Source organism: Ranitomeya variabilis, chromosome 4 (assembly GCF_051348905.1).
Source record: "Ranitomeya variabilis isolate aRanVar5 chromosome 4, aRanVar5.hap1, whole genome shotgun sequence".
Taxonomy (NCBI): domain Eukaryota; kingdom Metazoa; phylum Chordata; class Amphibia; order Anura; family Dendrobatidae; genus Ranitomeya; species Ranitomeya variabilis.
Genome location: NC_135235.1, coordinates 213448471 through 213574854, shown reverse-complemented (window position 1 = coordinate 213574854; position 126384 = coordinate 213448471). Strand labels below are relative to the sequence as shown.

The window sequence follows — 126384 nt, the reverse complement described above, 5'->3', positions numbered from 1 at the left end:
TCATGCAGATAAAGGCATAATGAGGAAGGTTTCTGCCAGACAAATTCATTGGATTAAGAGAGCAGCTGCCAAAATACCATTACAAAGCAGCAAACAGTTATTTGAAGCTGCTGGTGCTTCTGGAGTCCCTCAAACCTCAAGGTGTAGGATCCTTCAAAGGCTTGCTGTGGTGCATAAACCTACTATTCGGCCACCTCTAAACAGTGTTCACAAGCAGAAACGGTTGCAGTGGGCCCAGACATACAGTACATGAAGACTAATTTTCAAACAGTCTTGTTTACTGATGAGTGTTGAGCAACCCTGGATGGTCCAGATGGATGGAGTAGTGGATGGTTGGTGGATGGCCACCATGTCCCAACAAGGCTGCGACGTCAGCAAGGAGATGGAGGCAGGGCCGGACTGGCCATCGGGCAGTTCTGGCAAATGCCAGAAGGGCCGGTGCCAGTAGTGGGCTGCTGCACGCTGACTCACCCTTCCCCCCAGCGCCACCGCTGCTGCATTCAAATATACTGGCATCTATGACACCGGTTCAGTTGAATGCAATGATGGAGGAGAGAGCGTCACCTGACGCTCCCTCTCCCATCATTCCCCGCTCTGCCTCTGACACTGCAGGTGTGCACGCACTCGCTGTGTCCCACGCAGTGCAGCAGCAGCCGCCGAGACAGGAGCAGGGAGCACCGCAGGCAATAGGGGAGGTGAGGAGTGGTTTTTTTTTTACTGGACTGTGGGGCCATTCTAGGGGGGAGGAGAGATGTGGGCTCTGCTGTATGCTACTATGTGGGCAGTGCTGTATACTACTGTGTGGGCAGTGCTGTATACTACTATGTGGGCAGTGCTGTATACTACTGTGTGGGCTCTGCTGTATACTACTGTGTGGGCTGTGCTGTATACTGCTATGTGGGCTGTGCTATACACTACTATGTGGGCTCTGCTGTATACTACTATGTGGGCTGTGCTATACACTACTATGTGGGCTCTGCTGTATACTACAATGTGGGCTGTGCTATACACTACTATGTGGGCTCTGCTGTATACTACTATCTGGGCAGTGCTGTATACTACTGTGTGGGCAGTGCTGTATACTACTGTGTGGGCTGTGCTGTATACTACTATGTGGGCAGTGCTGTATACTACTGTGTGGGCTGTGCTGTATACTACTGTGTGGGCTCTGCTATATACTACTGTGTGGGCTGTGCTGTATACTGCTATGTGGGCTGTGCTATACACTACTATGTGGGCTCTGCTGTATACTACTATGTGGGCTGTGCTATACACTACTATGTGGGCTCTGCTGTATACTACAATGTGGGCTGTGCTATACACTACTATGTGGGCTCTGCTGTATACTACTATCTGGGCAGTGCTGTATACTACTGTGTGGGCAGTGCTGTATACTACTGTGTGGGCTGTGCTGTATACTACTATGTGGACAGTGCTGTATACTACTGTGTGGGCTGTGCTGTATACTACTGTGTGGGCTCTGCTATATACTACTGTGTGGGCTGTGCTGTATACTACTGTGTGGGCTCTGCTATATACTACTATGTGGGCTGCGCTGTATACTACTATGTGGGCTGTGCTATATACTACTGTGTGGGCTGTGCTGCATACTACTATGTGGGCTGTGCTATACACTACTATTTGGGCTCTGCTGTATACTACTATGTGGGCTGTGCTATACACTACTATGTGGGCTCTGCTGTATACTACTATCTGGGCAGTGCTGTATACTACTATGTGGGCAGTGCTGTATACTACTGTGTGGGCTCTGCTGTATACTACTGTGTGGGCTGTGCTGTATACTACTATGTGGGCTGTGCTATACACTACTATGTGGGCTCTGCTGTATACTACTATGTGGGCTGTGCTATACACTACTATGTGGGCTCTGCTGTATACTACAATGTGGGCTGTGCTATACACTACTATGTGGGCTCTGCTGTATACTACTATCTGGGCAGTGCTGTATACTACTGTGTGGGCAGTGCTGTATACTACTGTGTGGGCTGTGCTGTATACTACTATGTGGGCAGTGCTGTATACTACTGTGTGGGCTGTGCTGTATACTACTGTGTGGGCTCTGCTATATACTACTGTGTGGGCTGTGCTGTATACTGCTATGTGGGCTGTGCTATACACTACTATGTGGGCTCTGCTGTATACTACTATGTGGGCTGTGCTATACACTACTATGTGGGCTCTGCTGTATACTACAATGTGGGCTGTGCTATACACTACTATGTGGGCTCTGCTGTATACTACTATCTGGGCAGTGCTGTATACTACTGTGTGGGCAGTGCTGTATACTACTGTGTGGGCTGTGCTGTATACTACTATGTGGGCAGTGCTGTATACTACTGTGTGGGCTGTGCTGTATACTACTGTGTGGGCTCTGCTATATACTACTGTGTGGGCTGTGCTGTATACTACTGTGTGGGCTCTGCTATATACTACTATGTGGGCTGCGCTGTATACTACTATGTGGGCTGTGCTATATACTACTGTGTGGGCTGTGCTGCATACTACTATGTGGGCTGTGCTATACACTACTATTTGGGCTCTGCTGTATACTACTATGTGGGCTGTGCTATACACTACTATGTGGGCTCTGCTGTATACTACTATCTGGGCAGTGCTGTATACTACTATGTGGGCAGTGCTGTATACTACTGTGTTGGCTGTGCTGTATACTACTACGTAGGCAGTGCTGTATACTACTATGTGGGCTGTGCTATATACTACTATGTGGGCAGTGCTATACACTACTATGTAGGCTGTGCTATACACTACTATGTGGGCTGTGCTATACACTACTATGAGGGCTCTGCTGTATAATACTATGTGGGCTCTGCTGTATACTACTATGTGGGCAGTGCTGTATACTACTATGTGGGCAGTGCTGGGGTGGGGGGCGGGATTATGTGTGGTGATGTGTGGGGGCGGAGCTACTGTGCAGGTTGCGGGATTAGCGAGTAATCACGATGCCTTTTATATATATAGATATATATATATATGTATGTGTGAGTAATGTGTGTGTATATATCTGCTTGTGTGTGTCTGTGTATGTGTGTGTATATATATATATATATATATATATATATATATATACACCATGTTCCAAATTATTATGCAAATGATCTTTTTGTCGGATTTTCCTAAATGGTCGGTGCAAATGACAGTCAGTCTAATAAAAGTCATCACCCGTTAGATTATACATCAAATTTTCTTGACAAAACCTCCCAATGATAACAGTATAATCTCCAAAATGAATAAAACCTCACAATGCACTGTTCCAAATTATTAGGCACAGTAGAGTTTCTAGACATTTGATATGTTTTAAAGAACTGAAAATGCTCACTTGTGGAATTTGCGGCATTAGGAGGTCACATTCACTGAACAAAAAAGCTGTTTAACTCCAAAACCTCCTAACAGACCAAGTTACATGGTAACATAGGAACCCTTCTTTGATATCACCTTCACAATTCTTGCATCCATTGAACTTGTGAGTTTTTGGAGAGTTTCTGCTTGTATTTCTTTGCATGAAGTCAGAATAGCCTCCCAGAGCTGCTGTTTTGATGTGATTGGCCTCCCACCCTCAGAGATCTTTTGCTTGATGACCCTCCAAAGGTTCTCTATAGGGTTGAGGTCAGGGAAAGATGGTGTCCACACCATGAGTTTATCTCCTTTTATGCCCATAGCAGCCAATGACTCAGAGGTATTCTTTGCAGCATGAGATGGTGCATTGTCAGCATGAAGATGATTTTGCTCCTGAAGGCACGTTTCTGCTTTTTAGACCATGGAAGAAAGTTGTCAGTCAGAAACTCTATATACTTTGCAGAGGTCATTTTCACACCTTCGGGAACCTTAAAGGGCCCTACCAGCTGTTTCCCCATGATTCCGGCCCAAAACATGACTCCTCCACCCAGGGCCGGACTGGGACGAAAATTCAGCCCTGGCATTTGAAGTTAGACAGGCCCACTTGTCACATGGTGACAGTATAATATCTTTGTACACTTGTAGGCAGGGCCGGTTTTAGGCAAAGTGGGGCCCTACGCCTAGGCAAAGTTTAAAATGGGGCCCCAAATGCTAACATATTGCACTGCGTGGGCTGTGTTATCTGCTATGCGGGTTGTGCTATATACTATGGGGGGTATATTATGTTCTATGGGGGAGGACGTGTTATATACTATGTGGCTGTTATATACTATTGTGGGGGTATATTATATTCTATGGGGGAGGCTGTGTTATACAATGGGGGGCTGCATTATATTCTATGGGGGCTACATTATATATTATGGGGAGGTGGGCTGTATTCTATGGAGTGGCTGCATTATACTCTGGGGTGGCTGCATTATACTCTGGGGTGGCTGCATTATTTTCTGTGGGGGGGTGGCTGCATTATACTATATGTGGGCTGCATTATACTGTATCGAGGATTATGGGAATACGTTATACTATATGAAGAACTATGGGGTGCATTATACTATGGGAAATGAATTGTACTACATGGATGACTATGGTGGTGCATTATACTATATGGAGCACTATGAGGAGTGTATTATGCTATATGGAGGACTATGAGGAGTGTATTATGCTATATGGAGGACTGAGCAGTGTATTTTAATATATGGAGGACTTTAGGGAGTGTATTATACTATATGGAGGACTGTGGTGCACATTATAATATATAGAGGACTATGGGGAGTATTTTACTAAACAAGTAAAATGCTACATATTCAGATTGTTTTGCTGGAACAAAAATCTTTGTTCTCAGCAGCACATCGCCACTGTAAACTGTATATGTGCTGCTGATAATATGATACTGTATGGTAATCTGTTAGTGATCTATAAGTGATCGTTCTGTCCCATCATTATTCCTCAGCTGGTGGAAAGAGGCTGGGAAACAAGCGTTGAACAACTTCAGTATTGTCGATCAAACTCATTTAGCGGCCTGAACTCAGCGCATGTAAATACAACCGAAATGCTCATGCGTGATGTGCAATATGTTAGCATTTGGGGCCCCATTTTAAACTTTGCCTAGGCGTAGGGCCCCACTTTGCCTAAAACCGGCCCTGCCTACAAGTGTACAAAGATATTATACTGTCACCATGTGACAAGTGGGCCTGTCTAACTTCAAATGCCAGGGCTGAATTTTCGTCCCAGTCCGGCCCTGGGTGGAGGAGTCATGTTTTGGGCCGGAATCATGGGGAAACAGCTGGTAGGGCCCTTTAAGGTTCCTGAAGGTGTGAAAATGACCTCTGCAAAGTATATAGAGTTTCTGACTGACAACTTTCTTCCATGGTCTAAAAAGCAGAAACGTGCCTTCAGGAGCAAAATCATCTTCATGCTGACAATGCACCATCTCATGCTGCAAAGAATACCTCTGAGTCATTGGCTGCTATGGGCATAAAAGGAGATAAACTCATGGTGTGGACACCATCTTTCCCTGACCTCAACCCTATAGAGAACCTTTGGAGGGTCATCAAGCAAAAGATCTCTGAGGGTGGGAGGCCAATCACATCAAAACAGCAGCTCTGGGAGGCTATTCTGACTTCACGCAAAGAAATACAAGCAGAAACTCTCCAAAAACTCACAAGTTCAATGGATGCAAGAATTGTGAAGGTGATATCAAAGAAGGGTTCCTATGTTACCATGTAACTTGGTCTGTTAGGAGGTTTTGGAGTTAAACAGCTTTTTTGTTCAGTGAATGTGACCTCCTAATGCCGCAAATTCCACAAGTGAGCATTTTCAGTTCTTTAAAACATATCAAATGTCTAGAAACTCTACTGTGCCTAATAATTTGGAACAGTGCATTGTGAGGTTTTATTCATTTTGGAGATTATACTGTTATCATTTGGAGGTTTCGTCAATAAAATTTGATGAATAATCTAACGGGTGATGACTTTTATTAGACTGACTGTCATTTGCACTGACCATTTAGGAAAATCCGAGAAAAATATCATTTGCATAATAATTTGGAACATGGTGTATATATATATATACACACACATACACAGACACACACAAGCAGATATATACACACACATTACTCACACATACATATATATATATCTATATATATAAAAGGCATCGTGATTACTCGCTAATCCCGCAACCTGCACAGTAGCTCCGCCCCCACACATCACCACATTAGCACACATAATCCCGCCCCCCACCACATTACCACACATAAAATTCCGCCGCCCCACCACATTACAAAACATAATCCCGCTCCCCCACCACATTACCACACATAATCCTGCCCCCCACCACATTACCACACATAATCCCACCCCCACCACATTACCACACATAATCCCGCCCCCCACCACATTACCACACATAATCCCGCCCCCACCACATTACCACACATAATCCTGCCCCCACCACATTACCACACATAAAATTCCGCCTCCCCACCACATTACCATGCATAATCCCACCCCCACCACATTACCACACATAATCCCGCCCCCCACATTACCACACATAATCCCGACCCCCACATTACCACACATAATCCCGCCCCCCACCACATTACCACACATAATCCCGCCCCCCCACCACATTACCACACATAATCCCGCCCCCCACCACATAACCTCACATAATCCCGCCCCCCCACCATATTACCACACATAATCTCGCCCCCACCACATTACCACACATAATCCTGCCCCCCACCATATTACCACACATAATCCCGCCCCCACATATTACCACACGAGGCTCCGTCCCCACACATTACCACACGAGGCTCCATCCCCCCACATTACCACATGAGGCTCCGTACCCACACATTACCACACAAGGCTCCGTACCCACAGATTACCATACGAGGCTCCATCCTCACACATTACCACACGAGGCCCATCCCCACACATTACCACACGAGGCTCTGTCCCCACACATTACCATACGAGGCTCTGTCCCTCCACATTACCACACGAGGCTCCGTCCCCGCACATTACCATATGAGGCTCCGTTCTCACACATTACCACATGAGGCTGTGTCCCCACACATTACCACACGAGGCTCTGTCCCCACACATTACCACACGAGGTTCCGTCCCTCCACATTACCACATTAATCCAATTTGCTTTTGATTTTACACTGTGAATAAAATGTATTAGTATTATTCTGATTTTTAATTATTATTATTATTGTTATTAACTTCATTTTAAGTTAATTTACCACCTGCGTAAGCGCTATTGAATGTTGTCATTATTTACTTTAGTTTAATAACTAGCAGCGTTAATTAGATAGCAATGAGCATGCCAAGCGTTAGCTAGCTGGAAACAGCTAGTATATATACATAAAGTACTACAGTGCGCTTGTTCCGGGAAAGGTCAAAGAGCCCCGACGCATGCGCACGGCAGTACTTTGCTCTTCCCTCAACAGTACGTACGCCTGGGGAGAAGCGTGATGCGGGGAGCCTGTGTGGATGCATCATCCACACAAAGCAAGCAGGAGGACGGGGATCGTAAGAAGATGGTAGGCGCCAGACCAAGACCAGTGACACCCATCAGACCAGACCGCCCCGTAGGTGAGTATAATAAAACTTATTTTTCTTCTCTTGCAAGTCGGGTTGGGGGCCGATATAGAATGCTGTATATCAGCCCTGAAAGATGGTGGTCGTATCTCATATTGGCCAAACCTGGTGACAGGTTCCCTTTAAAGGACAGGCCTTCCATCTCATATATCCCCTGATGAAGCTTGATGCGAAACCTGGTCCTTTTTTTAGGTTTGTTTTTTCTAATACCACTATATATGCACTTAATTATGTGTGACCCTTTCTATTTTTTACTGTGCTTGCCTCTTTCCATTGATTTTTCTGGGCTCTTTGATTTTTTTTTTAATATTCGTCTCCAATGAATGAATTCTTATTCCCCAATTGTTTTTTTTAATCTAACATTCATTAGGGTGGTCTCATTAGTCGCCTAGTTGTTGCTTTATGTGCCTGGCATTGTATGCCTATTAAATGTTTTTAATCATGTGCTACTGCTAATTAATTATATATGTACTTTTATCTATTTTTTGAACTTTGCACATCTGATTTTTCAGAACATCTTGCTTCCTCGTCAGACTCAGAAATTATTTAATGTCATTAACAAATCCTCTTAGAAGTGATTTCCCTCCCTCCCCTTAATACCATGATGTTATGGACTTCCTGTCAACCCTGCGCCAGATCTGCTCTCGTCCTATCTGCCTTATTTGATTTATTGAACCTGACATTATTTCCCTTTCAGCTACAATTAAGGATTCCATGAGCATTAATGATGAATCAGCCTTATGTACAGTAAAGCTCATCTATAGCTCTCATTCGCCTATATGTAGGCCAGACGCATAGAAAATAGTCCGACCGCTTTCTACTACTGTAATATGCATTTCCCTGTCACACTTTACATGAATGAGTCTGGAGATTTCCCTCTATGAGTTAAAACAAAGAGGAGCTAACAAAAAAAATAAAAAGTTTAAAGGAAACAATAACTAGAGAAGAACATATCGATTCTAAAAAATCAAATTCACTATGAATTTTCCCCAAAATTTTGACAACATTTTTTTTGGATTCATTTTGCGTGACTACAGCAAAATTTCAAACTGTTAGCCACCATTCAAATGATTAAACTGTTAAACTTACATCTCCTCGGCCTTCTACATACTTGTCTCGTCATCACCCTTTGGCTAGGGACACTTTAGGATGATGCTCGCTGTCCCTTTAAGAAAGAGGGAACGCACGTGGGTGCCCTAAGCACAGTACCCGGGGATCTGTCAGCCGTGCGCAGACCCCGGGCAGCAGACAGAGGAGGAAAAAGTGTGTGACGGGGACTGTGGTGGTGAGTGAGTCAGCGCCCCTGCCGGGGGAAGGGAGAAGTGTGCAGGGATGCCGGCGCTACAAGAAAGTTCACACTGTGGCCATTTCACAGACAAAGAAAAAAAAGAAAAAAACAAAATGAGAATACAGTAGACAGTATAGTAAGTGAATAAGTAAATAGTAATATTACATGTGAATAATATAGGGTACTTAGTACAACGATTTTGATCACAAAAAGCATAAAAGCCATTCCACCACAACAAGGTGACCCAATCGGAAAGGTCCTATCCTGTCTCTAGTATTAAACCTTACCTTGTGTCGCTTTCAATGTGAATAAGGGCAGAACAGAACTGGGCCCTGACTGTTCAAACACCTGCCCAATGCCCATGGGATGCTATATGGATACATTTCTAGCTCACAAAGGGGGAGGGGGCAAAGTACAAGAAAATACAGCAAAACCAAAGAAATGTGCCAAAACATAGGTTGGTCTACGTGCAATGTGTAAGAGCACATTCACACAGTGGCCAGTTCACAGACAAAAGAAAAAAAACAAAGTGAGCAAATACCCTGTAGCAAGTGAATAAGTAATAGTGCATGTAAATACCAATTGGTAATTAGTAAACACCATTTTCATTAAAAAAAAAGTGGAAAAGCCATACCACCGCAACAAAGTGACCCAATCGGGACAGTCTTATCCTTTCTCTAGTATTAAAACCTTATCTTGTGTCAGTCAACTTCTATGTGAATAAGGGCAGAGCAGGCCAGAAGCCCCGACTGTTCACACACCTGCCCATGGGAAGCTATATAGATAAATACCTAGCTCAGAAAGGGAGGCCACACCCCTGATTGTACAAAGTACAAGAAACTACAGCAAAACCAAAGAAATGAGCCGGAGCGTAACTTAGTATATGTGCAATGTGTAAGAGCACATTCAGAATGTGGCCATTTTACAGACAAAATTTACTTTTATAGCAGTTCTGGTCCTGCATTGCCGCATCGGTAATTAGCGCTAGTCCACACCCGTATTTGTTAACGTGTCCTGTGTTTCTTTGCACAAAATTAAAAACTGGAAAATATACAGCAAGGGATTTTGTCATTCTGTACATAATCAGGGGGTCTAAGGGGTAACGTTTCTCCTTGTGGAGAGTGACAAGCCAAGCCTGGTATGTCAGAGTGAAGAGAGTTATAGGCCATGAAATGAAATATGCAAATTGTCTTTTCAGAGAGGAAGAGGACAAGAACTTTAGTGCCACCTATTGGAAGTAGCAATTCTAAAAGCCAATATCGACTCTTGAAAGGCTCGTTAAAGGGTCGATATTGACTTTTAGGATCGCTGCTTCCAGTAGGCAGCGTTTGAAGAGACAATTTGCATATGTACATAATCATGACACTTTCAGGCTATAGGATAATAGTTACTAATATGATGGGGTCAAAATCTATTCTACTGTATGAAAAATATATCAGAAGTTCCGACAAACAGTTTATATCTTCTTTCCCCCATTGCTGTATGTCCCAGATGTCTCCTATGTATAAACTGCTTCTTCACATAATACATATTTCATCAAGGCATTCAACCATTCTTCAATTCTTGGGAGGTATTCCCTCTTCCCTTTTCCATTTATGAAGAGTATGTTTTCCAGCAATGTACATGGCCCTCAAAAAAAAATTTTTGTGTTTGTTTCCATTTTCCAAGACCTGTAACATTCTTATTTTTTGGGATATGGGGCTGGGTGAGGGCTTATTTTTTTATGCCCTGAGCTGACGTTTTTACTGATACCATACTGGTGTACATACAATGTTTTAATCTCCTGCTACTGCATTTTATTGCAATGTTGCGGTGACCAAAAACACGTATTTCTGACATTTTAATTTTTTTTCTCATTACGCCATTTACCGCTCGGATTCCTTTATTTTATATTTTGACACATTGGACATTTCTGAATGCAGAAATGCCAAATACATGTATTTTTAAAAAACTCTTCATTGGACCTGAGGGAAGATGGAGTAAACAATATCAGACACTCAAAGCAGAGGCGGAAACTCTTTGTTGGACCTGAGGGAAGGAGGAGTAAACATTATCAGACACTCAAAGCAGCAGCAAAAACTCTTCGTTGAACCTGAGGGAAGGAGGAGTAAACAATATCAGACACTCAAAGCAGCGGCGGAAACTCTTCATTGGACCTGAGAGAAGATGGAGTAAACATTATCAGACACTCAAAGCAGCAGCAAAAACTCTTCGTTGAACCTGAGGGAAGGAGGAGTAAACAATATCAGACACTCAAAGCAGAGGCGGAAACTCTTTGTTGGACCTGAGGGAAGGAGGAGTAAACATTATCAGACACTCAAAGCAGCAGCAAAAACTCTTCGTTGAACCTGAGGGAAGGAGGAGTAAACAATATCAGACACTCAAAGCAGCGGCGGAAACTCTTCATTGGACCTGAGAGAAGATGGAGTAAACAATATCAGACACTCAAAGCAGCAGCGGAAACATTTTGTTGGACCTGAGGGAAGGAGGAGTAAACAATATCAGACACTCAAAGCAGCGCCGGAAACTCTTCGTTAGACCTGAGGGAAGATGGAGTAAACAAAATCAGACACTCAAAGCAGCAGCGGAAACTCTTCATTGGAGCTGAGGGAAGGAGGAGTAAACAATATCAGACACTCAAAGCAGCTGCAAAAAGTCTTCGTTGGACCTGAGGGAAGGAGGAGTAAACAATATCAGACACTCAAAGCAGTGGCAAAAAGTCTTCATTGGACCTGAGGGAAGGAGGAGTAAACAATATCAGACACTCAAAGCAGCGGCGGAAACTCTTCATTGGACCTGAGGGAAGGAGGAGTAAACAATATCAGACACTCAAAGCAGAGGTGGAAACTCTTCTTTGGAGCTAAGGGAAGGAGGAGTAAACAATATCAGACACAAAAAGCAGAGGCAGAAACTCTTCATTGGACCTGAGGGAAGGAGGAATAAACAATATTAGACACTCAAAGCAGTGGCGGAAACTCTTCATTGGACCTGAGGGAAGAAGGAGTAAACAATATCAGACACTCAAAGCAGCAGTGGAAACTCTTTGTTGGACCTGAGGGAAGGAGGAGTAAACAATATCAAACACAAAAGGCAGGGGCGGAAACTCTTTGTTGGACCTGAGGGAAGGAGGAGTAAACAATATCAGACACTCAAAGCAGCGGCTGAAACTCTTCGTTGGACCTGAGTGATGGAGGAGTAAGCAATATCAGACACAAAAAGCAGTGGCAGAAACTCGTCATTGGACCTGAGGTAAGATGAAGTAAACAATATCAGACACTCAAAGCAGCGGTGGAAACTCTTCGTTGGACCTGAGGGAAGGAGGAGTAAACAATATCAGACACTCAAAGCAGAGGCGGAAACTCTTCGTTGGACCTGAGGGAAGGAGAAGTGAAAATACAGTTTTTATTAAACAAACTGTGCCAGGAGAAACCAGAAGACAACCTGAGGACTGCGTACACAGGCTGCGTTTTTTGTTGTTGTGCTGAGATAGTGGTAAATCCATATAGTTTTTGCCAAAAGTTTTGAAAACTGATGCAAAACATTGCAGTGTTGCTGGAAAAATCGCTCTGCGGTTGCAATGTGTGAACTCAGCTTTATGCCGAAGACATTACTAGTATTTTCTAATCCCATGCATTTATGAGCATTGCTGCAATAGAAGTACAACACATGCCGGTTCCTGTTTGTTAGGTAATCCCTGCTTGTGCTGTGGTTGTCGAACAGCCGAGGAAACTGATGTGAAATCCGGACATTTACTTCTTCTTCGAAGGGCAGGAATTTTCATGTCTCAGTATTTACTGCAACCAGTGATTTTATCACGGCGCCACCGTGTGTTCATTAGTAATACAGCACGCTTTTAATACCATCTAGTGTAATTTACTGATACTGTCCATAATTTAAAATATACCAAGATCGATCATAGTTTTTTGGGCCGATTTATTGTTTTTTTAGGGAGTATAAGCAGAAGTACGGCAAGTTTAACACTTGTCAGTTTCACCAAAAAATGGAGCACGCTGGGAGAGGTTTTTTCCTTTAAATGATGGATGACTTAACAGGAAAAAAAAGGTAGTCAATGAGGTGCGATTACCATCATTTTTGTCCATTTTGCTCTTTTTCATTTTTGCTGCTATAAAAGAGAAAAATAAAAAACCTCTGATTGATAGACGGGCTACTGATTTGCAAATTATGAGAAAATAGAAATCAAATTTTCAAAATATCTCTATTTATATAGAGACTATGAGCACCATGTGCAGAAATTTCCGCACTTAGAGGCTCAGCTTCTATCAGAGAGATTATTATTAATGGTCGCCTATGGAAGGCTCTGCTGAATGTTCTCGGGCAAATCATCAAGATCCGCCGCTGGCAGCTCCTCTGTAGTCACCGACCAATGACATCCTAGATGTGGTCGATGGGAAACAAGTCCGGAGGTGCTGCAGCCACGGTAGCATGTTTCAACCATGCTGGCTGCTCACATTAGCACGATCAACACTTGTTGTCAGTTGTCATGTTTATAAACATCTCCTAGGAAACTTTTGTCGTTCCACTGGTTCCGAGATTGATCCATTCTATTCTGCAAGTGAAATTGGATGTCACGTACCAAGCCAAAGGCATCATCAATGTCTACTGAAGTCTACAAACCATCGGAAGGTGATTGCACAACATAGCACTATGAGCCAGATGTCTAGCTACGATGTCCATTGACCTCACGGCATGACTAGTTCCGCATCGCTCAGTTCTTCCCACCACCCCACATATCTTGACAAAGGGTTGATATGGCCGAAACATTGATTTTTTTCTGTTCTGAATGAGACGGATTAGAATAAAATTATACACAAAGATCAATAGAGTAACTACCGGGGGAACAGTGTGTGGTAGACCCTCATCCCATGCTCAGAGGGGCCCACTCAGAGTTATACTACACTTAACTGTATCGGCGTGCACAGCACACCGATACAGTGAAGCTCTGCGGTTGAGCACGGAGAGGCAATCTCCTTGTACTACCACTCTCAGCCACAGCAGAATATTGCAATGACCGAGACACCACCACACAGCCATGAAGGTCGGTGTCTCAGCGCGGTGACGTCATTGTGCTGCATCGGGACTCTGACGTACTGTGAGTGCGCCAACGCCTTGGCCATTGCATCATCCTGCCATGGTTGAGAGTGGCAGTGCAGGGATATCAATGAGTTGGTCTGACAAGTAGACTTCTCATGATCCTGGAAAAGGTGAGTATATGACACTTTTTATTTGAAAACTTTTTGTGTGGCTGTTGGTGAATCATTAATTGAGGGTGACTGGACCCTCATACAGTGGGGATGGGGACTCTTATGCATTTTCAGGGCTACTGTGGGGTCATCAAAGTGTGGGGGCCATTATACTGCATGTGGGGGCCTTTATATAGTGTGAGGACTATGGTGGGGGCTGTCATTAAGTATGAGAGCTAATGTGGTGGCCCTTAAAATAGCGACTAATGTAGGAGTCATCATAAAGTGTGGGGCTACTGTGAGGGCTGTTATAAAGTGTGGGGACTTTTGTGAGAGCCATCATAAGATGTGGAGACTACATAAGCGGCCATCATACAGTGTCAGTGCCATTATACAGTTTGGGGGCCACTTATCTAATACACTTTTAGTATCGGCCCTGCTCCTGTAAGCTCATCTCTCTTTGGGTCATATATTGTTCTGTTTGATTCTGGCTCTGTTACTTCTGATATGGGGACCGTAATCGGACGAACAGAGCAGGGCACGTCACTGGTGGGGTTGGGGCCATGTCTCGGTGAGTGACAGCAGTCTGAACACACATTATTAGATCAGACCTCACTCTCTTCTCTGCCTGGATGATGCTTTGAAGTGACGTACGTTCAGCAGACAAGTCCTGCAATGTGTCGATCATTAGAAAGTATATTACAGGGCTTGTCAGATGAAGGGGCGGCACTTGTGAGCTCGGTCATGTGTGATGCTGACAGAGTCTGCTGATTCTTTGAACTGGCATCTCCAAGCAGAGAGGAGAGTGAAGTCTGATCTGAGCATGCTTGCTCAGACTACTGTCAATCACCGAGACGTAGCCCCGCTCCCACCAGTGACGTGCCCTGCTCTGTTTGTCCTATTCTGGTCTCCATATCAGAAGTAGCAGAGCCAGAATCAAAACAGAAGGATACAGTATATGACCCACAGAGAGATGAGTTTATAGGAGCAGGGCTGGTAATAAAAGTGTATTAGCTAGGAAGAGTTAGGACAAATGAAAGGCGGTTAAATTAGTAGTGGAATACCTCTTTAAATGTTAAGCATTATTGTTATAGGGACACTCAGAGTTTTGTGACTGTCTTTGGTGCACATGGGGCATTATTACATTCTAGGGACAAAATTATTATCATGATTGATTTATATAGCACCATTAATTCCACGGTGCTGTACATGAGAAAGGGGTTACATACAGAATTATGGATATCGTTTAAAAATTTTTTAAAAGACCCCGATGCCTGACGCGTTTCTGGTGTGCACAGACACCCTTACTTGTAGGACATGAGAGGTAGAATGAACAAGGAACAAATAAAGCAAAATAGAAGCAGTTGAAACAATAAACATAATTGAAAAACAGACTGCTGTGAAAAAAGAAAAAAAGGCTAAACTAATCACTACACATGAACATACCATGAAGAAATACAAGTGAGAAGATCATTGGATATTAGATACTGAAGCAAAATAACATAGCAAATAAATAAAAAACAATTAAGTCAATGATGTCAATGGAACAAGATGTGCATGATTATTAATTCTATAATAATTATGATAATTTCAGTTAGCCATTAAAAGGTATCAACCACTGAGGACTCTCAATTCTAAATATTTTTCTATAATAATTATGGTAATCCATTTATTATTTACCCATATTTAACCCCAATGAATGCCATATAATCCCATTCAACCCCTTAAGTACCCAGCAATTTTTCATTTTTGCACTTTCAGTTTTGCCTCCCCTTCTTCCCAGTGTCATAATGTTTTTTTTTTTTTTACTTTTCCATCAAAAAGGAAATGTCGTTTATTTTTTGTCGGACTAATTGTAAATTTGAATGACACCATTCATTTTATAAAATTATTTACTGAAAAATAGGAATAAATTCCAAGTAAGTAGAAACTGCAAAAAGAAAACGCAGCTCCACAATTGTTTTTTTTAATTTTTTTTTATAGCATTCATTCAGCATTAAAAATGGCTTAGAAATATGATAATCTTGATCAGTATAATTACAACTATACTATCTCGCATATTTTCGAAAAAAAAAATATTTTTCTTTTTGCTTAACTTCCATTTTCCAAGATCCTTAATTTTAAATTACAGAGTAATATAATAGACATAAAAATAATAGTAGCTGCAACAAAAATCCCAGGATTATTTTTCAATTAGACCTGATGGCAAAAGTAGCTGATAGGTCATCAGGCAATGTGTTATAATACATCATCATCAGACAGTGAAGTAGGCGATGTAGTTGTTCTGTCCAGATTCAATGAAGACCGTAAACTGCCCTCAAGATAAAAAAAAAGGTGGAAAAACATTGGAGTCAGATTTGCAGTTTGGAGTTTAGCTTAGTCCTGCTTTTACCTCCTACTAATCCTAATTGGCCAAAAAAACCTAGAATTTGATTTTTAGAATATATTATAGTTTCTATTGATTGTCTAATATTACTTTTAAAACACTAGATGGTGCCAAAAACATGCAGTAATACTAATGAACACTAGGTGGGGCTGTGATAAAATTGATGGGGGGGAGTTAGTACTTACATGATAATTCCTGTTATTTTAAGATCATGTCACATAGTCACCAGATTTCGCTTCTGCGTTGACTGCCTCCTCGGTTAGGTGCCATCACTCTGATCCAGACTTGACGTCATTGAGTGTTCTCCTCTTCTGGTGGGTGGCACAGTAAAATCCCCATAAGCTTCTTGCTGCCCAGCTATTTCTATTGTAATATTTGTCTGTAAGGTCTTGCCAACCAGTCAATGGGGGGGACCAGTCAGCAGCCCAAAGGTAGGTGTCGGGATTAGTGTTGAGCGATACCTTCCGATACTTGAAAGTATCGGTATCGGATAGTATCGGCCGATACCCGAAAAATATCGGATATCGCCGATACCGATACCCGATACCAATACAAGTCAATGGGACTCAAGTATCGGAAGGTATCCTGGATGGTTCCCAGGGTCTGAAGGAGAGGAAACTCTCCTTCAGGCCCTGGGATCCATATTCATGTAAAAAATAAAGAATTAAAATAAAAAATATGGATATACTCACCCGTCCGGGGGACCCTGGACCTTACCGATTGTAACCGGCAGCCTCCATTCCTAAGAATGAGCAGTTTAAGACCTTCGATGACGTCGCGGCTTGTGATTGGTCGCGTACCGCTCATGTGACCGCTCACGCGACCAATCACAAGCCGCGACATCATCGCAGGCCCTAAACTCCTCAATGAGGAGTTTAGGACCTGCGATGACGTCGCGGCCTGTGATTGGTCGCGTGAGCGGTCACATGAGCGGCACGCGACCAATCAGAAGCCGCGACGTCATCGAAGGCCCTTCACGCGCTCATTCTTAGGAACGGAGGCTGCCGGTTACAGCGGTAAGGTCCAGGGGCCGCCGAAGAGGTGAGTATATCCATATTTTTTATTTTAATTCTTTATTTTTTACATGAATATGGATCCGATTCCGATTTCCGATATCACAAAAGTATCGGAATTCCGACACTGCAAGTATCGGCCGATACCCGATACTTGCGGTATCGGAATGCTCAACACTAGTCGGGATTCTTCCGCTGTGCAGGATAGACCCCAAGCATTGCCTGGTGCTGTGGTCTCCCATTCTGGCCTGGCCGCTCCGGGTGGTGCTCAGCACAGACGTTGGTCCCAGCGTCTTGCTCAGGCTCATGGTATTCGTTTGGTTACTGCTGGCTCCCCAGCTAAGTCTATGGTAACCAGTATTACACAGGTGCAGCCTGACCCTTGGGAGTCTAAGTCCAGAGATCATCCGACTGAGCATGTCTGTGATGTGGGGTCTGCTCATTGGTACTTGAAAGTTTGCTGCTCTGGCGAGGTCGCAGCTCTGGATTGGCCTGTGGGTGATGCCTCGGTCGACTGGGCGTGAGTGTTTGGGGTGGAGCCTAATGCATAAAAGGCTCTTAGCGGCACACACAGGCATGCTAGTATCACTTACGTGTGGTTTATGCGAGTGGATACTCTACCACTCTGTCTGCACGCTTCAATGTGTTGCTCTAGTCTCTGAGAGTACTTATGTAGGCAGGTAGGGTTAGGTAGGGATATCTTTCCTTGGTTTAGGATCTGTTTCCTTCTTGTGTGCGGTTAGCACAGTTGAGTTACAGAGCAAGTCCAACCCTCAGGCTATGCTTCTCTGGGAAAGCGACAGGATTGTGCACCTAGCGTCCCTTGTGTTCTTTTCCTTGACTCAGCATCTGCTTTTTTACACATGTGCGGATAGCACAATCTTCTTGCAGAGCGAGCTCTACCCACCTGCTAGTTCCCTGTGACGCTTAACACGGTTTAGTACTTTGCTTACTTTTCTCCGTAACACTCTGTGCAGTAACAGAGCTGGGTACGTTGAGTTCTGTTCACACTGTATGGCATTTAACACAGTACGTTTAAGTTAATCACTTGCTGCTTGGTTCTGCCTTTGTTCACTAGCAGCAGTTGTGCATATCTGCACAGAGGAACCCGGGTTGCGATTGCACTTTATTATTTATTTTTATTTAGTGTAATCTGCCAAGGAGGCACATCAAGTAATTTAAGTTCTCCAACAACATCCTTATCCAGTTTTGAAGGTTTTTTTTACTGCACTCGATGCAATGATAGCTGTACCCGACCCGGATCGCTACACTGCTGGTTTTCCCTTAGATTGAGGACCTCACATTACACTTACAACCCTAGCATTGCCTGTTGATTTTCCTATTGGTTCTATCTCTCTGGTCTTGATGTACTTTGTCCACCATTAGCATCACCAAATCTTTCCATGAGGGCAGCAGCTACTCCGTAGTGACAACCCAAGGACCCTTACAGTGAACACTACATCAATAACCAGGACTATAAGGATGAACACCAAAACAAGATCTGCTAAGTAGAGTATATACTGCAAATTGTCAGTAGAAGCTCTGTTGAGTTTCCAGATCCCACGCACAGCACCAAAACAGAATAACTTGGTGCATGTTATGGAATGATGAACTGTTCCATGGGTGGGTAACAAACTTCAAGGCCTGTCACAGTTTGTTTAGGACATTGCAGAATATTTACAACATTAAAAATCCATTCGGGTCCAAGTAGCTGTTGTAGCTCCCCACATTGCTCCAGAATACAGAAATGAGCCTTCCAATGAATGGGAGATGATGTGCAGTGCCTGGGGGCGAAAGAGAAGAACAAAGCAGGGGTGTTCTGCTCCGTACACTCATTACGTCAAGTCGCTGCCAAGGGGGTGCGGGATCTGCTAACTTCACAAATCTTGATTGGTGGTCATCTGTTTGTGTTAAAGGGAACCTGTCACCCCCAAAATCGAAGGTGAGCTGAGCCCACCAGAGTCAGGGGCTTATCTACAGCAATCAGGAATGCTGTAGATATGCCCCCGATGTATCCTGAAAGATAAGAAAAAGAGGTTAGATTATACTCACCCAGGGGCATTCCCGCTGCGGTCCGTACCGATGGGTGTCGCGGTCCGGTCCGGGGTCTCCCATCTTCTTACGATGACGTCCTCTTCTTGTCTTCATGCTGCGGCTCCGGCACAGGCGTACTTTGCCTGCACTGTTGAGGGCAGAGCAAAGTACTGCAGTGCGCAGGCGGCGGGCCTCTCTGACCTTTCCCGGCGCATGCGCACTGCAGTACTTTGCTCTGCCCTCAACAGGGCAGACAAAGTACGCCTGCGCCGCAGCGTGAAGAAGATGGGAGGCCCCGGACCGGACCGCGACACCCATCGGAGAGGACCGCCCGCCCAGGTGAGTATATTCTAACCTCTTTTTCTCATCTTTCAGGATACATCGGGGGCTTATCTACAGAATGCTGTAGATAAGCCCCTGATGCCGGTGGGCTTAGCTCACCTTCGATTTTGGGGGTGACAGGTTCCCTTTTCTAACACTTTTTCTTTTTTTGCCAATTAATTCTTAAAGGGATTGTCCAGAAATTCCTTTTTTTTAATTCTAAGGCTTTGCATATGAGCTCAGAGACCAGTGCCATTTAGGCCGGTTTCACACTTGCGTATGGAGCAGCTGCGGAGGGCTGCGGACTTCCTCCATGAAGCCCCGCCCTCCGCCGCTAGCTCCACCTACTTCTGCATGCGGCCGGCATGCGGCCTGTGTACCTATATTTAACATTAGGTACGCAGGTCGTGCGGCTGTATGTGGAGGCTGCCGCATGCGGCGTTTTGACGCTGCAGCTACCAGCGTAGGATGCAGCCTGTAGCATTTTTTTTATCTGCAGCGTCAAAACGCCGCATGCGGCACCATCCGCATACTGCGGCAGGACCTGCATACCTAATGTTAAATATAGGTACACAGGCCGCATGCAGAAGTAGGCGGAGCTAGCAGCGGAGGTGCGGCGGGGGCGGGGCTTCACGGAGGAAGTCCGCAGCCCGCCGCAGATCAGGTAAACGCTAGTGTGAAACTAGCCTTACACCGGTGGTGATCTAGGTTTTGCAACTCTCAATGAGAACTTTGTTTCTGATCCTCAGAGATAGGGGCTAGTGCTACACTTTCCAGGAAAACTCTTCCCACATCCACCTATGCCCTTATTTTTTTTCACCCACAAATTATACACCAGTAATTCAAGTTTGTTTATGGAAAAATGGGCATCATTTTCGGAAAACTGGGTATGCTGACTGGTTAATAGTTGGGACAGATCACTGGCAGGTGAGTTTGGCAGCCAATGTTGGTGTATGATGCTTTATTAATTGCCCAAGTGACATTCTGACCATACCAATTATTGCATTTTTGTGTATTTAATACTGATGGCTGTTATGATACCCGACTCAGTTCGTTAACAATTACTAAGTTTTGACCCTGGACTGAATAAACCCTCTATTGCCTGCAAATTTTGTCACTGGTTCGATCTCTCTGGTTTCGACCAGGCTTGGAAACCATATCACTGCCAACTAGCTCCACTGGGCAGCAACTATTCCATACATGCAGCACAACAACCTTTGCTGTGAATTCAAAATACAAAATGGCTCCATTAATGCAAATTATTTATGTGTTCAATAGTAGCTAGAACAGTTGTATAGTCAGAATTATCCTGCCAGAATAAAATGCAGTGCCCAGGAAAGACTTCGCAGCTTATATTCTTAAGGTCTCGTTTAGACAGGAGCGATATGCAAACATGGGTTCTTCTTTATGCACCAGGGATTGCACGGAGGAATCACATGAACGTATTATAACCAATATGCCAGTTCACATGGTCAATTTTCCACATGATCCACTGACCTGCGTGTAGAAAAAATTAATCTCAGCATGCATTACTTTGGCCTGATTTACAGACCAGTCTAGTTCATGTAAATGGCAGGCAGCTCCTGCATTTTTTTTGATATGCGCATGAGCACAAGGTGCCAGTCACGACCACAACTTGTGGACATGACATCCCGAGTCTTCGATTGGCCAACTAAACCTGGCCTATGAGTAAGGATTGAGACACCCCATGAATGCTTAAAACTGAATTATTATCCACTTTTATCCAAATGAGATACCTGAAGGCAGACCATGGCTGGAAGTTGTCATCCAACAAAATCAAATAAAGCTACACACTGTAGTCTATTATTGATACCATGATTTCCAAGACATAATCCTAAAGTCCAGTTATAATAATTATAAGCAAGAGAGAAAAAAAATACACACACATATTGTATCCTCTCTTTATCCCCATACTTTAATTCTATATGTTAAAAATGCTACAGTACATCAAACTAACTGCCCCCGTACATATTAGTCTAATATCGATATCGTTGGGTTCAGCCAACATTCTAATGTGCATGAGTGCGCTGGCCAACTGATGGCTGGGAGAGATGTCGATCATGCATGTCCGATTACGAAAAAGCTTTGTTCGACCTGAAATAAGCAGCTGGCCAACATGTTAGTTGGTGGCTTTCTCAAAGAGAATGCAGGAGAGTTCGGCCAAATGAGTGCTCCTTCGTATTGGAGTGTTTGCCAAGATGGCTGATGGCCAAACGATCGGCTGAAGCATCATTCGGCCAACGGCCATATAATGTGTATGGCTGGCTTTGGAGGACCAAGATGACTAGAAGTGATTAAGAAAAATATTTATAAAATTAAGTGGATGGAAATATTCAAGAATCCCATAGATTAAAAGAACTACTTACTAGAGCAACTTTATTATAATAGTAGAGTGGTGGTCATAAAAAATACCAGACGCGCTTCGAGTCTGGCTGATTCTTAATCATAGAACTATATCAACAATTAAGAGTCAGCCAGACTTGAAACGCGTCAGATAATTTTTATGCTCGCACAACTATTTTAATGAAGTCACAATAGAGAATTCTTGCCTCTAATTCTTCTTACAGGATTGAAAAAACATTTTTCAAACAAAGCTATTTGATACCTCACAAGCTTTATCCATGCACAATGAAATGAGTTGCCCCGGAACCATATTGAACAACATACTGTACATATATTTGATAGGCACGCTGCATCCACAAACTTTCTTATTTTAGAGACCTTGAGGAAAAACCTACTTGTATTCAAGCATATTGGCTCCGATTCATCAAGACTGGCGATTTTCTTGTGGTGAAGTCTGACACTCATGAGTCATGAAGAGGTGCACACTTTGACTCTTTTCTTTGGACAATTCACAGCTCGAGTGCCTCTCTTATATGGCTTAGACAAACTAAGAAAACAAATGCGTTTCGGGACAAACTTGGTGATGATTATGAACGTTCCTTTCGTTCTACCTAGCCTTAATTTAGGAACACATCTTTCATTGTTTCATTCTTTTTTATTTTCAAATATATAATTCATTCTTTTTCAGCAGTGTACATTAAGGAACAAATTATTAAATTATGCATAAAACGCAACAACACAAAAAAACAATATGAACGAGGATGGGTGGTTAAGGCGCAAGAATGGAATAAATAAGAACCATTGTCAGTAGATACACCGCACAGTAAAATGATGTTTAGCGAAATTTTTATACAGTACTGATGAGATATGGGGGTCAGTGATAAATCAAACAATACAACTAGATAACAGCAATAGATAAAGCCGGAGGTTCATCATGACCCATGTATTTACAAGTTGTTGTATGGTGTGAAATTCTTCATCTTCGTTTGTGGTTCGACCTCATTATATCACATCGGGGATTAATACGCATCCATGGGGCTCCATAGCAACACTTGGAGTGGGGCTCCAATAGATTACGATCGAGACAATTCAGGAAATGGAAAGTTTGTGAGTACTAAGGTCTTTACTTCTTTTCCTTCATTCTTTATTGGCGGCAGGGAAAATGCTTGAGTAGCCGTGACTTCCCCTGCAAAAATTGGACCTCGAGAGCTTGCTCCAACATGAGACAAAGTAAAGGTTCATTCTGTGCTTTTTTTAATAGTGTAACGTTGCTACTAGAATTAACAAGTTTAGAGCAGACAAGAACTGGTTACAGTTTTACTAAAGGTGCTACGACGGTAGCCTGCGGCGCTTAGGGCATGCTTGAGTTGCAGTATTTGAACAGTTGGACAGCCGCAGGTTCGAAAACATTGTGCTACGATAACATACAGGTTTACGGGTCAATGGAAAAAAAGATTTGTAAAGTACCGAAGGTATATAATCATATTCCTCTGGATGCAATGCATTAATGTTGATCACGTCGTTGCTCATGCAGTACCTTTTAATAGTCAGTATTAAATAAATTAATCTATAAAATGTCAGAGCTGTCGATAAAAGAATAGCAGCCTAAATATGTCAAGTATGAGAAAAAAAAAATTAAAAAACAAAGGCGTATTATGGAAAGATCGCTGTGGTGAGGAAGAGGTTAATGGAATACTTCAGTAAATAATATATCCTTAAGAATCTGGAGATATGTAACCAATTGGAATTTCATCTTTTTTCTTCTTATGCCTCTTCTCTTTCTTTTCCCGCTTGGTAGATTCCAGTGGCGGCTTAATATTGTAAATCACAGGCTATCTCTCCACATCTGTCATTTTGCCTTTTTTTGATCTGTTCATGGGCATATGATCTTGGGAACTTAAGAAGAAAATCTCTTAAACATCTGTTGAAAATAAAAAAAAATAAAAAAACAGTTGTATTACTTCCAATCACACAAAGGCAGTTTTGGCTTTGGAATCATCCGGATGAAAAGTAGAACATTGCAAAATGTTATTAGAATTCCTGTACAGAAATAATTCTGGGAAGTCACTGATTCTATGTTATGAAGTCATTTATGATCTTAACCAAAAAAAATAAGCCCCAGCACATGTTGGTAAAAGGGCAATGCATACAGTAGGTGCACGTTCACATTGTGGTAATTTAACAGACAGATAATAAGAAAAAAAAATTGATAAAAAAAAAAGTATAAAAGCCATCCCACCTCGACAAGGTGACCCAATAGGGACAGTACCTAACTCTTGTAGTTGAACTCACTATGTGTCAGCAGACGACCAAGTAGAAAAGGTCAAAGCAGCGCTGGGTCCCAGCTGTGCAGCCACATGTCCATGGAAAGCTATACTGACGAGCAAAAGGGCAACAATGTTTGGAACTTTTGACATTCGGGCTCCATATCTCACCATCCTCTACTGCTTTGAACGTGAGACCACCATAATTTTACAGATAATCATCTTAGCTATCTTATACATAAATTTGACTTGCAACCATTTAGCATATGATTAATTATGCAGATTCTTGTCATTTCACTGCATTGTTACTGTTTTTCTTCAAAACATCAATATTTTTATTTTTATTATTATGTTAGTATATTGTAAATCCAGCTTTTGGATTTCAACACTGCCTGAATCCTTCTGGGCAGCTCTCAATCAGATTCAACCATGTCTCCACCGAAATGTGATCCCAAGTCTCTTCTACACGTTGTAACGCTCGCGCCCAGACTGGTTGGCACGGGTGTGCGGGGGTGTGGACCCACTGGACCACAGACCAGACTTCCCTGGAAGGGGCGTAACTAAGTAGCTTCCTAGGTTTTCGCTGGAGCCTCTGATGGTGAGGTCAGACTTGTGCGGCAGGTAGCTACCAGGTACCACTCCAGGGTGGAGTCTGACTGAGGATGCTGATCCCACTGGGGAACAGAGCACAGACAGGCAGTCACGGCTGTGACACTGACTGACAGACGGATACGGCAGAGGCCCTGACGGGCGGACTGGCTTGACGGAGACACAGGCAGGCGGGCACGGCAGAGACACGGGCTGAAGGACAGGTATGGCAGAGGCCCTAACGGGTGGACTGGCTTGACGAAGACACAGGCAGGCGGACACTCAGGCAAGACAGGAGGACTGAACTGGAACACTGGCAGGATCGGTATGGACCGGTATACAGGCAGGCACAGCAAGTACTTAGGAACAGGTAGGGACCTGTTCCGACAGGAGGAACGGAGGAAGGGGAAGACCACAAGAGCAGAAGCAAAGCAGGAGCACAGAAGGAGGAGCCAAGGGCAAGAGCCAAGAACGGAAATGCAGGAGGCGGAGCCAAGAGCAGGAGAGGTAGAAACGGAGCAAGGTAGAACCGCAAGGAGCAGAGCCGCAGAGCAAAGTCACAGAGTGCAGAGCTGAGTGTAGAGCAAACCTAGACACAGAGTGCAGAGCCGAGAGCAGGACTCTGAGTGCAGAGCCAAGAGCAGAGCAGGACACAGAGTGCAGAGCCAAGAGCAGAGCAGGACACAGAGGGCAGAGCAAGACATAGAGGGCAGAGCCGAGCACAGAGCAGAGCAAGACACAGAGGGCAGAGCCAAGAGCAGAGCAGAGAGGTGCTGAGCCACTGGTAGTGGCAAACAGAGCAGAGAGATAAAGCAGAGGTACACACAGCAGAGTGGAAATGGTTAACAAGCAAGGAGACAACTGGAACGGACATAGACCAGAGTTCAGACAGGAAAAGATACAGATACTAGAACTGGATATGGATACAGGTCTGCAGATTGCAGGCCTCACAATCAGACACAGAAGTAACGGAACACAGATTCAGACCAGGGAATGATGCCCCACTAGGTGGCGAACACAGACCAGAATACAATGCCCCACTGGATGGCGGACACAGAGAAAGAACCAAAGACCTCAGCAGCCAAGTACTGACTGAGGAAGTAAGTTTGCTCTGGCGTCCTCCAATGGGTGAGGACGCCTTAAGAATCAGAGGCCTCTAGGCTATTGGCCAGGGACACCTTAGGGAGGTGCACACAAATAAGATATGAATGAGAATGAATGAATGAATAAGAAACAGGAGTTACTGGCACCGCCCCCCTATGCACATAGACAGAAAGTGTACACAGAGCAAGAGGCCATGAAGCAAGAGGCCATGAAGCACATGGCAAGGAGCCGGCAGCAGACAGATCTCACAGCATGGTACACGGTGAGTGAATTGATGTATCAAGCAGGTGGGGGATGGAAGGCCATGCAGTGATGCCGGCAGGGTTGTTACACACGTTCCCAAAGTTGGTGCATACTGGTTGACTCACTTGGGTCTGTATACAGCTTTTTCTTCGTCTTTACCCACAACTGTTGGATTGGGTCGAGGTCTGGGGACTGCGGGGGCCAATCCAGCACCTCTACTTCATTGTCATTGAACTATTTCTTCTCCGATCTCATCGTATGCTTCAAGTTGTGGTCCTGCTGAAACACTATGTCGTCTTTTTCATACCCATAGTACTCGAGTGTACAAAGTAATTTGTCTTGTAGGATACTCACATGTAGCTCAGCATTGAGAACACCATCGATCCTGGTCAAGTATCCAACATTTCTGGTTGTGTAACAACCCCATATCATCAGGCTTCCTCCACTGAACTTGACAGTTTCTTCAATATCTCGATCCCTTTTTTCATCCAGACCCATCAGAGCCTAGTTTATTGACTTTCTTCTCATCACTCCAAATCATCCATTTCCTATCTTCTACTGTTCACTTTTCAGACTCTTTTGCAAACTTGAGCCGACGTTTCTTATGATGATATTTGAGTTGAGACTTCTTCACCTTTTTTCGGGCCACCATTCCACACTTGCGTAACATGTGTTGCAAGGTGCTTACATGGACATCTGTGATCTCACTATTATGAAGCATATTAGTCCCATCCACTGTTTGTCGTTCCAGAACTGATGGACCTGATCTGATCTGAACTGATGATGAGCCGACTTGTTGACTTATATTTTGCCTGGACGTTCACCTCTTGGCTTCTGAATGGATGGACGGACTTCATTTTGTATTCTTCCAACTGTCATGGCGCTCACATGATGCAGTTTGGCAATATTCTTGGCCGAGAGATGATTATCGATGAGCTGGATGATGCTGTTTCTCTTTTCTAGTTAAATCTTCTTCATGGCTGCTCCTCGATTCGAACCATTGACCTTTCACTTAGGAATCAACCTAATAACACACTGAGCTATTAGGGAATATGAGAACAGGTTGTAATTTGTTGTATTCAGGAAGAAAAAGATTTATCCACCATCAGGAGCAAAACAGTAACAATGCATTGGCATGACAAGAATCTGCATAACTAATCATATGCTAAATAGTTACAAGTCAGATTTACGTATGAGATAGCCAAGATGATTGTCTATAAAATGATGGCAGTGTCACGATCTAAACAGTAGTGGATGATGAGATATGGAGCCTGAAAGTCACAAGTTCAAAACATTGCCCTTTTGCTGTCAGTGTATATAAACAAATTGGACAGCATGAAAAGGGGCGCCATATCTCTATTTTTCCAGAGTACAAAACAAAACAAATGGGCCAGAGCATATGTTGTTATGATTGCAATACATAAGTGTGCATTCACTGTATGGCCATTTAACAGACAGAACCTAAGATAAAAATAAAATGCGAAAATTCCCTGTAGTAAGTGAAAAGTACAAACAGGGCCGTGGCTCCCCCTTTTTCGGCTGTCCATTTTGTTAATAGAGCTGACAGATAGTGAGGTGAACTACAAGAGTTAGGTACTGTCCCGCCTGGGTACACCTTGTCACGGTGGGGTGGCTTCTACCCTATTTTATTTACATGGACTATGACTATTCACTTATGTATTAACTAGTTGGTGGCCCGATTCTAACGCATCGGGTATTCTAGAATATGCATGTCCACGTAGTATATTGCCCAGCCACGTAGTATATTGCCCAGCCACGTAGTATATTGCCTAGTCACGTAGTATATTGCCCAGTCACGTAGTATATTGCCCAGTCACGTAGTATATTGCCCAGCCACGTAGTATATTGCCCAGCGACGTAGCATATTGCCCAGCCACGTAGTATATTGCCCAGCCACGTAGTATAATGCCGTGACGTAGTATATTGCCCAGCGACGTAGTATATTGCCCAGCGCCGTAGTATATTGCCCAGTTACGTAGTATATTGCCCAGCGACGTAGTATATTGCCCAGTCACGTAGTATATTGCCCAGTGACGTAGTATATTGCCCAGTGACGTAGCATACAGCACAGAGCCACGTAGTATATTGCACAGCGAAGTAGTATACAGCACAGAGCCACGTAGTATATTGGCCAGTCACGTAGTATATTGCCCAGCCACGTTTGTCACAGGTTAAAAAATAAAAAATAAACATATACTCACCTTTCCGAGGGCCCCTTGTAGTCCACGGCAGCTTCCGGTCCCAGGGTTGGTCTGAGCGCAGGACCTGTGATGACGTCGCGGTCACATGACCGTGTAGCGGTCACATGACCATGACGTCACGTCAGGTCCTTTCCGCGCAGGCCTTGTGATGACGTCGCGATCACATGACCGTGACGTCATGGCAGGTCCTTCTGCAATACCATCTTTGCAACCGCAACCTGCAACGGAAGATGGCGGGCGGCGCGAGCGGCTCAGCGGACTACAGAGGGTGAGTATAGCAGGTTTTTTTTTTAATTTATTATTTTTACTATAGGCAGCGCATAGGCAGCGTCAATAGTACAAAGTTGGGGACACACAGGGTTAATAGCGGCGGTAATGGAGTGCGTTACCTGCGGCATAACGCGGTCCGTTACTGCCGGCATTAACCCTGTGTGAGCGGTGAGCAGAGGGGTGTATGCGGGCGCCGGGCAGTGAGTGCAGGGAGTAAGGAGCGGCCATTTTTTTCCGGACTGATTGGTCGCGGCAGCCATGACAGGCAGCTGGCGAGACCAATCAGCGAACGAATAACCGTGACAGACAGACAGACAGAAGGACAGACAGAAAGACGGAAGTACCCTTAGACAATTATATAGTAGAAGGGTATTTGCTCATTTAATTTTTATCTTGGGTTCTGTCAGTTAAATGGCCACAGTGTGAATGCATGTCTATCCACTGCACTTATATCAACATATGCTCCAGCTAATTTTATAATAGTTTTTTGTACTTTGCACAAACAGCGGCATGGCTCGCCCTTTTTGGGTCTTGTGTTTTGTTTATATAGCTTTCCACACATGGGTCGCTGCACGGTCGGGATCCGGGTCCTGCTCTGCCCTTATCTATTTCAACATCTGCTCACATATAATGAGGTGAACTACAAGAGTTAGGCACTGTCCCGATTGGGTACACCTTGTCGTGGTAGGATGGCTACTACACTTTTTTGATCAAAATATTGCTAACTACGTACCCTATTTTATTGAAATTCACTATTCACTTACTTATTTGCTCATTTTGTTTTTATCTACGATCTTAGCGGCATTGCTTCTGAAAAGGTAGACAAAAATAATGTTATGGAGACCTTACAGTTCTTAAAGGGAACCTCAAATTAGATTTGTGCTGTCCAAAATATCGGCGCCATAAATTAGAGCTTGGCTGCACGAACGCAGCTAGGCATGTTTCACTTTGAAACGCCATTATGATTCAGAGAAAATATAGTTTGAAAAGTCAGCAGGAACATAACCCTACTAGTATACTAGTATAACCCTACTAGTCTGGTGATGCCCCTGACCGGCCTCTCCCCAGCCAGGGAGAAACCTGTCAGCCAACTGGAGCAGTGCGGGGAGAAGCCAGCTGGAAGCCACACTAGACTAGTTGTGTCTCTCCATACCTGGCTACAATCGCGAAGCCATGCGCTGATTCATGCTGCTCATAGTAAGAACCTAGTTGTAGATTCCTTTTTCATCAGAACAGTCACCAGATTTCGTAATACAGACTGCATACATTAACAAATAGATATATTAGACCTGATGATGCATATGTGCTTACTTTGAGACTCCATGTCAGAATGACTATGAAAACCTAAAATTAAAAATAAACATTTTATGAGTCCAGGACTCATAAAATATTAGACATTATTGTACAGCTATACTTACCGTCATTTTGAAAGTAACTACACAAACTCCATCAGGTCTTAAAGATCTATTTAATAATGTATACAGCTTGTATTGTGATATGTGGTCACAGGGATACTTTGAAGAGTTCAGTTGTGACTGTATAAGGACTGCTATATATGTGTGTCCCCTTATATTACAGCTTACAAGTAGAGATGAGCGGTGTTCGAGTCGAACTGTTCGCCAATTTTAAATTCGAGCTGTTTTTGGCGGTGTTCGAGTCGTTCGACGAACCCGAACAATTTGCTTAAAATTCGTCTGTTCGAGTTTCTGTTCGATAACTGTTCGTTCACCAAAAGCCTAGCTTGATTTGCACATTAAAACTGTTTATCATTGTTAATGGACTGTTTCAGTGTATAGTGGGCGGGGGGGGGGGGAGGATAGATCTGTGCTGAAATAACGCCGATATCCATTTTTTTTTCTTTCCGCATTTACAGAGGGGCGGTGCAGTCTCTTAGCCTATCAGCAGTGCACACACACACAGCAATGTGCATGTGATGCACACAAGCAAGGGCATATGTCATTGGCTGTGTATGTCACATGTCCTTGCCCTATAAGAACCAGCCATTTGCCCCGTCGCCACCATTTCCTCACTGCTGCAGCTTAGTGTTAGACGGCAATGCTGCTGCTGCTGTGGGCGCTATACAGACTAAGAGTGTTTTTTTGGAGCGAATAGTCAGAGAGATCGGTTTAGGGAGTCGGGAGGAGTCAGGACTAGTTGTGATATCAGCCCTTTTCAGGGTAGGTTACAGCAGTTCATAGCACTGTTTACCAGGCAGGTCTGAGCCAGCACTGTGCAAGTGTTAAGGTACCTTCACACGAAGCGACGCTGCAGCGATAGCGACAACGATGCCGATCGCTGCAGCGTCGCTGTTTGATCGCTGGGGAGCTGTCACACAGACCGCTCTCCAGCGACCAACGATGCCGAGGTCCCCGGGTAACCAGGGTAAACATCGGGTTGCTAAGCGCAAGGCCGCGCTTAGTAACCCGATGTTTACCCTGGTTACCAGCGTAAAAGTAAAAAAAACAAACAGTACATACTCACCTGCGCGTCCCCCAGCGTCTGCTTCCTGACACTGACTGAGCTCCGGCCCTAACAGCACAGCAGTGACGTCACCGCTGGGCTTTCACTTTCACTTTAGGGCCGGCGCTCAGTAAGTGTCAGGAAGCAGACGCTGGGGGACGCGCAGGTGAGTATGTACTGTTTGTTTTTTTTACTTTTACGCTGGTAACCAAGGTAAACATCGGGTTACTAAGCGTGGCCCTGCGCTTGGTAACCCGATGTTTACCCTGGTTACCAGTGTAAAACATCGCTGGTATCGTTGATTTTGCTTTCAAACACAACGATACACGGCGATCGGACGACCAAATAAAGTTCTGGACTTTATTCAGCGACCAGCGACATCACAGCAGGATCCTGATCGCTGCTGCGTGTCAAACTAAACGATATCGCTAGCGAGGACGCTGCAACGTCACGGATCGCTAGCGATATCGTTACAAAGTCGTTTCGTGTGAAGGTACCTTTAGTCACAGCATTTGGTGTAATCTAGCTCAGCCAATCCTTTTGGGCTAGTAGCATTGTCTGATAGTCATCTGAGTAGCCCACCTGTGAAGCTAGCTACACCGCCTGTGTATGTCAATTTTTACTGCATCTAACCCAGTAAATCGTTTTGGGGTTTTGGGCTTAGTAGCAGTGTCTGCACATCAGCAGAGTAGCCCGCCTGTGAAACGAACTATACCGCCTGTGTATCTCTATTTTCACTGCATCTAATCCAGTTAATAGTTTAGGGCCTAGGAGCAGTGTCTGCACGTCAGCAGAGTAGCCAGCCTGTGAAACAAACTATACCGGCTGTGTATCTCAATTTTTACTGCATCTAATCCAGTTAATAGTTTTGGGCCTAGGAGCAGTGTCTGCACGTCAGCAGAGTAGCCCGCCTGTGAAACAAACTATACCGCCTGTGTATCTCAATTTTTACTGCATCTAATCCAGTTGATAGTTTTGGGCCTAGTAGCATTGTCTGCACGTCAGCAGAGTAGCCCGCCTGTGAAACAAACTATACCGCCTGTGTATCTCAATTTTTACTGCATCTAATCCAGTTAATAGTTTTGGCCTAGGAGCAGTGTCTGCACTGTCCGACGAGCCCTGGTGCAATACGTTATATTGTATAGCCTGGGCCAACGAGCTCAAGAGGTGGGGCAAATCACACTGCAGGAGTGGTCTCAGATCAGGGACCTATGCACCCTTCTGCACAGTTTTGAAATAGCAACGAAGATGTTTAGAGCTGACGATGCCATTATCAGCATGACCATCCCGGTGATCTACATGCTGGAGCACACCTTACACAGTGTTCGGAGTCAGGTGGTGGAACAAGAGGAGGAGGAGGAACAGGAGGAGTCGTATGCAGAAGGGATCATATCTCCAAGGTCAAGAAGGTTGGCAGCACCAAGGCGGCTGGCATTGGAGGCTGGGGGAGAGGGATTACCAAGGGCGCATTGTAGCAGCCAAACTGTTGAGGAAGGTGCAGGAGGCGAGGAAGAAGTCGAGGACGAACTGGCGCTGGGCATGGAAGACTCATCAGATGAGGGAGACCTTGATCAAATTTCTGTTGTGCGAGGTTGGGGGGAGAGGGCAGACGAAGGAAGCATGATTCTCACCTCGCCACCACCAAGACAACAAGTACTTGGTCCTCCTGGATGCGCAAGACACATGAGTGCCTTCTTGCTGCACTACCTGCAACATGACCCTCGGATTGTCAGAATCCGAAGTAATGCCGACTACTGGGTTGCCACACTCTTAGATCCCCGGTACAAAAGCAAATTTGGCTAAATAATTCCTGCCATAGAAAGGGATTCACGCATGCAGGACTATCAGCAGAGACTGGTACACAATCTAACTTCTGCTTTTCCACAAAACATCAGTGGTGCACGTAGTCATTTTCTGAGTTCTAACTTGCCAACCGTGGGACTATCGAGTCATCACTCTAACCATAACAGTAACATTGTATCTGGTGGTAACAGCAATTTTTTCCAATCGTTTCAAGATTTTTTTTAGACCATCCTTTGCACGGCCACAGGAGACAAGAAGTCTGACGCATAGCCATTGCCTAGAGAGGATGGTACAAGAGTATCTCCAAGTTAACATCAATGCCATGACTATGGAACTGGACCCTTGCTCATTTTGGGCTTCCAATCTTGAAAAATGGCCTGAGCTCGCCACTCATGCCTTGGAGATCTTGCCCCGCAGCCAGCATTCTCTCTGAACGTGTGTTCAGCGCTGCTGGTGGTGAGCTGATAGATAAGCGCACGGGCTGTCCAGTGACAATGTAGACAGACTAACGTTCATCAAGATGAACAAATCCTGGATCCGCAAGGACTTTTTTACCCCTGTGTCATCTTGGGGAGACTAAAAGCTTGATAATTTTTGAAAATCCCCTCACCAACCATTTTAAAAAACTCTGGCGAAATTGATGCCACTTAAGTGGTGTCTGTGGCCAAATTTTTTGAAAAAATGGAGACTCTTTTATTTAGTCCCCTTGCTGAGTTTTACAAGACATTGCCATCATCAATTCCACGTGGGTGGGGTCGTCTGCAGAGTTGTTTACTCATACTATGGCCTGGGATTCAGAGGTCTGATCCAAAGCTTCAGTGTCTGCTAGTCAGCAGAGTAGCCCAGCCACCCACCGCCTGTTTACCTAAGTACTATTTTTAACGGCATCTGGCCCAGGAAATCCTTTTTTGCCAAGTAGAATTTAGTGCTACTCAGCAGCGTACCCCACCCATGAAGCAAGCTACACCGCCTGTTTACCTAACTACTATTTTTTAACGGCATCTGGCCCAGGAAATCCTTTTGGGCCTAGTAGAATTTGGTGCTACTCAGCAGCGTACTTCACCCATGAAGCAAGCTACACCACCTGTTTACCTAACTACTATTTTGGAACGGCATCTGGCCCAGGAAATCCTTTTGGGCCTAGTAGAATTTAGTGCTACTCAGCAGCGTACCCCACCCATGAAGCAAGATACACCGCCTGTTTACCTAGGTACTATTTTGTAACGGCATCTAGCCTGGGAAATCCTTTTGGGCCTAGTAGAATTTAGTGCTACTCAGCAGCGTACCCCACCCATGAAGCAAGCTACACCACCTGTTTACCTAACTACTATTTTGTAATGGCATCTAGCCCGGGAAATCCTTTTGGGCCTAGTAGAATTTAGTGCTACTCAGCAGCGTACCCCACCCATGAAGCAAGCTACATCGCCTGTTTACCTAACTACTATTTTGTAACGGCATCTAGCTCAGGAAATCCTTTTGGGCCTAGTAGAATTTAGTGCTACTCAGCAGTGTACCCCACCCATGAAGAGAGCTACACCGCCTGTTGATCTAATTACTAATTTTTAACTGCATATAGCCCAGGAAATCATTTTGTACCTAATAGCATTTTGTGCTACTCAGCACAGTACCCCACCCATGAAGCAAGCTACACCACCTGTTTACCTAAGTACTATTTTTAACGGCATCTGGCCCAGGAAATCCTTTTGGGCCTAGTAGAATTTGGTGCTACTCAGCAGCGTACCCCACCAATGAAGCAAGCTACACTGCCTGTTTACCTAAGTACTATTTTTTAACGGCATCTAGCCCAGGAAATCCTTTTGGGCCTAGTAGAATTTAGTGCTACTCAGCAGCGTACCCCACCCATGAAGCAAACTACACCGCCTGTTTACCTAACTACTATTTTGTAACGGCATCTGGCCCAGGAAATCTTTTTAGGCCTAGTAGCAATTTCTGCTACTCAGCAGAGTACCCCACCCATGAAGCAAGCATTCAAGGAAGCAACTAAACACCTCAAATAGTGAGCAGGATATGGAGCACCCCATGGGCAAACAGCGATCTATGTAGTATGCTCCTTCACAGAAGCAGCCCAATGGGAGGACACTATTCGGAGGCACAGGTAGTACCCGGAACGCCCCCTCAATGTCTGTTTTGGCCATTAGGGAGCCCCTTACCAACTTCTTGACCCGCCTGATTGCCTCGTCAAAGGAGGTACAGTACATAGTACTGTACTTGGTTCCGCATCGATGTTGTCGTTTACTGACCTGCCCCTTGGATATGACAAATGGTTGATTAGTCTGAATGTATTGGGTTCATTTTTTGGCACAACTCCCAACGGGGGTACCACTACGTCTTCTAAGGAAAGTGTTCTGAATGGACCCGCCGCCATTCTACCTAAAGATATTTCTTTTTTTTTTTTTTGTCAAGACGTCTGGGTATTGGTAGAGTGAGTTTAGATTTTTACTCCAGCCTTTCTTGATTTTAGAAGGGCATGACATGCCTATATCTGTGTCTCCTCCTCCTTTTACTCCTCCAACTCTTTTCTTTTCGCATGACTATATGTAGTTGTGACTTTTCCATGTGTTTGTTGTGTCTTCTGAGCAGTTTGTCAGCTTTTGGACACCTTTTAAGGTGTTTTCTATGTGTTTTCCATGTGTTTGTATGTGTTTGTGTTTGCCTGCCATTGGTTTCAATGGGGTTCGACGGTGTTCGTTGAACATTCGACGAACAGTTCGTCGAACATGTCCCTGTTCGACGAACCGAACCGAACCCGAACACTAGGGAGGTGGCTCATCTCTACTTACAAGAAGCCTTCCAGTATCTATTATCTATGCTGACAAGAAGGGATGGCGGACCAGTGGAAGTTCAGGTTCTGGTATCTGACCCAAACTTTTTGGAAAGTTTGGTTCGGGTATTAGAACAGAACCCAAACTTGACTTACCCCGAACACTGCACCGGACTTCAGCAGAAAGTCTGTCTTCAGCCTTCAGGCCCGAACAGTGACTGTCTGGTACGAGTGTCAAACATTTGTTTTCGGGTTCGTTCATCTCTACTGGCAAGATGTTGTCTGCCTATATTTTAAATGTGTCCCTAAATGGCTTCTTAAAGTGGTTCTCATGGACCACAACCTCACGTTTAGGGCACCGTCAGACGGCCGTGTAAGTAGGCCTGAGATGGGAACACAGTGCTCGGACTGGCCCGCAATTTATATGGAGGTCTGACTGCTCCTTTAGTGTTGTTTGTAACATAGAGTAGGTGGAGATTGACTCTTTTTCCCCAAGTCCAACTCTGAGCACCAGGGGCAGATTATCCCATGTAAACCAGCATAAACATGAAGACACTGGCAAAGACGCTATGCCGGAACCTGGCAAAAACTATTTTGTTTGCTTTTTTCTGTTTTGCCCAGAATATTTTCTTTTGTTCTTTTCTCTATTTATGCATATGTGTCGCACAGCTGCTAAGCGTTGGTGGCAAGTCATCAATATTCTCCGCCACTGCTACCGCAGATGGTAAGGTGTCAATTGCAGTCGCACAGCAATTATCTGATCTAGTGATGTCACCCTCTTCATGCAGATTCTGATACTTTGCAACTGCAGATTATAGGGATCAGATAATATAGATCACAAGGTAACCAACTCCGAAATCTGATCAAAAATATCTGCTGACTGGTTCCCCCTGACCTGCCGTCAAACATACATTGTGACTTACAGTCCTAGAAGGACAGTCTGTAAAAATTGGTCACTTCTTTAGCTATGTCCATAAAAAAATTGAAGGCATCCATGATTTTTTTTAAGCTGAAAAAACTTATAAAAATGATTTTGCCTGTAATTATCATCGTTTTAAAGTTTACAGTGAATGCAGCCGAGGTCCCATATGATAGATACGGTCTGTAGACATGTAGTATCACTGGTAATCATAATAATTTATTAAGGTTTTTTTCAATGGGTCCATAAAAATATTGTTTGTATTTGATTTTTTGATAAACTGTTCAGAAAAAAAGTCAAAAGTAAAAAAAAATCTAACATGCCCATCTTGTGTTTATAATTATTACGAATTTTTATTGGTTAAAACAAATGATCATTGACTTCTTCACTCCAGTTGACGATTAAGAATTATAGTCGAAATTTGTCATTTCCATTAGCCTTGATCGAATAATGTGTATGGTCACCTTAAAGGGAAGCTGTCACCAGGTTTTCAGAATATAAAGTACGACCGGCACCTGTAAGTCCTCCTTTACCGCATACTAGGATGATGTACAATATGTATGTCCCCAATTCAATATGCAAGACACAAAAAAGAGCTTTTATTGCGCTCACAGACGGCGCGGTCTGGTCCGATGTGCGTCGCTTGTCTAGATCTGGCTCCTTTTCTTACGATCACCGACCTCCTTCCCTGCTTTGTCTGGATGATGCCTCCTATGTCATCCACACAATGTCCCCAATCATGCTCCTGCACGGGCGTACTTCTCTCTGCCCTGCCTAGTATTGTAGTGCGCATGCGCAGGAAAATGCCAATATGTGCCGATAACCTGGAAGTAAAGCCGGTGCATGCGCACTACAGTATTTTTCTCTGCCCTCGGCAGGGCAATGAGAAGTTCACTTGTGCAGGAGCGCGATGGAGGACACCATATGGATGACGTAGGACGTGTTATCCATGAAGCAGGGAAGGAGAAGGGTGACTGTAAGAAGAGACTAGGCACCGGATCAAGACCAGCGAAGTCCGAACTGTACAGTATAATAAAAGGTCTTTTATGTACCTTGAATAGAGAATTTGGAATATACATACAGCATAGTACAATACTGTAAAAGACAGCTTAAACGTGCTGGTCCTACCTTACATTGGGAAAACCTAGGGGCATGTTCCCTTTAAAGAGGGCCTTTCACAACTTTTAAACGGTACATTCCTGCATATAGTATCAGGACTGTAATTAAAAATGCTTTTCTTCTTACCATTCTCTTTCACCGCTCCGTTGTGCAGATCAAGGGCGCTGAAGTTACTGGCGCCAATTTTTCTTACTGTTCAAGAGGGAGTTTTATTTTTTCAGCTCGGTGGGCGTGCAGTTTTAACCTACTATGACTCTGTCCAATCATGAAAAGCAGCATTATAGGGAGGAAAAAGTTGACTCCTACAGTTCTGAAATGATTGCCCATGCAGAAGGTCAGAATTTTGCAAGTGTGACCGAAGCGACAACACCGCCCCTCCGGGACGTTCTTTTATTAAACCGTTGGAAGAGGAGGTGAAGAGCAGCAGCAGAGTGAGGAGCGTCTCGGAAGCAGATGAGGATGGGAAACTTACTACTGCATTACTGTAAAGTGCCGGGAGAGAGGCAGAGACAGATAAAGTCTATCGAGACCACGCTGGCACAGCCGTGACCTTCTCTATGGGAATTTCATTTCAGGTCTGAACTGTGGGCATTGCAAAGGTAACTTTAACTCTAAGGCCTCATTCAGATGTCAGTATTTTCTAAGTATGAGAAAATCTACCAATTATTCTGATCAGACTTTGATCAGAGTGTGATCTGTTTTTCTTGTATGTGGAGAAATAAAAAAAAAAGGGTCTCCAACGTCTCTATTCTGAGAGTTCGTGAAAATGGGACCAAACACGGATGTTAATCAAGTGCAGTCCAATTTTTTTATGAATCCATTGACTTGCATTAGAAATTTTGAACCTCGAAAGAAAATCTGACATGTCAATGCGATTTTACACGGACCTCTCGATTCGCGACAAATCACGGACATATGAATGGCCCCATAGACTAACACAGGTATGAGTGCTACCCGTGAAAAATATGAACAGCACTCGTCTGCGAAAATCGTATGGCCTGAATGAGGCCTAAGTTTCTGGGATTCTATCAGTGCTGGTAAAACAAACAGGCATGTGATTTCTAACCATCTCCACTCAAAGTGAGAAATCGCTGTTTATATATAGCTTCTCGAAGACAGGCATCACATGCATAAATTTAGGGGTTTCTAAAATAGGAGCAAATAGCAGAATACAGAGCTACATAATTAGTAAAATCACTCCCTGCATCCACCCAATGTAGTCACACCCTTCAGCAGCTCTGTATTTCACTGTGTTCTCATGAGAGTTACCACACCCTATGAGATTTTGGACTTTAACTCCTTCCGTATTCTAAGGGCTCATGCACACAACTATGAAAATCGGACAATCGCAATCTGTTGTTTTGACAGATATCACTCATCCCCATGTTATTCTATGGGGCTGTGCACATGTTCAATTTTATCCTCAGACACAGGAGAAAAATTGCAGCATGGACAGGTAGCATCCGACTATCGGATCGCACTTGACCATTCATGACTATGGGTCTGTCGGAAAAATCGGACCACACTTGAATGACATCCAAGTGTGGTCAGGTTTTCACATACTGACAGAATGGAGAAGATTAAGATTTTTTTTTTATTCTCCTGATCCGAGAAAATCACCATACGATCTAACTCTGATTATCAAAATTGGACAGATTTTCTTGAATGAGAGAAAAATGGTTGTGTCACTTTAGCCTACTTTTTTCCCACTGTGACGCTGCCTTTTTATGATTGGACAACCTTCTAGTGACTACATGCCCACAGATCTGAAAGAAATTAAACGCCCAGTTGAACGATAAGAAAACTGATGCCAGTAATTTTGATGCCGCAACATAGTGGAGAAACTAAAAGAATGTAAAAAAAATGTTTTTATCTACATTCCTGGTACTATGTGCAGGAAAGTTGTGAAAGGTCCTCTTTATCTGTACATACACTGTCAATAAAGCTTTTTTATTATAACACAGGCATCAGAACATTTCGGATTAGCAGTAGAGATGAAGGACTAAATTCAGAGCACCTAGATCCAGAGGTCACATCAGTATTCCATGAACATTGGACAGGAGCTGTACAAATTGTGTCCTACCTACCGGCATCTCTTGCATCTCTTTTCATTAGTTGGCTTCGCGAAAGAGGAGCTGAGGATGCCAGGGGTAGGAGGAGTGCTCCCATCCCGCGACCCCGGACTACTGATATGGTCACTGGACCAGGATTCTGTTAATTTGCTCATCTCTAGTGAGCAGGCAATAAAATTGTGTAGGGGCTCATGCCGTTCGTGCAACACGACCAAACACGGACTGTCCGCGGGATTCTCAGCCTTAGCGTTACAACTTCATGAGCTGTACAAACTGCCTCCTACCTACCGGCATCTCCAGCATCTCTTTTGATTAGTTGGCTTCGCGAAAGAGGAGCTGAAGATGCCAGGAGAAAGAGGAGAGCTCCTGTCACGCGAGCCCGGACTACTGATATGGCCACTGGAACGGTATCCTGTGAATTTGCTCATCTCTAATGAGCAGGCAATAAAAATGTTTAAGGGTACATGTAGATGTTCCTTCAACACATCCAAGCATGGACTTTCCGCTGGAATCCCGGCCTTAGCGTTACAACTTCATAAAATTCTACGAGGCTGTCACACTCAGGTCAGGGGTCCCGCGACCACGAACCCTTACACAAACCTCTAAACTTATTGCTAACATTTTTCTGGTCCTCATTAAATTACATGAGGTTCCAGAAATTGCGAAGAATATTTCCATAATTTATTAATGTTCTGATGCATTTGGCACAACCTGAATTTATGGATAAATAAATCATTCATATTCTAATTGAGCTAATAAAGCAGGGAATTAGAATATGAATCATTTTGCGTCTTAAGATGCCAAGATGAAGACTCCCAGGTTACGAAAGGACACTGGTTCTTACAGCTCATCAGCGTCCTTATAAGTGTATAACAAACTATTCTAAACTTTGCCTAAAAAATGGACTCTTTCTAAAAATAAATAATAAAATTGCTTACCTTTACTTAACTTGTTATCATAGATAACTGACGGAAGAGTATAATAGTAACCCTAATAGAATAGTCAAAGGGGATAATGCCACGGATGCAACACCTAGCAAAAAAAAATACAAATTATTATTAAATTAATTCAAATAAAATAAATTAGATTCCAAATTTGTAGAAATTTCTGTTTTCTAAATCTTCAGTTGCTAAATTTTCCCAAATAATGTGTACATAAAAAATGCCACCACAGCACTTGCGGACAGAGACAGAAAAGGGCTTCTGTGGAAGAACAATATATGGGCCCTTGCCAGTTCATAAGCTCACCATAATGCACAATTTCACATGTTTTGGAGGTGGAAATGGACCCAGTCCTCTTGGGTCCCTGTGTGACTGCACAGTTGCACCAATGATATGTCCGCCCTTCTGCCATACAGTGTTCAAATAATACCAATCTACTAAGGTTATCAGTCGAAATTACAGTATGCTTAAAAAAAGTTCCTTTATGGAAGCCACATGTGCCAGGCCATTCGTGAAGCTAGCTTTAGTAGTCATGGATGATACGCCCTATGGTACTGGGGAGGGTTGTTTTGAAGCAATTTGTACCATGTCTATCAGCAATGTCATTGAATGGCCAGGCCGTCCACTGGGCAAGATAGGGAACCAAGGTTTACCTATCTTGTCTGATGTTTTGGCAATTCGAAAACTTCTGCTAATGGTAAGATCCAACCATTTTTTCGAGCTTTTGTTCGCTTTACTGTTTGTAGATGATTATTGTGAGGAATTGGCTAGCCAAATTTTAATTTGAAACATTAAAATATTTATTTTATTTATAAAATCTGATTCTGCTGACCCTTACTGACATAGCAAGTGAATCAGGTCACCAATCATCATGGGCCAAATGGGAAATCTGGTCATGGCTGTGAGTGGTCATTCCGTCTCTCAAAATTGTAATATTTCATGTTTACTCACCATTTACTGTGACTTGTCCATCTTGTAGATTTATGTTTGTCTGTATCTGAACCGTGTATTCACCATTAAATGACGTCTGAAAATTCTGGATCACCAATGAGCCGTTTTGGCTGCAACTTGCGTCTGAAAAGAATTTTTCTCCTTTTATGTCTTTACCATTGACGTGAGTTAATATCTGATCCGTCGCACTGGTGCTCAGTCCTCTATACCAAGAAGTAAAAAGAATTGTCCCCTCGACTCCAATCACATTGAGTGTGACAGTGTTTCCAGCTTTAGGTTTCGAAGGAATAACATCAATTTTGAGTTTAGTGCTTGCACCTAGACAGGCATGGAGGAGCACTGGAGGAGAAGTAGAGGGAAAAAAGTAATGTGGAGTGTAAAGTGAAGTAAAATATCAATATATACAGAACTGTGTAATATTCTGTATGGCAGATAACAATTGTTAGGACAACATTGCCAGAAGACCACCAATTGAAGGCCATTTCTGATCTAGACCAGCCTTTACCGTGATGGATTTTCAATAACTTAATAACCTATGAATATTGGCATCTTCTTTGAGAAGACTATTCTCTAAAGGAACAATAGGTTTGCACTGTACTTTGTTTCATTATACATGGTTAACATTAATAATAATCTTTATTTTTATATAGCGCTAACATATTCCGTAGCGCTTTACAGACATTATCACACGTGAAATCACACATGTGATATCTGTATTGGTGCCTGCCCTTCCTGTCTCTGCTTCTGTCGCTGGGCGGTACCGCACTCTCATTGCAGGCAACAACCCTAGTTCTGTGTCCTCTGGGACTTGTAGCTTCATCCAATGATATGAGATTGAGATTTAACTTACAGTGGGGAAAGAAATATTTAGTCAGTCACCAATTGTGCAAGTTCTCCCACTTAAAGAGATGAGAGAGGCCTGTAACTGACATCATAGGTAGACCACAACTATGAGAGTCAAAATGAGAAAACAAATCAAGAAAATATCACGTTGTCTGATTTGGCAAGATTTATTTAGCAAATTTTGTTTGAAAATAAGTATTTGGTCACCTAAAAACATGCAAGATTTCTGGCTCTCATAGACCTGTAACTTCTTCTTTAAGAAGCTCCTCTGTCCTCCACTAATTACCTGTAGTAATTGCACCTGTTTGAACTTGTTATCAGCATAAAAGGCACCTGTCCACAATCTCAAACAGTCACACTCCAAACTTCACTATGGTGAAGACCAAAGAGCTGTCGTAAGACACCAGAAACAAATTTGTTGCCCTGCACCAGGCAATAGGGAGCTTGGTGTGATAAAATCAACTGTGGGAGCAATAATAAGAAAATGGAAGACATACAAGACCACTGATAATCTCCCTCGATCTAGGGCTCCATGTAAGATCTCACCCCGTGGGGTCAAAATGATCACAAGAATGGTGAGCAAAAATCCCAGAGCCACATGGGGGGACCTAGTGAATGTCCTGCATAGAGCTGGGACCACCGAAACAAAGGCTACTGTTGTGAATTTGGATTCTGGGCTCCCCCGGTGGCTACTGGTGGAATTGAACTGGTGTCTTCATCTTCTCTGTTCACCTGTTCCCATCAAGATGTGGGAGTCGCTATATAACCTTGCTGCTCTGTTAGTTGCTTGCCGGTCAACAATGTTATCAGAAGCCTCTCTGTGCTTGTTCCTGCTCCTAGACAACTACTAGATAAGTTGGACTCTTGTCCATGTTTGTTTTTGCATTTTTGTTCCAGTTCACAGCTGTAGTTTCGTTACTGTGTCTGGAAAGCTCTTGTGAACAGGAATTGCCACTCTGGTGTTATGAGTTAATGCCAGAGTTCTAAAGTAATTTCTGAATGGTGTTTTGATAGGGTTTTTAGCTGACCATGAAAGTGTCCTTTCTGTCTTCTGCTATGTAGTAAGTGGACCTCAAATTTGCTAAACCTATTTTCATACTACGTTTGTTATTTCATCTTGATTCACCGCCAATACATGTGGGGGGCCTCTGTCTCCTTTCGGGGTATTTCTCTAGAGGTGAGCTAGGACTAATATTTTCCTCTGCTAGCTTTATTTAGTCCTCCGGCTGGTGCTGAGCATCTAGAATCAACGTAGGCATGCTACCCGGCCACTGCTAGTTGTGCGTTAGGTTTAGTTCATGGTCAGCTCAGTTTCCATCTTCCAAGAGCTAGTTCCTATATATGCTGATGCTATGATCTCTTGCCATTGAGATCATGACAGTTTGACCGGCCCACTAAAGGGTTAAAATCCTTGGCTGAGAAAGGAGAGAAATAAGTAGTCTGCTGAAATTTTTTTTTTTTTTTTTTTTCTCTCCTTTGAATGGCTCTGTGTTCACCTGTTTGCAATGGATCTTCAGAGTGTAACTGCAGGTTTGAATAATCTCGCCACGAAGGTACAAAATTTGCAAGATTTTGTTTGTCATGCACCTGTATCTGAGCCGAGAATTCCTTTGCCGGAATTTTTCTCGGGGAATAGATCTGGGTTTCAGAATTTTCGAAATAATTGCAAATTATTTTTGTCCCTGAAATCTCGCTCTGCCGGAGATCCTGCACAGCAGGTCAGGATTGTGATTTCCTTGCTCCGGGGCGACCCTCAAGACTGGGCTTTTTCATTGACACCAGGGGATCCTGCGTTGCTCAATGTGGATGCGTTTTTTCTGGCCTTGGGGTTGCTTTATGACGAACCTCATTTGGAGCTTCAGGCAGAAAAAACTTTGATGTTCCTATCTCAGGGGCAAGATGAAGCGGAAATTTACTGCCAAAGATTCCGTAAATGGTCTGTGCTTACTCAGTGGAATGAGTGCGCCCTGGCGGCGACTTTCAGAGAGGGTCTCTCTGATGCCATTAAGGATGTTATGGTGGGGTTCCCTGTGCCTGCGGGTCTGAATGAGTCCATGACAATGGCTATTCAGATCGATAGGCGTTTGCGGGAGCGCAAACCAGTGCACCATCTGGCGGTGTCCACTGAGAAATCGCCAGAGAGTATGCAGTGTGATAGAATTCTGTCCCGAAGCGAGCGGCAGAATTTTAGACGGAAAAATGGGTTGTGTTTCTATTGTGGTGATTCTACTCATGTTATATCAGCATGCTCTAAGCGCACTAAAAAGCTTGGTAAATCTGTTTCCATTTGCACCTTACCGTCTAAGTTTATTCTATCTGTGACCCTGATTTGCTCTTTGTCATCTATTACCACGGACGCCTATGTCGACTCTGGCGCCGCTTTGAGTCTTATGGATTGGTCCTTTGCCAAACGCTGTGGGTATGATTTAGAGCCTTTGGAGACTCCTATTCCTCTGAAGGGGATTGACTCCACCCCATTGGCTAATAATAAACCACAATACTGGACACAAGTAACTATGCGTATTAATCCGGATCACCAGGAGATTATTCGCTTTCTGGTGCTGTATAATCTACATGATGATTTGGTGCTAGGATTGCCTTGGCTGCAATCTCACAACCCAGTCCTCGACTGGAGAGCTATGTCTGTGTTGAGCTGGGGATGTAAGGGGGCTCATGGGGATGTACCTGTGGTTTCCATTTCATCATCTATTCCCTCTGAAATTCCTGAGTTCCTGTCTGACTATCGTGACGTCTTTGAAGAATCCAAGCTTGGTTCGTTACCTCCGCACCGAGAGTGCGATTGTGCCATAGATTTAATCCCGGGTAGTAAATACCCAAAGGGTCGTTTATTTAATCTGTCTGTGCCTGAACATGCTGCTATGCGTGAATATATAAAGGAGTCCTTGGAAAAGGGACATATTCGTCCATCGTCATCTCCCTTAGGAGCCGGTTTTTTCTTTGTGTCAAAAAAAGACGGCTCTTTGAGACCATGTATTGATTATCGGCTTTTGAATAAAATCACTGTTAAATATCAATACCCATTGCCGTTGCTGACTGATTTGTTTGCTCGCATAAAGGGGGCCAAGTGGTTCTCTAAGATTGACCTTCGTGGGGCGTATAATTTGGTGCGAATCAGGCAGGGGGATGAGTGGAAAACCGCATTTAATACGCCCGAGGGCCACTTTGAGTATTTAGTGATGCCTTTTGGTCTTTCAAATGCTCCGTCAGTTTTCCAGTCCTTTATGCATGATATTTTTCTCGATTATTTGGATAAATTTATGATTGTGTATCTGGATGATATTCTGATTTTTTCGGATGACTGGGACTCTCATGTCCAGCAAGTCAGGAGGGTTTTTCAGGTTTTGCGGTCTAATTCTTTGTGTGTGAAGGGTTCTAAGTGTGTTTTTGGGGTACAGAGGATTTCCTTTTTGGGATATATTTTTTCCCCCTCTTCCATTGAAATGGATCCTGTCAAGGTTCAAGCTATTTGTGATTGGACGCAGCCCTCTTCTCTTAAGAGTCTTCAGAAATTTTTGGGCTTTGCTAACTTTTATCGTCGATTTATTGCTGGTTTTTCGGATATTGCTAAGCCATTGACCGATTTGACTAAGAAGGGTGCTGATGTTGCTGATTGGTCCCCTGATGCTGTGGAGGCCTTTCGGGAGCTTAAGCGCCGTTTTTCCTCTGCCCCTGTGTTGCGTCAGCCGGATGTTGCTCTACCTTTTCAGGTTGAGGTCGACGCTTCTGAGATCGGAGCTGGGGCAGTGTTGTCGCAGAAAAGTTCTGACTGCTCCGTGATGAGGCCTTGTGCCTTCTTTTCCCGTAAATTTTCGCCCGCTGAGCGGAATTATGATGTTGGGAATCGGGAGCTTTTGGCCATGAAGTGGGCTTTTGAGGAGTGGCGCCATTGGCTTGAGGGGGCCAGACATCAGGTGGTGGTATTGACTGACCACAAAAATTTGGTTTATCTTGAGACCGCCAGGCGCCTGAATCCTAGACAGGCGCGCTGGTCATTGTTTTTCTCTCGGTTTAATTTTGTGGTGTCATACCTACCGGGTTCTAAGAATGTTAAGGCGGATGCCCTTTCTAGGAGTTTTGAGCCTGACTCGCCTGGTAACTCTGAGCCCACAGGTATCCTTAAGGATGGAGTGGTATTGTCAGCCGTTTCTCCAGACCTGCGGCGGGCCTTGCAGGAGTTTCAGGCGGATAGACCTGATCGTTGCCCACCTGATAAACTGTTTGTTCCTGGTGATTGGACCAGTAGAGTCATCTCTGAGGTTCATTCTTCTGCGTTGGCAGGTCATCCTGGCATTTTTGGTACCAGGGATTTGGTGGCAAGGTCCTTCTGGTGGCCTTCCCTGTCACGAGATGTGCGAGGCTTTGTGCAGTCTTGTGACGTTTGTGCTCGGGCCAAGCCTTGTTGTTCTCGGGCTAGTGGATTGTTGTTGCCCTTGCCTGTTCCTAAGAGGCCTTGGACGCACATCTCGATGGATTTTATTTCAGATCTGCCTGTTTCTCAGAAGATGTCTGTCATCTGGGTGGTGTGTGACCGTTTCTCTAAGATGGTCCATTTGGTTCCTCTGCCCAAGTTGCCTTCTTCTTCCGAGTTGGTTCCTCTGTTTTTTCAAAATGTTGTTCGTTTGCATGGTATTCCTGAGAATATCGTTTCTGACAGAGGGACCCAATTCGTGTCTAGATTTTGGCGGGCATTCTGTGCTAGGATGGGCATAGATTTATCTTTTTCGTCCGCTTTCCATCCTCAGACGAATGGCCAGACTGAGCGGATTAATCAGACCCTGGAGACATATCTGAGGTGTTTTGTGTCTGCTGACCAGGATGATTGGGTTGCTTTTTTGCCATTGGCGGAGTTCGCTCTCAATAATCGGGCCAGCTCTGCCACTTTGGTGTCCCCGTTTTTCTGTAATTCGGGGTTTCATCCTCGATTTTCCTCTGGTCAGGTGGAATCTTCGGATTGTCCTGGAGTGGATGCTGTGGTGGAGAGATTGCATCAGATCTGGGGGCAGGTGGTGGACAATTTGAGGTTGTCCCAGGAGAAGACTCAGCTTTTTGCTAACCGCCGTCGTCGTGTTGGTCCTCGTCTTCGTGTTGGGGACTTGGTGTGGTTGTCTTCTCGTTTTGTCCCTATGAGGGTCTCTTCTCCTAAGTTTAAGCCTCGGTTCATCGGCCCGTATAAGATATTGGAGATTCTTAACCCTGTTTCCTTCCGTTTGGACCTCCCTGCATCCTTTTCTATTCATAACGTTTTTCATCGGTCATTATTGCGCAGGTATGAGGTACCGGTTGTGCCTTCCGTTGAGCCTCCTGCTCCGGTGTTGGTTGAGGGTGAGTTGGAGTACGTTGTGGAGAAAATCTTGGACTCTCGTGTTTCCAGACGGAGACTCCAGTATCTGGTCAAGTGGAAGGGATACGGCCAGGAGGATAATTCTTGGGTGAATGCATCTGATGTTCATGCCTCTGATCTGGTTCGTGCCTTTCATAGGGCCCATCCTGATCGCCCTGGTGGTTCTGGTGAGGGTTCGGTGCCCCCTCCTTGAGGGGGGGGTACTGTTGTGAATTTGGATTCTGGGCTCCCCCGGTGGCTACTGGTGGAATTGAACTGGTGTCTTCATCTTCTCTGTTCACCTGTTCCCATCAAGATGTGGGAGTCGCTATATAACCTTGCTGCTCTGTTAGTTGCTTGCCGGTCAACAATGTTATCAGAAGCCTCTCTGTGCTTGTTCCTGCTCCTAGACAACTACTAGATAAGTTGGACTCTTGTCCATGTTTGTTTTTGCATTTTTGTTCCAGTTCACAGCTGTAGTTTCGTTACTGTGTCTGGAAAGCTCTTGTGAACAGGAATTGCCACTCTGGTGTTATGAGTTAATGCCAGAGTTCTAAAGTAATTTCTGAATGGTGTTTTGATAGGGTTTTTAGCTGACCATGAAAGTGTCCTTTCTGTCTTCTGCTATGTAGTAAGTGGACCTCAAATTTGCTAAACCTATTTTCATACTACGTTTGTTATTTCATCTTGATTCACCGCCAATACATGTGGGGGGCCTCTGTCTCCTTTCGGGGTATTTCTCTAGAGGTGAGCTAGGACTAATATTTTCCTCTGCTAGCTTTATTTAGTCCTCCGGCTGGTGCTGGGCATCTAGAATCAACGTAGGCATGCTACCCGGCCACTGCTAGTTGTGCGTTAGGTTTAGTTCATGGTCAGCTCAGTTTCCATCTTCCAAGAGCTAGTTCCTATATATGCTGATGCTATGATCTCTTGCCATTGAGATCATGACAGGCTACCATCAATAACACACTATGCCGCCAGGGTCTCATATCCTGCAGTGCCAGACATGTCCCCCTGCTTAAGTCAGAACATGTCTGGGCCTGTCTGAAGCTTGCTAGAGAGCATTTGGATTATCCAGAAGAGTATTGGGAGAATGTTATATTGCCTGATGAAACCAAAGTAGAACTGTTTGATAGAAACAAAACTCATCATGTTTGGAGGAGACAGAATGTTGCGTTGCATCCAAAGAACACCATACCTACTGTAAAGCATGGGGGTGGTAATATCATGCTTTGGGGCTGCTTCTCTGCAAAGGGACCAGGACGACTGATCCGTGTACATGAAAGAATGAATGGGCCCATGTATCGTAAGACTTTGAGTGCAAACCTCCTTCCATCAGCAAGGGCATTGAAGATGAAACGTGGATGAGTCTTTCAGCATGATAAAGATCCCAAGCAAACCGCCAGGCCAACAAAAGAGTGTTTTCATAAGAAGCATATGAAGGTCCTGGAGTGGCCTAGCCCCATAGAAAACCTTTGGAGGGAGTTGAAAGTCCATGTTGCCCAGGGACAGGCCCAAAACATCACTGCTCTAGAGGAGATCTGTATGGAGCAATGGGCCAACATACCATCAACAATGTGTGCCAACCTTGTAAAGACTTACAGAAAACGTTTGACCTCTGTCATTGCCAACAAAGGATATATAACAAAGTATTGAGATGAACTTTTGATAATTACCAAATACTTATTTTCCACCATAATTTGCAAAATAAATCTTCCCAAATCAGACAAGGTGATTTTTTGGATTTGTTTTCTCATTTTGACTCTCATAGTTGTGTTCTGTCTATGATGTCAATTACAGGCCTCTCTCATCTTTCTAAGTGGGAGAACTTGCACAATGGGTGGCTGACTAAATACTTTTTTCCCCCACTGTATGTCTGTGTTTTTCTATCTACTGTGATACCTGGGTGGGGTTGCAAGCTATTTAAGCTCCTGAAATCCTGCTGTCCACTGCCAGTTGTAACTTGATTAGGGGCAGTGAACGTCTGTGTACGTCTGTGTATCTTGCTTGTATTCTTATTGGACATTCCTAATTTTGACCTGGGCTTGTTTGGTGCAAGCTACTCTGTATACCAGATCCCAAGAGTTGCTCTGATTTTTACACTTTATTTCCTGTACTAAGATTTGTACTTAAACAGTGGCTACTGGGTTGTAACCACAGAGTTAACTGCTGGCTGATGCTGCATGCTGGCAGAAATGGTTCATTCCTAATTTTGACATGGGCTTGTTCTTGACTACTCTCCTGCCTTATGTTTTTTTCCTTGCACTGACCTCCTGATTCTGATCTAGCTACCAAACCCTTATTTCTACCAGTCTGTAGCACAGGCCAGCAGTTGACTCTGTGGCTCCAACCAAGTGGCCCCTGTTTAAGTACAAATCCCTGTACAAGGGACAACTCTTGGGATCTGGTAAACAGAGTAGCTTGCTCCAAGTCTGTCCATAGAAGCCATTTTAGTTCTGCCATGCGACCTCTTACAGACTCACATAACGACACACTGGTTTATGGACATGTTTTATTGGCAAATCTGCTCAGACACATGGTATCTATGCTAGAGTTGAGCGACTTTTGCTTTTTTTGGATCGAGTCGGGTTTCGCAAAACCCGACTGTCAAAAGTCGGGTCGGGTGAAATCGGCCGATTATTGCGAAAAGTCGGGGGCCGTCTGAAACACGAAACCCAATGCAAGTCAATGGGGAATCAAAGTCGGCAGTGAGTGGAGGACAGGAAAACACCTACAGTGCCCATTTTAATGCCAAAAACATCAATTCTTATTACTGAAGCTTGTCAATCTTAATTTACTTTATAATAATAGTTAGGCATAGAAAACTGGGGGTTATTTGGCTAAATTTGTGGGGGGGGGGGTAGGGCTGGCTCAAGTTTTTCGTGGGCCCAGGAAATGCGGAATACGTCACGGCGGTGGAGCAGGGAGAGGTAAGTATTTCAGCTTTGCAAGTGCTGTGATCCTGAGCAAGCAGTGGGGGCCCACTCGTTGGCATTGGCACTGGCACAGGGCCCCTCATAGTAGGCCCTAATAATAAAGTAGGCTACATGTCTGCCAAAAAAATTTTCAGAAATAAACAGGTGGCATAGCTAGGTACAGGGGTGGGCTCCTCTGCTGAGTAGCAGACAGTGGTAGTAGGCGCAACGTATTAACTGGTCTAAATGGAGGCCAGGGCCCCTGCATATTTTAACTATCATCTATCATTTCAACAAATTTGTATTGGCAGTGCCATTGAAGGATTTAACAGCACGGACTACACAGTGGTGGAGCAGGGAGAGGTAAGTATTGCAAGTGGTAGAGCACTGTTCCAGCTGGGGGTTAACACTCTCTCGTGGGCTGCGGTACTGGCACAGGGCCTCTCATATTACGACGGTGTGTCTGACGTTGGTTGTGCACCACCACCGTCAGAGACACTTCATTGTACTATGAGGGACCCTGCGCCAGTGCTGTCGCCCAAGAGTGGGCACACCCACCTGTCCAGGCAAATGGCACTCGCATGGGTGCTTGCGCCAGGTGGTGACCACGGCCCTGTGGGGGGAGTCAACCCATTTAGGGAGGTATATAAATGGACTATGGTGGACATTCAGCAGCTGCAAATGGAGGAATTGGAGAAGTCAGTAAGAGGAGGCCAAAAGCAAGACATTTTTCAGGCAAGCTACGTGTCAGCAGGGGAAGGTGGGGCCAAATAATTTGAAATCCATGATTGGTTCATTTTAATGAAGGTTAGATCATCAACATTTCGGGTACCCAGACGTGTCCTTTTTTCGGTCAGTATTGAACCAGCAGCACTGAATACTCTTTCTGATAGCACACTAGCAGCAGGGCATGCGAGCTCCTGTAATGCATATTCTGCCAATTCAGGCCAGGTGTCTATTTTAGATGCCCAGTAATCAAAGGGGAATGACCTGTGAGGGAGAACATCGATAAGGGCGGAAAAGTAGTTCGTAACCATACTGGACAAATGCTGTCTCCTGTCACTTTGAATCGATGCAGCAGTACCTGTCGTGTCAACGGTCGTTGCGAAATCACTCCACAACCTGGTCATAAAACCCCTCTGTCCAATGCCACTTCGGATTTGTGCACCTCTAACACCTCTGCCATGTTGCCTGCTACGGCTCGTGTGAGAACATCGCCGCCACTGTGTGCTGGGAATGCCTGAACCAAACAGTCTACAAGAGTTGCTTGTTTGGTAGCCAATATTTGCTCAAGGTTCTCATGTGGCATGATATTTTGTAATTTTCCTTTATATCATGGATCCAGGAGGCAGGCCAACCAGTAATCATCATCGGTCATCATTTTGATAATGCGGGGGTCCCTTTTTAGGATACGCAAGGCATACTCAGCCATGTGGGCCAATGTTCCAGGTGTCAATTCACTGCTTGTGCTGGGTTGAGGAGCACTTTCTTGCAAATCAACATCACTTGTGTCCCGCAAAAACCCTGTACCTGACCTTGCAACGCCACCAGTTTCTATTGCCCCCTGAGAAGCATCCTCCTCCCATAAATATTCATCCCCATCACCCTCCTCCTCCTCTTCATCCGCCACCTCGTCCAGGAGAGTTCCCTGAGCTGACGATGGCTGACTGTCATCAAGGCTTCCCTCCTCTTCGGCTGCAGATGCCTGCTCCTTAATGTGCGTCAAACTTTGCATCAGCAGACGCATTAGTGGGATGCTCATGCTTATGATGGCATCATCTGCACTTGCCAGCTGTGTGCATTCCTCAAAACACTGAAGGACTTGACAGAGGTCTTGTAGCTTCGCCCACTGCACACCAGTCAACTCCATGTCTGCCATCCAAGTGCCTGCCCGTGTATGTGTATCCTCCCACAAATAAATTACAGCATACCTCTGTTCGCACAGCCTCTGAAGCATGTGCAGTGTGGAGTTCCACCTTGTTGCAACGTCGATTATTAGGCGGTGCTGGGGAAGATTCAGCGATCGCTGATCGTTCAGCATACGGCTGGAGTGTACGGGCGATCGGCGGATGTGCGAGCAAAGTCTTCGCACCTTCAGGAGCAGGGCTGGTAACCCCGGATAATTTTTCAGGAAGCACTGCACCACCAGGTTCAAGGTGTGAGCCAGGCAAGGTATGTGTTTCAGTTCTGAAAGGGCTATGGCAGCCATAAAATACCTTCCGTTATCACTGACTACCTTGCCTGCCTCAAGATGTACACTGCCCAGCCATGACTGAGTTTCTTGCTGCAAGTACTCGGCCTGTACTTCCGCGGTGTGTCTGTTGTCGCCCAAACACTTAATTTGTAACACAGCCTGCTGACGCTTACCACTAGCTGTTCAATAATGGGACACCTCGTGTGCAACACTGGCAGCTGTGGATGGAGTGGTCGTGCGACTGCGCACTGTGGACGAGCTTTCGCTTCTGGAGGAGGAGGAGGAGGAGGAGGGGTGGCGAACGCCTACAGCCAACTTTTTCCTAGACCGTGGGTTAGGCAGAACTGTCCCACTATGGCAGTCCCCTGTGGACCCTGCATCCACCACATTAACCCAGGGTGCTGTGATGGACACGTAACATCCCTGGCCATGCCTACTGGTCCATGCATCTGTTGTGAGGTGCACCTTTCCACTGACTGATTGCCTCAGTGCATGGACAATGCAGTCTTTGACATGCTGGTGCAGGGCTGGGATGGCTTTTCTCGCAAAGAAATGCTGACTGGGTAGGTCATAGCGTGGTACTGCGTAGGCCATCAGGGCTTTGAAAGTGTCGCTTTCAACCAATTGGTAGGGCATCATCTCGAACGAGATTAGTCTAGCAATGTGGGCGTTCAAATCCTGTGTACGCGGATGAGAGGATAAGTACTTTCTTTTCCTAACGAGAGTCTCTTGTAGGGGGAGCTTGACTGGAGAGCTGCATATGGTGGAACTAGCGGTGGTGGTGGTGGTGGTGGTGGACATGGCGGATTGAGAGAGGGTTGGTGATGGTATTCTTGATGTTGGCCTATATACAGTGTTCCTACCAATAACCTTGTGATTCCCTGACTGCTTTGGCCTTGCGACGATACCTCCACATTTGCTGCTGGTGGTGTCCTAACCGGTGGGCTTACAGTGAGGGAAGCAATGTAGCGTTGCTGACTACCTTCATTCTGAGCAGGTGCACCAACGGTGCGTGATGTTTGGTAGTTAGTCCAGGCTTGCAAGTGCATGCTGGTTAAATGTCTACGCATGCACATTGTATTTAAATTTGAAGATTCTTCCCTCTGCTAAAGGTCTTTGAGCATTTCTTACAGATAACTTTGCACTGATCATTCGGATCTTGGTTAAAAAATTGCCACACTGCACTCTTCCTACTATCGAATACCTTTTCAGGCATTGCACGCTTTGCTACTTTCGCCAGATGGCCAAGCTGTCCTAAAACTGTTTTTGGTTTTGACACACGTTTTTGGCCTGATACGGGCCTGCCAGATGACAGCTGTTGCGATGTAGATGGCTGCTGCAGATCATCCTCCTCCGCTTCTGAGCTACTGGCAGCAGCACCCTCTTCCCCCAATGGCTGCCAATCTGGGTCAACAACTGGGTCATCTATCACCTCCTCTTCAATGTCATGTGCACCTTCCTCTGTGTCACCGTGTAAGGTGCTATAGCGTTCGGGACTGGGCACCATAGTCTCATCAGGGTCAGATTCTGGCTCAGTACACTGCGAGAGGCAATGTAGTGATCTGAGTCAATGGAACAGCATAATAATCTAGCTGTGGCTGTGCATCAGTGCACTCCATGTCCGATTCATCTTGTAATGGGCAGTTAACAATTTCCCTTTCTAACCCAGGCACGGTATGTGTAAAGAGCTCCATGGAGTAACCTGTAGTTTCGCCTGACGCATCCTTCACTTTTGGTTTGGGTGAAGGACACAAGGAAACGTCTTGTTCCTGACTGGGAGCATCCACTGACGACCCGCTGCTTTTATATTTGGAACATATTTGGAATTTTTGGAGTCAGCAATGAAAGCCAAAACTTTTTCCTGCTGCTCCGGCTTTAAAAGCTGTTTTCCTACTCCCAGATAAGGGAGCCTTCGAGGCTTTGTGTAGCCAGACGATGACGCTGGCTCAACACCTCCAGCCTTAGGTGCTATTTTGCTTTTCCCACTACCACCAGATGCTCCACCACCACCACCACCATCAGTACCAGCTGGCAACGACTGCCCACGGCCTCTTCCACCAGACTTCCTCATTTTGGGAAAATGTAACCAAAATAACAGCCGTTATATGGTACTGTAAAACAAGGTAGAAGGTGTATCTAAACTTCTTGAGAATTTAAATCTCCCTTTTTATTTTGGGGAGACTGAACCACAACTCAGGTCCAGTGTATAAAACAACGCAATGCGAGTGGCAGCAAGTGGCTGGCTGATGCACAACAAACTAAGAGGACTGAGGTATATCCACTTTGTGAGAATTTGAATCTCCCTCTTTTGGGGGGGAGACTGAACCCAAACTCAGGCCCAGTGTATTTTACAACGCAATGTGAGTGGCAGTAAGTGGCTGGCTGATATACGACAAACTAAGAGGACTGAGGTATATCCACTTTGTGAGAATTTGAATCTCACTTTTTTGGGGGGGAGACTGAACCCAAATTCAGGCCCAGTGTATAAAACAACGCAATGTGAGTGGCAGCAAGTGGCTGGAAGATATCTGAAAAAATCCAAGGACTGTAGTACTATTTCTATCTCCCTACAATGATCTCAGGACAAGTATGGCAGCAACAAAAAGGACTGCTGCACACAAAAGTGTGGACAAATAAACAAGATAACTGCAGAAAGGAGCAACAGGATTTTTGCTTTTAAAAAAGCAGTTGGTTTGCACAGCAGTGGTGCAAACAGCAATGCAGCTATCAGGGAGCCTTATAAGGCAGCCTAATAAGCTACAGAGCTGATGCACAAAGATATAGCCTCCACTGTCTCTGAAAAAAAAGGTGGTGTTGGACAGTCGAAATCGCTACAGCACAAGCAGTTTGGGGGTTAATCTTCCCTCCCTAACTATGTCCCTTCTTCTGACGAAGCTGCAGCAACCTTTCCCTATGCTAAGTTCGGCAGCAGTAAGATGGCGGTCGGCGTGCACGCCCCTTTATAGCCCCTGTGATGCCGCAGAAAGCAAGCCAATCAGTGTCATGCCCTTCTCTAAGATGGTGGGGACCGAGACCTATGTCATCACGCTGCCCACACTCTGCGTCCTCCTTCATTGGGTGAGAAATGGCGCTGAACGCGTCATACGAAACGCGACTTTGGCGCGAAGATCGCCGACCTCATGGCCGATCCCACACTAGGATCGGGTCGGGTTTCATGAAACCCGACTAGCCGAAAGTTGGCGATTTTTGAATTTGTCCGATCCGTTTCGCTCAACCCTAATCTATGCCTCTCTGGTGGTAAAAAAATAAGAAAATGCGCTATAAAAGCCAACATGGACAATCTAATTCTTCTCGCAGACAACCAAGAACGGTAGGATCTACGCACAAATGCTTTCCATTAAAAAAAATAAATAAATACTGTATATATACGATATATATTAAAATCATTTTTTCTGTTTTTCCTGTTCATTTAAATGGACATAATATGGAAATGTGTAATTTTTTATCTTTATTACCTGACAGAACAAAGCCTCCAAGAATTGCAGAATGACTTCCAGACATATCTAAGTCCTCTTTAAGTAAAAACCTAAAAAAATAAAAGAAAACAAGTAATGGATTATGTTTCATGATTCACGATCTTACATTTGTGTTCCTTTTGTTTCGCAATATTACATTCTTTTTATATAGATACAGAAAAAAAAATCTGTAGTTTTCCAGGCTTGGTGGGCTGGCGCATTGCAGGAAATGTACATTAGTCCCTACTCATCACTATATGGCGTGAAAATAAAAGCTTTGTGTGGGTGAAAATACAAAAAAATCTCATCCACTTTGACAGGACAATATTCTGCTGTGAATTTTCTGCTAAACTTTCCAAACAGAAATTCTAAAGAATATCTATCAGATCACACCCTGACAATTATAGATCCAGCAGTATTAGCCGCCCTATATAACACGTACTTTTCTGGATATTCATAATATGGTATCATAGGTCAAAACACTCTTATACATGCATTTTTAGTTGCATTTTTTAGGAATTCATTAGATTAGCTGAAAACTGCAGCAAAAACGCTGAAAGAATTGACGCATTGATAATTGAAAAATGCAAAGAAAAATAAAATCGCATGTGGATGACATTTTGGAAACTACCGTACATTCATTACACTGGGACTCCAAACATTTTGAGCATAAAAAATGCATGGAAAGAAATTATGCAAATTATCAACAATCCCTAATAATTGACTCTATGCAAATATTAAAACTTCTGCAAAGCCTCAACAGTAAAATAATACTTTATAAAAACTGTCAAAAATAAATGTGCCGTTGGAATTTCTTCATGGATATCTTAGATATATATTGACAAATAAATCTTTCCAGATCACATCAAATCATGTGAGACTCCAGAAACCTTGACTAAAATTCATGCAGACATTTTTGGCTCCCATTTCCTGAAATCAATGATCATTTTCTTTATCTTTTCCAGAATCAAAACCAGATTATTCTCTTAAGACCATCTCTCCAACCATGAAATCCTAGACCGATAAGATATCCCGCTCCCCTATCTTATCAAACCGATCAATGTCATGTCATCCTCAAGATATGTAAGCAGCGGTCTTGTAGTTCCCCTCGGTTATGTTCTGTCAGAGAAGATATCGAATCTCCTCATCTTACCACTTGACGGCTGTCAGGAATTTTAGCAACCATCTACATAATTTCTATGACAGTCCAAACTTCTAGAGCTTGAGAGAAACATCAAGCCACCATATGGTGAAAATATTGGACTGCTAGGGACTAGCGATGAGCGAAGGTGCTCAGATAAGGGGTTATCGGAACATGTTCACGTGCTAACCAAACGACTTTGGGATGCTCGAAAAATATGTTCGGGTCCCCTTGGCTGCATGTCTCGCAGCTGTTAGACAGCCACAACACAAGCAAGGATTACCTAACAAACAGGTAATTCCTACATGTGTTGTGGCTGTCAGACAGCCGCGATGACTCAAAACATATTTTTTGAGCATGCCGAAGACACTCAGTTAGGACCCGAACATGCTCCGATAACACCTTATCTAAGCATGTTCCCTCATCACTACTAGGGATAATTTTTTGCAAATTACTGGACTTTTAATCAACTGTTCTCGACCTAAGTTTGTCTTCAGAGCACACATCTGATTAAGCAGCAAGCTCCCCATAGACCCTAAACCAATTTTACAGTAGTTCCCAATGCCCAATTTTTAACCACAGAAAGGATTAAAGAAATTGTCCACTTTAGGTGACCTTTTTTTAAATTTAATGGGAACCTGTCACCAGGTTTTTCCCATAAAAAGCATGGCCAATAGCATTAGGGCCTAAATGGTATTTGGCGCTAAAAATCATTTTTGCATTTGGTTTTCATTTGCAAATGTTGCACCATTTGGCTATTACAGGCTTTTTGTTTCCGAGCTCATTCATCTTTGATGTTGTCTGTGGTCATACGTCGGCTTGGATAAAAAAAAAAAACGAGAGATAAAAGAGAAAAGAGTTGAAAACTGTTATGGTTAATATTTTATATCTTGCATTGATTATGATTTAAACAATTTATATCTGTATATGTAGCTTTAATAACTTTGTGTTTTGTATTAGCTTTCATATGTCTTATTCATAAAAGCAACAAGACACGATATTGGCTTTGGTTTTAAACTGTTGAAGACATTGAGAGGTAGTGTAAGCTAGTTCTTGGGGGGAAATTAGCAGGATTAATGATTTACACCTTTTGTTCTTTAAGCTCACATATCCTAGTTTAGAAATGTACTTAACCATTTCTCTTTTTCCTTTGGATACAATAGCCTTGTCTTTGTGTCGGAGGCAGACAAGGTGTGAAGCATAGACTATTTCCGCGACAAAACTCTCCAACCAGACTATCATGAGAAGCTCATGCACCTAGTCTTAGATAATTAATTTGGTAGCCATCAATACAAAGTGCAACCGAGACTGACTGCATTCGGGATTTTCCTTATTTTCTTAATATGGGTCTAAGCACTTAGCAGCAGGTAGTTGCTAATTACCTTCTTGTTCTGCTCGGCGTCAATCTCTGCCAGCTTCATCTGACATCACATCGACAGAGCAACTTCTTCTCTTCCACTACATTTTGTCGATGAGGCGTTACTGCTGATGTCATGCTGATTGACAGCCGGCTCCACACAGTTAGGAAGCGGGGAGTTGGATGTCAATCAGCATGACACCACATATACAACACAGAGTGGAAGGGAAAGCATTGCTTTGTTGACAAGAGGTAAAAAAAGCAGGAGGATCACCACCTGACCTAGGAGACATCGTCACAGGGTAGAACAGGCAGTTAATTAGCAACTGTAGGAAAAAGAAAGGAAACAATTCTGAGAAAAAAAAATCCCTCACTTGTTTGTGACAGTGACAGTGTTCGCTTGAGCATGTAAGTATAGATGATTGAGTCTGGCATTGGGATAAAACATTCAACTTAGTTAAAGTGCATACATATCAAAGGTGCACAAAGAGAGGAATTGGGCTAGGCATCACTGCTTACATGTTCCAAACTCCATTCAGCTCTTAATCATAACAATTAGCCTGGTGCAGGTGCAGGTTAAAATACACTGAAGATCATGTTAAAATGTCATCATCAATGTCGCCCATAATTAACAGTAATACAACTTATGTAACAGGATCACCTTTGCATTACATATTATTAAGTAGACAAGTCAATGGTTAGCGGTATAAAATTCCCTTTGTAATATTCAAGTAAAATGGTACAATAGTGAATAAACGGAATATATAGAAGGCTTCATGGTTCAGTAACAGATTCTTGACTGCAATTTTGCAGCTTTTGCTGACATCACATTGGCGGAGCAGCTGCTCCTTTTCTGCTCTGTTGATGGGGTGTTACTACCGACGTCATGCTGATTGACAGCCAGCTCTCCGCTGCCTAACTGCAGGAAGCCAGCTGTCAATCAGCATAACATCGCCAGTTGCACCTGGTCGACAGAGCAAACTAGAAGAGGAAGAGCTGCTCTATTGACGTCAAGTCGCAGAATCGCCATCAGGAGCACTCACACAAATATGTAGCGACTTATTTTCAAATAAAGTATCTGAACTGCAATTGCATTTGGCAGGTGTTTGTTCACCAATGGCGATTGATTTATTATAAATCTGAAGTGAGCTCCTGGCATGTAACATAGTATTACCCTCGGTAGGTTTTGGACTGGAAGAGGCATTCTAGACCCGAGCATGACAATTTTCATAGAAATACGTGAAGCTGTTATGCTCAGGTTGGGAGAGCCACAGCCAGTCCGTGACATCGCGGTCTGTTCTCAGCGACTAAATGAGCCTTGAAGCCTTCTGGATGTTACATTTAAACACTATTGTACCTGTGACAGTGCTAGTCACACTCACGGACAGGCCGTGAGGCAGAGAAGTCAGACGTTCTGGGGGTAAGTACCAAGAGAGCACATAGCAAACTAAGGGAAAAGACAAAGGGGTAAGTCAGGTCAGCGTTCAGGGTCATAATACCAGGGGAATAGTGGATAAGCAAAGGGGGAATAACAAACAGGTAATTAGTACACAGTCCAAAGGTCAGCCGACAGTAGATCAGAACTCACAGCACAGGAACCAGGCAAACACACCAGTGATCTGGGCCTGACAGCTCACCTAAAATAGCAGGGCAATTACTAAGAACAGGGAGCACCTGGAGAAATCTCTGCACCTCCCAGTCTCACTGACAGCTCAGTATGCCCCGGCACAGGATAGGATGACAGAGCTGTCCATCACTGAGTCCCAACACTCTGAGTGGATGATTCGTGACAGTACCATTTGGCTTGAATTTAAAAATGTAAAGTTTGATACCGCTACTATTGATTCTTCTACTTAATAATATGTCATGTAAATGTCACCCTGTTACATATATTGCATTATTGCGCATTGTAGGAGGCATTGAAGTTGTCATTTAAATGTGATCTTGAGTGTATTTTAACACCCCACCTTCGCCAGGCTAATTGCTATGATTAAGAGCTAAGTTAGCAACTATCTGCCGGTAAGTTCTTAGCTTGCATGTTAAAAAAAAAATCAAAGTCCCAGATAACCCCTTTACATAGATTAATGCCAAATGGCTATAGTGAGGTTGGACTATAATAGAGGTCTGGTCCAACTGTGGTCATAAAGCCCAGAAAATGTGACCAAGGCCTAAGAAGTTTGTAGAACGGAGATAATTTTTCAATTAGTTTAGTGCTAAATGGTCTGAATGAGACACTAGAGAAAGAAAGTGAGATTTTGGCTAATGAGGTTTATTCTTGCTTTGGAGTGTAATAGGAAATATTAGACAATCTCCTTTTCATGTGGGTTCTGTCAATTTGAATATTGTTTTCACAAGGGAGGATGTGAGATTGATGTCATTGCTGTGTCACCAGATAAAAATGTAGAAGAATCTCTTAGTTACCCGAGGTGTTGGATGGATTTTGATGGAAACTTTTTGCCATCTGGGCTGGAATCTAAGAGTTAACATCTCTCATTTTGGAGAACGACATGACTGAGCGTGAGGAGACTTATAAGCCATGCAATGATGCACTTAAGTATGCAAATTGTCTCTCCGGAGTGGAAGAAGATGTGAACTCTAGTGCCATCTATTGTGGGGTAGCTTTCCTAAAAGTCCATATCGACCCTTTAATGAGCCTTGCCAGGTGACGCAGGATAAAAGCCAAACTAGCATCTCTATTTGAAGACACGTGTTTCAGGGTATTTGCCCCTCATTAGTGCAAAGCGTAAGATTTAATTTGGCCATATGAGAGGTCTCTAACTGGGGATCTAAGGATTAACGTTTCTCCTTGTAGAGAGTGACATGCCTGACATGACAGGGTGAGGAGTCTTTCCTCTGGGAAATTAAATATGTAAATATGCCATTTTTTTGCCATTTTCCTTGCAATTCATAGTAAAAATTAATAGCACCATTAAAAACTACAACTAGCACTGCAAAAAACAAGTCTTCACACGTCTATGTTGGGAGAAAAATAAAAAAAAGGAGTAAAAAATGAAAATTTTAAAAAATTAAAACTGGCTGTGTCCTTAAGGGTTTAAAAGGGTTTCAATAAAAAGTAAAAACATAATAATACTAATAATAATTTTTATTTATATAGCGCCAACATATTCCGCAGCGCTTTACAAATTAGGGATGACTTCTCTAAGAAGCAGCGCTCCTCTTCTCCAACCCCATCAAAATAAATAAGCCTAAGATGCAGTACTAGACACAGACCATAAAAATTGTGGCGCTGTTCCTAAAAGTAACTACCAGTGATTTTCTTATCTAATACAAATTCTTTAAATATTTTCAAGTGAATCATTTCTCCACGAGAAAGAAGAACTATGCACTTAGTGAAGCTTTTTCCTTGGAGAACACTGAATTCCTTTGTGCAAGTGAAGCAGAGACAACAGTCTCATCGCGCCATACGTCAAGTGGCATGCTGAAATTCACATTCATATATTAGAGGAGCACTTTTTTTTAAGAGGGCACTTAAAAATTTAGCAATCAGCAATTTTGCTAAATTCTTCCTTGCATATCTGTACAAGAAGAGATTGTGTCCAGTGAGATAAAGAAGAATGTAGCACTCTGAGATCCTGAATTACTGAGTCTGGCCAAGAGACTATTAAATGTTTTATCGTGCTGCCATTTCAACACATGTTATTCTGAACGGATTAACTAAATGTGCCGGGAATGTAGGATGTCAATGCCCAGGGCTCTGTCTAATAGCTAGAGTTGGTCGGAATCGATTCGTAGGACTTTGGTCCAACTGCCGAGTCAGTAATCGGTGGCTGTTGGATGGGAGACCTGAAAACTTACCGTACTCATTCCTCCTGGCATCGGCGGCTCTACTTTTGATTAGCCAATCCGGTGTGATGTCACAATGATGACATCACGTAAGATCAAAAGAGGAGCTGCAGCTGCCGGGAGGCAGTCTTCAAGGTTCCAGACCAACGACAATTTTGCAAATCGATTCACATCAGGTCTACTATTAATTACATGGAAATGAAGGTATGTATAATTCCCCCAGTCTTCACTAAAGAGAACCTGTCAGGTCCCTCCAAGCTTTCGAAGGTTTAGGGTTCCTGTTATGCTCCCCTAAAGGGGTGGTAGGCTTTAAAGTATCTTTGGCTTCTGAGCCTTGGCCCCATTGAACAGCAAATTAGGGCTGCAATTAAGCCAATTTTATGACCCAGGAAAATCCCTTAAAATGATATAAGCACAGTCTTTTTGCTGAGTCTTTGAGTGGAAACTGAGCAGAAACTCCAAGTTTTTGAGGAGTTGGAGAGTTTCCGCTCAGTTTCTGGTCAAAAAATTCTTCAAAAAACTGAGACACACTATTCTATTTTTTTTGTGTCTACAGATCCAATACAAACCTATGTCTGGCTATGAAAAAGAACCCAGTATGATCCCGGAGAAGAAAAATTATCACGTCAGCTCACCCTGTTCAAGTATCGTTCGATCGAATAAGGATGCGGTGCCCGTGCAGAGACCACTGGCCGACTCACTTGTGAAACTTATCAGGTAGAAGGCAGGAAGGTACCCAGTAACTGCAATGAATAAAAGGTTAAAAAAAAACCATTATTTATTAGTAACTATTTAAAGATCAAAAATGAAAATTAAAAAATAAAACACTAGGCCTACGCCTTTTGAGAACCAGGGCTTAACAGCTCTAGTGCTTGAAACGCATAGGCCTATTGTAGTGGGTTTTTTTTATTTTCCTTTTTGATATTTTAATAGTTACTAACAATAATGTTTTTTAGTCCTTTTCCATTTTGGTGGCTTCATGTCTTTCTGCCTTTTACAGTCTGATCCTGCAGTTATGGTTTACTGTACTTTCTTCCATCTGTTCCTTATCCTGCTGACCGTAGGACATATCGAGCGTAGTGACACTTGGTCGTCTATTATAAATTGCTCCTGAATATTGCAAATAAAACACATGTACGGCTTGCAATCATCAACCTACATCCCATGCAGACAGTCCATGCCACCCAGATCTTTCCAGTTGGAAGAGCAAAACTTCAGCAAAAATTCCAATAATAGAAAACAAAGAAAAGACGTGGGTCGGATAAATAAACACCAGACTGCTCGGTTCCTGGCGGAAAAACCCAACACTAAAATGGAGGATCAGTTCGATCTTCGCGATAGGGCTCCCTCTTTGTATGAATGACATTGTTTGTAATGATTATTGATGAGTAACTACTAATATAGAAGAACCTATCCTACAGAAAACTGATACAACACCCCGAACCTTGCAAATGTGCTTCGGAAAAAGAAAAAAACAACATTGCCACTTGATTGATATGTTCAAACGAAGCATAAAATAACTTATCTACATTAATTCCGCAAAAAATGTGGGTAAATAATATTAGAATGACTTTGTGTCCTACCTCTTATCTCCATGAAGATCACTGATGGTCTTTATCCTTGGGAATATTAATCCGAAATGATTGATACACTAATAATCTTCATAGAAGCTGAGCTCCTGGTGTATCCTGTACATTAAACTGGAGCACGACATAGTACAGCTATCCCGTCCCCTAGTCATTCACTCCTTCTATTCATTCCACCCTGTTTCCATAGAAACCTGATGGGAGAATAGAATTTTCTGTGCTGACTGGCTGCAATGCAACAAAAACACATGTTGCAAAAACACACTGCACAAAAGAACATCCAAAATCCACCAGGTTTGCAGTCACCCATTTCAATTTTTTCTTCTATACAAATAATAAGCTTAGAGACAGATCAGAATTAGAATTAATGATAATTGCTTGAAATCTGGAGCGTGAAATTTAGCAGAAAAAAAAATGTAGCCAAAGGGGGTGCCGAGGTGGTAGACAGAGCATGGCGGCTCTGGTGTCTGATGGGGGACAAAGGCTGCACTTCCATCAATATTAGAAGTGGAGCATAAAAGGTCGTGAGCTGTAACTGCTTCTAATTACATCTTTGTCTTTAAAAAAATTTGATAATTAGGAATCCGGGTGTTGAGGTCCACAATTGCTAAAAGGCAGTGGAAGAAGCGCTCTGCCCCCCATTACTGCTTGACTCTGGTTCAAGGACTCTCTAAGAATCCATTCATTACCTGCCGAGAAGAGCAGAAGCAAAGCGGGACTGCATGCAGCCGAGTGCTGCTACCTATCATTTTAGCAAATGGTTGGCATCTCAGAACCTGGATCTCCACTGATCAAAACTGTTGACATGACAGTATGACGCGTTTCTTGTATCACATATAGTCGAAAACATAGGGGGTCAGTAATGTGCTGCCCAATTACTGCTGTAGGTCCTTTGTCCTTTACCTCCAAAATACATTTGTGCCAGGTTTAATTGCATGCTTTTGTAAAAAAATATATCTCCAATAGTGGAATCCTCGGCTAAAAACACTTCTTTATGAATGACTTTAAAATGACACAATTATCGTTACCAAATAAAAAAGCAAACCCATTTCAGACAAAGTCCATACTCATTGCCTTTGATCCTACTGCGATATAGCTTTTGAATTTGTGGCTCCTTGAGCTTCCATGCACTGGACCTCTTGATAGGTGAGCTGATGTTCGATCAAAACTTTTGAGATGACAGTATGACGTGTTCCTTGTATCACAGCCTATGGTATGTCACTAATGTCTAGTAGTCAAAAGTATAGGGGGGCAGTAATGTAGTGCCTATTTACTGCCATAGGTGCTTTGTCCTTCCCCCTCCAAAGTAAATTTGTGTCAGGTTTCACTGCATGCTATCGTAGAGAAATATGGCTCCAGCAGTGGGATCCTTTTCTAAAAACACTTCTTTATTAATGACTATAAAATGACACAATAGTCGTTGCGAAATAAAATAGCAAACGCGTTTCAGACAAAGTCCTTAGTCATTGCATATGATCCCACTGTGATTTACATTTTGGACTCATGGCTGTTTGAGCTTCCCTGCACCTGACCACTTGATAGGCGAGCTGACATTCATTCTATATAAAACTAACAAATAAAGCTGCACTCTGTAGAGCTATAGCATGCAAACATGAAATATATGAAATTGGAATTACATTACTGCTCTAGAAAATAGGAAAAAACAAAGATACTTAGCTCATAACTTGGCCAATTCTTGTATGCTCAGCAGCCACAACAAGATGATCCTCTTTGTTGGGAACCTATCCTAATGTGATTCCTCTCCTGGGCTGAAGCCTACATTTATATGGGTAGGTATGATACTGTTCTGATTAAAACTGCCATAGGCTGATGGATGGAGTGCATGCTATAGCATTACAGAGTGCAACTTTATATGTTAGTTATAGAGGTGGATGGAGGTGACGACTATTGGTATGCCCCTATTCACACCAATTTTCTGTTTGGAAGTGATATTCAGTCTTTGATATTTGTATACATAGGCCCTCTGACCGAGCTCTCCATCCATCAGCCTCTGGCGGTTTTAATCACAGCAGGAACCTACCTACCCTTATAAATGTAGGCTATCAGGCCAGGAGAGGAATCACATTAGGTTAAGTTCCCAGAAAAGAGGATCACCTTGTCGTGGCTGCTGGGCATACATGAATTGTCCAATTTATGTGAAAAGTATCTTCTTTTTTTCCTATTTTTGAGAGCAGTAATGCAATTCCAATGGTCTATATTTCATGTTTGCATGCTATAGCGCTACAGAGTGCAACTTTATTTGTTAGTTATATATGGAAGTGGCTACTCTTAGTATGCACCTGTTCTTACCTGTTCTTTGTTTGGAAGTAGCAGTCGGTCTTTGATATTTGTTGACATTCTTTCAATGCCGTTGTGTATTATTTTATGAAAAAGTTTCCCTTAGAAGCATTGCTTTTAGTGGAGGACATGGTGTTATACTGATGCTCCATATGTGGCATATAACTCGAAGGGCATGGGGATAGTTATGCAGCACATGCAAGGGCTTCATCTAAATCTCCCTTAAAACTACTTCAGATGGAACTCTCGATGAAGTCATAGACTCCTGTGCTAAAGGACGCTTTTTGCCAATGGTGTCTGTCTTTTCAGACAGGCACAGAAACCTAGTAGACACTTTCGGGAAAAAAAGGGCACAAATGTAATACATTTGAACTTCATTGAGTGTATGGATCCTTTTGAATCCCTATTTCCGGGGATCCAAACGGAACCGTACAGGCATGTGTGCAACACGCACGAGACGTGAACCTCAAGATCTCAGCTCAGGGACCACACTTCAGTAGAAAGGGTATTAGAAAGCTTCTGTTTTAATAAAAATTTCTAAAAAAAAAAGTCATAATTCTTTGACATATTGCACATTGCACTATACAAATGTGCAGTACCAATCCAAAATAATAGAAGAAAAACTCTGAGGAATATTCAGCAAGAACAATGGGAGTCTCTTAACTAGAGGGCAAGTAAAGAGCAGCTGTTTATTCGAGCACAATGATCCTATGGTTTCTGGATGCCATTGCAAATGAGTAAAGGATCCTAAGAAGAACACAGCAGGAGATGACCGGGCAGGGAAGAGCGCAGACTCCGTGTGTGTGTTATGTAACACGAGTCTACATACGGTATGCATTGTGAAACTGGCAGCCTGAAATTGATTGGTGGTAGAGGGAATGTCCCAGAGGTGCAAGTAACTGGAAACAGATTGCCGCAGCTAAGATGGTGTTGAGCATGTGATTGCAGCTGTAGAGGGAAGATAGTCAGTGAGTGATACGAATATCTACAGTTATTGATTGTGTCATAGAAGGGTTTTCTATTATTTACACATAACATGTTGTAGACACATCAGAGCAACAGTAGACTATGATGTCTGACGCTCATCACATTCTCCAGAACCCAGAGGAGGACATATCATTGGCGCAACAGGGGCCCAAGAGGTAACAGGGCCCATTTGCACCTCCAAGGAAGGTGAAATTGTGCATAATGATGATCTTTTGGACTTCAAAGGGCCCATATATTGCTCATGTGTCTGTGTTCGCCAATGCCAGAATGTTTATCATAAACACATTTTACAGAAAAAAAATTTAAGGTGTACATCTAATTACCCAAAAAGAACCCTAGTCCTACATATTATGGGTCGTCAGTCTTATGTTAAGCACTATAGCCCTTTGGACATTCCTCAACATTGAGATTGCAACACCAAGTAGGAAAAGTCATGGAATGACTGCAGAATGCACTTAGGCAAATCATCAAGATCTGCTGCTGACAGTTCCTTTGTAATCACCGACCAATGAGCTCCCAGATGTGCTCGATGGGAGACAAATCTGGAGATGCTGCAGCCATGGTAGCATATCTAGGCCACACAAGTTGCTTACAGTAGCGCAAGAAACGTGCTGCATGGAATTTTGTAGAAAAATGGCTCCTGTGACACTCTGGAGAAATGGCCGCACCACTGGTTCCACCACGAAATCAATATAACGCCAAGCTGTTAGTACACTGGAATGAGATGTCTGGCTATTAGTTGTTATGCCACTCCAGATCATAATCCAGTGTGACTTTTTCTTTTGAAGGCCTTTTCATGGAGTTGCCCACTTAGTTTTCTGACTATTTTCTGGCTATCATTGCATCCAAAACAAAAGCAGAACTCAGAGTTAAAGAAGATGGACCTCCTTTCCACCCTCCATTGCTGTTTTGCTTTGCATGATGATAGCCTTTGAGAGCAATAGCGTGAGGTCAGTGAAGAGTCACGGAGGAACATCCCACCAGTCCTACTCCTAGGATAATGATGTTGTATGTATATCTAATATATAAAGCTGAATGTGTTTGTGTATGTGTGTGTGTGTGTGTGTGTGTGTGTGTGTGTGTGTGTGTGTGTGTGTGTGTGTGTGTGTGTGTGTGTGTGTGTGTGTGTGTGTCCGGGATTGGCATCTGCACCGTCGCAGCTACAGCCACAAAATTTTGCACAGTCACACGTCTGGACCATGAGAGCGTCATAGGCTATGTTGTGAGGCGAAATTTTAACCCCGCGCGTTCCAATTCACCAAACAATTTTGCCCCCATCTACATAATGGGGAAAAAGTGAAAGGAAAAGTGTTGGAGGCGAATTGACAGCTGCCAGATGTGAACAAGGGGGACTTAAAGAGTGAGAGCGATGGCGCCAAAGAGTATATACCGTACAATTGCTAAGATGGGACCCCAACATGGGATACTCACCACACACGGGGATATGAACACACACACAAAATGCGCCACACACTACCACGTGCTTGAACACATATACCACCCTCAGCACACTTTTCACCACACATACACCAACCTTGCCACATAAAAGTCGAAACACAAAAGTCGCCGCTCAAAACTCGCCACGCGTAAAACTCGCCACATGCAAAACTAGGCTCACGCAAAACTCGCCACACGTGCAAAACTCACCTCATGGAAAACTCGCCGCATGCAAAACTTGCACACGCGGAAAAATTGCCACATGCACAAAAGTTGCAACACATGCAAAAGTTGCCTCACACAAAACTTGCACATACTCAAAACGTACCACACATAAAACTTGCCACGCGCAAAACTCGCCATGCGCAAAACTTGCTGCACACAACTTGCTACACTAACCTGTCACATGCACACAAAAAGTTGCTACACGCATGTCACCACACAAAACTCATCTCACAAAAGTCGCTACATGCATGTCGCCACACGCAACACACAACTTGACACATGAAACTCGCCCTAAAACACACACAAGTCTGGTATTATCCTTCAAAAATAAAAATCTGATTAATAAGCAGACAAACTACAAGAGCAACAAATGTACCATATAGGAAATACGGCAGCTGTCAGTCACATGACCTGTCTATTATGTGTATGTGTGAGCTAATATATACTGCCAGGGGGGAGGGCTTCCTGTTGGCTGGGGATTTATCAGGCTGCCAATTTAGCTTACAAATACTGAGATAAAAATACTGAGCAAATAACATGTGAACGCGGTCTAATACAGGAGGAGATGACATACAGATATATACTATATACAGGAGATGACATACAGGTATATACTATATACAGGAGAGATGACACACAGTTATATACTATATACAGGAGGAGATGACACACACATATATACTATATACAGGGGAGATGACACACAGGTATATACTATATACAGGAGGAGATGACATACAGGTATATACTATATACAGGAGAGATGACACACAGTTATATACGATATACAGGAGGAGATGACACACACATATATACTATATACAGGGGAGATGACACACAGATATATACTATATACAGGAGGAGATGACACACTGGTATATACTATATACAGGGGAGATGACATACAGGTACATACTATATACAGGGGAGATGACACAGGTATATACTATATACAGGGGAGATGACACACAGGTATATACTATATACAGGAGGAGATGACACACAGGTATATACTATATACAGGAGGAGATGACACACAGGTATATACTATATACAGGGGAGATGACACACACATATATACTATATACAGGGGAGATGACACAGGTATATCCTATATACAGGGGAGATGACACAGGTATATCCTATATACAGGGGAGATGACACACAGGTATATACTATATACAGGGGAGATGACACACAGGTATATACTATATACAGAGATGACACACAGGTATATACTATATACAGGAGGAGATGACATACAGGTACATACTATATACAGGGGAGATGACACAGGTATATACTATATACAGGGGAGATGACACACAGGTATATAATATATACAGGGGAGATGACACACAGGTATATACTATATACAGGAGGAGATGACACAGGTATATACTATATACAGGAGGAGATGACACACAGGTATATACTATATACAGGGGAGATGACACACACATATATACTATATACAGGGGAGATGACACAGGTATATCCTATATACAGGGGAGATGACACACAGGTATATCCTATATACAGGGGAGATGACACACAGGTATATACTATATACAGGGGAGATGATACACAGGTATATACTACATACAGAGATGACACACAGGTATATACTATATACAGGAGGAGATGACATACAGGTACATACTATATACAGGAGAAGATGACATACAGGTACATACTATATACAGGGGAGATGACATACAGGTATATACTATATACAGGAGATGACATACAGGTATATACTATATATAGGAGGAGATGACATACAGGTATATAGTATATACAGAAGAGATGACATACAGGTATATACTATATACAGGAGGAGATGACATACAGCAGGTATATACTATTTACAGGGGAGATGACATACAGGTATATACTATATACAGGAGATGACATACAGGTGTATACTATATATAAGGGAGATGACAAATATGTATATACTGAGGGGAAAATGAGAGGTGCGATGTGAAAATGAGGGGTGTGAGGTGAAAATGAAAAGGTGTGAGTGCAAATTGAGAGGAGTGAGGGAAAATAGTGGAGTGATCGGAAAATGACAGATGTGAGGTCAAAATAACAAGAGTTAGGGGGGATGAGAGGAGTGAGGGGGAAAATAAGAGTGAGGGGGAAAATAAGAGTGAGGGGGAAAATAAGAGTGAGGGGGAAAATGAGAGGTGTAAGGGAGAAAATGAGAGATGTGAGGGGGAAAATGAGAGGCGTGATGGGAAAATAAGAGAAGTGAGGTGCTATAACTAACCAAAGATATTTACTATGCCCAGGCAACGCCGGGCTCTTCAGCTAGTATATACACTCACCGGCCACTTTATTAGGTACACCTGTCCAACTTCTTGTTAACACTTAATTTCTAATCAGCCAATCACATGGCGGCAACTCAGTGCATTTAGGCATGTAAATGTAGGGGACAGGGACCTGGTGAGCTGTGCAGACGGGTGGAACCATTGTTGCCGGGAGTCGGGGTTCCGGGGGACGGATTTGAGGGGCGCATGGGAAGCCAGGCTCATGTGACAGGAGGCAGAGTGACGCAGAGAGAGGAGAGGATAAAAAGCAAAACGCGCGAAAGCAGGGACGGAGAAGGGCGGGAAATCTCTGAGGAGAGGAAACTGCAGCGCAGTTGTTGTGTGTGTGCAGGCCGCAGTGAGACTTGCTGGAAGCAGGGGGAGAACGTGCAACAGACACTGCGGGCAATTACCAGAGCCCCCAAAAAGAGGCGCACTCGTCGTCAGCGACCCCCCAGGCAGAGGGGTAGCGCTGATCAGCTCAGGGACAATATTACCGTGCTCCCCGGGAGCATCTTGCCACAGAGTGCTCCGGGCCCTCCTGGGTTTTTCTTAGCTGTGACTGATACCGATTATTCTGCTAATTCTTCTCAAAAAGACCCCTCTCTGGACGTGGAAACTGTTACCCCGGATCAACGTCCGCCTGTGGGAGGTAACGCAGCACCGCAAAAGACATTCTGGACTCGAACCTACACCTGGGCCCGTCAACGGAGGACACCTCCTTCCCCCGCCATCAGGACTACGTCGCTGACGGAGCTTCACCATCAGGACTACGCCGCTGACGGAGCTTCACCATCAGGACTGCATCGTTGAAACAACGCTGATAAGTGAACTTGGTTGACTTGTTCTTGTTAGTGGGTCACTAGTGAGGCGCTGTCGTGTTTCGCGGGTTTAGTTCAGGGCGCCTATATAGTAGATAGGATTTACTGTGAAATTGTGATCGTGTACCTAAGTTCCCTGCGTGGAAAACTGTTGTTATTTCTTTGTTGGGTTGGAAGTTAAAGGAAAGTTAAAAAACGTTATTTGCTTTCTGACTCCTCTTTGTCCCTGCATCCTTCTTTATCTGCGGTCTCTACATTTGGCGTAGTCGGCAGGATGCAGGATCCAAAGAGGGAGCCAGAAGATACGGAGGATGGGGCTGGCCCGAGAGCGTCTCTCTCATTGGGGGCCATGTTGAATAACCTGCCCAAGTTTAATGGGAGCAACATGTTGTTGTGGAGTTGGACTGAAAGGATGCGGGGGCTGCTGAGGATGCATCCTATGACCCCGGCCCTGGAAGCAGAGGTGGCCATTATGGCCTTAGACGGAGAGCCCCGAGATTCAGTGATATTGAGACCCCCCACAGAGCGGAATACTTTTACCAGGGTGTTAAATGTGTTAGAGGGGACACACGGGGATCCCACCGACGTGGGAGAGCTGCGGGCCCGGTTGTTTGGACGGCGACAAAAAGAAGGCGAGACTGTCACTCAGTACATGAATGCTCTGCAAGAGCTAAACATTGCAATCGTGCGGAAAGATGGTATGGGGATGGGACATGTTGACGTGACCCTGCGCGACCAACTGGTGACGGGACTGCGAGATGAGTTGACCAAACAGGCTCTACGTGAACGAGTGCGGGTCGACCCGCGCCTGACTTTCTCCGACATAGGCAATGAGGCCCGCACCCGGGAGCAAGAGAGGGGGGTGACGGTCCTGACAGGAGAGACTCGGGTTATCCAGACCGCTGCACCAGGAGGGGGTGAGCCGTCGTGGATTCAGGAGATGCGGCAGGAGCTCAAACAAATCAGGGACGAACTGGCTGAAGTTAAAAAGAATGCGCGAAGCCCAAGGGAGCTACCCCGGGGGCAAGGGTCTGGGAGTCCAGCTCGTGGCGCTCGTCCAGGATATTATTCGGTCCCCGGTGCTTGCTATGGTTGCGGGGAGGCAGGACATTTCGCACGGGAGTGCCCCCGGAGAGGGAGGGCCTCGTCCCGTCAGGCGTTAAACTAGAGGGCTCCGAGCTAAGGGGACGACGCTCGGAGCCAGAGTCCCCGCGGATGGGTGGTGAAAGTCCCGGAAATTTGGTTGCCAGCTGCCCCCTGGTTTGGGCAGAGTTTGAAGGGCGGGCTGTCCGTTGTCTGGTGGACACCGGGTCCCAAGTCACGACTATGCCCGAGGCTTATTTTAGAAAACACTTTCCTTTGACAGTCAGACCCCAATGGGGTCCCGTAATTCGGTTACAGGCCGCCAATCAGCTGCCCATCCCAGTGGAAGGGGTCACCTGGATGCAAATATCTTTATGTGGGAAGGACCTGGGCCGCCGGGGGGTTGTGTTAACACGGGGAGATCCCGGCCCACAACATACTGTGACCTTGGGGATGAACGTATTGAAAGATTTTGGCAGTTTTCTGTTAGGGGAGACTACGCAAGAGACACTCAATCAGTGGGGGACCAGTACACCTCAGGGCTCCGTGTTCAGACAGTTAGTGAGGGAAGTCCGAGTACAAGAGACCTGTCAGGAGGGAGACATACTAGGGAGAGTAATTACTTCCCCGACAGCAAAGGTGACGTTCCCCCCAGGACAGACTGTTATATCCCTGCCCATACGAGCTCACATCCCTCTAGAAGGAGTACAAGTACAGATTGAGCCCACCTTTACATCCCCTTTGCCCACAGGACTGCTGGTGGCCCGATCCCTGGCTACTGTTAAAAATGGGGCCGTACCAGTGCGATGTGTGAATGTGGACGAACACGATGTCGTGCTACGGGTCCGAAGTGAGATGGCCAAAGTGTTACGACCTTTAGAAGTGATGCCCCCTCCAGATACTTTGCAGTTAACGGTGGATTCCCCTGATCCCTGGATGGTCAGTGTCCGGTCTACGCAGGATCCTGAGCCAATAGCGTTTCGAAAGGGTCAAACTATTCTGGAGCACATGCGGACGGAATTGTCGGGCCTGGATCCATCACAGATCTCACAAGTGCAGCGACTCCTTGGACATTATGCTAAAGTGTTCGCACAACATGAAGATGATTTTGGCTGTACCACGGCCATCGAACATGGAATTCCGACCGGAGATACAGTGCCCATCAGGGAGCGGTACAGACAGATTCCCCCGCAGATGTACCAGGAAGTAAAGACGTTGTTAGGCCAGATGCTACAAAAGGGAGTGATCCGCGAGAGTCAGAGCCCGTGGGCTGCCCCGATCGTGCTGGTGCGGAAAAAGGACGGCACGCTCCGGTTCTGTGTGGACTATCGTAAGCTAAATGCATGCACCGTCCGAGATTCTTATCCACTACCCCGTATCGAGGAGTCTCTCTCCGTGCTGGGTCGGGCCAAATATTTTTCCACCTTAGACCTAGCCAGCGGATACTGGCAGGTCCCGATGACAGAAGCAGATCGTCCTAAGACAGCGTTTATCCTTCCCATGGGACTATTCGAGTTCAATCGAATGCCGTTTGGGCTGGCCAACGCTCCAGGCACCTTCCAACGATTAATGGAGCGGTGTCTGGGGGATTTGAACTTCGAGGCCACTCTCATTTATCTAGATGACATCATCATCTATGCTCCAACATTCGAGGAACATCTGTGCCGACTGGAGCAGGTACTAGACCGGTTGCTGAAATACGGGCTTAAGGTGAAGCCCCAGAAGTGTCACTTGTTCCGGGAACAGATCGAGTACCTGGGGCATGTGGTGTCCGCCGAAGGAGTCCGGCCATCGCAGGAGAAGATTGCCGCAATCCAGGAGTGGCCCACACCGGAGACCGCCAAGGATGTACGGGCGTTCTTGGGCCTCGCTGGGTACTACCGGCGCTTCGTGAAGAACTTTGCTCGCCGTTCTCACAATCTACAAGTCCTGCTGAAAGGAAGCTCCCCCAAGGAACGGGGAAAGAAGATACAATGGCAGGAGCCACAAGAAGCAGCGTTCCGGGACTTGAAGACAGCTCTCATGGAGCCGCCGGTGTTGGCTTATGCGGACTTTTCGCAACCGTTCATCCTACACACCGACGGCAGCTCTCAGGGATTGGGGGCTGTGTTGTCTCAGGTTCAGGATGGGCGGGAGAGAGTGATCGCCTATGCGAGTCGGTCTCTTCATGACTCTGAGTTGAACCCGGACAATTATAGTTCTTTCAAGGTGGAGCTGCTGGCCGTGGTGTGGGCTATGACGGAGCGGTTCGCTGAGTACCTGGCCGGTTCCGAGGTGCTGATACGCACGGATAACAACCCATTGGCACATCTGGAAAATGCGAAATTGGGTGCCCTGGAACAGCGCTGGGTAGCCCGGATGGCCAAGTACAGATACCGTATCCTCTACAAGCGAGGAGCGGAGAATGTTCATGCTGACGTGTTATCTCGTCTGCGGAAGAACCCCCCAAGAACTAACCGAGATGAGGAGCTGGAGGGAGAAGAAATCCCCTACGCCATCGGGGGCGCTGCTCGGATGGCTGTGAGCCGGGAACAGACCGGGAACGGAACGGCTACAGGACTGTTGGTTCAGAGTCGGGACGAATGGATACGGCTGCAACAGGAAGACCAGGAACTAGCTCCATTGCGACAGTGGATAACGAATGGTCTATTGCCCGTGAGAACCCCTGGACAAACTCTCCCGTCAGACCTGAACCTTCTTCTGCGGCAGTGGGAGCGCCTAACTCTTCAGGACGGGCTCTTATGCCACTTAACCATGGCTCAGGCAGATTCCGAGCCGACCTGGCAGATGGTCTTACCAGGGCCCGTGGTGGCCGCAGTTGCTAAAGAAGCTCATGAGTCCGGGGCACACTTCGGAGTGAAGAGGACGTTTAAGTGGCTGCAAACTCGGTTCTATCATCCTCGGCTGCTTGCGGAAGTACAAACTGCCTGTAGACAATGTCGACAATGTGAGCTAACCAAGTCACCGGAGGAAAGGGCGCCTGTGCAGAGCATCACGACGTCTGCCCCTTTTGAAGTATTAATGATAGACTACATTACCATTGGAGCAGCGCATCAAGGCTACGAACACTGCCTCGTTATGGTAGATCATTTTTCAAAATTCGCGGTAGTCACCCCTACCCGTGATCAGACAGCTGAGTCGGCGGCGAGCGCTATCTGTAAGAACTTTATTCAAGTTTACGGCTGTCCGAGGCGAATACATTCGGATCAAGGCGCCTGTTTCTTGGGCAAAGTCATGGAAGAGCTGCATCGCCTCTACGGCATTGATAAGTCACGCACCACACCGTATCACCCCCAGGGAAATGGGGCTTGTGAGCGGTTTAACCGGACTTTGCTTCAAATGCTGCGTGCGCTAGAACAAGATCAGAAGGCCCGCTGGCCGGAGTATGTGTCTGACCTAGTGTGGGTCTACAACAATAGAGTTCATCAAGTCACAGGACGCACCCCGTATGAAGTGGTCTTTGGGCGCCCAGGAAAAGGCATGACAGATCTGGAACTGTCTTCGGAGGAAGAAGGCCCCCGAACAGGGATGGCTTCGTGGGTGCGTGATCATCGGCATCGGCTGCAGACCTTACACCGACTGGTACACACTCGAATTCGGGAAGTGGAGCATCGGAGCACCCCTACAGCAAAACCCCCAGAGTTCCGGCCAGGTGATCGAGTACTCGTTCGAGAGCAAAGACCGCAAAACAAGTTAGACCATCGTTGGGAAAAAACACCCTATCGGGTGCTTCGCCGTATAGACCCGCATGGACCTGTATATGAAGTGCAGTCTGAGGCCCCGGGAAGTACAGGTACTCGCATTCTTCATCGCAACATGCTCCGGTTGTGTCGCTCTGTTGACTCGGACACCCCGGAATCCGCAATCAGGGAAGAGCCACCTACGACTGAGTCCCCCAACAACCATTGGTGGGATGAAGAAGATGATGAAGAAGAAGAACGGCGTCAAAATACTCCCCCTATCTCGACTACTACACTACCCCTGACCAGTCACCCTTCCGCTGACGACATTCCCCCAACACCCCCTACACAAGGACCCGAGCCACGACGTTCTGAACGTTCTACTGCCGGTAGACCCCCAACTCGCTACAGTCCTGACTTACACACTAGACAGACCCAAGTGTGGAACAACCCGTCAGATGGGCAACCTGTCAGTGCGAAGGCCTCGCCCGGGGACTGGCGAGCATACAAGGTGGGGGAATGTAGGGGACAGGGACCTGGTGAGCTGTGCAGACGGGTGGAACCATTGTTGCCGGGAGTCGGGGTTCCGGGGGACGGATTTGAGGGGCGCATGGGAAGCCAGGCTCATGTGACAGGAGGCAGAGTGACGCAGAGAGAGGAGAGGATAAAAAGCAAAACGCGCGAAAGCAGGGACGGAGAAGGGCGGGAAATCTCTGAGGAGAGGAAACTGCAGCGCAGTTGTTGTGTGTGTGCAGGCCGCAGTGAGACTTGCTGGAAGCAGGGGGAGAACGTGCAACAGACACTGCGGGCAATTACCAGAGCCCCCAAAAAGAGGCGCACTCGTCGTCAGCGACCCCCCAGGCAGAGGGGTAGCGCTGATCAGCTCAGGGACAATATTACCGTGCTCCCAGGGAGCATCTTGCCACAGAGTGCTCCGGGCCCTCCTGGGTTTTTCTTAGCTGTGACTGATACCGATTATTCTGCTAATTCTTCTCAAAAAGACCCCTCTCTGGACGTGGAAACTGTTACCCCGGATCAACGTCCGCCTGTGGGAGGTAACGCAGCACCGCAAAAGACATTCTGGACTCGAATCTACACCTGGGCCCGTCAACGGAGGACACCTCCTTCCCCCGCCATCAGGACTACGTCGCTGAAGGAGCTTCACCATCAGGACTACGCCGCTGACGGAGCTTCACCATCAGGACTGCATCGTTGAAACAACGCTGATAAGTGAACTTGGTTGACTTGTTCTTGTTAGTGGGTCACTAGGGAGGCGCTGTCGTGTTTCGCGGGTTTAGTTCAGGGCGCCTATATAGTAGATAGGATTTACTGTGAAATTGTGATCGTGTACCTAAGTTCCCTGCGTGGAAAACTGTTGTTATTTCTTTGTTGGGTTGGAAGTTAAAGGAAAGTTAAAAAACGTTATTTGCTTTCTGACTCCTCTTTGTCCCTGCATCCTTCTTTATCTGCGGTCTCTACATAGACATGGTCAAGACAATCTCCTGCAGTTCAAACCGAGCATCAGTATGGGGAAGAAAGGTGATTTGAGTGCCTTTGAACGTGGCATGGTTGTTGGTGCCAGAAGGGCTGGTCTGAGTATTTCAGAAACTGCTGATCTACTGGGATTTTCACGCACAACCATCTCTAGGGTTTACAGAGAATGGTCCGAAAAAGAAAAAAAATCCAGTGAGCGGCAGTTCTGTGGGCGGAAATGCCTTGTTGATGCCAGAGGTCAGAGGAGAATGGGCAGACTGGTTCGAGCTGATAGAAAGGCAACAGTGACTCAAATCGCCACCCGTTACAACCAAGGTAGGCCTAAGAGCATCTCTGAACGCACAGTGCGTCGAACTTTGAGGCAGATGGGCTACAGCAGCAGAAGACCACACCGGGTACCACTCCTTTCAGCTAAGAACAGGAAACTGAGGCTACAATTTGTACAAGCTCATCGAAATTGGACAGTAGAAGATTGGAAAAACGTTGCTTGGTCTGATGAGTCTCGATTTCTGCTGCGACATTCGGATGGTAGGGTCAGAATTTGGCGTAAACAACATGAAAGCATGGATCCATCCTGCCTTGTATGGAGCATCTTTGGGATGTGCAGCCGACAAATCTGCGGCAACTGTGTGATGCCATCATGTCAATATGGACCAAAATCTCTGAGGAATGCTTCCAGCACCTTGTTGAATCTATGCCACGAAGAATTGAGGCAGTTCTGAAGGCAAAAGGGGGTCCAACCCGTTACTAGCATGGTGTACCTAATAAAGTGGCCGGTGAGTGTATATAAATGGGTTGATAATATTTGGCATAGGTATAAAACACCAGGTGTGACATTTGCTTGCTCACCTGTTATGGTTGTGCAATTGTAGGAGAATGTATTGCGTTCTTCTAGGAGGCACCCTACTGTATGTGGCTGTAAGACTCAGAGGTACAGAGAAATACTGTCTGAAAATTAATTGTGGACATGGGGTTGGTGGATCAGAAGCTACAAAAGTGGTTGCAATCTTAGCCATGCTGTGGACTCAATGGGTCTATACAAACTATAGATTACCATTTTTGTCATCAGGCTTGACATTAACTGGCAGGTAATGTGACTCCCACTTGTAGGCCCATATCTGGGTTTCCGTCTTGTAAAGGTGAAGAAAGCTATAAAAATATGAAACATTGAATGATGCAAGCAACATTACAATATGCCGTATCTAGAGATAAGAGCATGAGGAAGCTTAGAAACCTTGAAACTGACTTATTATCAGCCATAGTTCTCAAGAAGACAAAACCTGTGGGGTCAAACTACGCAATGTCACTGTGACATAATATCGTCACTTCTATTCTTCACGCAAATGACTGAACACAGATTTTCAAGGGTGAATTGGTGTTAGCTAAGTTTTTCCAGCTGCTTTGGCTGTAATAGGAGACCAGGGACTCAACAGAAATGTTGACTTCCGCTTTTCAGCTTTTAGCAGAGAAATCTTACATCTCTCCAAAGATCTCTAAGATGAATCAGACATTGACCGTATACATGGATAAAAAACAATTACAGGCCAATATTATTTGTAACAATCTGGATTTGTCACCATTTTATACATCCTTGTTTGTAATAGAGTCTAGAAAAGAGAGGTCATAAAGATGACCATAGAAATAAGATGATAGTTCCCCTTGATTATTTCGAATTTTTCAAAGTCCTGCCTGAATTCTAAGCTTATTTGGAGTGATTTATGGTGCCTTCATGTTCTGATGGGCAAGGTTAGACTGGCCCACCAAAGTACCAAAGGATTTTTTATCGGGTGTGCTCTAACACTACCGTGGGGTACAGAAGTTCAATAGAAGGCCCATTTGGAGCCAATCACTTGCCATCAGTCCTAATACTTAGAGATTAATTCACAGATAACATATTGGATCTTATTGACATGTCTTAGATGTGTAATGATTGATTATAAAAGTGCACATGTAGATGTTTTGTATAGATGGATAGAAGGTCTTCACAATTATCCTTCTGGAAGGCCCAAGGCGCTTAAGTCCAACCTGAGTGTGGGTGGAAGGAAGGTCTGGGAATCATCTCAGGTGACATACCCTTGAACCTCTGTTCTTCAGACCTATTTGTGAACTGGTTTAGTTTTAAGTCTTCTTATCAAACCCTTGGATTATTCAGCTGAGCGTTAACACTTGTTGAGATAGGGTGGAATGAAAATGAAAGGCAAATATGCTTTAATCTACGGTCACTTCAACACATATCATAACTCTTGTTATTCCATTTACCAGGTCCAAAAGAGATGCTTACTAAATTACCACCGCCATAAAAAGTTAATATTAAACATTAAGTGTCTGATTTACCAAAGTGTGCTTGAAATATGGTATAAAACACCTTGAAATGTTGTAACATTTTTACGCAACTCAGAGTTTAGAAAAGTGAGCAAAGCTCAAAGTTGGAGCAGGACAAAATGTGCCCAATAAGTTCACAGGTTTTTTTTTTTTTTTTTTTTACATATTTTGCCTTAATCAAATGTAATTGCTAATTAGGTCATCACTTTTTATGTAGACAATTTAATCAGAAGTGCTGACAATGGGGAATATTTTTGAGACCTCTTTCAACCTTTGCCAAAGACCAGAAATATCTGGTTGGTGGTCTACAGGGCATAGAGAAGACCGGACTTTTGTATTTTCGTTCCTCGAACATAAGTCATTCCAAATATTGCTCCATATTAGTTTTCAAGTTTTCTTATCTCCCTCTAGGAAAAGTTTTCAGTTCAGAGCTAACACTTGTGTAAATAAGCTAATATGGAGAAAGAAAATGGCAAATAAATATTTTCAATCTAAGGCCACTTTGAAACATTTCGTAACTCTTGATATTCTACTTACTGGTCAAAAGCCACACCTAAGGAATTACAACCCACACAAAAAAGAAAATAACAAAAAAGTATATGTAATAACACACAACTATGAGATGGGCAGACCTCATTGGCATAAATTCATGATTTGAAGGGTTGAGTGATTACTTTCTGATCACTGGGTGTCCAATCGCTGAGACTTTCAATGATATTGAGATTGGGGTTCTGGAACCCTGAGAACGAGACTGTGCAGCCTCATCTTCAGTAAAGCAGAAGAGCTCATGCTCAACCTCCCCTCCATTCATTTTCTATGGCACTGATGGAGAAAACCAAATTTCGCACTCGGCTATTTTCAATAATCCCATTGACAGTGAAGGGAACATATGCCAAACATAAGCACTTTTGCTTCATTCAGGCTGTAGAGGCTCGTTCTTGAGGTTCTAGAGTCTGTATGTCTGAGAGTTGAACAGTCAAAAAACATACAATCAGCAAGTTAGGGGATGACTTGTGGCTTTAAAAAAAATTCTCATGGGTTACTTTCCAAAAATCAAGTTATTACCTATCCAGAGGATAGGAAATAACTTGCCGATCACTGGGGATTCAACCACTGGGATGTCCATTGATCCTGAAATCAGGGCTTTGGAACCCTGAGAACATGGCTTTGCAGCCCTGTTCTTAATGTAGCATAAGTGCACATGAAAATAACGGAGCACTGTACTCATCATTCATATAGACTTAGAGCGTGCGCTCCTCTACTTCATTTATGACGGGACTGCCAAGCCACTTTTTTTGAGGTTTCAAAGTCCTGATTTCAGGATTGCTGAGAGATTCAACTATTCAGCGGTTAGCAAGTTATCCCCTCTTCTAAGGATAATTGATAACTGGATATTGGGGGAATTACCTTTAAAGAAAAGGGTCCACTGTTCTAGCAGCCACTTAGTATGTCTTGAGGACTTCCTAATGCATGGAAAGTCCAGTGATGTCACTTGGTACCATTTAATGCCTCATTTTTTCTGTGGTGGTAACTGCTGGGGAACAGAACTTTTGCTACAAATTTTCATTGTATATTACTACTAATTACTAGAGATCTCGGCAGTGAGATATCCCATGATAACTTTGTTTCTGTGGGACTCTTCTAAAAAAAAAATAATTTTCCATTTTCAACAACCACATAAAGTCCACTTTCACTTCCATCTTTCCACCCATCGTCCACCCATCTTTCAAAGATAGAGATCAGACATAGCACAGATCAGAACAGACGGACTGCAGTTATTCCAACTTTTTTTTTATTATAAGTAACTAATTAGGTTGATGTCACATGAGACTTGCGGTTGGTACAGTTGGTATAAAGATAAGGCTTAGCAATGACAAAGGATAGGCTGAGGGATAATTGACATGTTTGTCAAGGTAGCAGAATTAATTTGCAGACTAATCAAAGAGATCAGTACAGCGCAGTTAGGTGCAAATTGACTCACAGGATGAAGTCATCAGTAATAGTTAACAGCTTTGCCCGGTTGTGGCGGAATACCAAACAACCAGGGTATAAGTCGATTTTAAGAAGCCCAGAAACTGTAGATAGCTGTCGGCCAAAAAGAGCATTTGACCGACTGGTTAGCAGATTTTCTCTCGCAGCTCTCTAATACACAGGAGTTCTCGCTCTGCCAAGTGCTCGGCTGTACTCAGTGTAAAGGCGCTGTAACGCTAATTATATCCATACCTTTATATTAGAAATCTGGTTTTAAGTTTTAGAGAAATGAATTGCATAATTGTTATGAAATATGAGCCTCAAGTGCAGCAGGGTGGGCAGTGCACTTACAGCTCTGCTGTCTATCTTCCCTATTTTCTTGTCAGTGATTGACAGGTCACTCTTCTGCCAGTGACCCACCTCTTCTTCCTGAGATCTAGTGCTAGTGCCTCAACATAGATGGCATTAGTTTGGGGTATAAAACATGACGACAGATTCACTATATGTAGAAAAATATTTTTCACCCAAATAACATTTTTAATTACAGGGGGTCTCCAGAATCAGCTCCAACATGTTTTCCTTTTTTTCACATACATGTCTATATTGTTATGGTTTCATTACTCACTGTGGCCTAGGGACACTGTGAGTGACAGATCAGCCGCCCTATAGGATTTGCAGTGTGCTGGACTGTCGGTATTGTAAGTGACAGCCGAGTCATGCAATCTGAGCCTCAGTGATGTGTTGTGTGTGCTTTGCTCTGTGTCTAATTTCCTGATCTTGTTGCCATACCTTTTATTTGTTTTGACCACTCGTGTGTTATTCCTTTTGCTCTTGATGCTCTCTAACCTCAGGTACTTGACCCTGAACTTGGCACTGACAATCCATTTATTTTATCCCTTTATCTTGACGAACCCTCCTGTTGCCCGTCTGTACTACAAACCCTCTTGGTATCTGAAGTCGGACCTCCTGACTACCATGTCTCATAGCTTGTCCATGAGTAGTGAGTCAGTGTCACTGTCACATATAAGTGATGTAGAAGAGCCAGGTAAGATATGGTGAAGTCCTAGCGCTGCAGGATTTGATTAGCTGCATCTAGATAGCTTTTTCGTAGAACCAGGGACTGTGTTCACTAGGTGTGGCAGTCTGCCGGATGGTGTCGAGTGTTCTGCTGGTGAGTGACCAGGCAACATGTGAGCTGTACCCAAGAGAGAGATGTGCCATGGTCTCTCTCTGAATGGAGACTGCATGGTCAGTTAGGAAAATTGAGCAGTCTGTTTATGGGAGCTGTATAGAACTGTCAGGAGTTAGCCAAAGGTCTGTACATGGGAACAGCAATATAGTTTGGAGGATAAGCAGGCTGCATAGTCAGGAGTTAGCCAGGGGTTGTTACACAGGAACAGAGGTATAGCTTGGCCTAAGTAGCTGGTGGAAAGAGAGCTTGACTAAAGGCTCAATAATCTCACAAGGAAGGAAGTGCAATGCCAGATTTAAGTAGGGTGTTCAATCAGGAAATTACAGGATGGAGCCTATCAGGAACTCGGGGTGGAGACAATCAGGAACAACACAGGTAACAGTATCTGGGTTAGCAAGGAACTATCCAACGAGCTGAAATAGCTCAGAGGGAAGAGCTGCCATCTGGTGCAAAAGAGCTGCTGGGTTTGAGTCTTGACTTGCAGTCTGTTTAGTGTGCACTGTGTTGAACACTTCTGTTTGGCCCTGGGAGCTGCTGGGACATGGGCTGTAGGGGATACTGGTGGGATCAAAGGAAAAAGAAAAACAGATTGCCGCACCAACCGCTAGTTAAAACACCTGTGCATATATGTGTCAGATATCCAGCGTGTATGCCAATTGCAGAACTCGGGTGCTGCCACAGAAAAATAGTCCATGAAATAGTAAAAAAGCGCGGCAGCGCAAAACGGCCTTCGTCTTTGTACATCACGTCTCTCCCTGCTATTTCTGCAATTGACATGTGGCACAATAAAGACTGAACATTAGCAGATGGTGAGTGCCCACTTTTTTCTATGTTTTTTACTGATACTGGTGGGATTGTGGCTCTTCTTTGTATGGCGTTTGCTCTGGGAGAAAGGACTGTAATCTGTTTGGGTGAGCCCGCACTAACATAAGTGCCCTGATAAGTGAACTTTTAATCCCTTGGAGTTTTATGAAAGCAAGAAAACTGCACCTGCTTGGACCAAACTGCATTACCTGTGTAAACACTAACGCCTACCTGACAGTGTGAATCCCTACAGTACTTACCAATATGCCCTGAAACTCATATTACACACCTAGTACATGAAGAGAATTCACGAGAGCATGCAACATTTCTTCCTTACAAAGCCTCGGCCACCTATTCCATTCATTCCCGATAGCTGTATGCCAGGGCAGAGATGCTACAATATGTCCGGACAGATCAGGCATGGCTCCTGCGTTGATGCATAACTCCTGAAAGATGACATCTTATCTTGCACTGGCATTACAAAGACTATATAGCTAAGCTGAGCCTGGCAGGAAATGTAGTCGTCTATGTACCGACAGCTGTATCCCCTGCTGGCAATTATGTATCACTGGGTTCATTGAAAGAGCAAAACTAAAAATAGGCTGACCGCCGGTAAAATCAGGTAAGTTGACATGTCTGAATATCACAACAGTCTGTTCTCTATGTTGCCAGGTAGTCTATGTCTCTCCGTCACCTAGTATTCAGCTACCATCACTTTATCATATAGGAATAACCCTCTAAGAACCACGTTATCATAAAATAATTTGGTCTTTCTTTGCCCTTTTTTCCCAATTGCTGACAGCTGAGTCATCCAACTATCTTTACTATTATCTGACAAATTTATTACTCCTTATGCCCCAAATTTCCTCCGACACCAACGGATACATAGCAAAAAAATGTTCCCACTGCGTATTAAAGGAACTACAGAATTTTGAGATACTCTACTAAACATGCAAATTCTTTTTCAATTCACATTCCTCAACATTTCATTCTTAATCTAAACTTCCTCCGGGCCTCATGTAAGGGACCCCCACTGGACAAGGAACACAACAGGGAGGTCTACCACTCAAGAGGAGTCATGTTACTCCAATAACCCTGGGTTCTTATACTGTACAAGTTAAGGAAACGAGTGACGCATTTAAACAAACCATTTCTAGCTAGTTTCTACCTTCTAAAAAATGCCAATAGCAATACAGAATAGATACAGTTTGGTGCAAAAGTTTTAGGCAGGTATGGAATTAATTCTGCAAAGTAAGAATGCTGTCAAAAATACAAGTGTTGGGTTTTTGTATGAATAAACAAAATGCAAAGTAAATGATCAAAAAAGAAATTAAATCATATCAGTATTTGGTGTGACCGATCTTTGCCTTCAAAACAGCATCAATTCTTTTGGGTACACTTACACAAAGTTTGGGATTTTGTAGGATTATAGTCAGGTGAATGAGCAACCAATTATACCAGACAGGTGATAATGATCATCATCTTCATATAGAGTCAAAAGACAATCATTAACTGAGACAGAAGCATAGGAAGTTCAAAACTGGGTGAGGAACAGCCAAAATCTTCTACAAAAGTGAGGTTGAGGAAGAGTTTCAGGTCACAAATCAAACACCATAGCGAAACTGGGAGCAGCAACAAGACACAAGGTAGTTATACTGCATCAGCAAGATCTCTCCCAGACTAAGATTTCATAGCAGACTGGTGTTTCCATATGCTGTTCAAGCTCCAAGAAGTGGTCTTTATGGAAGGATTGTAGCCCAAAAGAGTTACTTTTTACATGAATACAAGGCCAAGTGACTCAGCTTTGCATGAAAATGTAGCAACTGGGGTTCAGAAAAATAGCATCAGGTGATCTAGGCTGATGTAATAGAAGGCAGATTGTTTGCCAAAGGGCTGGAGAGCAGCACAATAATGAGTGTCTGGAGGAAACGTGATGCATGCATCCGATGGTCCAACAGGTTTGAGGCTTAAATACAGCAAATGGAGTTAGGGATTTGGTCAGGATTAGAGAGAACCTGTTACGTCCCCAAAAGCTATCAACCTGCACATACAGTATAGGTATAATCTGCAGGTCAATAACGTTACAATACTGTCCAACCACATTCCTATTCAGGTATTTTTACCAGCTGGAGAAAATGCTTAAACAATAACCCAAAAAACTTGGTTCTGAACACTTTGCTATACTAAAGTAATGGTTTAGGGTCAGTAGTCCTGGGGATCACTCATGTATGGATTGGTTGTGCCCATCTTCACTGGGTCTCCAGGGTTCTCAATGAGGAAGCTCCTCGCTATCCATAAAAGATGCTATCAATCCTCTGTGGGTCTGGTTCCAACACAGGAACAAGGGTCTCAGTGACATGCCACCACCACATAGTCAGTTACAAGCATGTACCTTCTATTCTCCGCAGTTTCCAAATCTGTGTGACCATTGCTCATCACTCTAGTCAGTCTGGACCAGCTCTGTCAGGACCCCCTCTTCAACCTAGGTTAGCCTAAAATTTATGCTAGACACAAATAGGAACATTAGTTGAGCCATAGCCTTAGACCCTTTTACTTTCATCTTCACTATACACTGTCTACTGTACCACCTCCAGTCAACATCATGGCACAAAGCCTATGTGGTCGCAAAGTGCAACCATCACCCAAGGTTCTTCGGCAACTGGCTCTATGTTATCCAGCCCAATCCACATTTCTATGGGGATCATTGGAGCTAAAAGTCTTGCCATACACCTGTGTAATAAAAATTTTCACAAACAAGAAATGTTGAGCTCAACTGAAAAGTAAAAAAAAGCTTTGAAACTCTCAAGATGTGCACGGATGCCGAATCCCAGTTAGAAAGAGACTAGAACACATGTGAAAAAAACTTGTAAAGATGATACGAAAAAAAACCACAAGTTCAAAAACAGGACATTGTGAGAAAAATTACTACGCGTTTCGAACCTAGAAATATGTACGGTTCTTAGTCATTGTGTGTTTTTGTATCTTTCCAATCGATCAGTAATTTTTTTTTTACATAACTGGTACCAAATGAATTAACACTAACTCTACCACCTGATCATCAACTCTTCGGTGCCCAAGAGCAGTTCATCAGTCAGCCCAACCTATTAGACCTAACGTAATGGTGGTTCCTCACATACTGTAGAGTAATTATGGAACGTCCAGACCAATTCTAATAGTTGGAGGACATATATGCAGGTCTACACTGGTGATATGGATGTATTTGCTCAGACTATTTAAAAAAAAAAGATGTAAAAATCAGCAAAATCCCAGCATAATCACCAAGTCCTGATGGCAACTGCGATGTGAACCGAGCCTACACTATTACAAGTTACGATAAAAACGTGACTGCAGAGATTCAGAAAAAGAAAACTGCGGCAGAGATGTCAGTACGACAAAAGGCTCCATACTGTACGTGTATATAAAAGAGCCTTTCACAACGGGAGAGAATGAGATGACTGTAAAGCGCGACACTCGCTGCCACATGACTTCATTCAGGAGATCACAGGGGCCACCAGAGTCAATGCAGTATTTGTATGGATAAATATTATAAAATACATAGATAAATGATTGATTAGATAGCTAGACAGACAATATGGAGAAAAGTGTTGGACTGCACAACGTAATCAGTGAATTGATGATTTTCATCCAGTCCCTACTGCCCCCTGATATATAACATCTGGCCCTTTGACCCCTCCGGAATATAAATCTGGCTCCTTGCCCCCAGTGTATAACATCCGGTCCCTCATCCCCAGGGTATAACATCTGGCCCCTCGCCCCCAATATATAACATCTGGCCCTTTACCCCCAGTGTATATCACCTGTCCCCTCACCCCCCGATATATAACATCTGGCTCCTCGCCCCAATATATAACATCTGGTCCCTTGCCCCCAATATACAACATCTAGTCACTCATCCCCAGCCTATAACATCTGGCTCTTCACCCCCAGTGTATAACATCCGGTCCCTCATCCCCAGGTTATAACATCTGGCCCCTTGCCCCCTGGTATATAACATCTGGCCCCTCGCCCCCAATATATAACATCTGGCCCTTCACCCCCAGTGTATATCACCTGTCCCCTCACCCCCGATATAGAACCTCTGGCTCCTCGCTCCAATATATAACATCTGGTCCCTTGCCCCCAATATATAACATCTAGTCACTCATCCCCAGCCTATAACATCTGGCTCTTCACCCCCAGTGTATAACATCTGGTCACTCATCCCCAGCATACAACTGGCTCCTCACCCCCCGATATATACCATCAGGATCCTCTCCCCCAGTATATAATCTCTGACCCCTCACCGGCCTTCTGCTTTAACTGACAGGACAGAATTTCTGGTGGTGAGGAGCTCACTGATACCAGTGCAGTCCTGTAATAGGACACACCATTCTAACAAGTCCGTTCATGACATTTCTTCCTCCTAAATCTTCCACCATCACCTGTGAGTGATATTATTAAGAACTGGAAGGAACCGCAGCCACAAAGTGAAGGCCCCATAACATTACAGAGCGGGGGGGGGGGGGGGGGGGGCTGAGTGCTGAGGAGCTGATGGCAGAAAAGTCACCAACACTCTGCTGACCCCATAGCTGCAGGGTCCAGGCCTCCCTTGGTATTAACATGAGCACAAACACTGTGCCCTCCAACCGGGATCTTCACGAGCAGCCATACATCACCAAGCACAATGCCGAGCGTCGGATGGACTGCTGTAAGGCCGCCACCACTGGACTCTGGAGGCGACATGTTCTGTGCAGCGATAGATCACACTTCTCTATCTGGTGTTAATGGAGTAGTCTGGGTTTGGTGAATGGCAGCAGAAAGTTACCCCCTGACTGCATTATGCCCTCTTTACAGTTTGGTGGAGGAGAATAATGCTATGGGCTGTTATCAGGGGTCAGCTGAGGCACCTTAGTTCCAATGAAGATAAATCTTAAAACTTCAGCACAAGACATTGTGGACTATTGCAGTTTTGTGGGAACATTGGTGAAGACTAGGGTTGAGCGAAACGGATCGTTCATTTTCATAAGTCGCCGACTTTTGGCAAAGTCGGCGTCTCCTGAAACCCGACCCGATCCCTGTGCGGGGTCGGCCATGCGGTACGCGACCTTGGCGCCAAAGTCACGTTTCGTATGACGCGTTTAGCGCCATTTTTTCAGCCAATGAAGGAGTGTGGGCAGAGTGATGACATAGGGGTTAGGGGCGTGCACGGCTATCATCATTTTATCGCTTGTGCGCAGTAGGGATTTGCAATGTGTAACACGAGATTTTCTGTGCTGGGACGGAGGGGAATATGGGACGGAGGAGAGAGAGAGAGAGAGAGAGAAAAAAACCAAAAAAAAAAAAAACCCATTGACGTGCATAGGGTTTCGTGTTCCGGCCGATCCTCGACTTTTTGCAGTAATCGGCCGATTTCGCCCGACTCGACTTTTCAAAAAGTCGGGTTTCGCAAAACATGACTCGACCCTAAAAAGGTCAAGGTCGCTCAACCCTAGTGAAGACCCTTTTCTGTCTCCCATAACCAACTGTGCCTAGAGTACAGGCTCCATACAGCCATGGGGGGGGGGAGTTTACAGATGGATATAGATACAGTACAGACCAAAAGCTTGGACAAATCTTCTCATTCCGGGTGACTACCTCTTGAAGCTCATCAAGAGAATGCCAAGAGTGTGCAAAGCAGCCATCAAAGCCAAAGGTGGCTGCTGTGAAGAACCTAAAATATAAGACATAATTTCAGTTGTTTCACACTTTTTTGTTAAGTATATCATTCCACATGTGTTAATTCATGGTTTTGATACCTTCAGTGTGAATGTACAATTTTCATAGTCATGAAAATACAGAAAAATCTTTAAATGAGAAGGTGTGTCCAAACGTTTGGTCTATACTGTATGTACATGTGGGATTCAGCTTTGCTTCCTCTATATTCATTTTTCTGGCATGCAGGAACACACCTAAATTTAGAAGAACTCTCCAGCCTTACAACACGACTACCTTATAAATCCTTTAGTCACAATTTACTGCGGAAATACACACCTATGTAGTCATTACTGGTATAAAATGTCATATTTTACAAGCCTTTGCAAGTGTCTGGCAGCGAAACGCGTCATCTATGGGGTAATGAAGCTCTAGGTCGTCCTACAACCTACTGTCAATTTCATTAATCAATACGGTGGATTGTCCTCTGTGTATCTCAATAGTATCAGTCATTGCGGTGATGTGAAATGCGTGGTAACCCGAATGGTAGCAAATACCTTCTCCACTGCTATTTAAGATATCAACAATAGGATCATTAGTAAAAACCAAACACAGTCATTCTATAATCGTCTCTACAGACGGCGGCATCCAAGGTTATCTACTGCGCCCCGATAGAAATCAGACTGCACCATTTTCACCAAGAGGAAAGAAAGAAGAAGAAGGAGGAGGAGGATGGTGGCAGCTTACTGTACGTAAGAGACAAATCCCAGCCAGCTCAGTCATTGCATGGCACCGCATCTATTAATATAACACGTCTCAGCTATAAACCAGCGTGTACCCACTGCGGCACAGATCGCAAACATCCCGATATCCTAACATTCTGTATGCCTTTCATTTTTCCCTGCAAAATTTTACGCACCAGTTCTGTGCCAAAAAAAAACAAACAAAAAACATCAGAGCTCATTTCGACAGATGCATTCAAGCTACGATTATCTCCGGTTTTACATAGGACTGCAAGAAAACGCTATTGCAATATCTTAGGATAACATACAGCTCCAAATCCCGCGTCGGTTATACTGATCATGTCAATTCCAACAATTTATGTTTTCTACGTAGTAAACCAAGAGCCGGTCATAAATCTAAGAAGATCTCAGACGGTTCCAGTAATCAGGCGACGGATATATCGTTAGGGGGGTCTATCGTATAGAATAGTAGGGCACAGATATCCCCCCATACTCACTGCGTGCACGGTACCTGTCTCTTCCTTGCAGCTGTGCTTTCGAGAGCCTAGCACCAGCTGCCGTGGCATGGACAGAAATGCATCAAACTAGAGGGAGGGACGGAGGATGGGAGGAGACCAAGAAAACTAAAGGATCAGCAGGAGCTACTAAGTAGAGATTAAAAAGCTTTGAAGGAGATTTTCGGGAAGGATTTTGCAAGAGCAGGTGTCATGGAAGCAAGAAGAGGCAAAATATAACAACAGATAAAACTATAAAACGTACTCGTCAACCCTTCTGGAAGACGAGACCCAACGGAGCAATGTTCTGATAAAATACTCGAATTCTTCTAGTTTTCTTTACTCCTACGGAAAACAGTCTTTGGAGGCTTCAGAGAGCGAGGAGGACTGGTGACAACATTGGTCATTGTGGACCAAAGATCTTAAGGCTCGTTTACATGTCCGATTTTCACAGAAAGCTCTCGACCTGTGAAGAGTTGATGGGGACATTCGCACGTCCGTGTTTTTTCAGGGACCGAGAGGTTCGCGGAAAATCATGGAGACGGGTTGGGTCAATAGTAGAAATGCAAGTCAATGTGTCCATGAAAAAAATCATGGAGACGGGTTGGGTCAATAGTAGAAATGCAAGTAAATGGGTCCATGAAAAAAATCAGACTGTGCTCGGATGACATTAGATGTGGTCCTGTCTCCACAATTTGTCATAGAGAAGGTGGAAGGTTTTTTTTTTATTTCAACACCTATGAGAAAAACTGATCAAACTCTGGTCAAAAGTCTGTTTTTCTCATACGTGCAAAATTGGGATGTGTGAATGAGCTCAAAGGTTGTTTTATAGAAAGGAGTAAGGATTATGTTCTTATGCTACTTTTCACTTCACAGAAAAACCATGATATCGCTTCTGAAAGGTTAGCTAAAAGCACCATTCTTAATAAAGAGAGAGAAAGAGACAGAGAGAGGGAGAGAGAGAGAGAAAGAAAAAGAAAGGGAGAAAGAAAGAAAGAAAAAAAAGAAAGAAAGAAAGAAAGAAAGGGGGAAAAAGAAAGAAAAAGAAAGAAAGGGGGAAAAAGAAAGAAAGAAAGAAAGAAAGAAAGAAAGAAAGAAAGAAAGAAAGAAAGAAAGAAAGAAAGAAAGAAAAAGAAAGAAAATGAATGGCTGGTGGTGCAGAGCTCACTGATACCGGTGCGGTCCTGTAATAGGAGCCATTGGGTAACAAGTCCGTCCATGACATTTCTTCCTCCTAAATCTTCACCCAATCACCTGTGAGTGATGTCATTGAGAAGTGGAAGGAACCGCAGCAACTCAGCTACGAAGTGGAGACCCCGTAATGTTACAGAGAGGGGTCACCGAGTGCTGAGGGCAGAAAAGTCACCGACGCTCTGCTGACTCCATAACTGCAGAGTCCAGACCTCCTCTGGTATAACATCAGCACAAACACTGTGTCCTCACCGGGAGCTTCATGGCTGAGCAACTGCATGCAGCCATACATCACAAAGCACAAGGACCATACAGACATGGGGGGGTTACAGATAGCTTTAGATAGATATGTACATGTGGGATTCAGCTTTGCTTCCTCTATATTCATCTTTCTGGCATACAGGAACACACCTAAATTTAGTAGAAGAACTCTCCAGCCTTGCAACACGACTACCTTAGAAATCCTTTAGTCACAATTAACTGGGAAGCATACACACCGATGTAGTCATTACTGGTTTATTTTACATGCCTTTACAAGTGTCTGACAGCGAAATGCGTCGTCTATGGGGTAATGAAGCTCTAGGTCGTCCTACAACCTGCCGTCATCATTTCATTCATCAATGCGATGGACTGCACTGTTTGCGTGATTGTCAGCTCAAGGTGCAAAAAATAAGCCCTCACCAAGCCCCAGATCCCGAACCCGAAAAATGAAAACGTTACTGGTCTCAGAAAATGCCGATGCAAGCAAAATTTTATGTTTTACAGATTTACTCATTTTTGTTTCACCCTTTAAATAAAAAATAAACTACACATGTTTGGTATCTGCGCACTCGTACTGACCTCGAGAATCATATTGCCCGGTCAGTTTTACCATATATTGAAAATAGTTAATAAAAAAGCAAAAAAAAAATAGAAATAGTAGTGTAATTGAACTTTTTTTTTGCTAGTTTTTTTGAAATTTCAACACATTTGGATTTTTTTTCCTGCTTTCAGTGCGTCACATGATAAAAGGAATGGTGTCATTCAAAAGTACAACTCGTACCGTGAACAAAAAAACTTAATACGGTTATGGGCATGGAAAAAACAAAATATGGTTATTGGAAGAAGGGGAGGAACAAATTGAAAAGAAAAATGGAAATTTTTCTGAGGACTACTTTGGCAAAATAATCAACTCCTTTTGGAACTAGTGGTTTAAAATTTACAAAAGGCGTCAGAGAATGTTGCCAGCCGTCTCTTAATGGTAGCACACCTTTTTGGGCTAATTAAATAGGATGATAGGAAAATGGGATTTTAAGGGCACTTAGGCCATATAGCAAGATGTCCCTGTTTGCAGATGACATAATTATTTTTCTTGAACATATTCAAAACTGAATTTAATAAATTACGGAGAATACAAACAGTTTTGCAAATATCCTGTAAATCGGTATTACCGACCGAGAGCTCTAAAGTTGACGAGTCCTGCTAAGTTCACATAAGCGTATACCATAGTAACATAGTAACATAGTTAGTAAGGCCGAAAAAAGACATTTGTCCATCCAGTTCAGCCTATATTGCATCATAATAAATCCCCAGATCTACGTCCTTCTACAGAACCTAATAATTGTATGATACAATATTGTTCTGCTCCAGGAAGAAATCCAGGCCTCTCTTGAACCCCTCGACTGAGTTCGCCATCACCACCTCCTCAGGCAAGCAATTCCAGATTCTCACTGCCCTAACAGTAAAGAATCCTCTTCTATGTTGGTGGAAAAACCTTCTCTCCTCCAGACGCAAAGAATGCCCCCTTGTGCGCGTCACCTTCCTTGGTATAAACAGATCCTCAGCGAGATATTTGTATTGTCCCCTTACATACTTATACATGGTTATTAGATCGCCCCTCAGTCGTCTTTTTTCTAGACTAAATAATCCTAATTTCGCTAATCTATCTGGGTATTGTAGTTCTCCCATCCCCTTTATTAATTTTGTTGCCCTCCTTTGTACTCTCTCTAATTCCATTATATCCTTCCTGAGCATCGGTGCCCAAAACTGGACACAGTACTCCATGTGCGGTCTAACTGCAGCGCCCCAGAGTCCTGGTCGTTGCAGTACTGATGCTCCGCCGCTAAGGGGGGCTATGGTACGTCTGATGGCACTGAAGGAGTTCACATGACCAGGTATCACAGACACCAATACACTTCACAGTCTGGCCTCCAGGGGGAGCTAAGGGTGCTATGTATTAGGCCACTCCTCACAATCTGGTAAAACTGGGGGTTAGATAGGAAGTTAGACAGAAAGCTGACTGGGTTGGAACCAGGCAACATCCTGTGGCAGAGGGTGTTGCAGGGGAAGATTCAGGGGGGTCCCTGTCAGGGGTGGGATCCTGACAGAGGCCTAGCGAACAGAGAGAACGTTACGGGACCGCGCCTGCACTTCATCGCGGCGGTACCCCAAGAAAGGACAAGAAGCGAGGTTTATTGTGCTGAGTGAGAAACGAGATCAACGCAACAAGGAGAAATACCAGTAGGAGTCGTGCTGTAAGACGAGGCAACATCCTACTGAGGCGCGTAGCCGGTGGCCGGAACGCCGAGGAAGTATTAGGCTCCAAGCAATACTTCAAACCTACGGCAGGACAGTCAGCTATAGGCGGGCTGTCTCACACAAATCACCTACGAAGACACAGGGGGCAACAACAGGAGAAGGGCGACACTAGGGTCCAGGAAGAGCTCCGAGCCTACCCGTCATACGGGTGCGTCCTAGCCATATCATCTGGGGGACAAAGAAGAACATCATAATCGAGTTGTGAGGGAACTTCAGAAACAGACACAACAGTTGTGGGGACTATCCCGTAAGCACAGCAGGGGAGGACCACAACACATAAGCGCTAGAAGGTAGGCACAGATTTCCACCTGCAAAGGGAACTCTGGAGGTGCCATCGGACCGGCCGGACTTGCGCAGCCCGGTTAACCGTATTCCGGACTTAGGATCCTGAAGCCTTCAGTAAAGAGACTGCAACCTGGTGTCCTCGTTATTTACTGCGACCAGCACTGCATCGCACTATCACCACCATCCACACCTATTATTGAGCGCCCCTCAGCAGGGTCACGGACCGGGTCTAGCCACCGTGACAATCCCAGAGCAGAGACTCAGAGGCCCGGTACCGGGTACCCCTCGGCCCTGCGGCAGTGGGGGTGCTCCATAACTAGGGATTTGTACAGAGGCAGTATAATGCTCTCATCATGTATATCCAGACCTCTTTTAATGCACCCCATGATCCTGTTTGCCTTGGCAGCTGCTGCCTGGCACTCGCTGCTCCAGGTAAGTTTATCATTAACTAGGATCCCCAAGTCCTTCTCCCTGTCAGATTTACCCAGTGGTTTCCCGTTCAGTGTGTAATGGTGATATTGATTCCTTCTTCCCATGTGTATAACCTTACATTTATCATTGTTAAACCTCATCTGCCACCTTTCAGCCTAAGTTTCCAACTTATCCAGATCCATCTGTAGCAGAATACTATCTTCTCTTGTATTAACTGCTTTACATAGTTTTGTATCATCTGCAAATATCAATATTTTACTGTGTAAACCTTCTACCAGATCATTAATGAATATGTTGAAGAGAACAGGTCCCAATACCGACCCCTGCGGAACCCCGCTGGTCACAGCGACCCAGTTAGAGACTATACCATTTATAACCACCCTCTGCTTTCTACCACTAAGCCAGTTACTAACCCATTTACACATATTTTCCCCCAGACCAAGCATTCTCATTTTGTGTACCAACCTCTTGTGCGGCACGGTATCAAACGCTTTGGAAAAATCGAGATATACCACGACCCTGACCGATAATAATCTGTCTTCCAATTTTTGTTTGAGGTCCCATCAGCTATCTTTAGTTAGGTGCCACTAAAACTACATATATATGCCTGGCTGGTGAGTGTGCATCCTCAGCTTAGGGAATCCCATTTTCCGTATGCAGACCGAAAGCAAAGATGCACTTAATAATGGTCAATGGTCCTACAAAGTATGTGAAGACTGGACATACTAATTATCCGCTACACATGCGCAAATGATACGTCACATTGATGCATGGTGATCTCCACTTATGCCCCCACATGTATGCCAAAGAAAGATCGGATATAGACTACATTAACTGGTATCCAGCACGAGTCACGGATAGGAGACTCAACATTACCAGCCCACGTAAAGACGTAAGGACCTCACATGACATAGGATCATCAAGAGGCCTTCAACATGAGTCCTTTGGCATGCTTCAATCTGGGGAAGTGATGGTACCTTCCCCGGAATGATGCAGTGTGACACATGACATAGTATCAGTGCTGCGGTCCAGTTTGTATATGTGACCATGCAGGCGCACCATACCCATAAGAATATATTGGAGACACAACTTGGATCAGGGGGTGGATATATCCAGGGTCCTGACCCCACATAATGCTACCGTTACACGAGCAGGAAGATGAAATCATAGCTCATCACCGGTAACCGTGAAAATCATCCACACCTAATCACATCCTTTTGATCATCTCTGACAAATTCCTGCAGCCTCATGAGGAAGTAAATGAAAATATGGGGAAACGTGTCGAGGCAAACTTAGAAACACGATAAGTGATTTATCTTCTATTAGTATTACGTGACTCACAATGTTACAAGTCTGTATTGAAAGTATGTTTGATCTGCTCCTGAGACTTATCGGAGGAAAACGGATGTAATATTTGACCTTTGATATCATCTATTTTGGATTGTACACTAGTTCATTCACTATATGCCTCCACCCTTTTCTATAAGGGAAAGCCACCGTCGAGAGGTGGTGCCATTCTCGAATATTAGGGTGCCGATCTCCGCTGATAGGTAGGGTCAGCAATAGTAACAGATGGGTTGCAGATAGCTTCTTTTTGGCTGGGAATAGTCTCTGAGACAACCTTTTCATCATTTGGTCTTCTTGCACAGACAGGGTTTTTTGTGGGGGGATTATGGTGTCTCCATCACTTATAGACATGTCTGGGTGGTTTCGACTCGAGAAGTGATGTCTTGCATTGTGTCAAAATTGTAGTGCTTTTTTTTCGTGTGTTTGATGTTTTGTTCTGCAACTTTGATATGTAAATTCTAAAAAATTAAAATATGGATGACACTAGGCTACATGACTATCTTCGGAACAGTACAAAATATCTGCAAGGCTGCATGTTACCGAATATTGAACCTAAGGCTACATGTTAGCTTTATGAATTTTTTTTAATGAGTCTACAAAAATGACATGTTGCCGCTCCTTGTGACTTTTAATTACAGAGAGAATTTACACATGAGACCTTGTCACATGCATATTTGGCCAACCGCCATCGAAATAATTATTCCACCCACCCAAAGTCATGAAGCTTCAGGCAACCAAAAATAAAATGTCTTGTAAGAAGCTGTAAAAAAAATGTATTTTCATGGCTTTACTAACTTGCTCATAGTTTTAGTGGTTAAGTGAAGACACAAGTCCATCGAGAAGAAATTTCGAAGATGAAGTTGTTGGGTCACAGAGAAGCAACAACTCTTTCTCTTAGATTCTCAGAAATTGCTTTGGTTCATGCCATGATAAACAAGCGGGTTGTTAAGATCAGACTTTGATAGATCTCTGTTCTTCGAAGGGAGTCTGAAAGACCCATTCAAACCCATTACGAAAGCTCAGTGCACCCTTGGAGCAACCATTTACGTGCACCTTCTCACCTACTTGTCTCCATGTCCTCCTCTTTTTTTTTTGATTGACAGCTCTGGCTTTACAGAGACGGAGAACGTTGGATAGAATGTTGTCATTGCCGGATAGCTATGAGCACCTCACTTGAAATTTTATTTTGCCTCTTTATCTTCTTTTACGACTTGTGTGAAAATCTGATGTTGTTTTAGGTTAAATTGATGCAGAAATTCTGAAGGGTTCCCAAATTTTCAAGTTCCACCTTATGCTTTTTGAGCACAGAAAACTTAAGTCAACACAATAGAGTAATATCTGGAAGAGGTTTCTATGTTCTCTCCATATGGGATACTCCAATTTTTCCCTGACATTCAGGGTATTGATTTATACTTGGCACTAAAGAGGCAATTTTTTTAAATGGATTCAGTATGTTTTTTCCAGGGAACTTTTAAGCGATTCGGCATGTTTTTTCCAGGGGACATTACTCTTTACTAACTTTCCATAATGAAAATGAGTACCTTAGAAGAGCGTACTTGTGTGCCTTCAAAACTTCTGTACGTTGCTAGTCATCTTGGACACAAGGACCAATACTAGTGTGGAGAACAATATATTTTGCTGATATTTATAGGAGTAATTCCATCTAGGATATTTATGGCACATAAGTAAAATAGGTGTTACATGTCAGATAGAGGTGAGCCCCAATTGTGGAAAACAGGGATGGACATGCGCTGTCAGGAATAGAGTGGTGGCCACTAGTGATGAGCGAACGTGCTGGGATAAGGTGTCATCTGATCATGCTCATGGCTAACCAAGTGTCTTCAGCGTGATCGAAAAAATGTTTGAGTCCCCGCGGCTGCATGTCTCGTGGCTGTTCAACAGCCGCAACACATAAATGGCTTGCTTGTTTGTTAGGCAATCCCTACATGCGTTGCGACTGTCGAACAGCCGCGGGGACTCAAACATAGTATTTGAGCATGCCGAAGTCATTCAGTTTGCACCTGAGCATGCTCGGCGCCATATCAGAGCACTTTCGCTCATCACCAGGGGCAGCTCTCTTCATTTTTTTCTGTGGATCTCTGAAAATAGCCAATTCATAAAGCACAGATGGCACAACATCTTTAAGATGTGCAAGGATACAAATTCTTCCACCAAAAAAGACCACATTTCTTGTGCAGTGCTCGTATGAAAATCTCAGAGAATGTGCAGGGACCATGAATAATATGAATTTTGTCAGTACGTGTGAGTCAGATCTATGGTTTACTTTGCCTCGGGGCTGTAAGATTTAGCAGAACCAAGGTGACAAGGCAGACTGCAACGCTCTGACACAGATGGAGCGCCTGCTGAGCCGAGAGAACAGAATGCGGAGATGCGGGCAACAGGAAACACCGCCTATCACCCCGTCTACTACACATGCACTTGGTAGGAGATGTCATTGCTGGAAATACATCTGTTAAATATTCTTGATCGCCATGTAGTTCAGACGGTGTCATCAATATATCAGATTCATGCACATATGACTTGCTCTTCTTGGGAATCAAATAAGAATATGAACCCATTTTCTGCTTTTTTCCGATATCCTAAATCTAGACATGTGTCTGGTATTACGGCTCATATTCAACTGAATGGAGCTAGGCTGCAATACCAGACTCAACCCATGGCCTAGAGTGGCGCTGTTTCTCGGAGAAACGTTCATTTCCTTTTGATCTGACATTAGAGGTGGCATTAAACAAATTGGATATATGTATTAAGCTATCGGGTTTTTTTTTTGTAAAAATGTGCAACTTTTTTTCTGTATTCTGATGGTAATAATATTTTATACACTATATACATATCTTAATCATTGAAATCAAGTTTCTCATTCAGCTCCATTGCCCATGGTGTATAACCTCTGGCCCCTCGCCATGCCGTTTGCCTTTACAAGTGGTGACATCAGTGCCAGTTTCTGCATCGGTTACTAGACGGCTCTGACTCTTTGTTGCTGGTGATGTTTGACAACATCAATCCTATTTTATGCCTTGGACTTGTGGCTATCACCAGTCCAAAAGCTATGTGGTCAATACTGTTGATTTGGATTTTTTCCTGCTAAGTAGGGTTGTTCACTATATAAACCTTTGAGAGCCAGTTTCCACTGCCAATGTTTTTGCTATCTGGTTTTACTTGTGTGCTGTGCATCTAGTATAACTTCCTGGTTTATCTTGTTCCCTGATCTCGGCTACTTTATTGACGTTCCTCCTGCCTGAAAATGTTGTCCCTAAACCGGCTATCTAAATTTTCTACTGGACAACTTACGCCAACGAACAGCAGCTGAATCTGCGGCCCAGCCCAGGGACCCCTGTGTAAGTCTACATAACGGTACAGGGGTTAAATGGTGAAAGGCTCTGGATAATAGAGCAGCTAGCGCAAAGTCTGTTCATGGTAGCCATTTTGCAGCTGTCAGGTGTCCTCAAACTGATTTCTACAGAGGCTGATGGGTTCTCAAAAGAACCGTCCTCTTTTACATATCTATGCCGTATTAATTTAATCAGTGTATTATATGTAAAGATGGCGAATCATAATTGCCAATATTCTCTGATTTTGAGTTGGATGTCCTGTACTCCCAGCAGCATAAGCAACTCTTCCATAAGCAACTCTTTGCTCGATTTAAAGACTTTCTCAATGTCAATTTCTAATAAATAGCATCTGATTAGGGGGGTATTTTAATTATCATTATGGCGGCTTGTTCATTATTTTGGAAACAATTAACAACCTAAAAATCAATTGAACAGTTCAGACTTAGTGCAAATAGAACAAAGATCAATTAGCATTTTAGAATTTTTTTTATTGATCCGCTCATCTCTAATTACGCATATGGTAAATGGGACTTTTTGTCTTGTGATGGTCCTGATCCATGATTATGAGCGGTTACATTTTCACATAAATGTATCCAGGAATTCCTGAGTCTGACAATGACCTTCCTCATATAATCCACTAAATCTTTCATCCAATATCACGCGCCTGAGCCCTTCCTGTAAGCTGCTGTGAGACCTGGAGGCAAAGGTTGCAGAATAAACAATACAAAAATAAGACAGGTGACCTATTACCATGATGGGAAGCGAGATTTATTGTGTCGGTGACACCGGACGTCGGCCTGAAACCCCTCGTATCTGATAGGGAACCTACACTGCATGGACAAGATTAGACAAGAGATAGGAAAGACATTATTGGTACAGCAGACAGGTGAACTTGCTCTGCTTTATAGCGAGTCTCCCTGTTTTCAGCCTAAGGCTACTTTCACACTAGCGTCGTGCACTGCACGTCGCTATGCGTCGTTTTGTAGAAAAAACGCATCCTGCAAAAGTGCTTGCATTGACTTGCATTAGCGACGCAGTGCGACGCATTGCCACACGTCGCAACCGTCGTGCGACGGTTGCGTCGTGTTGCGTCGGACCGTCGCCACCAAAAAAACATTGCTTGTAACGTTTTTTGGTGCGTCGATCCCGTCTTTTCCGACCGCGCATGCGCGGCCGGAACTCCGCCCTCGCCTCCCCGCACCTCACAATGGGGCAGCGGATGCTTTGAAAAACAGCATCCGCTGCCCCCGTTGTGCGGCGCATTCACTGCTAGCGTCGGTACGTCGCAACAACGCAATTCGACGCTAGTGTGAAAGTAGCCTTACCCTGGGGTATGTAAACTGTTTCTGGTGTAACATAGTTATATAATGATAATAGTCAGTGCAGGGAGAAATTTCATAGCAGTGAGGGCAGGGAGAAAGCAACAGAAACCACACTGTACATGGACGGCAGGGGGAGAGTAACAGACTCTGCATTACACAGGGAGGTCTAATCACCAATGTCCAAATATTATGGCTGGCACTTCCCAATACATACTCATCAAAATTCAGTCTAACCTAAAAAACAGCCGAAACGAAGCGATCCAGAGTGGAGTAAAATAAAGCTTTATTATAAACAACTACTATCCAATGCATAAATGCCCAAGCACCCTAACGAAGTGGGGAGCTGAATAATATATACCATTCAGTAACAAATAGTGCAGAGTAGTCAATATACATTCCTTATGCTATCCGGTACATCCCTAGCTGCCTAAGCATGCACATGATACAGATGTATATAAAACCAAAGGATAATAATGATATCTACCTGTAGCACAGCGTCCCACCTCACCCCAACGCGCAATTTGCCAATAGCTTCTTTAGGGGGACGCCCCCGGAAGAAAATATTGGCGAAACGCGCGTTGGGGTGAGAATAACAGACTCTGCATGACACATGGAGGGCAAGGAGAGAGTAACAGACTCTGCATTACACATGGAGGGCAGAGAGAGAGTAACAGACTCTGCATTACACATGGAGGGCAGGGGGAGAGTAACAGACTTTGCATTACACATGGAGGCCAAGGAGAGAGTAACAGACTCTGCATTACACATGGAGGACAGGGGGAGAGTAACAGACTCTGCATTACACATGGAGGGCAGGGAGAGAGTAACAGACTCTGCAATACACATGGAGGGCAGGGAGAGAGTAACAGACTCTGCATTACACATGGAGGGCATGGGGAGAGTAACAGACTCTGCATTACACATGGAGGGCAGGGAGAGAGTAACAGACTCTGCATTACACATGGAGGCCAAGGAGAGAGTAACAGACTCTGCATTACACATGAAGGGCAGGGAGAGAGTAACAGACTGCAATACACATTGGGGGCAGGGAGAGAGTAACAGACTCTGCATTACACATGGAGGGCATGGGGAGAGTAACAGACTCTGCAATACACATTGAGGGCAGGGAGAGAGTAACAGACTCTGCATTACACATGGAGGCCAAGGAGAGAGGAACACTCTGCATTACACATGGAGGCAGGGTAGAAAGTGACAGATACCACACTATTCATGGAGGGCAGGGAGAGAGTAGCAGACCACCATCGAATCTGCCTCCTCACCACCACCACTGGAGCTGCCTCCTCACCACCAACACTGGAGCTGCCTCCTCACCACCAACACCGGAGCTGCCTCATCACCAACAGCGGAGTTGCCTCACCACCAACACCAGAGCTGCCTCCTCACCACCAACACAGGAGCTGCTTCCTCACCACCGCCATCGGACTTGCCTCCCCACCAACACTGAAGCAGCCTCCTCAACACCACTCCCCACTATCATCAGAGATACCTCCTCAACACCACCAAAGCTGCCACAACCACCCCAACCTACAGTCTCTTTCCCATTTACCGTTATTTGTAAGCCAACAAAAGCAGGGACCTCTCCCCTCTGTACCAGTCTGTCATTGTTAGTTTGTTCACCGTATTTTATATTTGTATCCCCATGTACAGCACCATGGAATCAATGGTGCTCTATAATTACATAATAATTCTAATGAATAGGGCTGTGTGGCCTTCGTGGCCCAAATTGACCCATTGGTCACAAGTCTAGAGTAGAGAGACACATCAATGCATTTCATTCTTCAGAATTTCACGCTGGAGCTTCCCCTCCTCCTCACACACAGACAGGGATAATATCCTGGAATCGGACATGCCTTCACAAGTATGTATCCTCCTTTACATCATTCACCTCCCTGCAGCGCCTCTTCCCTTCACTGTCACTCAGCACAAGATGAATCCGCGTTGAGTGTTGGAGAGGATCTGCGCAGATCCAGGGTCAGAGGTAGACCCATCGTTACTACTTGGTGCCCGTTATATGTTATCCTTCTATAAGCAAAACACTCTTAACATCTGCGTAAAATCACAAAATGGAAAAAAAAAATACGAGCACCAGAATGTTGGGATGAAAAATCCACCCAAAATAATTTTAGTCTTTATCCCTTTTGCTGCCAAGGATTTATAGACAGGAAAGCTGTTGAAGCAGAGGTGGGAATAGGACAAAGTCAAAGTGTCTCCTAGATGTAGCCAAGTTGCGTAAGTTAGGAGATTTACGGTTGAGTTGGAGTGGACTTGAGTATTGCAGCAGAACAGCAGAGCCGGGTACGTCTGAAGAATCACTGTGGAGATATAGCAGAGCCCAGCAATGTAGCAGCAATGAGTTTATCAGGAGGTGTCACAGCATAGCAGAGCGGTGTATGCAGAGCCCAGCGATGTAGCATCGGATGACAGGGAAGCAGTGCATAGCAGTGGCAGCTACCTGAATACTCAGGCATCGTACAGCTGCCTGAACTGGCCTACAAGGCCTGCGAACATGACTTCAGAGTCGGAGTGCAGTTTACCATGGTACACCGGTGGGCCAAGGAGCAGACACAGCTGGCACTTGGGGAGAAGGACAGAGAACCTGGTGCTGGAGCACCCTACTACTACTTACATTGTCCAAGCTTTCTGCTTCAAAGCAAATAAATATAAAAATGTTGTTTAGGTAATATCTGATGGATAGTAATGGTTGGATGAATGAGTTGTTGTGGATATCTGGATTATAGTAAAGCCTTTGATACATTTTCATACATAGGGGAAATAAATAATATTTTACCTTGTATTTAATCTGTGTGTGCGTCAGCGGATTTGCAGTTGGATAAATGACAGATATAAGAGTTGTTAGTGGTAGGATTACGGAGGAGAGACTAGTGAAAAGTAGGTGGAAAGCAAGGTTTTGTGCTGGGTTCTGTTTCATGGTTTCTAAATGACACAAGTTTAATAGTTAAGGTAAGCATGTAGTGAGGGCATGTATATAGTGAAGGTATGCGTGTAGTGAGGGTGTGCATGTAGGGAGGGTGTGCATGTAGGGAGGGTGTACATGTAGGGAAGGTGTGTATGTAGGGAAGGTGTGCATGTAGGGAAGGTGTACATGTAGGGAAGGTGTACATGTAGGGAAGGTGTGCATGTAGGGAAGGTGTGCATGTAGGGAGGGTGTGCGTGTAAGGAGGGTGTGCGTGTAGGGAGGGTGTGCGTGTAGGGAGGGTGTGCGTGTAGGGAAGGGGTGCGTGTAGGGAAGGTGTGCGTGTAGGGAAGGTGTGCGTGTAGGGAAGGTGTGCGTGTAGGGAAGGTGTGCATTAAGGGAAGGTGTGCATGTAGGGAGGATGTGCATGTAGGGAAGGTGTGCATGTAGGGAAGGTGTGCATGTAGGGAAGGTGTGCATGTAGGGAAGGTGTGCATGTAGGGAAGGTGTGCATGTAGGGAAGGTGTGCATGTAGGGAAGGTGTGCATGTAGGGAGGGTGTGCATGTAGGGAGGGTGTGCATGTAGGGAAGGTGTGCATGTAGGGAGGGTGTACATGTAGGGAGGGTGTGCATGTAGGGAGGGTGTGCATGTAGGGAGTTGTGCATATAGGGAGGGTACGTCTGTAGTGAAGGTATGCCTGTAGGGAAGGTATACAGATGCTTCTCACAAATTTAGAATATCATCAAAAAGTTAATTTCAGTTCTTCAATACAGAAAGTGAATCTCATATATTACAGAGTCATTACACACAGAGTGATATATTCCAAATGTTTATTGTTGTTAATGTTGATGATTATGGCTTACAGCCAATGAAAACCGAAAAGTCATCTCAGTAAATTAAAATAATTAACAAAAAACACCTGCAAAGGCTTCCTAAGCGTTTCCAAAAGGTCCTTAGTCTGTTTCAGTAGCTCCACAATCATGGGGAAGACTGCTGACTTGTCAGATGTCCAGAAGGCAGTCACTGACACACTCCACAAGGAGGGGAAGCCACAAAAGGTCATTGGTAAAGAAGCCGGCTGTTCACAGAGTGCTGTATCCAAGCATATTAATGGAAAGTTGAGTGGAAGGAAAAAGTGTGGTAGAAAAAGGTGCACAAGCAACCGGGATAACCGCAGCCTTGAAAGGATTGTTAAGAAAAGGCCATTCAAAAATTTTGGGAAGATTCACAAGGAGTGGACTGCTGCTGGAGTCATTGCTTCCAGAGCCGCCACACACAGACGTATCCAGGACATGGGATACTAGTGTCACATTCCTTGTGTCAGCCACTCATGACCAATAGACAACGCCAGAAGTGTCTTACCTGGGCCAAGGAGAAAAAGACCTGGACTGTTATCAGTGGTCCAAGGTGTTGTGTTCAGATGAAAGTAAATTTTGCATTTCATTTAGAAATCAAGGTCCCAGAGTCTGGAGGAAGAGTGGAGAGGCCACAATCCAAGCTGCTGGAGGTCTAGTGTGAAGTGTCCACAATCAGTGATGGTTTGGGAAGTCATGTCATCTGCTGGTGTAGGGCCACTGTGTTTTATGAAGACAAAGTCAGCACAGCCGTCTACCAGGAAATTTTACTTCATGCTTCCCTTTGCCGACAAGCTTTTTGGAGATGGAAATGTTATTCTCCAGCAGGACTTGGCACCTGTCCAAACTGCCTAAAGTACCAATACCTGGTTTACAAACAACAGTATCACTGGGCTTGATTGGCAGCAAACTCGCCTGACCTTAACCCCATAGAGAATCTATGGAGTATTGTCAAGAGGAAGATGAGAGACACCAGACCCAACAATGCAGACGAGCTGAAGGCTGCTATCAAAGCAACCTGGGCTTCCATAACCCCTCAGCAGTGCCACAGGCTGATCGCCTCCATGCCACGCCGCATTGATGCAGTAACTGATGCAAAAGGAGCTGGACCAAGTATTGAGGGCATTTACTGAACATACATTTTAGTAGGCCAACATTTCAGATTTTTAACCCCTTAACCCCCAAAGCTTTTTTCGGTTTTGCATTTTCGTTTTTTGCACCTTCTTCCCAGAGCCATAACTTTTTTATTTTTCAGTCAATATGGCCATGTGAGGGCTTCTTTTTAGCGGTATGAGCTGTACTTTTGAACGACGTCATTGATTTTACCATGTCGTGTAGTAGAAAATGGGAAAAAAATTCCAAGTGAGATGAAATTGTAAAAAAAGTGCAATCCTACACTGTTTTTTTTTGTCTGGCTTTTTTGCTAGGTAAACTAAATGCTAAAACTGACCTGCCAATATGATTCTCCAGGTCATTACGAGTTCATAGACACCAAACATGACTAGGTTCTTATTTATTTAAGTGGAAAAAAAATTCCAAACTTTGTTTAAAAAAAAAAAGGGCCATTTTCCAATACCTGTAGGGTCTCAATTTTTCGTGCTCTAGGGTCAGGTATGGGCTCATTTTTTGTGCGCCGAGCTGACGTTTTTAATGATACCATTTTTGTGTAGATACGATCTTTTGATTGCTCGTTATTGCATTTTAATGCAATGTCACGTTGCCAAAAAAACTTAATTCTGGCACTTTGACTTTTTTTCTTGCTACGCTGTTTAGCAATCAGGTTAAACTTTCTTTTATTGATAGATCGGGCGATTCTGAAAGCGGTGATACCAAATACCGTATATACTCGAGTATAAGCCGAGATTTTCAACCCAAATTTTTGGGCTGAAAGTGCCCCTCTCGGCTTATACTCGAGTCACGGTCGGCGGGTGAGGGGGAGAGGGCGCTGAGGCATACTTACCTGCTTCCGGGGCTCCTGGCGCTCCCCCTGCCCGTCCCACGGTCTTCGGTGCCGCAGCTCTTCCCCTGTTCAGCGGTCACGTGGGACCGCTCATTAGAGAAATGACTACGGACTCCACTCCCATAGGGGCGGAGCCGCCTATTCATTTCTCTAATCAGCGGTGCCGGTGACCGCTGACAGAGGAAGAGGCTGCGGCACCGAAGACCAGCAGTCCGGGGGAAGGAGCGGGACGCCGGGAGCAGGCAAGTATTACACATTCACCTGTCCGCGTTCCACACGCTGGGCGCCGCTCAGTCTTCCCGGCGTCTCTCTCTCCGCACTGACTGTGCAGGTCAGAGGGCGCGATGACGCATATAGTGTGCGCGCCGCCCTCTGCCTGATCAGTCAGTGCGGAGAGAAGCCGGGACGGGACGCTGAGGAGCTGCAAGCAAGAGAGGTGAGTATGTGTTTTATTATTTTTATTGCAGCAGCAGCAGCAATGGCACAGCTTTCTATGGCACAGCTATGGGGCAATAATGAACGGTGCAGAGCACTATATGGCACAGCTATGGGGCAATAATGAACGGTGCAGAGCACTATATGGCACAGCTATGGGGCAATAATGAACGGTGCAGAGCACTATATGGCACAGCTATGGGGCAATAATGAACGGTGCAGAGCACTATATGGCACAGCTATGGGGCATTAATGAACGGTGCAGAGCACTATATGGCACAGCTATGGGGCAATAATGAACGGTGCAGAGCACTATATGGCACAGCTATGGGGCAATAATGAACGGTGCAGAGCACTATATGGCACAGCTTTCTATGGCACATCCTATGGGGCAATAATGAACGGTGCAGAGCACTATATGGCACAGCTATGGGGGCAATAGTGAACGGTGCAGAGCACTATATGGCACAGCTATGGGGCAATAATAAACGGTGCAGAGCACTATATGGCACAGCTATGGGGAAATAATGAACGGCGCAGAGCACTATATGGCACAGCTATGGGGCAATTATGAACGGTGCAGAGCACTATATGGCACAGCTATGGGGCAATAATAAACGGTGCAGAGCACTATATGGCACAGCTATGGGGAAATAATGAACGGCGCAGAGCACTATATGGCACAGCTATGGGGAAATAATGAACGGCGCAGAGCACTATATGGCACAGCTATGGGGCAATAATGAACGGTGCAGAGCACTATATGGCACAGCTATGGGGCCATAATGAACGGTGCAGAGCACTATATGGCACAGCTATGGGGCATTAATGAACGGTGCAGAGCACTATATGGCACAGCTATGGGGCAATAATGAACGGTGCAGAGCACTATATGGCACAGCTATGGGGCAATAATGAACGGTGCAGAGCACTATATGGCACAGCTTTCTATGGCACATCCTATGGGGCAATAATGAACGGTGCAGAGCACTATATGGCACAGCTATGGGGGCAATAGTGAACGGTGCAGAGCACTATATGGCACAGCTATGGGGCAATAATAAACGGTGCAGAGCACTATATGGCACAGCTATGGGGAAATAATGAACGGCGCAGAGCACTATATGGCACAGCTATGGGGCAATTATGAACGGTGCAGAGCACTATATGGCACAGCTATGGGGCAATAATAAACGGTGCAGAGCACTATATGGCACAGCTATGGGGAAATAATGAATGGCGCAGAGCACTATATGGCACAGCTATGGGGAAATAATGAACGGTGCAGAGCACTATATGGCACAGCTATGGGGCAATAATGAACGGTGCAGAGCACTATATGGCACAGCTTTCTATGGTACAGCTATGGGGCAATAATGAATGGTGCAGAGCACTATATGGCACAGCTATGGGGCCATAATGAACGGTATGGAGCATGTATTTTTATTTTTGAAATTCACCGGTAGCTGCTGCATTTTCCTCCCTAGGCTTATACTCGAGTCAATAAGTTTTCCCAGTTTTTTGTAGCAAAATTAGGGGGGTCGGCTTATACTCGGGTCGGCTTATACTTGAGTATATACGGTATGTGTGGGTTTGATTTTATTTTTATTGTTTTATTTTGAATGGGGCTAAAGGGGGGTGATTTGATCTTTTATATATTTTATTTTTTTTATATATTTTTAAAAACATTTTTTTTACTTTTGCCATGCTTCAGTAGTCTCTATGGGAGACCAGAAGCTGCCATAACCAGATTGACCCTGCTACATAGAAGCGATGCTCAGATCGCCCCTATATAGCAGATTTACTCACGTGCTATGAGCGCTGACCACACGGTGGCGCTCACAGCAAGCCGGCACTGATAACCATAGAAGCCTCAGGTTGTCCTGCCAATGCACTGACGATCACATGACGGGGGTCACCGGTGAGCGTATTTCCGGCGCAATTGTGCAATTTAAATGCTGGCAGGGGGTATGTTCCATGAGAAGATACACTATATGGACAGAAGTATTGTGGTGCACAAGTTCTGAATTCAGGTCTTTCATGAAGTCATTGGCACAGGTGACTCGCCCTCTGCCCTTACTAACATTTGTGAAAGAAAGGGTCGTTCTAAAAGATCTCACGGTCCAGTAGTAAGTTGTCATTATTGTTAATTTGTGACATTTTTTTCCTCCTGAGCTTGTAAACCCACACCGTGGGTGAGTATACGCAGCGTCAAATAGAAGAACATGACCATCCGCACAGAGCCTGGATCTTATCCGCATCTAAAATATTTGGGATGACCATATAGGCCCTTTTCTCTAACATCAGTGTCTGGTTGAATTGACAAAAACTGTTGAAAACCTTACCAGAAGAGTGACAGCTATAATAGCTGCAAATGGAGGACTGACTCCATATTTATACCTATGGATTTAGAATGGGATTTAATAAAAGTTCCCATAGGTGTAGTGATCAAGGGGCACATACTTTTGGGTTTTGTAAATATAGTGTACGTTTGTATTGAAGATATGTACATAGAAACATGATATCAGTGAGGCAGGTATGTCTGTAAGGAAGGAATGTTTGATACTGTCCATCTCTAGGGAATGAATGGCGGCATGCTCGCAGAAAAGAGATGGAGCATGTCGCCCACCTCTTACTGCTGCTCTAAATAATTCTCGTCTCGACTACTGCAACTCTCTACTACTCTGTCTCCCTCTTACCAACATCTCCCCTCTCCAATTTGTCCTGAATGCAAAAGATGGATACTTCTTTCCAACCGTTACACCGATGCCTCCACCCTGTGCCAGTCATTGCACTGGTTACCCATCCGCTGCAGAATTCAATATAAACTTATCACTTTCACCCACCCATCTTGTCCTTATTTCCTCATAGATTGTAGCTTGTGAGCAGCAGGACCCTGACTCCTCTTGGTATCTGAATTATGTGTTATTCTGTAATGTCTCATATTGTCTATACAAGTCCCCTCTAAAATGTAAAGTGCTGCGGAATATGAAATGGTTATGGAAATAGTGAACACCCGTCAAGGACTCGAACTTTTCTGTTCTCTGACCATAACAATAGGCACATACGAAATTTACATAGATGACATATTTACACACTCCTCTGTGGAATATTAATGATACATAGAAGTCAATGACAGATTGATATACTTCTATAAAGTTTTATTATAGTTTTTAAAAGTTTGGTTTTATTACTGGTTTGAAAAACAAAAAAAAAGTGGATCTATTGTGCCCTTAATAGGACTATTGCAGTTATGTCTCACCTGACGAGGTGGATCCTCAAAGCTTCGGATCGGGATGGCAGCATGGAGAGGCGGTGCCGATGCAGTAGGGCGGACGTATTGGAACAAAGACGAAGGATGTAGCAGAGCTGGAGCAATGGCAACTGGTGAACCAGAACTGTATTAATGATGGAGACTTGGCAAAGGATGTAGCAGAGTTAGAACAACGGCAGAGGATGTAGCAGAACTGAGACACAGCCAACTGATCATATAACAGAACAAAGAAAAGAAACAATGTAGTAGAATCGGCACAACCATGTAACAGAGTGGAACTATCATGCTGTAAAGTTGGCACAATGATGTAGCAGTGTTGGAACCACAATGTAGCAGAGTTGGAACGTAGTGTACAAAATGTGACTCTGAAGTCAGCACCAGGGACGCCAACTACCTTTATACTCAGGCAGTGTCCCACCTCCTAAGCTCGGGTTATACCCCATTTTCGCATCAAAGCAGGTGAAATTAATTCATTGATTTGCCTGAAAATTTATACTGAGAAGCGCAAGTGTTCCCTTCATTTTTGAGGATTTTTATTTATAGCTGTAGTTCGGAAAACTGGCCACGAGGTGGCGACAGAACACAGTTTAATATTAGACTGACACTACCGGCACTGGAGAGGTGATAACAGAGACAATAGCTTGCTGCAAAATTATAACACAGTACTATATAAAACAAAGCTATTGTAGAATAAATAAAACTATGGCCTAAAGAAGGCAATAAAAACATATGTGCATAGTGGAAGACATTCTCCAGGGGAAATAAACTTTATAAATACAGATATTACACCATCCAGTCCCATCAATGTGATGGCAGGGTGCATGTTGACTACCATGGCAGACAGGGACTTGCTGAAGGACACCGCTGCCAAAATCTTGGTCCTGCTGAGCTCTGGGTTTTATAGGAGACCATGATTTTCTTTAAGGCCAGCGTCACACAAGCGTATGAGAAAATCGGGTGGATAACGCGAATCACACTCACCTAGTTCGAGCCGATTCGGATGGAAAAAAAATATTCTGTGAGGTAACAGACTGCACTCAGATGTCATCCGAGTGCAGCCCGAAATTTTCCACAGACTCATTGACTTGCATGGTCGAGTGCGATCCAAATCGGATCAAACTTGTGCATACTATGATTTTTTTCCCTTCTCGTCGAACACGTGCACGGGTCCATAGAATAACATTGGTCCGTGGGCAATATGATCTTTTGTCGGATCGCACTTGGACTGTAAATCGACCATGTGCACAAGTAATAATACTGAACATAAATCGCAGGCTGAAAGTGGGGAAAAATGTTTTGTAAAAAAAAATTTCAAAAAAAATTTAAAAAAATAAATAAAATCACACCCCTTTTTTTTGATCCTTCAATAGAACAATTAAAAAGACAGGGATATTTGATAATGTCACGTTCGCAAAAGATACGGCACAAACAAAATAGATTTCTTTTATTTTTTTTTAATTTTGTTAATTCAATAAAATAATAATGAAGAAAAAAAGTCTGGCGTGAATCACCATAATCGTACTGACTGAGAAAAAACACCATAAAGAACAATGGCGGGATTGCAATTTTATGTTTTACTTTCATAATTTTTTTTTTTTCAGTTAAACGATTGCGTCTATTAAAACTGCAAAAAAAATAAAAAAAATAAGCCCCTATGAGGATGTAAAAAAAAAAAAAATCATGGCTCTTGAATGGGGAGGAAAAAATAAAAAATAAATTGGCGGCGGCTGCAGAAAAGGGGCAAAGTGGTAGAAACACAATGCCAGTATAAGGGTACTTGGGGCTATAGAGGCACATCTGGCAGCTTTATCTAGAGGGGCATCTGTGAGTACACACAGGTACTGCCATAAACATGGCCACCCACGGTAATAACGCTGTATACTGCAGGTATATAGGGCACCCATGGTAATAACGCTGTATACTGCAGGTATATAGGGCACCCATGGTAATAACGCTGTATACTGCAGGTATATAGGACATCATGGTAATAACACTGTATACTGCAGGTATATAGGGCACCCATGGTAATAACACTGTATACTGCAGGTATATAGGGCACCCATGGTAATAACACTGTATACTGCAGGTATATAGGCCACCCATGGTAATAACGCTGTATACTGCAGGTATATAGGGCACCCATGGTAATAACGCTGTATACTGCAGGTATATAGGGCACCCATGGTAATAACGCTGTATACTGCAGGTATATAGGGCACCCATGGTAATAACGCTGTATACTGCAGGTATATAGGGCACCCATGGTAATAACGCTGTATACTGCAGGTATATAGGCCACCCATGGTAATAACGCTGTATACTGCAGGTATATAGGGCACCCATGGTAATAACGCTGTATACTGCAGGTATATAGGGCACCCAAGGTAATAACGCTGTATACTGCAGGTATATAGGGCACCCATGGTAATAACGCTGTATACTGCAGGTATATAGGGCACCCATGGTAATAACGCTGTATACTGCAGGTATATAGGGCACCCATGGTAATAACGCTGTATACTGCAGGCATATAGGGCACCCATGGTAATAACGCTGTATACTGCAGGTATATAGAGAACCCATGGTAATAACGCTGTATACTGCAGGTATATAGAGAACCCATGGTAATAACGCTGTATACTGCAGGTATATAGGGCACCCATGGTAATAACGCTGTATACTGCAGGTATATAGGGCACCCAAGGTAATAACGTTGTATACTGCAGGTATATAGGGCACCCATGGTAATAACGCTGTATACTGCAGGTATATAGGGCACCCATGGTAATAACGCTGTATACTGCAGGTATATAGGGCACCCATGGTAATAACGCTGTATACTGCAGGTATATAGGGCACCCATGGTAATAACGCTGTATACTGCAGGTATATAGGGCACCCATGGTAATAACGCTGTATACTGCAGGTATATAGGACACCATGGTAATAACACTGTATACTGCAGGTATATAGGCCACCCACGGTAATAACGCTGTATACTGCAGGTATATAGGGCACCCACGGTAATAACGCTGTATACTGCAGGTATATAGGGCACCCATGGTAATAACGCTGTATACTGCAGGTATATAGGGCACCCATGGTAATAACGCTGTATACTGCAGGTATATAGGGCACCCATGGTAATAACGCTGTATACTGCAGGTATATAGGGCACCCATGGTAATAACGCTGTATACTGCAGGTATATAGGGCACCCATGGTAATAACGCTGTATACTGCAGGTATATAGGGCACCCATGGTAATAACGCTGTATACTGCAGGTATATAGGGCACCCATGGTAATAACGCTGTATACTGCAGGTATATAGGACACCATGGTAATAACACTGTATACTGCAGGTATATAGGCCACCCACGGTAATAACGCTGTATACTGCAGGTATATAGGGCACCCACGGTAATAACGCTGTATACTGCAGGTATATAGGGCACCCATGGTAATAACGCTGTATACTGCAGGTATATAGGGCACCCAAGGTAATAACGCTGTATACTGCAGGTATATAGGGCACCCATGGTAATAACGCTGTATACTGCAGGTATATAGGCCACCCACGGTAATAACGCTGTATACTGCAGGTATATAGGACACCATGGTAATAACGCTGTATACTGCAGGTATATAGGACACCATGGTAATAACACTGTATACTGCAGGTATATAGGGCACCCATGGTAATAACACTGTATACTGCAGGTATATAGGACACCCATGGTAATAACGCTGTATACTGCAGGTATATAGGGCACCCATGGTAATAACGCTGTATACTGCAGGTATATAGGGCACCCATGGTAATAACGCTGTATACTGCAGGTATATAGGGCACCCATGGTAATAACGCTGTATACTGCAGGTATATAGGCCACCCATGGTAATAACGCTGTATACTGCAGGTATATAGGGCACCCATGGTAATAACGCTGTATACTGCAGGTATATAGGGCACCCAAGGTAATAACGCTGTATACTGCAGGTATATAGGGCACCCATGGTAATAACGCTGTATACTGCAGGTATATAGGGCACCCATGGTAATAACGCTGTATACTGCAGGTATATAGGGCACCCATGGTAATAACGCTGTATACTGCAGGCATATAGGGCACCCATGGTAATAACGCTGTATACTGCAGGTATATAGAGAACCCATGGTAATAACGCTGTATACTGCAGGTATATAGAGAACCCATGGTAATAACGCTGTATACTGCAGGTATATAGGGCACCCATGGTAATAACGCTGTATACTGCAGGTATATAGGGCACCCAAGGTAATAACGTTGTATACTGCAGGTATATAGGGCACCCATGGTAATAACGCTGTATACTGCAGGTATATAGGGCACCCATGGTAATAACGCTGTATACTGCAGGTAAATAGGACATCATGGTAATAACGCTGTATACTGCAGGTATATAGGACACCATGGTAATAACACTGTATACTGCAGGTATATAGGCCACCCATGGTAATAACGCTGTATACTGCAGGTATATAGGGCACCCATGGTAATAACGCTGTATACTGCAGGTATATAGGGCACCCATGGTAATAACGCTGTATACTGCAGGTATATAGGGCACCCATGGTAATAACGCTGTATACTGCAGGTATATAGGCCACCCATGGTAATAACGCTGTATACTGCAGGTATATAGGGCACCCATGGTAATAACGCTGTATACTGCAGGTATATAGGGCACCCAAGGTAATAACGCTGTATACTGCAGGTATATAGGGCACCCATGGTAATAACGCTGTATACTGCAGGTATATAGGGCACCCATGGTAATAACGCTGTATACTGCAGGTATATAGGGCACCCATGGTAATAACGCTGTATACTGCAGGCATATAGGGCACCCATGGTAATAACGCTGTATACTGCAGGTATATAGAGAACCCATGGTAATAACGCTGTATACTGCAGGTATATAGAGAACCCATGGTAATAACGCTGTATACTGCAGGTATATAGGGCACCCATGGTAATAACGCTGTATACTGCAGGTATATAGGGCACCCAAGGTAATAACGTTGTATACTGCAGGTATATAGGGCACCCATGGTAATAACGCTGTATACTGCAGGTATATAGGGCACCCATGGTAATAACGCTGTATACTGCAGGTATATAGGGCACCCATGGTAATAACGCTGTATACTGCAGGTATATAGGGCACCCATGGTAATAACGCTGTATACTGCAGGTATATAGGGCACCCATGGTAATAACGCTGTATACTGCAGGTATATAGGCCACCCATGGTAATAACGCTGTATACTGCAGGTATATAGAGAACCCATGATAATAACGCTGTATACTGCAGGTATATAGGGCACCCATGGTAATAACGCTGTATACTGCAGGTATATAGGACACCCATGGTAATAACGCTGTATACTGCAGGTATATAGGCCACCCATGGTAATAACGCTGTATACTGCAGGTATATAGGGCACCCATGGTAATAACGTTGTATACTGCAGGTATATAGGGCACCCATGGTAATAACGCTGTATACTGGAGGTATATAGGGCACCCATGGTAATAACGCTGTATACTGCAGGTATATAGGGCACCCATGGTAATAACGCTGTATACTGCAGGTATATAGGGCACCCATGGTAATAACGCTGTATACTGCAGGTATATAGGGCACCCATGGTAATAACGTTGTATACTGCAGGTATATAGGACATCATGGTAATAACGCTGTATACTGCAGGTATATATGACATCATGGTAATAACGCTGTATACTGCAGGTATATAGGGCACCCTTGGTAATAACGCTGTATACTGCAGGTATATAGGGCACCCATGGTAATAACGCTGTATACTGCAGGTATATAGGACATCATGGTAATAACGCTGTATACTGCAGGTATATATGACATCATGGTAATAACGCTGTATACTGCAGGTATATAGGGCACCCTTGGTAATAACGCTGTATACTGCAGGTATATAGGACACCCATGGTAATAACGCTGTATACTGCAGGTATATAGGCCACCCATGGTAATAACGCTGTATACTGCAGGTATATAGGGCACCCATGGTAATAACGCTGTATACTGCAGGTATATAGGGCACCCATGGTAATAACGCTGTATACTGCAGGTATATAGGCCACCCATGGTAATAACGCTGTATACTGCAGGTATATAGGGCACCCATGGTAATAACGCTGTATACTGCAGGTATATAGGGCACCCATGGTAATAAGGCTGTATACTGCAGGTATATAGGCCACCCATGGTAATAACGCTGTATACTGCAGGTATATAGGGCACCCATGGTAATAACGCTGTATACTGCAGGTATATAGGGCACCCATGGTAATAACACTGTATACTGCAGGTATATAAGGCACCCATGGTAATAACGCTGTATACTGCAGGTATATAGGACACCCATGGTAATAACGCTGTATACTGCAGGTATATAGGGCACCCATGGTAATAACGCTGTATACTGCAGGTATATAGAGAACCCATGGTAATAACGCTGTATACTGCAGGTATATAGGGCACCCATGGTAATAACGCTGTATACTGCAGGTATATAGGGCACCCATGGTAATAACGCTGTATACTGCAGGTATATAGGGCACCCATGGTAATAATGCTGTATACTGCAGGTATATAGGGCACCCATGGTAATAACGTTGTATACTGCAGGTATATAGGGCACCCATGGTAATAACGCTGTATACTGCAGGTATATAGGGCACCCATGGTAATAACGCTGTATACTGCAGGTATATAGGACATCATGGTAATAACGCTGTATAGTGCAGGTATATATGACATCATGGTAATAACGCTGTATACTGCAGGTATATATGACATCATGGTAATAACGCTGTATACTGCAGGTATATAGGGCACCCTTGGTAATAACGCTGTATACTGCAGGTATATAGGCCACCCATGGTAATAACGCTGTATACTGCAGGTATATAGGGCACCCATGGTAATAACGCTGTATACTGCAGGTATATAGGGCACCCATGGTAATAAGGCTGTATACTGCAGGTATATAGGCCACCCATGGTAATAACGCTGTATACTGCAGGTATATAGGGCACCCATGGTAATAACGCTGTATACTGCAGGTATATAGGGCACCCATGGTAATAACACTGTATACTGCAGGTATATAGGGCACCCATGGTAATAACGCTGTATACTGCAGGTATATAGGGCACCCATGGTAATAACGCTGTATACTGCAGGTATATAGGGCACCCATGGTAATAACGCTGTATACTGCAGGTATATAGGGCACCCATGGTAATAACGCTGTATACTGCAGGTATATAGGGCACCCATGGTAATAACGCTGTATACTGCAGGTATATAGGCCACCCATGGTAATAACGCTGTATACTGCAGGTATATAGGGCACCCATGGTAATAACACTGTATACTGCAAGTATATAGGGCACCCATGGTAATAACACTGTATACTGCAGGTATATAGGGCACCATGGTAATAACGCTGTATACTGCAGGTATATAGGGCACCATGGTAATAACGCTGTATACTGCAGGTATATAGGGCACCCATGGTAATAACGCTGTATACTGCAGGTATATAGGGCACCCATGGTAATAACGCTGTATACTGCAGGTATATAGGGCACCCATGGTAATAACGTTGTATACTGCAGGTATATAGGGCACCTATGGTAATAACACTGTATACTGCAGGTATATAGGGCACCCATGGTAATAACGCTGTATACTGCAGGTATATAGGGCACCCATGGTAATAACGCTGTATACTGCAGGTATATAGGGCACCCATGGTAATAACGCTGTATACTGCAGGTATATAGGGCACCCATGGTAATAACACTGTATACTGCAGGTATATAGGGCACCCATGGTAATAACGCTGTATACTGCAGGCATATAGGGCACCCATGGTAATAACGTTGTATACTGCAGGTATATAGGGCACCCATGGTAATAACGCTGTATACTGCAGGTATATAGGACATCATGGTAATAACGCTGTATACTGCAGGTATATATGACATCATGGTAATAACGCTGTATACTGCAGGTATAAAGGGCACCCATAGTAATAACGCTGTATACTGCAGGTATATAGGGCACCCATGGTAATAACGCTGTATACTGGAGGTATATAGGGCACCCATGGTAATAACGCTGTATACTGGAGGTATATATGACATCATGGTAATAACGCTGTATACTGCAGGTATAAAGGGCACCCATGGTAATAACGCTGTATACTGCAGGTATATAGGGCACCCATGGTAATAACGCTGTATACTGCAGGTATATAGGACACCATGGTAATAACGCTGTATACTGCAGGTATATAGGGCACCCATGGTAATAACGCTGTATACTGCAGGTATATAGGGCACCATGGTAATAACGCTGTATACTGCAGGTATATAGGGCACCCATGGTAATAACGCTGTATACTGCAGGTATATAGAGAACCCATGGTAATAACGCTGTATACTGCAGGTATATAGGGCACCCATGGTAATAACGTTGTATACTGCAGGTATATAGGGCACCCATGGTAATAAGGCTGTATACTGCAGGTATATAGGCCACCCATGGTAATAACGCTGTATACTGCAGGTATATAGGGCACCCATGGTAATAACGCTGTATACTGCAGGTATATACAGCACCCATGGTAATAACGCTGTATACTGCAGGTATATAGGGCACCCATGGTAATAACGCTGTATACTGCAGGTATATAGGGCACCATGGTAATAACGCTGTATACTGCAGGTATATAGGGCACCCATGGTAAAAAGGCTGTATACTGCAGGTATATAGGCCACCCATGGTAATAACGCTGTATACTGCAGGTATATAGGGCAACCATGGTAATAACGATGTATACTGCAGGTATATAGGGCACCCATGGTAATAAGGCTGTATACTGCAGGTATATAGGCCACCCATGGTAATAACGCTGTATACTGCAGGTATATAGGACACCCATGGTAATAACACTGTATACTGCAGGTATATAGGGCACCCATGGTAATAACGCTGTATACTGCAGGTATATAGGGCACCCATGGTAATAACGCTGTATACTGCAGGCATATAGGGCACCCATGGTAATAACGCTGTATACTGCAGGTATATAGGGCACCCATGGTAATAACCCTGTATACTGCAGGTATATAGGGCACCCATGGTAATAACGCTGTATACTGCAGGTATATAGGCCACCCATGGTAATAACGCTGTATACTGCAGGTATATAGGGCACCCATGGTAATAACGCTGTATACTGCAAGTATATAGGGCACCCATGGTAATAACGCTGTATACTGCAGGTATATAGGGCACCCATGGTAATAACGCTGTATACTGCAGGTATATAGGGCACCATGGTAATAACGCTGTATACTGCAGGTATATAGGGCACCCATGGTAATAACGCTGTATACTGCAGGTATATAGGGCACCCATGGTAATAACGCTGTATACTGCAGGTATATAGGGCACCCATGGTAATAACGCTGTATACTGCAGGTATATAGGGCACCCATGGTAATAACGCTGTATACTGCAGGTATATAGGGCACCATGGTAATAACACTGTATACTGCAGGTATATAGGGCACCCATGGTAATAACGCTGTATACTGCAGGTATATAGGGCACCATGGTAATAACGCTGTATACTGCAGGTATATAGGGCACCCATGGTAATAACACTGTATACTGCAGGTATATAGGGCACCATGGTAATAACGCTGTATACTGCAGGTATATAGGGCACCCATGGTAATAACGCTGTATATTGCAGGTATATAGGGCACCATGGTAATAACGCTGTATACTGCAGGTATATACAGCACCCATGGTAATAACGCTGTATACTGCAGGTATATAGGGCACCCATGGTAATAACGCTGTATACTGCAGGTATATAGGGCACCATGGTAATAACGCTGTATACTGCAGGTATATAGGGCACCCATGGTAATAACGCTGTATACTGCAGGTATATAGGGCACCATGGTAATAACGCTGTATACTGCAGGTATATAGGGCACCCATGGTAATAACGCTGTATACTGCAGGTATATAAGGCACCCATGGTAATAACGCTGTATACTGCAGGTATATAGGGCACCCATGGTAATAACGCTGTATACTGCAGGTATATAGGACATCATGGTAATAACGCTGTATACTGCAGGTATATAGGGCACCCATGGTAATAACGCTGTATACTGCAGGTATATAGGGCACCCATGGTAATAACGCTGTATACTGCAGGTATATAGGGCACCCATGGTAATAACGCTGTATACTGCAGGTATATAGGGCACCCATGGTAATAACGCTGTATACTGCAGGTATATAGGGCACCCATGGTAATAACGCTGTATACTGCAGGTATATAGGGCACCCATGGTAATAACGCTGTATACTGCAGGTATATAGGACATCATGGTAATAACGCTGTATACTGCAGGTATATAGGGCACCCATGGTAATAACGCTGTATACTGCAGGTATATAGGGCACCCATGGTAATAACGCTGTATACTGCAGGTATATAGGGCACCATGGTAATAACACTGTATACTGCAGGTATATAGGGCACCCATGGTAATAACGCTGTATACTGCAGGTATATAGGGCACCATGGTAATAACGCTGTATACCGCAGGTATATAGGGCACCCATGGTAATAACGCTGTATACCGCAGGTATATAGGGCACCATGGTAATAACGCTGTATACCGCAGATATATAGGGCACCATGGTAATAACGCTGTATACCGCAGGTATATAGGGCACCCATGGTAATAACGCTGTATACCGCAGGTATATAGGGCACCCATGGTAATAACGCTGTATACTGCAGGTATATAGGGCACCCATGGTAATAACGCTGTATACTGCAGGTATATAGGACACCCATGGTAATAACGCTGTATACTGCAAGTATATAGGACCCCCATGGTAATAACGCTGTATACTGCAGGTATATAGGACACCCATGGTAATATCGCTGTATACTGCAGGCATATAGGACACCCATGGTAATAACGCTGTATACTGCAGGTATATAGGACCCCCATGGTAATAACGCTGTATACTGCAGGTATATAGGCCACCCATGGTAATAATGCTGTATACTGCAGGTATATAGAACACCCATGGTAATAATGCTGTATACTGCAGGTATATAGGGCACCTATGGTAATAACGCTGTATACTGCAGGTATATAGGCCGCCCATGGTAATAACACTGTATACTGCAGGTATATAGGGCACCCATGGTAATAACGCTGTATACTGCAGGTATATAGGGCACCCATGGTAATAACGCTGTATACTGCAGGTATATAGGCCGCCCATGGTAATAACGCTGTATACTGCAGGTATATAGGACACCCATGGTAATAACGCTGTATACTGCAGGTATATAGAGCGCTCATGGTAATAACGCTGTATACTGCAGGTATATAGGGCACCATGGTAATAACGCTGTATACTGCAGGTATATAGGGCACCATGGTAATAACGCTGTATACTGCAGGTATATAGGGCACCCATGGTAATAACGCTGTATACTGCAGGTATACAGGGCACCCATGGTAATAACGCTGTATACTGCAGGTATATACAGCACCCATGGTAATAACGCTGTATACTGCAGGTATATAGGGCACCCATGGTAATAACGCTGTATACTGCAGGTATATAGGCCGCCCATCGTAATAACGCTGTATACTGCAGGTATATAGGCCGCCCATGGTAATAACGCTGTATACTGCAGGTATATAGGCCGCCCATGGTAATAACGCTGTATACTGCAGATATATACAGCACCCATGGTAATAACGCTGTATACTGCAGGTATATAGGGCACCCATGGTAATAACGCTGTATACTGCAGGTATATAGAGAACCCATGGTAATAACGCTGTATACAGCAGGTATATAGGGCACCCATGGTAAGAACACCGTATACTGCAGGTATATAGGCCACCCATGGTAATAACGCTGTATACTGCAGGTATATAGGACACCCATGGTAATAACGCTGTATACTGCAGGTATATAGGGCACCATGGTAATAACGCTGTATACTGCAGGTATATAGGGCACCCATGGTAATAACGCTGTATACTGCAGGTATATAGGGCACCCATGGTAATAACGCTGTATACTGCAGGTATATAGGGCACCCATGGTAATAACACTGTATATTGCAGGTATATAGGGCACCCATGGTAATAACGCTGTATACTGCAGGTATATAGGACACCCATGGTAATAACGCTGTATACTGCAGATATATAGGGCACCCATGGTAATAACGCTGTATACTGCAGGTATATAGGGCACCCATGGTAATAACGCTGTATACTGCAGGTATATAGGGCACCCATGGTAAGAACACTGTATACTGCAGGTATATAGGCCACCCATGGTAATAACGCTGTATACTGCAGGTATATAGGGCACCCATGGTAATAACGCTGTAAACTGCAGGTATATAGGGCACCTATGGTAATAACGCTGTATACTGCAGGTATATAGGGCACCCATGGTAATAACGCTGTATACTGCAGGTATATAGGGCACCCATGGTAATAACGCTGCACACTGCAGGTATATAGGGCACCCATGGTAATAACGCTGTATACTGCAGGTATATAGGGCACCCATGGTAATAACACTGTATACTGCAAGTATATAGGGCACCCATGGTAATAACACTGTATACTGCAGGTATATAGGGCACCCATGGTAATAACGCTGTATACTGCAGGTATATAGGGCACCCATGGTAATAACGCTGTATACTGCAGGTATATAGGGCACCATGGTAATAACGCTGTATACCGCAGATATATAGGGCCCCCATGGTAATAACGCTGTATACAGCAGGTATATAGGACCCCCATGGTAATAACGCTGTATACTGCAGGTATATAGGCCACCCATGGTAATAACGCTGTATACTGCAGGTATATAGGACACCCATGGTAATATCGCTGTATACTGCAGGGATATAGAGAACCCATGGTAATAACGCTGTATACTGCAGCTATATAGGCCACCCATGGTAATAACGCTGTATACTGCAGGTATATAGGACCCCCATGGTAATAACGCTGTATACTGCAGGTATATAGGCCACCCATGGTAATAACGCTGTATACTGCAGGCATATAGGACATCATCGTAATAACGCTGTATACTGCAGGTATATAGGGCACCCATGGTAATAACGCTGTATACTGCAGGTATATAGGACCCCCATGGTAATAACACTGTATACTGCAGGTATATAGGCCACCCATGGTAATAACGCTGTATACTGCAGGTATACAGAACACCATGGTAATAACGCTGTATACTGCAGGTATATAGGGCACCCATGGTAATAACGCTGTATACTGCAGGTATATAGGCCGCCCATGGTAATAACACTGTATACTGCAGGTATATAGGGCACTCATGGTAATAACGCTGTATACTGCAGGTATATAGAGCGCCCATGGTAATAACGCTGTATACTGCAGGTATATAGGGCACCATGGTAATAATGCTGTATACTGCAGGTATATAGAGCACCCATGGTAATAACGCTGTATACTGCAGGTATATAGGCCACCCATGGTAATAACGCTGTATACTGCAGGTATATAGGCCGCCCATGGTAATAACACTGTATACTGCAGGTATATAGGGCACCCATAGTAATAACGCTGTATACTGCAGGTATATAGGGCACCCATGGTAATAACGCTGTATACTGCAGGTATATTGGCCGCCCATCGTAATAACGCTGTATACTGCAGGTATATAGGGCACCTATGGTAATAACGCTGTATACTGCAGGTATATAGGCCGCCCATGGTAATAACGCTGTATACTGCAGGTATATAGAGCGCCCATGGTAATAACGCTGTATACTGCAGATATATACAGCACCCATGGTAATAACGCTGTATACTGCAGGTATATAGGGCACCCATGGTAATAACGCTGTATACTGCAGGTATATAGAGAACCCATGGTAATAACGCTGTATACTGCAGGTAGATAGGGCACCCATGGTAATAACGCTGTATACTGCAGGTATATAGGACACCCATGGTAATAACGCTGTATACTGCAGGGATATAGGCCACCCATGGTAATAACGCTGTATACTGCAGGTATATAGGACACCATGGTAATAACACTGTATACTGCAGGTATATAGGGCACCCATGGTAA

General features: G+C 44.2%; 1 protein-coding gene across 1 annotated transcript; it reads right to left on the bottom strand.

The window, feature by feature from the left end:
- Positions 1-22795: 22795 nt before the first annotated feature.
- LOC143767784 (cell adhesion molecule CEACAM16-like) lies at positions 22796-91388 on the bottom strand. The gene is made up of 6 exons (XM_077256304.1): positions 91321-91388; positions 90781-90894; positions 56668-56738; positions 41899-42237; positions 40945-41038; positions 22796-24081 (listed from the first exon to the last, which is right to left on the bottom strand). The coding sequence occupies exons 1-5, from the start codon at positions 91386-91388 to the stop codon at positions 40962-40964; spliced, it is 669 nt and encodes a 222-aa protein (XP_077112419.1). The 3' UTR covers positions 22796-24081; positions 40945-40961.
- Between the last annotated feature and the right edge of the window lie 34996 nt (positions 91389-126384).

Bases quoted from the DNA above. Each gene is read 5' to 3' on its own strand.
- LOC143767784 (XM_077256304.1), bottom strand. From the start codon at position 91,388: ATGACTGATACTATTGAGATACACAGAGGACAATCCACCGTATTGATT. The intron at 42,238-56,667 runs GTAATAAAGATA...CTTCTCCTCCAG, and splicing joins TGGAGGCTTTGTTCTGTCAG to TGCTCCTCCATGCCTGTCTA. The intron at 41,039-41,898 runs GTGAGTAAACAT...TTTTTTTGCTAG, and splicing joins TGGACAAGTCACAGTAAATG to GTGTTGCATCCGTGGCATTA.